Source organism: Rhinolophus sinicus, linkage group LG12 (assembly GCF_036562045.2).
Source record: "Rhinolophus sinicus isolate RSC01 linkage group LG12, ASM3656204v1, whole genome shotgun sequence".
NCBI classification, from domain to species: domain Eukaryota; kingdom Metazoa; phylum Chordata; class Mammalia; order Chiroptera; family Rhinolophidae; genus Rhinolophus; species Rhinolophus sinicus.
In genome coordinates, this window is record NC_133761.1 from 46,634,647 (window position 1) to 46,746,752 (window position 112,106).

Sequence of the window (112,106 nt, forward strand, 5' to 3'; positions counted from 1 at the left end):
GGACCCTCACCACTGAGCCTCCATTTCCATCTCTCTTTAATGGGACAAAAATGCTACTTAGTTACAGAGCAGTTTTGAAGCTCAGAGGATATGGGCTTATACAAAATGCCACATAAATCATAATTGATTTTACCAAGGTGACAGAGGCAACCCGTAAAATCTGTTAAATGATGGCGAGGGTGTCTATGTCATCCCAGTTTATGAAGAATTCATAAGATAATGCATTTTTTTTTCATTTATTCCATAATGTTTATTGACGTTTCTTGTCTGCCAAACACTGTGCTATCTGGGCAGTCATAAGAGAAGATGTAAAAACACTTTGTAGATTATGAAGCTTTTATGTAGAAAGTATTTTGTAAATTAGAAGGCATCGTACATTGTTTTATTTTCTCTCAACTTTCTTCATCTCTTCCATTCTGGACACTAGCACTATAACACATCCTGCAACTAATATTATATCCTTCATTTAAATCCTAGTACATGGCAGTCATCACAAACAATGACACAGAAACAAAACTATGACAAGAAACTCTCCTTGAAATATTTTGTTGACAGAAAACAGGTAATAAAAATTATATATTATATATATTAATATCAATATAATTGATATTATATATATTAATATCAATCTAAAAGAGCATACATTAAATATTCACAGTAGCTTTCTCTAGGTAGTAAGATGAATGATTTTGATTTTCCTTTCTTCTGAAATGTTTTACGTTTTTAAAAAAATTACCTATGTAGTATTTTAGTTAAAAATAAAGAAATACAAATCTTTCACTTAGCTGGTTTTCTCATAGAATCTTAAATGTGGATTTGAAAGGAGACTTAGAGATGATTATATATAAGGAAGCTGAGGCTGGGGAGATGAAATAACTGGGTTAGTTGGACTTCTTTCTGTAAATTTGTCATTATCTTTCCTCTCTTTCCAAATGTGTTTGCTTTTGATTATTAGTCTAAACCTCTATGCTCTGTAATTAGATCTTCATCTTTAATTATCTTTCTGATTTTTTGATGTATCTACTTATTCTAGAATGGTAGATTTTCTTTGAGTTGTTTCTTTCTTTTCTTCCTTTTTTTTTTAATGTTCAACTGATTTCTTGGTTTCTTTGAGTTTTCTCTTGGAAAGACTCCTGAAGTAAACAAGCATTTTTATCCCAATCTGTGGCTTCTTTAATTATATTCTTCTCACATTTGCCTCTGGTGTCTACCAACTAATTTTCTCAGAAATTTCCAAGGATGAGTCATAATTCCTCAAAGACATCATTCCTGGAATCAGGACATTTTTTTCCTTTATTTGGTGTAGACTAAGAGTTTTTCATACAGGGTGTACAATATTATTTAATACAAAGGCTTTGTCTTCTGGGATTCAGTGTTTCCATCTTCCAAGTGGATGTTTCCCAGCCTACTAGATGACTATATCTTATTGGAAACATCTTGAAAAATCTGAAGCCCTTCCAGCCCCTGCAGACAGACACTGGACTCCTTAGGTTGCACATGAGCAAATAGATCTGGGGCCAGAGGTTGTGCCAGAAGCCAGAGAATGAAAGCCGCCTCTGAGACAAGGAGCAGGCAGAGTGCGGGTGGGAGGGGTCCGCCCCAAGGCAGGGGACTGTTTGCCTCCTGACTGCAGCCTGCAATAGCTTGCTAATTCCTATGGGCTGGCACAAGACAGGGAGGTACAGCTGAAAAGAGGTCTTCCTACCTCAGGACACTTGAGTCCTGTTTTTAACTAGCTCTGTCACTAACTGGCCATATGACCTCATAAAGCCAAGACACCATCTTCATGTGTAAAACAAAGGGCTATTTAGATCTCTTCCAACTCTAAAATTCAGAAAGGGGAAACATTTGCATTTAAAGTTTGGTCACCACTTTTAAAGTGAAATTAATCCACATTTCCCTGGGTATCAAAGGCCTGGCTGAGCCCTCTCCCGGTGCTGGGAATTGCAGACTTCTCCCCTCCACTCACGGGGACTCCCACCTGCCTGTAGATGACTGCTCTTCCAGGCGCTTCTCTGCAAGAAAGGACCGTAGTTGTTTTTAACCATTTTCCCATGTGATGAGCTGAAGTAAATGACATATTTGGTTAAGGCATGTGAAATTGACCCTGCTCGGGGATCTCTGAAAGACAGGTATAGCACTGAGTAAGACCTGGCTCTGTCCATCACCAAGAGGGAAAGGAAAAAGAGAGGTGGGTGTGGGGGGCCAGGGAGAGGCTGATTTCCTCTCAAACCCAGATGGTTTCCTTTGTAGTTGTCTGTGGCTTCTACAAAACCCACCTATCTTAGAGTCAAGGCTGTTAATTAGGGGGCACAGATCTGGACTGCTGTCTCTAGCCCCCAAGATGGTTATTAATGGGAAGGCTGAGCTGTGGGCTGCAGCAGACACTGGCCATTCAGCCAGTGTCACCCGTGTCCTAAGTGGCTGTGGCGCACAGGCGTTTCATTCTCTCAAAGTCCTACACACCAGATGTGATAAAAAAAAACTACAGTGAATGGGGGGAAGCTGGTTAGCTCAGTTGGTTAGAGCGCGGTGCTCTTAACAACAGGGATGCTGGTTTGGTCCCCACATGGGCCAGTGTGAGCTGCACCCTCCAGACCTAGACTGAAACAACTACTTGACTTGGAACTGATGGGTCCTGGAAAAACACACTTAAGTAAAAATGTTGAAAAAGGAAAAAGAAAACAGTAGTATTTAAAAAAAAAAAAAAAAAAAAAAAAAAAAAACTACAGTGAATGTTTAAATTAAAAAAAAATTATTACAGTAAAAGACACATTGCCATTAATCCCCCTCAAAATACTCCCCCTCGCTTCGAACACACTTATCCCATCGTTCTTGCCACTTTCTGAAGCAGTTCTGGAAGTCCTCTTTCATGACTGTCTTTAGTTGCACTGTTGTGTATGCCTCAATGTCCTGAATCGATTCAAAACATTTACCTTTCACACTTATTTTGACTTTGGGGAAGAGCCAGAAGTCGCACAGTGCCAGATTTGGTGAATAAGATGGATGAGGACACACCATAATGTTTTTATTTGACAGAAATTGCCGTACCAGAGCTGATATGTGACACAGAGTGTTGTCATGATGGAGGATGAAGTAAAGACACGAAAGAGGACTTCCAGAACTGCTTCAGAAAGTGGCAAGAAGGATGGGATAAGTGTGTTTGAAGCAAAAGGGGGGTGGGCGTATTTTGAGGGGGAATATGGCAATTTGTCTTTTATTGTAATAAAGTTTTTAAAATTTAAACATTCACCATATTTTTCTATCATACCACATAGATCTTAACTTCATTTAATACTCACAACCACACAGAGGTAGAAAACATAGGATTTAATTTCCAGATTAGGAAACTGAGGGTCAGAGAGAAAAGATAACTTGCCCAGTGTCCCCAGCTGGGTTCTAAAGCCCCACCTGACCCGAGGGACATGCTCTTCTCTCTCCACAACCAGATGACCCACCTCCGTCCCCTGCCCCTCAGGCCTTCTCGGTTCCACCCACTACTGAACAAACCACTCGCAGATCCATCCGCTCTCCGTTTCTCCCAACCCCACGTCTCTCAAACTCTCTGGGATTGTTTCATGGGTTACTTTCACCGCTCCAAGCAGGTGGTCAGTTTCTTGAGGTCAGGAAGAATGTTTCCTACTTTGTTTTTCATCCCAAATTACCTGGTGCCAAGCTGAACACATTACTATGTGTGTGATAGTTGATGGGCCAGCAGAGAACCCACCTGTGATGTTTTGTTCATAGACCACAGGCTTTGGGCTCATGGAATGACTCTTCTCTTCATGTCCTGAATTCTTTTTCTCCTCCAATCATCTCATGTTTGAAAGACCCTCTTGTACCTCCTCAGATCTCAACCAAAATGTCACTGTCCCTGGCTATTCCCTCCCAGGGCATCTTCCTTCCTTCCTTCCTTCCTTCCTTCCTTCCTTCCTTCCTCCCTCCCTCCCTCCTTCTTCTCTCTCTCTCTCTCTCTCTCTCTCTCTCTCTCTCTCTCTCTCTCTCTCTCTCTCTCTCTCTCTTACATTTATTGTTCTCTGTTGAGCATGTTATATAAACCAGCATTCTAAGCTACCTCTTTGAGTTATTCTTTCCCATGTATATATGAGATACACATGTTAATAAACTTGGGGTTTTTGTCTTGTTCATCTGTCGTTCATTACACAGTGTCATCTGAGAACCGGTGAGGAGTAGAAGGAAATGTCTTCCTGTTCTACACTATGTCCTGATTGGTTTTCCTTTGGTTTTTGTCCCCTCGGTGTTTCCCTGATCAGCTCCTAGTTGTCCTGAGTGGCCCCTGCTGTGAGCAGCAGCCTGCGTTCCTAGTATTGGGGTTTCCGCTTCAGAGGTGCTGGGGTCTACATCCAAGTGAGCAACAGGGTGGCATCCTGATCTGGGACAATTTGCTTTTAAGGGAGAGACTTTAGCATGTCAATAGACAGTGGCACTTAAGAAGCCCAAACCCATTTGCTGGGAGATTTTTTTTTCTAGGCATACAAAGTCAAAGGTTTATTTTGTACTTATTGGAAGCTTATGAGTATTTACCACAATACAACCTTAGATATAGATTTACTTTGCTGTTTTCTCATGGGAGCTCTTCATTCTCCTTTAGAGAACTGACTGCCACATGAAATTTTATGAGTAGTTACTTGCTTGCCTCACTAGAACATAACCCCCCTCCCCCCAAAGGTCAGGGACCACATGCATTTGGTTCACCAGAGACTCAAAACCTATGTGTTCAATGAATGAATAATAGTAACTTCCACGACCATCATCCTCTAAGAGCCCACCGTGTATGTTGGGCAGAGGGGCCCAAATCAGGAATCAGAACTAGGTGCCAGTTTAGGCTCAGTGACCCCCTTGCTGAGAGTTCCTGTTCTCTCTCTCTCTCTCTCTCTCTCTCTCTCTCTCTCTCTCTCTCTCCCTCTCTCCTTTCCCCCCTCCCCCTCAGTTCTTTACTTGCAAAGCAAGGCTAATGGTTCCAGTCCCACATATTCTCAGAGGCTGTTAGGTGAAGAAAGTGAGACAACTCTAAACTTACTGTGTTGTTCAAGTTAAGGCCTGATACACACCTGACTAATTATAGGTCCCTTGAGGGATGGGCTCGTGTCTAATTCTTCTTTTCTTTTTGACTTAATTTTTGTGAATAGGCCACACTGATAGATGGTTCAAAAAATATCAAAATATACAAAAGGTATATAGTGACAATCCTTCACTGCTGTCCCGACTGCCCAGCTCCCACCCACAGTGAACCATTACTATTGGTTTCTTTTGTGGCATTCCAGAGTTTCCTTATCTAAATCCAGGTAAACATGAAGCTACTTCCTGCACAGGGTCACGTCTTATACCTGCAAGCTCTCCAACTACCTTGCTTTGTGCTCAATATTGAGTGAATCTTCTATAGGTACCTGTTTATGAATTTGCTGAATTGATGGGTATTATAACCAAAAATTGGACAAGAAAGAATGTAACTTCACAATATGCATTAAAGATGGGCAGAAACACATGCTGACTGTGGGCTTTCTAGAGAATAATATGTCTGCATCTTTCCCACTCCCCTCCAGGACCAGGCGCGACACCTGGGCCAGTGGTTTGTTTTGCTTTTGTTTCTTAATGGATGTAAGCAGTTTGTTGGGAAATCTCAATTCATTGGTTGTTATGAGGATAAATTTAATTACTTCGTAAGAAGGTCTTAGAACAGTGTTTGGCACAAAGACAGAACCCAATGAGCACCGGAAATGTGATCCCATGACCTCTTACCTCCCAGACACAATTCATCTCAAATGACCTGTTAATCTTATGTCATGGGCTAAATTGTGTCCCCTGAAATTCAGATGTTGAAGTCCTAACTCGCAGAAAATGACTGTATTTGCAGATAGGAGTCTTTAAATAAGTAAATAAAATAAAATGAGATCATAAAGTTGGGGCCTTAATCCAATGTAACGGGGGTCCTTATAGGAAGAGATTAGGACACAGACACACAGAGGGAAGAGCACGTGAAGACACAGGGAGAAGCTTCTGCGAGCCAAGGAGAGAGGCCTCAGAAGGAACCAACCCTGCTTGATCTTGACTTCTAGCCTCCAAGACTGTGAAACTGAACTGACATTGTGTAAGCCCCCCCTTCTGTGAGACTTTGTTACCAAACCAATACACCTGGCTTAGCCCCCTCATTTCCCAAACGTGTTAAACTGGAGATGTTTTCTTTTTGTTTCTTAGATCCAGGCTCTGTGAAGGAATTCTCATGGGAGCGGCCAGCAGGAAAGTGCACCCCAGGGCAGGCACTCAGAGTCTACCCCAGGAGTTCTCCCACTGTGCCTGCAGGTGGAAGCAGCCTGCCTGGCCATCTCTCTGCAGGAGTGTGTGCAGAGCTGCACCACCAGCCACCAGGAGACGCACCCTCAAGGAGGGACCCCAGAGCAGACAGCTGCCCTAGGTCCTGTCCTGGGCCCCACCATCACCTGACACCTCTCAGGCCAGCCCCACCTCTGCCTTCCCCGAGCTTTGATTCCTTGGGTAAGGGGTCCCTTTTGTGCTTAAGTTAATTAGAGGTGGTTTGCGGGGCAGAGGGTCCTGACAAATACAGTCCCTGCAGAGTAGGACCCCAACTCAGCCGCTCCTGGTCAGTGGTTGCTGACCAGGCTCCAGCCTCTCATCCTGCCCCAGTAGTGCAGGGACAATCCTGGAGCTAGGGGTCTATCACCCCTTGGCCTGCAGACAGGCCCCTGATGGGAAGAGCTGCCCTCTCTGGCAGTGCCTGCTGGCACCCACCCAGCCATGCCACCGCCCCCCCCCCAAAGGCTGATCGTCCCTCCTCTGGCTTCCTCATGTCTCGTGGGTGAGTAGCTGTCTGCCTCGTGCTCCTTGAGGCCACCTCTGCATTCTCAGGACCTGCCATGGGGCCCCCGTGCATGCTGCATTCCATCAGCTGGGGAAGCCTGTCCCTGGTGACCTGCCCCTCAGTCCCTAGGGTCCCGGACTGCTCACAGAGCTGGCGGCCACAGGCTAGCATTGTGTCTCTTACACCTCGCTACTGTCGCGTCAAGTAGGACCCAGAATGAGACCAAAAATCAGGCAGCTCATAGTGCAAATGCCATTGCACGGCTGTCGTTGCACGGCGGTCGGTCACATGGCAGCTCTCACTGGGGCGGAACAGAACCAGCTGATTGCTGGCCCTGGGTTCCGAGTCCAGAGCCTGGCTGCATATTAAAAGCCAAAAGGCCGGATGTGGGAAGTTATAGTTCATCAAGTCACCAGCTGCAGTGGCCCATGGAATCAATGTGGGCTCACCCTTGGTTGGCAGGCGAGTCCTCCCTGTGCTCATTGGGCAGCACTGTGCAGGGGCTCAGAGCTAGACTTGGGCTTCCTGGGCCAGCTCTGCCCTCAGAAAGCTGTGTGCCTTCAGGGTAGGCGCCACACCTCTCTGGGCCTTTCATCACCCATCAGCCAGAGAGAACAGTATTATAAATTAATGGGGGAAGTACTGCTACTGGAGTCAAATAGTCTTAGGAATGAATGAAATACTGTGCTTGAAATGTCTTATTCTAACACCTTGAAAATAATTGTGGGTGGTTTGTTTGCTTGTTTGGTTTTCCTCCTGCCTATTTGACTCCAGTATCTGGTCTCTCCACCCCCAACTGCCCATGTTCTGATCTCAGGATGACCCCAAACCTGCTTGCTGTCCCTCCCGACAGCCAGATAGCCAACACAGCCTGTGATATCTGGCCCCTCGCTTCTCCCCTTTACCAAACCTTTCCTCTTCTGTCCACACTCCTAGTTCCCACTTGTCCCGTGAGCACTCCCTAACTCTATACTTCCTTCTCTTTCCATCTTGATCCCGTGACTCTCAGTTCTGGAGCTGCAGAATGGCACATCTCCCAAGTGACTGCTCATTTCAAGGCCACGTGCAGCTGAGTCACTTTTGTGACAATGAGGAAGGAGATAAGAGTCGATGGGCAACCAGCACACAGCCGTCACCACTAACGTAAAGGTGCTTGTGGCCCCTTTCACAATTGCTGGCTTGTCAGCGTCAGCGCCATTCACCACTCCCTGTTGGTGGCCTCTCCCAGACACAGGGCTCAGCGCTCCTGGGCATATTTCATTTCATTTTCACAATAGCCCAACGAGGCTGACTGCCTAGTCTGACAAGAGGAGCCGTGGTGATCAGCAAGGCTGCATTTAAATCAGTGAGGGGCAGCTGTTGTCCATCCCAGACAGAGCTCAGAGCCTCTTATTTCGTGTTTAGCACTGGGCGTGCCAGTGGCCTGCCCCCTCCTTGGGGCCCCCACATGCTCCGAGTCAGCTGTCCACTCAGCTCACTGCTGGGAGACGCTCAGGCTGCTGTCCTGAGTGGGCCAGCCTCCCACTGTTCTATCAGAGGCGATCGATCACTCTGATTGCTCTGGCTGTGTCCCACGACCCACACGTGCTGAGGTGGCGTGTGTTGGCAGCTACGGCCACTGCAGTCACTGGGTGGCTCTTACTATGGGCAGAGGGAGCAGCTGCTCACCCACCTACTGGCTCCCCAAACTGCCTCTCAACGCCTATGCCTCCATTTGTTTCCAGCTCATCTGAGCCCCTTTTCCAGGCACTTCCCTTCCTTCCATTTAGTTGGAGCTATGAGCTGAACTGTGTGTGCCCCCCTCCTCCCATAAATTCATATATTTAAACCCTAATCCCCAATGTGATGGTATTTGGAGTTGGGGCCTTCGGGAGATAATTGGGGTTAGATGAGGTCATGGGGGGGGCCTTATGATGGGATTGGTGTCCTTAGAAGAAGAGACACCAGAGAGTTCACTTTCTCTCCATCATGTGAGGACACAGCCAGAAGGTGGCCATCTACAAACCAGGAAGAGAGGCCACACTAGAACCCAACCATGCTGGTACCCCACTCTTGGACTCCCAGCCTCCAGAAGGGGGGAGAAAATAAATTTGTTGTTTAAGCCCCCCAGTTTGTGGCAGCTTGTCACAGTGGCCGTGGCAAACAAATACAGGTCGTTTCCGTATTCTCTGTACAATACAAGAGATCAGACATGACGACTGTTGGAATCATCCTGGTGCTGTTTTCACAGCACAGTTAGCAAGTACTTAGTTTAGGATCTGCTTCTAGATGCTCCTGAACCAAGTATAAATTTTCTATCTACTCTAGAAGGGTCGGTCTGCCTGTCTGATCCCAGTCACCTGCTGGAATCTAGACCTCTGTTGGTGGAGTCCTACCAGTCCAGACCCCCTGAGCCACAGGAGCCCAGTCTCCTACTTGCAGGGGCCCTTGGTAAGACTCTGTGCCTCCTCTTTCTCCCCTCCCCCTGTTTCCAGATAAGAGGATGCAGGAGGCTGCTCTCTGGCTTATGGGCAGGGAACTTATTCGTCCCTTTCTAAACACAAAGGAAAAATGCAAGTAAGCCCTGGGTGTGGCCAGGGCCCAAGTGCTGGCTTATATGTTTTCTTTGGGTGGCCTTTGTTTTCCCTTTTAGCAAACTGGACCTGGACTAGGAAGATAACTGAGAACACTTAATACACCATGGCAGGGACATGACAACAAACTGGGTAACAAGGGTCCTCAATTGAAAAACCATTTAAGATTAGTCAGTGATATTCTCCATAGTCCACTGGACCTAGAGATTCCAGCCACCGTCAGGGGCTAAGCCTGTGTGTGCAGGGAGGGTCAAAGTACAAGGACAATAGCCAGTTCCCTGCTGGGCATGAATCTCACACCCTCAGGCCCACAGGGGGCAGAGCAAAGTTCCCTGGTGGGATCACTCCCTCTCCTGCTCACTGTACTCCACGCACTTTTTCTGAGATGCAAATGCCAACCTAGGAGGAGGACCATGGAACAATAGGAGGCAGCTCAAAGGCCTTTCCAAGAACTCCAGAGAAGAACTGGGTCTCGTTTTGTCCCCTGAAACTTACAGTGACTTCGCTGGAGCAGAGAATGATGGTCACGTGCTTGGGGGATTTCATTCTGTTTTCAGGTAAAGAAACTATCTTCCGTGCTCTTGGCTGCTATGGGCCCCAGTTTATACTAAGTTCCCTTTTCACTCCAGATCCACTTAATACCCAAGTTTTAGTGAGATTATTGAATCATTGAAAGAGCAGTTCTGAGCACCCCAGAGGGCTGCACCATTCACTGTCTACTTAGTGAGCGAGTGGCCAAGGATTGTCCTAGATTTGGAGTTTGTTATAAATAATCCTGCTAGGGCTGCCTGACTGAGTTAAAACCTGATGTGCTTATTGTTGGGCAGGGGATGAGACATTCAAACGCAGATTTATGGTGACAATTGCACCACTAGGTAAAGCTACTAAAAAAAATTCACTGAATTATACACTTGAAGTGGGTGGATTTTACGATCCTGTAAAGTTGTTTTAAAAACCTATATGCTTCATGACCTTTAAATTTAGGAATTACAAGCATGATATATTTTTTAAAAGGTACATAAATCATTCATAAATCACAAAAAGTAAGATAGTTCACAAGGTAGCTTGCAAAACCATTATCACATACTCCCCCTTGAATCTCCCAGCATTCCTGAGACTTTCAAAAGCCTTAGCACTCAAAGCTTAAGATTGCAATTTAGACCCAAAACCCACAAGAAAGGTTGCCTTTGTCCTGAATGGCTAAGAAGAAAAACTACAGCCAGCAAACTGCTTGCTCATTCAATAATGAATGAAACACATTTCATGTTGATCATGGAAATGAGACCACCCAGTCTTTCTATTGCTTTAGGTCTGACGAAGCATGACACAGCATTGCTTAGAACAAAGCAAGTCTTTTGGGAGTGGGATCTGGAGACTGAAAGCCATGTGACACCAAGTTTCCAGGAGTTGAACTTAAAGTATGTAAAGAAGCAATAATTCTGTGGCTACTGTAGCTGTTGCGTCATCTCGTCTAACAATGTCCACCCATTAATATGAATAACTGTGCTTCCCACTGTCCAGGGGGCTTGCCCTCTCAGTTGACCGATACTCCTGACCTGCGTCCCTTTTAGGGGACTTGATTAATATCCTAGACTGAGCAGGCACGGTTAGTTGTTTCTCACTAGCTGGCATCAGCGGGCTCTTTCCCAGGAAGATACCAGCAAGGATTTGTTTATTGAAATGAGCTACTCACCACCATGGAAATTCACTGAAGTGGGGCACAGATACATTATCTCAGCATGGAGCAGGGTGGGGCCTGATGTGGTCTGGAGGCAGGGGCAGCTGCACAGTGGGGGTTCCCAAATATCTAGGCACCCACTCAGGAGAGGGAGTTCAGAACTGGGAGAGACACCTGGTTGGAGCTGGATCTCAGCTACCAGCCAAGGGGCAACACAGAAATTCCTTTTTGTCCTACCTTCTTATCGCCCCTTAAATATTTAAAATAATTTCTGAGGACAGCCAACGATAAAAATAAAAAAGGTAATTTCTTACAAATGTTACATCCATCTCCCAAAAAGTTAATTCTTAACTTCTAACTATGTGCATATAGTCATCCGGGAAGGGAAGGTCTGTAACAATATGGGAACAGATTTGTCATCATTTTGGCCTCCCAGGGTCTGAACTTCCTTCATCTATATTGGGGGCTTTCCTACTCGAGGAAGCAGAAGCTCCCGCCACAGAAGCTGAAGACACCAGCGTCTCATGTTCCCAGCCACAATTGCTGCTAGGATGTGGGCACTCAGTCTAGTCTCTGTCAATCAGAGGGCCCTGCCCCACACTCTACATTGGCACCTCTTGACTCCAAGACACATGAACTGGATAATCTATTCTAGAGAGATTCACTCACCCAGCACCTTGGCCCCTTTCCCCTGCCTGCTCTATACTAGAGGTTGGTCCTGCCAAGTATGTGTATTTCTACATCCTTTTGCATCTCTTAGATGGCTGTATGGCACACTTCCAGCCAGGAAGACATAGGTGTCTTGAGATTTCTTAGGAAACTCTTGCCTTCCTCATACAGGAGTCACCCTTTCTGTCTTCTCCCAATGTCTGCCTGGAATGCAAACGTAACATCCAGGGCTGCGGCAGCCATCTTGCAACCATGAGGGAACAACTCTGAAGATTAAAGCCAATATACTCAGGGTAGTAAAGCAGATAGAAAGAGCCAGGGTCTCTGGCAGATTTTTTTTGGATAGTTGAACACATGCTTGTAATAACTGACTTCTAGATATGTGTGTGTGTGTGGGGGGGAAGCATTTATTTTTAAACTATTATTGCCAGATTTTCTATATTTGCAAATGTCCCCATTTTGAACGAATATAGGCAGTTTCCAGGGTCCAGCAGTGGTGTGGCCTGTGGTACAAACTAGCATGTCTGAGCCAGTGGTGGGAGCAGTGTGTTTTCACAAAACCAGTTCTGCAGCATTATTTTGGGTGGCATTCCTCTTTCTTAGTCTCCAGACTCCTCCAGAAGTCCTGAAGCTTTCACGAGCTACATCCTGTGTCTTTTAAGATGTTTTTTGTTGCTTAAATTCACCAAAGTTTAATTGAAAAAGATGAGGTCATGAGGGTGTGTCCTAATGCAATCTGACTGGTGTTCTTATAGAAACAGGTCTTTTGGACAGTGAGATGCACACCGAGAGAACCCTGTGAAGATGAAGGCAGAGATTTCAAAAAGAATTGACCGAAGTTTATTTCTGTTGCTCATAATCAAGAATCCTGACAAACACAGAGATTGACACAAGGAGTGGTGGCAGCAACCTACCCCCAGGGGATGGGGGAGAATTGGGGATTGATTGTCTGGTCTGGTGGGATCTAAGGAGAGTAATAATTCAGGTAATATTAAGACAGTTGATGGCACAAATGCTTACTTGTGGTCACTTGCAGAGAAGGTTGCCAGTACAGTGAAAGACCAACTGAAGTTAAGGCATTGAGAAGCCAAGAGAACAGCAAGAGGCACAGAAAATCAAGATCTGTGGGTGGAGGGGTTGATGCTAATGGCAGGAAAGCTTATGAAGTGAAGTGAGTGGCAGGGTCTTGAATTCTAGTTCAAGGCAGTCTGGAAGCCAGGGACTTTCACTGATTACATGAAATCGCAACTAAACCAAAGGGGAGACCTGTAGCTTCCGGATTTACAACATCTGTTAACGTCACAACTTCTCGTCTCTCATTAATAGTTAGGGCACTGATGGGAAAGAGTGAGCACGGGCGCATTCTGAATGGGGATGTATGGGACTGAGGAAGCACAGAGCACAACCCCCTCCCTCCCCCCACCCGCAGCCCTTGTCATAGGGAATAACCCCTTCTTCCTGTGTAGAGAAGCTGCTCCTCACTTGCTTGAAGACCTATAATGTTCTTGCCTGGGGAAGTCACTTTGCAAGGAGGAATGCAAGTCCCTTTGTATCTCCCCTCTTCTCATTGTCTTTAGACCAAAATCACAGCTAGATACCAGCATGTCCTTCATGTTGTAAAATCAAACCTGGACGGAGGAGACATACACCAAATAAATTGCAAGATTTTGCTCTTTATCTTGGTAAAAGTCTTGGGAACACATGTGGGAATCAACCCTGAGGGTGCTAAGCCGGGGAGGGAAAAACAGGGTGTCTCCTTCCCAAGAAACTGTAGCTCAGTGTGCTTACTGGAGGGGGCGTGGTTCTGACTGTTGACTCGCTTGGTCAGGTGAATGAAACCTGCTGGCCCACACCAAGAGAAGTCGAGATGCCTGAATTTCTTTGGCACAATGTAGGAAGAGGAATCCAAGGAAAGAGGAATGTTGGTGTGGATATATTGTGTATGACCTACTTACCCCAATTCCCTGACCCTGTCCCATGAAAGGAACCAAAAGATACTCCCTTCATCAAGGCATTGAGAAGTACATTGGTGAGGGAAGTGCCACCACCTCTCTGTGCCACCACAAGCACTGTCATGGCTATTTTATCTACATAAAGGGTGCTGTGAGAGCTGCTAGAATTAAACAGCTGCCAGAGGCCAGTGGTGGCACAATCACCAGGAGAGGTAAGGTCACCTCAGAAGAAGTCATGGTGACCACAACCATGCCCAGGACCAGTCTGGGGATCACAGTGGTCTGCACATCAGATACATTTGGCAGAAATTAATTGATTATGAGCCCCCAGGATCCAAATAGATACCTAGCCCTCTATGCTCCACATATTGCACATGATGGAAGCAACCCAAAAGCTCTCTAGGTCTGATTAAATCATCAAACAATCTGGTAGTCATACCAATTCTTGAACTTGAATGCTACAGAAGTGGTAAATTCCTACCATAGTCCTACTTAAGTGTCCAATGGATATATATAGAAGATGGACAGGTCTTGGAGAGTGGCCATGGGTTATCATAAACTTAATAAGGTGGTGACTTCAATATAGCCCCTTGAGGAAATATCTTTTTCTCATTCCCAATAAGCAAAGAACTCCAGAAGCTGCTTTGCCTCATCTGGCAAGGATAACTTTCCATCTTGCTTCAGAGTTATGTCAACTTTGGCACCATGCCACAATTTGGTCTGTAGAAATCTTAATTAATCACCTCACTATTCTTTGGGACATCACAGTGACTACCTGTGGGGACAGAGCCAGGAGTGCCGTGTCCAGGCTCTCGGCCTCACGTGGAAAGGTGCTGGCTCAGGTAGTAAATGGCCATCAACTGTGATTGGATGGCCATCAGCTGTGGCTAGTTGGCCGTCAGCTGTAACCAGTGAGCCATTGGCCACTAATATAACTGCTGTGGCTAGGCTAGCAAAGAATGGGGCCTAGCAAGAAGATGGTGGCTGAGTTAGCATGGCGGATTGCAGCTAACAGGTGGGGTTGGTTGGCAGAGAGAGGTGGACAGCAGGTTGCGGATAGTGTGGCTCCTGCTTCCTGTGTCTCCAGCTTAGCTGCTAACGAGAGTACTGTGGTGTGACTCCCCCATCTATGGCTCCATGGGTGTTCCTTTTTGGCTTCACCATATCCTGCGTTCTTATGTGGGGAGTGGGAGCTGAGACCCCGCATGACGCCCTGCATGACACTACCACACTGATGATCTCATGCTATGAGATCGAGAGCAGGTATAAGCGTTATTCTAGACGTTAGTAAGAAACACCCAGATTGTAGTGTGAGAAATGAAACTCATGCATCTACAGGGCCTGTGACCTTAGGGAGGCTTTTGGGGGGTGTCCGTGATCTGAGTTGAAAGATGGCCTCCAAAGGGAAGCGTGGGTTTTTGCACCTCTCACCAATGACTACAGGAAAGAGAGAAAATGCTCGGAGGTCCTCTATACGGAGGCAACATTTGTCAAAGCCTGGGCCTCTGACAAACTACATTCTTTCAGTGTAATAAAATATAAAGATGTGTTTGAATGTCCAGGCAAGCACAGGGAAGACATTGGTAAACAACACATAGTTTCTATCCTAAGGATATTTGTAAACAAATGGAGTGACTGACAATTATGCAAGGATGCTCTGTACACACACAGGTAATGCACCTAACCTAATCCTGAGTGGATGGTCGGCGGTGTGTTCCGGGGGAAACATTCTGGAGGAAGTGACCCCCTTACAGATAAAGAGGATTTGGTCAGTTTTTGGAGGAAGGTGGGGAGAGAGTTCTCTTGGCCTGGGAAGTTCATAGGTGTGAACACTCTTCCTAAGGGACTTCAGGGAGGTAAGCTAAGGTAGGAGTCTGGACTTTATCCTCAGAACAATGAAGGGCAAGTGAAAGGAATGCAAGCATTCGAGTGACATGGTCAGGTTTATTCTTTAGAAAGAGCATTCCAGAAATTCTGTGCAGAATGGGTTGACAGAAACGAGATTAGCGGTGGGGAGACCAGTTCCGTATTTTCTCTTTAAGTAGTGATGGGGAGAGAAACACCTGGAATACATTGAGCGAGTGTAAACACTAAATAATTGGGAGGAAAAGCAGGGCTGGATCCAGGCTCTGAGGGGCTCTTTTTAGGCAAAAGACCATACAATTAGGCACAAAGTTGACTACAGGTATACCTTGTTTTATTGCATTTCGCTGTATTGGGCAACAGGTGTGATTTTCACAATCTGAAAGGAAGACCCTCCACCAGCAAAAAGATTACCACTCGTTTATTGCTGTGGTCTGGAACCTAACCGCAGTATCTCCTATTTGTGCCTATACTAACTTAAGATGAGAAAACAAATCGCAAGAAATTACTGGAGCTTTGGAGAATCGGGTCTTTTTCTTCTGTTTACCGGAACTGCTTGCCTAAAAATGCTTCTAGAGGCAGCTGGCTTGGCGTCCCCTCTCTGCGCAGAGCGCGGGACAACTCAAGCACCCCAAGATACGGCGCCCTGGGACGTAAACTAAGTCAACTTCACCGCCTCGGAGAAGCCACCCGCCCAGCCAGAGCATGACGGGCTTGTTGGTCTGGCGGAAGGGACCATTCTACTGGACGGTTGGACTGGAACGGGAGGCTGGACGGGAAGGCGGTGCCGCTTCACTCGGAAGTCCTGAGGCTCGGTCCGCGGACGGTCCGTGGACGTCCCGCGCTCCCGGGGCACCGCCTGCACCGCTTAGAGGTGAGGGGCTCAGCGTCTCCGCGGGGCGCACTGCGTGCCTGGGGCGCACTGCCTGGGGCGCACGGTGCGAGTCTCCGGGAGCAAACTGCTGACACAGGGACCACTCCTTCCTTCCAAGTTCAGAAACTTGACCTCAAAAACGCAAACCGTCAGGCATTTCTGGATTTAGAAATAAACATCACTCCAGGAACAGCCACGGAGTCGTAAAGTTTTATTTTTTAAAGGAAAAAAAAGGACTTGTAAATTTGCTGTTTTTGAAATAAAAGAATTAAGTTCTGCAAAGCAAAAAACAAGTCTTCAGCAGGTGAAAGCGCGAGGCGTGGAGCTTGGTCCCGGAGTAGCGGTCGGCACCAGACGCCGGCGGGCTGTCCTGGGGGCTTGGGGTGGGGAGGTAGCACGCAGTGCGAGGCTGGTGGGAGTGCGGCGCGGCACCCGGGCTTCGGGGGCGCGCGGGGCGGAGACGCACAGTGCGGGGGCGGGGCCGTGGCACAAGGGGCCTGTGTCGGGTGTGCAGTGCGGGGCGCGCGGGCGGGGGCGCGCAGTGCGGGGCGGGGCTGTGGCGCTAGGGGCCGGCGTGCGGCGCGCAGTGCGGGGCGCGCGGGCGGGGGCGCGCATTGCGTGCGGGGGCGCGCGGGGCGGAGGCGCGGCGCCACCAATCGCAGACAAAGGCCGCCCCGTGCATCATGTGGTACCGGGAGGAAGTCGGCTTGTTGTCTTTCCTCCCGCCGCTGGCCCGGGCGGAACGATGCGCGGAGACCCCCGCGGGGGTGGCGAGCCCGGATGAGGTCCGAGCCCCTGTCCGCGCCACAGCGCCCCCGGCCCGATGGCGGCCCCGCGCTGGGACCCCCTGCGCAACGACTCGCTGCCGCCCACACTGACCCCGGCGGTGCCCCCCTACGTGAAGCTCGGCCTCACCAGCGTCTACACCGCCTTCTACTCGCTGCTGTTCGTGTTCATCTACGCGCAGCTGTGGCTGGTGCTGCGCTACGGCCACAAGCGGCTCAGCTATCAGAGCGTCTTCCTCTTCCTCTGCCTTCTCTGGGCCTCCCTGAGGACGGTCCTCTTCTCCTTCTACTTCAGGGACTTCGTGGCAGCCAACGCGCTCAGCCCCTTCGTCTTCTGGCTGCTCTACTGCTTCCCGGTGTGCCTCCAGTTCTTCACGCTCACTCTCATGAACTTGTACTTCACCCAGGTGAGTCGAGCGCGCGGGAGGTACGTGGAGGGCGCTCACCTGGCAGGCGGCCCTGCACAGTGCTCAGTGCGAGGGCAGGTCGCAGAGCCACGGCCTGGGAGTGTGGGGAAACGGCAGTGGTTCTGGGGTCGTCTGAGCCTGTCCTACCTGTAGGCCTTTCTCGCAGGTAAGGCCCTCCCATTCTCAAGAGGCGAAGAAGGACAGCGAGGGCTGGATGCCATCTCTCAGTCTGCCCTTAGCTCAACACCGTCCGATGAGTGCGGGGCCCTCTCCGCGCAGGGCGCGCAGCATCTTCGCGCACACATCAGAATAGATACTGATGGCAGGTGTGCCCAAAGAGAGACTTGTGTCAGGCCCCAAGCACAAGCCTAGACGTTTGCTGGGGCTTTTTTTACAGGCGTCTTTTTATGAGGCGTATTGTTAATAAGCTAATGGGAGTACACACTATAAATTGGCTTGATTGCTGTCACCGTTGAGTTAATGAAAGTACAGTAATTGTAAAGTACTTCGCAAATACTGTGGCAAGTATGTCATAAAGTTCAATAACACAATGCTACCATCATCATCGTCGCCATCTCTGATTCTCATTAGTTCTCCAAGGACTAAAACGTCCGTTTTCACTAGGACTCTGCCCAAGGGAAGGGCTCCTAGTGTGTCACCTGCTCAGGGTAATTTAAAAGCTGTCTCATGGGCAGAGGTTTGGTGCAAACAGGCATTCCATTCCTTTAAATAGTGTTGCTATTTCTCTAAAGAAAATGTCATTGATTTTTTAAAAAAGAAAAGGTAGAAAAAGGATGGTCCTGCTGTAGTGGGAGCCCCTGACTGAAAATTTGAAGGACATATACTTGTGGCTAAAATACAGCATGTGTACTATTTCGTGCCTATTATACTCTTACCAAAATGGACCTACAAAGCCTTCTGATAAGTCCAGTGTATCAGTGTATTTTCCAGTCTACTGGTAATGTCTCTTATTTGTCCAAGTACTGCTTTTAAGCCCCCAAACCAGTTCAGGCAGTCAGCGCCACGGCAGACACTCCAGCTTTTTAATTGGATCAAAGGGGGTGGTTGCAGCAAGACACAAAAGTCAGGTGGCTTTGTGTTACTTCAAGAACGGTGACAGTGGTCATTTGCACATTGACGTGTTGATTCGCGTCTCTTTTTGCGACTGCCATGGCTGTCTGGTAGTGACATGCAGATTCTGCTGGATTAGGAGCAGACTACACATTTTTTGCACCATCTGCTGATTGGCGAGTCAGTGCTGAGCGAGGGAAAGCGTGACGAGACACACAGTCAGTCACTGTCACAGCGCTGGCTCCCTTATGTCTCCCGAGTCTTTTGTTCTCTATATCTCCAGGGTGGCTGGCGGGAGTAGGTGGTACCAATGCTGGCATCTCAGATGCTGGCAGAGCAAAGCCATTCCCTGGCTTCCTGACAAGTATTCTGGTTCTCTGGGGAGTCCTAAAGGGGCCCCTGTGGCTCCCTGCTCTGGCACTGCCCTTTCCTTTCCCCACACGCCTGCTCTTAGACCTGCAAGCTCTTAGACTGGGCTGCTTAAGAATTACTGCTGCCTGAGCCCCATCTCGGAGCAAATAAATCACATTTTGGAGGGGGAGGGGTAGCAGCCAGCAGTTAAGAAGCAGGTACTTACTATGTGCACGGTTTTAAGCAGTTTGTCTTAATTATTTTTCATAACAACCCTGTGAAGAAAGTACCGGTAACATCCCCATTTTATAGAGGAGGGTCAGAGAGGTTAAATGACTCGTTTAAGGTCACATAACCAGTGCACGTTGGAGCCGGGAGTCACACCCACATCTGTGACATCTGAGTAAGGTTCATCCCTACGGTATAGTATTGGAAACCTCTCACTACAGAAAACATACCCTCTAAATGTAACCCCTCGTTCTCCAGGAGCTGACCACCAGGGTAGGGGTACAAATTGTACACACGACACAGTTCAGTAATAATTCCAGGAATTTCCGGGGGGACATTTAAGCTTTAGAAGACTTGAGCAGGACCAGCGTCCTCAGGGAAGAGGACCAGCTCCAGAGGCTGGAGGCTGGAGGCGGGAGGAGGGGACTGTGGGAAGGATGATGCATGGGCTAAGTTGAGAGTCGGGAAGGAACTGGAGGGGGGTTCCGAGAGGTCGAGGAAGGTTCTCTCTGTGGTTGTCAAGTCCTTTACGCCTGCGCAGTGCCCAAGGCCTACTGCTCCTCTCTCTGAGGACCTCCCTGATAGCCTGGGAAGGGGGTACCAGCAGCACTGGCTGCTCTGAGGTTCTGAGAGGAGGCAGTGTGCCTGGTGCAGCGCCGCCGTGTGGCCGTGTGCGGCGCTGTCCTGCCTTGCAAGGTGTGTCCTGCCCTCCCATCCGCTCCGGTCATCCTTGGAATCGGGCTCTTCTGGGGCTGGCCCAGGAAGGGGCAGGGTTGTCTCACGTGATTCTGTACCTGTTCCCTCCAGGTCTTGCTCTGCCTGTGTGGCTGTGTCATCATGGCGTCAACTTCATCCTGGCTCCCTCTGCCTCTGTCTCCCTTCCATCCCAACCCCTTCTTCAGAGGGTCCACACAGGGTATGGTCTGGTGCCCACCCAGTGTCTCCTCCAGGCCCCCACCTGCTCCTTTTCGTTCTCTGCCTGCCCAGGGGCCTGCCACCTGCAGAAATCCAGGGTAGAAGCAGGTGACGCGCTCCAGGTTCCTGGGGCCCGCACGCCTCCATGGCACAGGTTGGCATCTGCCAGGACTCCGTCCACAGCCCACTTAGCTCTGAGGTCCACACCTGTTGGGCCTGCACAGTCCCTGTCCAGGGAGCAGGGGGCCAGGTCCCCTTTCTCCCTAATTCTCCATGAGCAGTTTCCGTGGTACTTTAACCTCAGTGACCTGGGGTGAAGGCTGTCATCTCCCCCAGAACACTGTTCTCCTGCCAACAGGATGGTGACTTTTTCTCCACTCTCATCCAGGCTGTGAAGGCGGGATGTGGCTGGCGGCAGGACTGGTTCTGCTCTCTGAGCAGGCCTGGTGTGTGCTGTGTGTACCTCTGGCCCAAATGTTCACAGCTCTCCTTGGAGTAGGAACACTGACTCCCTGTGGCAGCCATCTCGGGGGGACAGCCCGACCCCACTCAGCTCCCTGCTGCCCAGGAAGTGGCAGGGCCAGGGCTTGAACAGGCCATTCCCCCAGGCCTGTCCTATCACCGTGTTAATTTGTCTTTATAATGGGGGTTTCTCTTGGGGCGGGACCCTGACACCTGAGTGTGAGGTATTGTGGTGCCCCCCACACCAGGCCGTGGAGTAGGGGCTTCTGTGCCAGGGTGGCACCTGGGCCAGCAGGTCTGTCTGCGGAGCTGGGGTGGTGGGTCATGAGGTGGCCCGGAGCTTGGTGACACCTGGGCAGTCAAATCTCCCTGCGGTTCCCCTACAGAATCATGGGTCTGGGTCTCAGACTTGGGTTTCTGAGTTGGTTGAATGGTTCTCCCTGGCTCACACTTCCTTTGACCCCTGTGACAGATTCCTGCCGTTCAAGGGGGGTGGTTCCAGGACGGAAAGGAGAAGTGAACCCTGTTGACGGGGGGAGAGGTGATGTGACAGATGGACACTGACGCAGGAGCCAGAACTGTACCACGCCTTAGAGGGTGACTGGGAAGCTGCAAGGGGGCTGTCATGGGGGCCGGGGCTCATGGCAGGTCCTGGGGGCTCATGGAGGGGGCTGAGGGCTCATGGCAGGGCCTGGGGGCTCATGGAGGGGGCCGGGGCTCATGGCAGGGCCTGGGGGCTCATGGTGGGGCCCTGAGGTCATGGTGGGTGTTGGAGCTCCCAGTGGGCCTGGGGTCGTGGTGCTCCAGTGAAGGCCTGTGACTCAGGAAGCAGCAGTCGGAGTGGAAGGAGAAGGGGCCCTGTGGGCAGAGCTGGGTTTGAATCCTGGCTTGGCCCCCAGTGTGGCCCCCCCAGCCAGTACTGACCTCCCTGAGGCAGTATCAGCCTCCTTCACCTGGAAAAGGGCAACCGTGGTGCTCAGCCCCAGGTGGGAGCGGTGAAGAATCCTGGTGGCTTGTCCCAGGTCACCAGCCGGACGTGCAGAGCAGGGCCCACCCCTCTGACACTGTGCTTACCGCTCGCACCCACCCCCCCACACCCCCCGTCTCAAAATGCATCATGGTCCTGGACCCTGCTGGTAGGGAAGTTGGAAGCAGATGAAAATCTCACCTGGGGACCCTTGTGCACCCCACTCCCAGAGAAAGGGAGCGGGGTGACCTTACGAATGGGTGGGTCTCGCTGTGGGACTTGGCGGCAGTTGATTTAATCACGATTTAATCAGGAAGCATTTACGAAATACATACCTGTGTGTGCCAGGCCCTGATCTGGGTGTTGCAAAGGGCCTCTAGGCCTCTTGGTTAATTTGGGGAAGTCAGATGCTTAGGAACACATGGCCTTTGCCTGGCCCCTAGTACCTGACAGCAATGCTGGGACCACACTGTCACACAGGGCAGGAGTAGGTGTGGCCTTGCCTCTGGCTCCACACTGTGGCCTCCTGGCCCCTGGCACTGGCTCCTGGTCACTCCATGGGCTCACCGCCAGTAGAGCTGTGTGTGTGTGTGTGTGTGTGTGTGTGTGTGTGTGTGTGTGCCTGTGTGTGTGTGTGTGCGCATGCGCACGCGCACCTATGCACATGCCTGTGTGTGTGTACTTGCGAGCGCCCGTGTGTGCACCTCTGTGAACCCCTGTGTGTGTGCCTTTGACATCCGTGTGAGCATGAGTGTACATGTGTGTGTGAGTGCAGGAAAAGTTTCCTTATTAGCATTCAGTCTGCCATCTACCACCAGCACCGCCAGGAAGTAGGTTCCTAATTGACTCCTGTATGAATCTCCCTCTAGGATACATATTTTAAAAAGAACCAGTGGCTTTTGCTATTTAAATGTAAGTCAAATCCATTTGCCCTGGTTTGTTCACAGCAGCTTCCTGGGGTCCCGACCAACATCAGATGGATGGGTGGTGCTTGGGGAAGGCTTGTTCACTCTGTCCCCACCCCATGAGCCATGCCCAGCAAGTGTAATCCTTCCTCCCAGGACAGCCAGCCTTTCACAGAGTCGATGGCATACATTGTGTCTTGTCCGAGTGCCCTGTGGTTGGGGTGGAGCATTCGTGGTTCCTTCTGTGTCTGATGATGTGGGTTTGTCCCTCACCATCTGGTCCCTGTCCCCAACGGCCCTGCCCAGTGGCCACAGTGAGCTGGTGGCAGCTCCCGGGGCGGACCAGAGGGAGTTTCTCTCACTATGTGGCTTCCTCTCAAGGAGGTGGGATGGCCGGCCTCTTGGGCAGGATACAAGGAGCGTGATCTAATAAATACTGTCTCGGTCAGCTTGGGCTGCCACGATGGAATACAGTAGACGGGCAGCTTAGACCGCAGACGTTCAGTCTCACAGTTCTGGAAGCTGGAAATCTGAGACCAGGGTGGCAGCATGGCTGGGTTCTGGCGAGAGCCCTCTTCCTCTTCCCAGAGGACAACTTCTCCTTGTGTCCTCCTGTGGTGGAGACAGGGCAGGGTGGGGGAGGGGGACGGCTCTGTGGGGTCCCTTTTATAAGGGCACTGATCCCCTGCAAGAGGGCTCCACCTTCATGACTTAATTACCTTCCAGTGGTGTCACCTTCTAACACTGTCACATTGGGGATTAGGGTTTCAGCGTATGAATTTGGGGGGTACAGACCTTCAGTCCATAACAAACAGCAGAGTGCTCCTAGCAAGGGCAAGAGTTCCAGGAAACCTCATAATTCTCCTCATTTCTGAGGCAGAAAGTTATTTTGTGTTTGGGGAGGGGAAGAACAGAGGCGTTTTCACTGCTAACTTATTTTGTTTGGGCATGATTTGCCACAAGCATTTTGTACGCTGGTGAGACATGACCCACTGCACAGAGCCCTTCTTTTGGGGAGCCCTTCTTTCGGGCAGCCTTTGGGCCTGGCTGGCTAGTGACCTGGCTAAGCATCCTTGGCTGTGACGATTCCTCCATGTATAACATGTTACCTTGTTTAAGCTCATTTGGGATAATCGTGGGCAGAGCCCTGGCTGTGAACTGAGCTGCAGATGTGGCAGAAGCAGCTCAGAAACATAACGACGATAATAGTGCCTTGTGTGGCTCAGCCCTGACATGAAGGGGGAAACTCCTGCCAGGAGGCTCATCCGAAACGGCAGTCTCCACCTGGGCCGCGGGTTGGCGGGGGCAGGGCTGTTCTGGGGACCGCTGGGCCTGCGTCCCCACCTCCCCTGACAGGAGGGCCCATGCCCACTTAGAAGCGAGGCTGCAGCGATACCGTGTTTGCACAGAGAGTGGGTGCCGAGCGGAGCTGTCACTTGCTGCTCCTCAGGGATGGCTGCACAAAGGGAGGAGTCCCCACTTGGGCTCTCCTGTCGCCCTGCCCTGGCGAATGATGGCACTTAGCATATGGAGACACAGACCGAGGCAGCTAATGACTGTTCCCGGGACACCAGGCCCTGGTTTGCAAAACTTCCCCCAAATGTCAGGAAGTGGGCAGCACAGAGGAAACCCCGGAGCAAGTGCATCAGTGGCTCCTAACTTTCTGAGTACGAAGGTTCCTTGTATGGTGAAGAAAGCGTCTGTGCTCACAGTTTGGTAGCTGAGCACGAAGGGAAATGGTTTGAGAACATACACAGGACGAATAGCAGCAAGCGCTTCTCTGTCTGTGAGGTGAGAACATGCACAGGACGAATAGCAGCAAGCGCTTCTCTGTCTGTGAGGTGAGAACATACACAGGACGAATAGCAGCAAGCGCTTCTCTGTCTGTGAGGTGAGAACATGCACAGGACGAATAGCAGCAAGCGCTTCTCTGTCTGTGAGGTGAGAACACACACAGGACGAATAGCAGCAAGCACTTCCCGTCTGTGAGGTGCCAGGCGCTTGCCTAAGTGCCCCAGGTATCCAATTCGCCTCCTCCTCACAAAAACCCATAAGGTGGGAACCTCACTTTGCAGATGAGGGACTTGAGGCACAGAGAGGTTAGGCGACGTTTCCAGAGTCACACAGCTGATCATTGGTGGAGGTGGGATTCAAGTCTAGGTGAGCAAGCTCCAGAGGCCACACTCTTAACCAACTCTAGATGTTTCTGTGCTGTGGGTGGACACAGCTGTGGACTGTGAACCGTGGAATCCTGGGTCCTGGTGACGGTGCATGACCTTGAGCTGTGTGTTTCAGCATCCACACGTAGCGAATGTGTCAGGATGGGTGAGCAAACAAGTTGCAGGAGGGGATGGAACGCATTGAAATGGAGTGAGAAACCATGCAGTGTATGTTGTTTGTGAATGTGCTCATAAATAGTGAAAGTGTAAGCCTGCCTGGGTGTAATAACACCAAATTCACGTGGTGGTGACCTCTGCGGAGGAGGGAGGGTTAGAACCAGGTGCTCCTGGGATGCTGGGGCTTCAGGGGTGTCTTTTTATTTATTAAACGTAAGACACACTGGAGCAGACACTAGTGTATAGCTTGCGGAGCTACTGGCGGGTACAGAGTGTTTGCTCTGGGGTTTCTTTGTGTCGACTTGACAAGTTTTATAATAAAGTTAAAACCTGCCACAAATTTGTAACATTTTCAAACAAAGTTGCCTACATAGACATGTGAAAATTGGGTGTGTTAGAGTAGAGACATACTGGTTACTTTCTTTTTTATGTAGCTCAATGTCTTCCTTTTTAAAAACCTTTTTTACTACCTGTAGTGAAATCACCTGATCTCTTGGGACAGCTCTTTTTGTTTCACTCATCTTCTCTACCCCCTTCCCCTTTGGCAGCCATCAGCTTGTTTCGTGTATCTATGGGTCTATTTTTGTTTATTCATTTATTTTTTTAAAATTCTACATTTAAGTGAAACCATACAGTATTTGCCTTTCCTTGACTCACTTAGCATAATGTCTTTTAGGTCCATTCATGTTGTCGCAAATGGCACGATTTCCTTCTTTTTTATGGCTGAGTAATATTCCATTGTATTAATATAGGTACACCCCATGTTCCTTATCCATTCTGTCTGTGGTCCCCAGGCTGCCTGCACGTCTTGGCCACTGTAAATAACGTGCTGGTTTCATTAGACTTCAGCCTGCTTGGCACAGTTTCGGACCTGCTCTGTTACTCCAAGACCCTTAGCCCACAGTCCAAAGCCCAGCACACGGGGCCAGGGGGCCAGCTTTGGGGTCTGGAGCCTCCGAAAGTGGGCGGATTGGGAAGTGTCTGCAGGGCAGCACTTCAGGGAGTGATGGCACAGAAGTGAGGGCGTGGAGACATGGGTCGTGTTTTGTGGGGGGATTTGTAAAGCAAAATGGCTACATAGAGAAGTTGTGAATAAAGTGCATGTCTGCATGCACAGTGCTTCGTTTACTTGTCAGAGACACTGCTTCTGGGACAGAAGAGGCTACTTTTGTTAGTTTGCTGAATGCACAAGGGACACTGTCATATCCACAAAGAATAGCATGGGATGTTTCTGACAGAAGCAGCCAACATGACATTAGGAAAAATGACTGTGAGACAGTGAAAACCAACTTGAATTAGTGGGAGAAAAACAGGCAGGCAGGCATTCAAGGGTGGGAACAGTCAGTGACATCCAGGGACAGTGATTTATAAGGGGACGGGGGCAGAGGTCAGCAGCTGCTTCTAGATCCTGCTCAAGTACGTCACATACTGATCCCTGGCCTTTCTGCGTCATCTGACAGGTGGTGTGAAGGGCCGGGGGTCGCTGAGGGCTCTGCCTGTGCCCGCAGTGGGGGCGAGGGAGCCCCGACTCGCCAAGGAGGGAGCAGAAGGGGGGCCAGCGGGCTTTCCAGCCTTCCCCCCGGCCTGCCTGGGAACAGGAATGGGAGAAGCCAGGATCACGCACGTGTCTTTCCCAAACCTGGACTACATCTTAGGAAAGTCACCAGCTTTCCTCTCAGTGGCTTTAGTTCTAAGTAGGACTTTTAATGCAGTGGGTATGTGGCTGAGACCAGAAGGGATGCGTGACCTGGGAGCAGGGCCTTATTGCCATGAGAGGACAGGAGTTTCTGGGGAAAGCGGCTGCTTCTCTCCGCTCTCGTCTTCAGTCCTGCTCCCCTCCCATCCCTTCAGCACCATGGGGGACTCTGGGAAAATCCTGGTGTTTTCACAGACGGGGTAGATGGGAAGGGGAGGGTGGGGCCTGCACCTTCCTTCACTCACTTCCTTTCCTCATCAAGCTTCCCCAAGAACCAGCTGGGCCTCTCCTGCTACTGCAGGGCTCTAGGCCCACGTCACTGTCCCCCGGACTCCCTGTCAAGGACTGGGCCGCCTCCCCCCACGTCCCCACACCTCCCCCCACCTCCCCACGCCTCCCCACGCCTCCCACGCCTCCCACGCCTCCCCACGCCTCCCACGCCTCCCACGCCTCCCCACACCAGCTCACACATCTGCCCTCCTCGGACCACGGGCATGTCTGTGTGTGGTTGTGAGTGTCTTGGGCTCAGGGACCAGCTTTTCCTTATTTTCACAATTCCTGAGACCACACGGCGTGCTCGCTGTCAGAGGAACCTTGTGAACACCAGCAGTCTGAATGTGGTGACCCGGCATCCTCACCTGGCGTCATTTGTCCCCTCGGCACTCACCCTGTCCCTGTCTGTGGCAGCCTGTCTGATTTTGTGGACCTGCTTGTGTATCGAGTGGCAGAGCCGGTGCTGTCAGTAGCGCTGAGATACGAAGTGGTAATTAGTCTTTGTCTGCCTTCCTCCCAGGAGCCGGCTCCTCCTCCAGCCGAGCCTGGTGGGCTCAGTGGGAGCCAGTGCAGACTGTAGGAGGCGGGCAGCCCAATAAGAGGTCCGCAGGCCTTAGCCCAGGAGGTTCAGCTCCAGCTCTGGGCCCTAATCAGTCTCTAGGGAAGTCTCTTGGAACACGGATGGGGTGGGGTGGGTACGAGAGTTCGGATTATTTTGTTTGAAAACTCGGTCCAGACATGTATGTAGTTTATGAAGATAGACGTTATATACTGTAATTAAATATATATACATACACATTTATATATGTATATGTAGTTACATACGTGTATCAGTTTGACATGCCAGGAAGTGAAATACGACTTTGAGGACCTTAAGGGTAAGGAGTAGCTTGAGGAATAAAGGAAGTGTTTCCAAGCACAGCTCGCATAGGCCCAGGTGAATGCAAGACCTCGAATTGCCACAGATGATCATGATTGGCTAGAACCTTTCCAACTCACGGTCCAGGCTTTCACCTTCCTGTTGTTACCACCTTTGCTTTTAGCTTAGAGAGGACCAAGTGATTTATTTAATACCAGCCTTTCCCCGGGCTGACTCTTCCTCCAGGCAGGGGTGTGAACTTAATGGTGTCAGAGGTTGAGTCTTGCGGGGTCTCCCCTACTGTTTTTGCTCAAGTCATTCTGTGGGGTGGGGGCTCTGGGTCCCTTTCCGGGTCCCTAACCCCAGGGACCCCTCATGCTCAGTGCACTACTGGATTGGTGTCCCAGTTCATGGGGCAAAGGCTCAGTGTGGTTTTAAAGTTGTTGCTTCTTGTTTGCTGTGTGGGGGGGTGGTTCTTATCCGTCATTGTTACTAGTATTGAGGCTGCAGTGAGCATTCCATCTGTTCCCAAACTCCGCTCCGTGGGACCCTCACTAGGAAGACTTAAAATGGCCAAATAAGTTTGGGCAGCTGCTTATAAGCCACATGTTCCGCTTAGAGATTTACAACATTAGCTTTCTAAAGGCTCTGGGAATTCCTGCAGGGAACAAAACTGTTTAGCCCAGCAGTTCCAGATCTGTTTGATCACGTGACACTGGCTTCCAGCCATGTTGATTCCCAATTCTGTGGAAACACCTGGAGAAGTCCTGCCTCTGAATACTTCCTTACAAGTGGAATGGTTGGGGCAAAGCCTAAGACTGTTCATGAAGCTTGAATACTGGACCAGATATTTGACAGTCCTGGCTGGGACCCCTGTTCTTCACCGTGTCCCCGGAGGAACGTTCTGGGGCCCAGGCTGGCCTTAGAGGTCGTCCTGCTACGTCTGACTTCGTTCAGTCCACCCACTGCCAGACCAGCTGCTGGGGCCAGGGGTCGTGGGAAGGAAAGTCCGGGAACGTCTCGTTTCATTTATAAAGGAGGATGGTGGGTAGGGGGGCGGCACTTCCAGGTAGGAGTGTCACCTGCTTTTGCAGCTCTTGGCTGGCTGGGTATGTCGTTCTGCGGCTCCCAGGCCTGGAAGACGCCACGCTGACCGAGTGGTGGGAGTGAGCTGGGAGCTGATGAGCCTCCGGTTGACCCGGGCCCACCCGCGCTCTCTCCTGACCTGGGAGCTGGGGCGGCATGTGATCAAGGAGCGCAGAAGGGCTGACGTCACCAGGAGGCTGAGCCCACGACCTGGGGGTCCGCTGCTTGGGCTCTGCCCAGCTGCGGCTGGCGCATTCTGGTTGGCATCTCCTCCAGTTGTTTCCTCTGTCCACGTCTTTCCTCTCCACTAGGACTGTGAGCCCCGTGAAGGCAGGACTGGTCATGTTTTTCTTTCGTTCCTCACAGCGCTTTGCACAGAGCAGAGTCCATAGGTGGGGGTCGCTGTCCCATGGGGGGTGCGGGCGAGGCTGCCATAGGCCTGGGCCAGTGAGAGTAAACGGAGTGACATGGCGGAAGTCCCCTGTCACTGATGAGCCCCACTAAGATGGCGAAATACTAACACAATATTTGCATATTTCCTTGACAAGGTCCAAAACTTTTTAAAATGCGGTAGTTTGTTCTCCTCACTTTGATGCCTGTGAAGAATTCTCTGGGTTATTAAAAGCGAGATCCCCAAGCTCTGTGCAGCCGGAGAGTGTTTTTGTCAGAGCTTTGGGCCGCGGTACATGACGCAGTGTCATGTCCGTAATAGCACTTGCAGTCACGTATTCGCCTACTCCTTGTTCCCGAGAGAGGCTGGTTTGTAACCTTTCTGTTCCTTGTGGGCCGCACAGAAATACCAAAGGTGATGTGACTTGCCTACAGTCCCCTGGGAGGCTGTCGGAGGTGAAGTCAGGACGCCTGTGACTGAGGGCCCTGTGCTCATGCCACCCGTTTGTATTACCAGGTATTTTAACTTATTTACGGTGCAGCTCCCTGCCTCCTACCTGCTTCTGAAAGGACTTCGGACAGAGACAAAACTCGTGTCAGAAACCAACTAATTCTCCCGTCAGTTTGGAATGCTCGCCTGTGAAGCTCTGAAAATGATGTTTTAAAAGGGGGACTTTTCTTAACGGTAGATTTGCTTTCTATAAAGTCTGTAAGACCCTTCCTGTCCCCCATCATTGAGTCTGTGGGTTGAGGTCCTGAGGCGTGAGTGTGTGTGTGCGAGGCTGTGCGTGGACCACGAGCTGCTGGTCTGTGTTTTCAGCACCTTCCTGCCTCTTTGGTGTCGTCTGACCAGTGCAGTCACCTGTTCCAGTGTGTTTTATATCAGTGATTGCAAAGCTATTCAAGAATATCAGGTCAGGCAGTTTTGTTCCCTTTAGGTCAGTATTTCTCAAGAGGTGGTCCTGGGGCCTGCTGCCAATCACACGGTTGGGAGCTTCTTAAAATGCACATTCCTGGGCCCTGCTGCCCCGGCCGCCCACAGGGGTGGCGCCTTGGGATTTGGCTCTTTAACAAGGTGCCCATGTAAGCCTGAGAAGTGCACTGAAGGGTCTCAGGAGAACACCTCTCAAAGGCTCCCAAGGGAAGGTGCTGCTCCTGCTGCGTATGTTGTGTCTTCTGGGTACGGGGCCCAGGGAGTCACACAGAGGGTCCCCACCCCGTGTGACAGCTGCATCAGCACACTTGGCCGGGCACTTGCGATCCACCAGGTTATTTCCTGGGGTGACTTTCCAGTGTCCCTGGAGGAAACTGATAGCTCAGTGCTTCCTCCTCAGAGAAGGGGGCACCGATACCCGACCTCCATGTGCCCCCCTGGGTCCCAGAGCAGCCTGTGCCCTGCTCCGCTCCCCCAGAACCAGGCTCCTGCTCCCCACCCCGTCACTCCTTACAACTCGGGTACTTCCACCTCGAGCAGTGTGTCTCTCCTGTTAGATATTTGCAAGCTGAGCAAATCCTGAGTTCCAAGAGAGCTGAGGGGGGCGCATGGCTGGGGGTTAGTGAGGAGACAGGGATGGGGACCGGGAGAGGCTGCGGCCGAGGGCACATTTGGGACCCGATGCAGGAGGATCTGCTAGGAAGACTGGGGTGCAGCCCTGCTGATACTAGATCATCTGAAAGACGTCCTCTTCTCTGCACTTCCATTCCTTTCTCTCCTTCTCCCAGTGCTGCTCCCAACCCCAGGGACCTAGGATGGCGAATGGACGAGCCTAGCACTGTTCTGCACGTGCCTCTCAGCCAGCCCCCGGCCCCGCGATCCGCCAGGGCTCTCCTCCCAAGCTCCCTACACCCTGGGAAGAGCAGCCCACTGGCTGGGGCTGGAGCTCACACCTGCTCCCGGCCCCCCCTCCTCTCCGAGGCTCCCCCAGGCTGGTGCTGTGCTGGCTCCCGAGGTCTGGAGACCTACCCGCAAGCACACAGCACTTGTCCTGTAACTGATGTGTGTGTCCGCAGTCCAGAGACATTTTACTGTGCGGCCCAGTTTGACGCCCGAGAGATGGACACTTAACAGTCAAACTCCGTTATTTTGGTGCCAGTGAAACTTCTAACAAAGTGAGGGTGGACGGTTTATCTCTAGGGGAAGTACGGGCCCAAATACAAATCTTAAAATCAGAGAAGACCAGTAATACCTTTACTTCTTTCAAAACCATTTTAAACGTTTTAAAATACCTTCATTTTAAACGTGTATGCACAGCCTAAAAACATTTAGCCTTACCACTTTTCTGACAAAGCAGACACTCCGTTTCAGAAACCCACCCCCATGCCTGGATGTGAAGGGAAGGGGACTGCTCAGCGGTGATATCAGCTTGTTGGTGTCAGCTTACTGAATCCCCAACCTACCATGTTTTTCTGTCATTGCAGGTGATTTTCAAAGCCAAGTCCAAATATTCTCCAGAATTACTCAAATACCGGTAAGTACCGGGGGCATTTTTCTCTGAGAAAGCGGGTGAAAGGCTCACACAGTAGCCTGTTTCTGCAGCTGGGGCTGGCACACGCCAGCGCTCCGGGGGCTGCCCGAAGCAGTCCTGCTTGCCCCGCATGGAGCTGGCTTGTGGAAGCAGGATTTCGAGGTCTTGCAGCATGTCTACCTCGTTTAGAACCAAGAGCCTGGTACCCTTCATAACCAGGGAGAAAAGAGTGGGGAATAAAATTGATGCACGCTGCTGGCAGAGGCACATGTGAACTAAAGGGCCTCAGCCGAAGGCAGAGGGTTTCCCGAAGATGCTGGCATGTGGCCGGGCATCCCTTCCCCACCCTCTGGGTGTGGGTGCAGCTGTGGCAGAGCCTTGTCCCTGCGGCCCCGCCCTCCATCTGGTGTCCTGGCCCCCCTGGTCCCTAGCTGCCGACTGCCGGTAGGCTGTTTTCCGGAGCTGCGTGGTCTGTGTGCAGTCGCCATAACTCGCCACACAGCTGCTGCTTTGCAGTTCCGCCCACGTCCAACAGATACATTTTTGACCGTCGTAGCACTCAGGCACCCTGAGGCAGAGATGGAGTCTGTGTCCTGGAAAGATTATCGCTCCATCTGTACAGATGTCCAAAACAGCAGAGCAACTCAGAATCAGGCCAAGTGCCATCTGTGACGTGTCAGGCGCGTGGGCGGTTTCTGCTGTGGCCTCTGTGGACGTGGGAGTCACAGGAATTTGGTGGAGGAAGAGAGGCCTGAGCTTGCGGGACAGGAGAGGCGTGCAGTCTAGAAGGGGCGATTTACATCACAAGCCAAGTTCATGTGCAGATGTGCATGTGCATGTTTTTCCTGTGGGGAGGGCCTATAGCTTTTCCCAGATTTCCGTAGAGCTCTGTGACCCCCAGCAGCAAAGAACCAGTGGCTGAGAGAGTTCAGACTTGGCCAAGGTTGGGGGAAGGGAGAGCAGGCATCCCAGGGCGTGAGGCGGGTGTCCTGCTGTCCCTGCCCAGGAGAGCTCCGCGCCACGGGCAGACATTTCTGGAAAGGTGACTTTCGTCACTTTCTTGAATCAAAGTTAAAATTTAATTATTTTATTGCTTTAAAAATATTCCAAAATGTATGCATTTTAAATTTTATGTATACTGGGGGTACCAAAAAAATGTATACAAGTAGACACTTTGGTCAACGTTGCTCAAGCAGTAGTTTGCCGTAATCAGAAGTGTCTGGACGCTGATGGTAACCACTTTGAGCACCTCTTGTAATTGCAGAAGCCACACATGACTTGTATTCATCTTTCCTTATGGGCATATATTGAGTATTACAATTTTATACAGTTTTCCTTTCTTAAAATGTGTATACATTTTTGGGGCACCCTCTGTATATATCTACCTTAAACTTATACAGACTTTTTAGTTAAAATTCTGGAAGTATATATTTTCATCCTCATTTGGCATTCAAAGAAACTTAACTTCAGAAAGTTAGGTGACAGTATGGAGCCAGGATCCAGGTAACGAGACTCTTGGTGCCGTTTGTTTTTCACCTGATCTTGCCGTCTCCCTTCACTACTTTTTGGGTTGTTTGGTTCGTGTTTCTACTAGACTATTCGGCTGGGACTTCAGAGCCCACCATGAAATGGCGCTGGTCCCAAGGAGGGCAGTTTCAAGTAGCAAGTAGTCCAAATAGACAGTCCTGCTGCCTCTGATAAAACAGCCTTTCCCCCGCGCTGCTGGTAACCTAGGCCCACCAGCCCCTGACCCGAAATGGGGGTCAGTAGAGGGTGGGGGGGTGGAAGGGGGGCCTGGGAGCAGAGAATGCATGAATGCAGGGGTGGGGGAGAGTATTCTGATTGGATCGCGGAGCCGGTCTTATCTTGGAAATGCTTGATTGAGGCCGGGGTAACAAGGTGTGGAAGCTTCTAGAAGTGTGCTGTGAAAGCACTAGTCAGAAAGGAAGACTGAAGTTTTCAACCTCTGTGCACTAGGGAGACGGGGTCTGTCAGGTTAGAAGACGGGGGTGGTACTTGATCCTGAAACCAAAGTGTAGACGTGACAGGCTACGCTGAGGTGTGTAACTGCTTTCACGGGGAGGGGTCTTGTAGAGATGAAGAGAGAAGCGGGAGAAACACAGTTGGATCCAGATGTTAAAGGTCAAACGTTTGGGCCAGAGAAGGGAAGGGCTTCCTGAAGCCAGGAGGGTGAGATTTCAATGGGAGAAGCCCATTGACTCATTCTGATAACTCAGTGGCCACTTGAGAAGGAATCCTGGGAGTTCTCGTGTTTCCACACATCTGTAGTCTCCTCTCAGTCCCCGTTTCTCTTAAGTCAGATGCCACAGCCAACGTTTCAGGCCACAGCTTATCCCTTGAGATGCTTCAGATGGACTGGCTTCCCTACCTTGCAGCAAATCACAAGCCATTAGTCTAGAACTAGTGGAAACTTCCCACCCCACGCTGCTCCTGTAGCAATTCTGTGTTTCTAAAGATAGTTTATATTCAGCCCAGCCCAGAACCACTTTATTTCACCCATTTCACTAACACATCCATTGGCTCTGAGTTTTATTGGAGTTGCTGTCCATGTGGTTTGGTTTTTCTCTTTCTTGGTCTATGTTGTTTTAACCTTTGGATCAGGAAATGTGAACACTGGGCATGGGAATGCACAAGAGTACTTTGATTTTTAAACATTTGAAACTGTTTTCCCTCTATCTTCAATTTTTTTAAAAAAATAAAAGCTATAATGAGCCGGGCTTTGCTTTTCCTGTTCTATAAGAAATCTAAGGTGTTGGAAGAGAAATTGAGACAATCTAGTAATCCTGTCCCTGCATGGTAGGAGGTGGTGACATTACATTGACCCAAGCCCAGCACTTCCTGTCCTGAGGAGGAGAGGACAAGTGTCTGGGGGTGGGGCATGGGGGCTGCCTCGGCTCTGTGCTTGCTAACCAGCCAGACGCGGATCCTTCTGGTCTCGCAAGTGAAATGGTCTTCCCAGAAGCTGGGGTCCCACTAATTTTCTTATGCTTTGGTCTTTTATCTGGGCTATTTATCTTGACCCTGTGGTTTGGGTTGAAAAGTAGTAGTTTTAGGGCAATGTCCAAAACATTGTTCCTATGGAAACACACCCTTCTGATAAGGTCTGTTCTGCCCCCCTCCCCTTTAAAACTCTCTCTCCACCCTCCAGAGCCCTCGCTTTCTTCCAGAGCTGCAGGCCAAGGGGGAAAAGTTAAGTTTTATGTTTGTTCTTTTTCATTACAAAAATTATGTAAGGTCATTAGGAGAAAGTTATAAAATAGAAAAAGATAGAAATTTGTGCATTTACACATGTGGAAAGAAGTAGAACAAATTTCCTGAAGCTCTAAGGGAATACAGTGACATATCCCATTGTAGGTTTATTAATACATTTTTCAAGACAGAGCTGGTGTTTTGTCGCATTTCTAATTTTGCTTTCTGACTTTTTAATGTTGGATCATAAGTACTTTTTTCATATTGTTTCAAGTCTCACAACACAGGGTGTTTCTTTAAGACAGTAACAGGCTTTGTTTAGCAGGTGGCCCTATAGGCTCGGGGAGTAGGACTTGACTGAAGTCAAGGGGGCAGGAAGGTTTTCAGCAGAAAGATCCGCTTGTATAAGACAGGAGGTGGGGATGCCTGGAGAGCTTTGGGGACAGTGGGGAGCTGGCCTAATTAGCACACGGGGCGCCATAGATGGAGCTGACACGAGTGCAGGGGAAGGGAGGGTGCGGGGTGGGGTTCAGGTTGGAGGTGAATTAGAACACTCACGTTAGTTCTGGTCAGAAGGCGTGGGGCAGGGTGGTGGTGGTGAGATGGGAAAGAGGCGCAGATGGGAGAGTGGGAATAAGGAACCTGTGGGATTGACAACTGATTGTGTGTGTGTGTGTGTGTGTGATGTGTGGTGTGTGTGATGTGTGTGAGGTGTGGTGTGTGTGATGTGTGTGTGTGATTTGTGTGTGTGATTTGTGTGTGTGATGTGTGTGTGTGATGTGTGTGTGATGTGCGTGTGTGTGTGATGTGTGTGTGATGTGTGTGATGTGTGTGTGGTATGTGCGTGTGGTGTGTGTGATGTGTGTGATGTGCATGTGTGTGATGTGTGTGTGTGATGTGTGTGTGATGTGTGTGTGATGTGTGTGTGATGTGCGTGTGTGTGTGATGTGTGTGTGTGATGTGTGGTGTGTGTGTGTGTGATGTGTGGTGTGTGTGTGATGTGTGTGTGTGATGTGCATGTGTGTGATGTGTGTGTGATGTGTGTGTGATGTGCGTGTGTGTGATGTGTGTGTGATGTGCGTGTGTGTGTGATGTGTGTGTGTGATGTGTGTGTGTGATGTGTGTGATGTGTGTGTGGTGTGTGTGTGTGGTGTGTGTGTGGTGTGTGTGATGTGTGTGTGTGTGATGTGCGTGTGTGATGTGCGTGTGTGTGATGTGTGATGTGTGATGTGTGTGTGATGTGTGTGTGATGTGTGTGTGGTGTGTGTGTGGTGTGTGTGTGTGGTGTGTGTGATGTGTGTGATTTGTGTGTGTGTGATGTGTGTGTGATGTGTGTGTGATGTGTGTGTGTGAAGTGCGTGTGTGTGTGTGTGTGAGTGTGTGTGTGATGTGTGTGTGATGTGTGTGTGATGTGTGTGTGATGTGTGATGTGTGTGATGTGTGTGATGTGTGTGTGATGTGTGTGTGGTGTGTGTGTGTGATGTGTGTGATGTGTGTGTGATGTGTGTGCATGATGTGTGTGTGTGTGTGTGTGTGTGTGATGTGTGTGATGTGTGTGTGATGTGTGTGTGTGATGTGTGTGTGATGTGTGTGTGTGTGATGTGTGGTGTGTGTGATGTGTGTGTGATGTGTGTGTGGTGTGTGTATGTGATGTGTGTGTGTGATGTGTGTGTGTGTGATGTGTGTGATGTGTGTGTGTGATGTGTGTGTGTGATGCGTGTGTGTGATGTGTGTGTGTGTGATGTGTGTGTGAGATGTGTGGGTGTGATGTGTGTGATTTGTGTGTGATGTGTGTGTGTGATGTGTGTGTGTAATGTGTGTGTGTGTGATGTGTGTGTGTGTGTGATGTGTGTGTGATGTGTGTGGTATGTGTGTGTGGTGTGTGTGATGTGTGTGATTTGTGTGTGATGTGCGTGTGTGTGTGATGTGCGTGTGTGTGATGTGCGTGTGTGTGATGTGCGTGTGTGTGATGTGTGTGTGTGATGTGTGTGTGATGTGTGTGTGATGTGTGTGTGATGTGTGGTATGTGTGATGTGTGGTGTGTGTGATGTGTGTGTGTGTGATGTGTGGTGTGTGTGTGATGTGTGTGTGTGATGTGTGGTATGTGTGATGTGTGGTATGTGTGATGTGTGTGTGTGTGATGTGTATCTGTGTGATGTGTGGTGTGTGTGTGATGTGTGTGTGTGATGTGTGGTGTGTGTGTGATGTGTGTGTGTGATGTGTGGTGTGTGTGATGTGTGTGTGTGTGTGTTTTAGAGATCTTTACAGTCAGCAGCCTGAAAAGCTAACGGTGGAAATTATGGTTGTTCAGAAAACTGGAGGAGGAACATTAGGAGCTGAGTGTGGACATGCTGAGGTGACAGGGCCTCAATGGCAGCTGGTTGGAATGTGAGTCTGGATGTAGGACAGAGGCAGTAGCTCAAGACACAGCTTTCTGAACATGGTCGTACAAAAGCTGTCCGTAAAGCGGTAGGACTGAGCATACTTCCTGAGGAACTGGGTGTGGAGGAGAGTGCTCCGGACGTCAACATTTTGGGGAAGGAAGAAGACGAAGAGGAACCAGGGGTTCCCCAGGGACAGGCTCAGATGAGGAAATGAGGGGAGTGAAAATGAGGGGCATGTTGGGCTGTGGAGGAAGTGGGGGTGCTCCAGGACGGTTACGGGGAGATGGCGGCCCAGCCAGTTTGCACCTTTGAGTGTAGTGAGTAGGTCTTGGAGCCCGAGAGAATGTCAGTAGGACCACAGAGCAGAGCAGAGCCCAGCCTGGTCACAAGGGTGACTCCCTGTGGAGGAAGTATTGATGGGAGAAGGGGAAGCCTTTTTCTGGGACTTGCTGTTGATGAGAGGTTCTGTGGGGTGAGGACAGGGGAAAAAGCCGGACAAGAAGGCAGAGGGCCCACTGCGTCCTCCCAGAGGAGGGTAGGGGTGTCATCTCCATGTCACACATGAGGACACACAGCTCTCTCTCACACCAGGCGGGTGAAGGCGGGGCGAGGGCAAGGGTGGAGGCTTGGTGTGAAAACCCAAGCTGGGAAGGGCATGGGGGGGCGGGATTGGGGGCGGTATGGGGGGAGCCACCCCGTCCGGGTGCAAGTTACACCTGGTTTTCTCACCCTTCACCCTCGCGGTACTGTCCCAATGTTCTGCAGCGGTCATGTACTGCTTTCTTAATAAAGAAAAAGGAATAAGAATTTACATCCACAGTAGCATTTAATACCAGACCCATGAGAAGTCATCTGGAAAAGTTAGATGTCCTGACAGTGCTTTTTCCAGACACTCACTGCTGCCATGTGGATAGAAATGTGTGTACACTTTGGCAATGGCCCAGACATGACAGGACTGATTCCAGAGGGTTCTGAATGTTTCTAACCCACGCCCTTCACAAAAGTGCAGCAGATAATAAAACAGTAAGAAATAGGGCTTTGAAGGAACTAGGATGCAGGTTTTCGGTGACTCCCAAATGATTCTGCCTTTGTCCTTCTCTCCATGCCCGACTTCCCCATCTGTGAAATGTGGGAGAGAACAGATAAAAGCCACAGTCATTTACCATGAGCCAGACATTGTGCTAAGTGCCCCCCGTGTGTTCTCCCCTGGCCTCTCAGTAGCCCTGCGAGCAGGTACGGAACCCCCAACTCATGTCCATGGAGGAGGTGGAAGCTTGGCCTGGTGGCCCACGGTCCCAGGCAGATTTCGTGTTTCCCTGATTGTGACCTGGAGGAAACACTCCTGCGTTGGCCGTAGTTTTCCACGTGGCGAGGTGATGCTGATCTTAGCAGTGGGAAAATGTGTGTCCTGCACAGGAAGTGCGGGCGGGTAGGCTGAGCCCAGCGTGGTGTTTCTGCGCTGGGGACACAGTCATGAGGCCGCCCTTCCTGAGCTGTCGGCTGTGGGAGATGCTGGAACCCAGGAACCCAGAACTGAACCGTGTACCCATGTGCTGGGAAGGACACTAATAGCACGTGTGATGGGGGCGGCAGTGGACAGACGGAGGGCCTGCTGGCCGGGACGAGCAGAGGGACCTGCAGGGACTGTGACACTCAGTGAGACAGTGAGGTGGGTTGGAAGGGCCTTGACCAGGGAGCGCGTCCTGTAAAAGAACCTGACCCTGGTAATTCATGTTTATTTTTCCAAAAAAAATTGTTTCTGATTGAAAAGCTTTGAGTGCATCACTGCACATGAAATCGCATCTCAGAGACTGTAAAGCACGGCCCGTCCCCACGGCACGCGGCACAATCCAGGGGCCCCTGGGGTGGCTCTGACCACCCTGTACCCTTCCTGCGTCTCTCATGTCCTTTGATGGCACCACCCTGTGTCCAGGTCCCACCGGTTCCTTGTCACTCCTCTGGCACGCCTCCCTCCTCAGCCCCCGGGCCATCGTGTCTCCTGCCTGAAGTCCTTTCATCCCGTCCATGCTCCACTCTGCCCCGAATCATCTTTCTCAAACGCAGACATGGCCACATGTGTCATTCCTGTGCTTATCCACCTTGTGGGTCCCCAGCCCCCTCCAGTTTCTCTGTCACCCCGTCTGTCCCCTGCGATTGCTCAGGTCCAGCAAACACTCGCCAGCCCAAACCCAGTGTGGTCTTGCCTGCATTTCCACCTTTGCCCGTATCATGCTTTGCGCGCTGTGTTCTGTGCATGTTGTCCTTCCCCCCCTCCCCGCCCCCGTATCTTCCTGGCCACCTGCGCTGCATCTTCTCCATCCTGTTACCTCTGCAGCGGCTGGAGGGGTCAGCGGCGCCCAGCCCAGGGCTGCAGAGGGAGGAGCCTGTCATCCCTTCTCTCCACCTTGAAAGATGTAATTCCTCAAGTTCAGGTGTTTCCCCCAGAAAGGGGGACGGTCTCATAGCTGAGGCGATGGAGTGTTTACCGGAAAGTAAAGGACCACCCTGGTTAGGGATCCAGTGTGATGCTTCTGGGGTCTTTCCTCCCTCCCCCCGCCTGCATCCCCCCTCCTTCTCTCTCAGACATATTTATTGAGCTCCTACTGTGTACAATGTGGATAGACAGGGTGAAGGGCCAAAGTCTCCATCTTCCTGGAGCTTACCACCTAGGAAGGAGGTGGTGTCGGTCAGACCGTGTCCATGTGCTTTATTATAAACTGACCAGTCTGTGAGGTTAAAGTACAGGGACCAGTAAAGCAGATGTCAGAGACCTGATCATGTGTGTGTGTGTGCACGCGCACGTGTGTGTGTAAGGGGGTGCAGGGTGAGTCAGGAAAAGCTTTTAGGAAGACGTGATATTTGAGCTATGATCTGAAGGATGAGGTGGAGTGAGGTCAGCAAACTTCCTTTGACAGAATGTGGGCTCTGAAAATTCAGTGAGTTTCCCGGTGGATAGTAAATTATGATTTGCGAGACATAAAATACCATTCAAATTAGCTGGGGTACGTGGGGGGTTATTATATGGTCTTGACATCTGAGGGCAGGAAATAAAACTGCAGCCATTCATCTGCCCCTCTCTTGGTCCCTCCCTCCCTCACCCTGTGAGCTCCTGTCAGTGGCTTCGTGTCTGGAGCTGGGACTAGAATCCAGCTTTCCCTGTCCTCGTGTGTGATGGCTTTTGCAGACATCACTCTCTAGCTTCAAAACCACTTCCAGTTGATGGTCTTGGACTTGGTTTTGGACTTACAAACGTTCAGCTGAAACCAGTCTGGCTTTGAGCCCAGCAGGCCTGTTCCTTATTTGTGCGTCTTCTGGAAGACATCTGCCTAAGGGAAATATGGTATGTGCTTAAGAGAAACTTGAGGCTGCTGATTTCTGTGTTAGCAAATCTGAGAAGTCTTTATATAGACCTTATACAGGTCACTTAGGATGTGTGTGGCTCTGAGAAGCTGCAAGGTCAAAATGGCCAGTGACAAGGACAGCCGGCAGCGTTCAGCCTTGGGCCAGGCGCTGTGGCAGATTTTTCACCCCAGCATCCAGGAGTGAGGGTTCCCAGGTACGAGAGAGTGCTACCCAACTCCCACTTCACCCATGACTTTTTTTGGGTAAAACCCTTTATAAACATTTCAGTCTGCGAAGACAACCTGTAAGGTAAGTATAATTTAGTCTAGTTTCAGGTGAAGCTCACACAGGCTGATTTTGCACCCCCTCCTGAGTGCAGAACGGTTTCGGGCTCCCAGAAAACAGCTGACTCCGGCCCATGCTCCATACTCTGAGTCTGTCCTCCGCAGGGAGCATCCACGGCTCAGACAATCCTCACAGCTTCCCAGGGACGGGAAATGGGGCTCCGAGCGCTAAGTACCTTCGCGGGGACACAATTGGTAGCCAGTTTGTAATTTGAATCCTGGACTGGCTACCTCCAAAGTCCACCTCTGAGGTGCCTGTTAACTTGGGCCTGTTCTGCTTCCGGCTGTTCCTTCTCAAGTGACGCAGAATATGCAGGCAGGTCCCGGTGCCTTAAATTTGTGTCTCGTCCCATCCAGGTTACCCCTCTACCTGGCCTCACTCTTCATCAGTCTCGTCTTCCTGTTGGTGAATTTAACCTGCGCTGTACTGGTGAAGACGGGAAGCGGGGAGAGGAAGGCGATCGTGTCCGTGCGCGTGGCCATCAATGACACACTCTTTGTGCTGTGTGCCATCTCTCTCTCCATCTGTCTCTACAAAATCTCTAAGATGTCCTTAGCCAACATTTACTTGGAGTCCAAGGTAAGGGTGCCAACGAGGCCAAGCGCCCGCCATTCAACTTGTTCTAAAAATAGACAGACTCCGCACACACCTTTCACAGCTGACCCCCTACCAATGATTAGCCACACTGCGGTTGCCAAAACACAGAGGTATGTGGTTCACTGACCTTTGTATGTGAGGAGGGTTCCATCTCGGTGGCTCAGTGTATTGGAGTGTGCAGAATTCTTGGCAGAGAGTTAAGTCTCTGGTTTATAGATGCAATGGTTTAACCACCATTTTAAAGGACCAGTGGGGTGGATTGTGCTAATATTAATAGAAACACATTTTTTTGAAGTTTTATTGGGGAATATTGGGGAACAGTGTGTTTCTCCAGGGCCCATAAGCTCCAAGTCATTGTCCTTCAATCTAGTTGTGGAGGGCGCAGCTCCGCTCCAAGCCAGTCACCATTTTCAATCATAGTTGCAGGGGGCGCAGCCCACCGTCCCATGCGGGAACTGAACCGGCAACTTCGTTGTTAAGAGCTCGCACTCTAACCAACTGAGCCATCCGGCTGCCCCAGAAGCACACTTATGTTCCCTGTTCCAGACACTTTTATAAACACTCAACATGTATAAACTAACAGAATCCTCACGACTCTGTGAGAGTATGTATGAGTCCCACTTTATACATAAGGAAACTGAGGCACAGAGGTTAGTAGGTTGCCCCAGGACACGCAGCTGGTAGAGGCAGTGCCGAGACTCGGCCTCAGCAGTACGGTTCCAGGGTCTGTCCTCTTCTCCACGTGGTCGTACTGCTATAGCGACTCCGAGGCAGGCTCACTGCCAGCCTGGTGTGCCCACGAGCGGGGTCTGGAACGCTGGGGACGGCCCAGGGAGCTCAGGACTCCATTCCTCTCAGTGATTGTTTAGAGCCACACAAGGTCTTGGCCCGTTCTCTTTCCACACCGTAGAACCTGCGGTCTCCTTTCCCTTCCCCAGAGTTACACAGAGGGGCTGGTAGGCTGCCCGGGGCTGTGGTGCCTAGTGCCCCCCATCAGCCTGGTCCCCAGCTCTCTTTTCATCGAGAAGCTTAGTGAAGTGTGAGGACGGGGAGCAGATGCCGGGGCGCCCGCTGGCTGTGGGGCCACAGCCCCACAAGTCATGTGGCCTCCCTGGGCCTTGGTTTTCTCATGTGTAGAACGGTTGAGTGGTTTCTGTGGCGCCTCTGCTTGTAGAATGCGGAGGCTGTGTGCCCGGGGGCATACCCCCGTCTGCCTCCTTTGCCCTGTGGCCCTGCAGGCCATATCTTTGGTCTGAAGATTGTGTGGCAGCTCTGTCTTCCGTGGCTTTGTGTCTAGCGTAGTTTTTCTTTAATAAATTTTGACAAGTTTTAGACTTGATTTTGCCTTAACTTTCTTATTATTTATATTGTCTCCCATATAGGGGCTATCCAAGGCTTTAAAAAACAGAATTGTGGTTTTAACAGGAGGGGTTAAATTTTAAATTATCAAATACCGTTTGGGTCACGACCATGGCAAACAAGTTAACTACTGGCAAATTAAATATCTTGAAATTAGTTAGTGATTTCCAGATGTAAAACTCAAAAAATGAATTTTAGTGTTTTGGTTAACTATCTTTCTAGCTAGGGGGCTTTAACTGACTTTGGGAATTGACAGCTCCATAAATTGGGGCACAGGTCACTGATTTCCTGGTAATTTTAAGCCAGGACTCCAGGACTCCCAGCTTAGAAGATTCTGGGTTTTGAGGAAGTGACAGAGCCTCTGCCAGCCACACAGCTTTTTCCCAACCACTGTCACTCTGAGAGTGTTTGTCCCCAAGCCAGAGGCGGGGCACTGAGCTCAGAGGCCGAGGGGGTCCTTTTGGAGCTGGGCAGTGACACTTAGAGCTTTAACAGGGAAGCCATCTGACTGTTTTGTTCTTACACAGCCTCAGACAAATAGCTCACACTGTAACCCCATTAAAGGCACATCCAAATCAACTCCCAGGCTTTAAATCATCTGTGTGCAGATAATTGAAAGGTCTAGGAAGGGGTGTGGAATGAGGGGAGGTCTGGAGTGGGTCTGAGGCCCGCAGGTGGAGGGTTCTGATGTGTCGGGGAGGCTGCAGCGCCCCTGAGGTCCGACGGACTCACCAGCTGGGAGCAGGCAGTACTGGTGGAGGCCGGCGTCCTGCACCTGCAGTGGGCCGCCCCTCATGGCTCCCGCTTTTCCAGGGCTCCTCTGTGTGTCAAGTGACTGCCGTCGGCGTGACCGTCATCCTGCTGTACGCCTCCCGAGCCTGCTACAACCTCTTCATCTTATCGTTTTCTCAGAGCAAGAACGTCCATTCCTTTGATTACGACTGGTACAATGTATCAGACCAGGTCAGTGGGCGCGTGACGTGTCACCCGAATGGTGACTCTTTGCAGCATCGCATGTGGCAGAGAGGTATAAGCTCCTGGCTATCGCTGTTAAACACCTTGACAGCCACTTACCTGTGTAGTACCCACAGCCTCATCTGTAAAATGGGGTCATAGTGCCTGCTCTTCCAGCTCATATGTCTTGTGAGGAACTCGGATGTGTGTGCACACGTACCCGTGCACACATGGGCGTACATTCTCCTCTACCTTCTGGGGCTCTTGTCAAGCAGTACTTACATTGTTTAAAGTGCTTCCATGTAATTGTAAGTTGGTCTTATTAAAGGGTGAAATTTGCACAGGTAAAACATTACCATGTAGGTTTCAGAAAATACATAAAACTAGGAAGTTATGAGAAATTTTGTAATGGAGCACGACCACTAACAACATTTCAGGAAATCCAGACGCAAGTGGCTGAGGACATTCAGGTGGTGGTTAGTCAAAGCTCATTTACCAGCCGTCTCACTCTGATACTTTTTGTTTCATAAGTTACACGTCATAAAGCAAACGAATCATCTGGCATCCATGTTCACAGAATCTCACAGTACAAAACAATGAGTTCACACACTCTCATCGGTACCTTGAAATACCGATTCTTAGTCTCCAGCCCTGGACAGAGAGGTAGGGATGTGGAAATGAGCAGACTCCCTGCCTGTAGGAGCTGATGTCCCCTGAGGAAGAGACCCACACAGAGAAGCCATTACAATAAAGACATAGAACGTCTATAATAGGAGCCTGTTGGATTGAACTGCAAAAGCGCCTTAGCTTTTCCTAGAAAAATACTGAGTAGCCAACTGTATACAGATCCATTTCTAAAATCCCAGCGGTGCTTGGAACCTGGACTAAACTAAGACTCTGGAAGAAAGAATGAAATGACCATGGTAAGTTAAACCTGTGAGGCCAAGATGCACTTCAGAATAAGAGAAAGGATTAAAGCAGCGGCGACCACCACCACCCCTAACCCAGACCAATACCACAAATACAGCTGGGAGAAACGGGGGCCAGGCACTGCTGAAGCTGTGCCCTGTTTGGAGACTCAAATATATAAAAATCTGAACTTCAAACAGTAATAAATTAGACTTATTGGAATACACCCAGGATTTCCATTTAGGAAAATATACATACCATTTACTATTTTAACTATTCGTAAGTGTCCGAAGTTTACCCATCTTGCTGGGCAGCCATCAGCACCATCCACCCCCAGAACTATTTCACCCCGTGTGCCATGAAACAACAGAGATTTGGTTTTACAAAATAGCTATTTCAGTTTTTCTTTCAAGTAAGAACTTGTAATTATGATAACTTTAAAATATCACAAATTTTAAAATTTTGTTGTTAGGGGCTATTTATTCAGAGATCTAGACCTAGGTGTTGTAACTGAGAGAATCTAGGAGCAAAGCAAATGGCCACAGGTTGCACATGTCTTCCGTGTAAAATGGAAAAAGAGCGACCAACTATTGAGACATACTATAGGTGGAATATGAGATGCAAAGTTTGAGAGGACTCTTTCTGAAGAGTACATGATTCGTTTTGGTTAACGTACTTACATACGGTGTAATACTCCATTATAGGAAAAGGATTAAGGTTAGGCGATGGGCCCTTTATGGTTTGATTTTGGTGCACTGTCTTTCTTTGAAATGTTGCCTTCCTGGTACAGTTACCCAAACACAGCCTTGCGTGTCCCTCACACACCTTCCGTCTGCCCCAGAGGGAGACAACCATGGCCACTCGGCCATATCTCTGCTCCAGAAGCCTGGCGTCCTGGACTCTGAGAATTATTTTCTTGACAGTCTCGCCTGCAAGGAGCTTACAGGGCAAAGAATAGGATAAAGTTAATGTGAAGAGAAGTTTAGAAATTGCCAGATTTATGCTAGAGATGAGACAGTGTAACAGACACGCTGCTCTCAAGAATTGGGAGAAGGCAGCGTATTCTTACTCAGTTGTTGAAGAAAGAAAATCAGCTGGAATTTGAGAAAGTTCATTTGGACATAAGGAAAATTTTGGAGGGTGATATTATAAAACATCAAAGTGGCAGTTTCCATGTTAGAATATCCTGAAGAAGAGGATTATCTGCCCTGAATGGTTTAAGTAACTTCCCACCTGAGGGTGGACCATTAGTATTATCTGATTTCAACCTGTACGTTTTAGGGAAAGGATTCCACTCAATTAGAATTCGTTTCTGTCCACATCAGAAAGAACTGAGTCAAACTTATTTCCTCTGTCCTCGCTCTAGTGACACCACTTTCTCCATCTCTCTCCACAGGCCGACCTGAAGAACCAGCTGGGAGATGCTGGCTACGTAGTGTTTGGAGTGGTCCTTTTTGTGTGGGAGCTCTTACCTACCACCTTAGTTGTTTACTTTTTCCGGGTTAGAAATCCTGCAAAGGACCTTGTAAGTAAACCATTTTGTATTTGCAGAAAATACCTCCTCATTCTAATCACAAGATACTCAATTTGAATTTTTTCTTAGATTTTTCGATAGAGAGCCTCTTTCATCCTGTTGTGATATAAAAAAGTCCCTTATTTGAGATTTTCTTCTCCTTTAATTCTCCTTTGAGGGAAATATGTTTTTCAGTTTAACTTTGTTTTACAGAAGAAAGGAAAGTAAGTCGCATGTCAGGGCCTGGGCAGACCGTTGAACTATTTTTCCTGATGCAACAGTAGCCTCCCTGTGAACCAAATCTATAAGCTTCTATTTTAGCAAAGGAAAATAGAAAATGGCAATTCATTTCTTCACCCCTGTCTTATGCTGGATGGTGAGTAGGGAATGGGGCCGTAGGAATTAAGAACATTATTGTGAAGAATGCTAAAGCCACTCACCCAATTTGGTCACATTTCTGCTCAACTAACTTTATATAAATGTCTTTATGAGGGCAAGACAGAAGATGCAAGCTCCCGGGAGCTGGGCTCCATAAATTATTCCAACCACGCTAACTAGTGGTAGAATTTTGAATCCGTGGTCTTTCAAACCCATGGGAAAGTATAAGGAATGGTTTTTGTCCAATGTGAGCACAATGTGGGTGGTAAGGAAAGCATAGATGTAATAACCAATCTGTTGTGTTTTACTTTGTGTTTTTGTATTCATCTCTGGATAGTCACTGACGAGCCAGGAATAGAAAAAAAGAGTAAGACAGGAGTGGGGAGGGTGGTGCAGAAGCCAACCTGATAGATGGGCCTTGACAGAGAATGGCCCTTCTCAAACTTCTTGGTCTCAGGACACTTTACACTGATAAATTATTTTGTTTTAAATTGAGGTATAATTGACATTCTATTACTTCCAGGTGTATAACGTAATGATTCCGTATTTATATATATTGCAAATTGATCAGTATGGTTAAGTCCACTTAACATCCATCACCACACAGCTACAAGTTTTTCTTATGAGGAGAACTTTGAAGATCCATTCTCTTAACTACTTTCAAACATACAATACAGTATTAATAACTACAGTCGCCATGCTGTACATTACATCCCCAAGACTTACTCATTTTATAACTGGAAGTTTGTACCTTCACTCGTATCACACACACACACACACACACACACACACACACACACACCTCCCTCCCTCCCACTACTCCCACCTCAGGTACCACTACTCTGCTCTCCGTATCTATGAGCTCCAGGGTTTTCTATTTGTTGGTTTTCAGATTCCACATATAAGTGAGATCATCCACTGTTTATCTTTTTCTGTCGACTTATTTCACTTGGCATAATACCCTCTAGGTCCATTCAAGTTGTCACAAATGGCAAGTTTTCATTATTTATGGCCAAGTAATATTCCATTATGTATATATACTATACCACATTTTTATCCAGTCATCTACCAATGGACATTTAGGTTGCTTCCGTATGTTGGCTATTGTGAATAGTGCTGCCGTAAACATAGGGGTGCATATATCTTTTTCATTAGTGTTTTGGATTTCTTTGGATAATTATTCAGAAGTAGAATTGCTGAGTCCTAAGGTAGTTCTATTCTTAATTTTTTGAGGAACTTCCACTGTTTTCCATAGTGGCTGCACCAATTTACATTCCCATCAACAGTACACGAGGGTTCCCTTTTCTCCACTTCCTTGTCAACACTTGTTTGTTGATTTATTGATGATGGCCATTCTGACAGGTGTGAGGTGACATCTCATTGTGGTTTTGACTTAGGTTTCCCTGATGATCAGTGATGTTGAGCACCTTTTCATATGTCTGTTGGCCATGCGCATGTCCTCTTTGGAGAAATGTGTCTTCAGATCCCTTGTCCATTTTTATATTGTCTTTTTATTATTGAGTTGTAAGAGTTCTTTATATATTTTAGATGGAAGTCCCTTGTCAGATAAGATTTGTAAATATTTTCTCCTATTTTGTGGGTTGTCTTAAATTTCTTGATGATGTCCTTTGAAGCACAAAAGTTTTTAATTTTGATGAAGTCCAGTTTATCTGTTTTTTTTCTTTTGTTGCTCATACTTTTGGTATCTTGTCTAAGAATTCTTTGCCAAATCTTAGATCATGAAAATTTGCCTCTGCATTTTCTTCTAACAGTTCTATAGTTTTTACTCTTACATTTAGGTCTTTGATCTGTTTTGAGTTATTTGTATATGTGTGAGGTAAGGTCCAACTTCGTTTCGTGAACTACAAATGGTAAATTTTAAGGCATCCCACCTTGTATAAGTTCCACTTGGCTTCCTATACTTGGCTAGTCTTAGAAAAGCAGGAATTCACATATAGTTAGCTACCATGTAACAACTTTGTTTCATACGGTTGGTTAACCTTTAAGTAGACTACTAATGATATGTACAGGATGTCAGACAAATGCTGGATTTTATGCCACATTTGGTTTGCCGTATCACATTGTTCTGATCTGCTTACTTGAAACCAGTTGAAATTTTTTGAGAGGTAAACTCAGCTTGGGGACAGAAACAGAGTGTACAGATTATAGAGGCAGGGTATGGAAACTGGATAATAAACTCTCTCAAAATTATGTGATCATTATTATTTCATTATTTTACATTGTTGTGTATACCCACATTATCATATAGGTTTATGTCCAATGTGGGACCATCTAGTTTGGCTGATTTGGGTGTTGTCTGGTGTTGCGATAAGGGATTAAAACTATGATAATGTGTTGTTGCAAGTAGAACCCCGAAAGGAGATTTTGTCCGTACTGATAAAAGTCAGTACCTCTCAAGTATAAAGCAAGTGAAATGAGCTTTGTCTCCCTCAAGGAGATCTTGTTTTTCTTTGTCGAGTGTGAGGCCGTGTCTGAACCAGTAACTGTCCTTCCAGACCAGCCCTGGAATGGTCCCCAGCCATGGCTTCAGTCCCAGATCCTACTTCTTTGACAACCCTCGGAGATACGACAGTGATGATGACCTTGCCTGGAACATCGCCCCTCAGGGTCTTCAGGGAAGGTGAGCCCCTGCTGCGTGTTAGAGAGGCGGGGCTGGAGGGTGTGGGCTGCCCTGTGAGATGGATTCCAACCAAAGGAACGTGACTTCACAGAAACCCGGGAACAGGAGGTGGGTGTGTGACACTGATTGCAGCCAGAGCAGAGCCCCTCCCAGGGCTGTGACCTCTGTGGCGTGGTCGGCCACCAGAGCGGGGGCAGCTGCAGGATTCCCTTCCTCTTTGCTCAGCCACTCGCCACTGCCTGCCCGGTAATCTCCATGTCCCGTGGTGCAACCCGACTTCGAGGCCAGCAGGGGTGAGAGGAGCAAAGTGGGCTGACTGGTGCTTGGCTGGGCCCCTCTCTTCTCTGCTCATGTCCCAGGACCCGGCACTGTTCTGTGAAAGGAGCTTCCGGGCGTGTTTGACAGGTGGAAGCTTAGCTAATGCAATCCTTGGCGCATTTAGAGACCTGTCATTAACATTGTACCATAAACTTTCTCCCCCCGGGAGGAAATGAAAAAAGAAGATGTAAAGTCCTTAGAAAACCTTAAAGGAGCTCTGACGAGAGCCCTTGCTTTAGTGACGGTGGGGAACTGAGGAAAAGCTGGGAGAACACATGGCTTTCTAAGTGGATCAGGGAGCAGAGGGGTCCCGGTCGCATGGGATTAAAGATGGTGCTTGGGAAAGAAAGACCAGCCCACCAGGCCCGCAGACGTGGGGAGCACAGAGCATCTGGAAGCGAGCCAGAGAATTGCGGCTTCCCGACACCAGAAGTTGTCCTAACCCTCTTCCCCAGAACGGTCCTCTTGTCCAGTTACCCTACTGCATGTCCTGCTAGCCATGTGTGTCTCTCTTTGTATGCGCCCTAACCCCTCACCTGCCAGAAGTGACGAAGAGCTGAGGGAATCCTGTGTGGAAGACCCCGTCCACTACATAGACAGGAGAAAATAACAGCAATACTTGTACATTGATTGCTGACTGTATATTAAGATACTGTTCTAAGCATTTTATAGGTATTAACTCACAAAAGCCCAACCAGATAGTTAGCAATATGACTCTCATTCTACAGATGATAAAATGGCACCAAAGCTATCTGTCCAGAGATACACAGGTAAGTGAATTATACTCGACGACGTTGGGATTCAGATACAATTTGTTAAAACATTTTGTTATACATAGTGATTGGTGTATGAGTCTAGTAATGCTGCACTTCCAGGCACTACAGAGTTCAGTCGACTTTTGTGAGCACAGATCTAGCCCCTCCCTCTGCATAGCACAGTCTTCGGGGAGAATGGGCTTCAAGAAACTACTTTAGAAAACCTGGGAATTGTCTGCAGTGTATCTACCTAAAACAGAAGTGCCATCAATAGCGATTACAATGTTTCAAGTCACTGACATAACCTCTTTTTCTTTTGAAGTTTCGCTCCAGACTACTATGATTGGGGACAACAGACTAACAGCTTCCTGACACAAGCGGGAGCTTTACCACCAGACTCAGTTTTGGATCCGGACAAACCAAGCCATGGGTAGCACCAGTTAACAGTTTTATGGAAGACTCCTCAGTTGAAAGCTTCTGAAAGCTTCAGAAAGACTAACTTAATGACAGCTGAATTTTTAGGGCACTTTTCCTTACGAAAGTGGACTTGATTTTTATTTGTTACAGGTTTCTAATGGCTCCATAGACTAAGCAATAATAACTTAGATTGATAAAACCTTATTTTAGTACTAAAAAGGGAGCCAGGCTGCCTATCTCCGTGGCTATAATTTAAACTTTAAAAAGTTCTGTACTTTTATAAAGATGTATTTTATATAACTTAATAATGCTAAAATATACTAGGGGTTTTTGAGAATGTTATTGCAATATATGTTCTAGTTTGCACAGACTTTTATGCATAATTCACTTTAAAAGTATACAGTATATGGTCTGAAGGTTTTTAAGGCTTTTGGACTAAAGTATTCCTCAAATCCTTACCTCTTCAGGTCACTCAGATTCTGAGCTCCACGCTGGTAGACTAGATACAGCTGACGACTACAAAGCCAACGCTGGTAGACTCCAAGTACAGCTCCAGGGTTGAAAGTTAGAAAGTAGCAGAATGTCAACAGACTCCATATGAGGTAACTGGCTCCTTAGAGTTCCTTTAGGCCCAGCGAGTTGATCCCTCCAAGAGTCTCCTCAATTTTGCCAAGGTTGGCACTCCTGTTCAAGAGGTCACTAATGTATACACTCCAATGAGAAGGTTAAAAATGTCGATAGAGTTGACTCAACTTACACTCTTAAAACTCCTCTGCACTCTCCAGAGATTTTGCACAGTTTTTCAGCCCAGTGAAGTCTAAGACCCATTATACCTCAGGACTTCAGCAAGACAGCACCTTTCCCAACTCACTGACTGTTCGTTACATTCAGGGAACAAAGAAGGTGTTCTCAAAAGGGGATTAATAATAAATACCCCTGGCCCCTGAGCCAAAAGACTGTATGGAATCCTAACAGTTTTCCTTTCATTCCCAAACATATTTAAAACAATGCCCTTTATTTTTAAATAGCCCTGAAAGCAGCCCACTAGAAGCTGCGTGTTTAAAATGGGAAAAGCACTGCAATATTCTCTAGCGTGATTCCTGTCTCTTAGTCAAGTAAAATGGGCAGGTTCCAGACAACTGCTTATAAGCCGTCTTTCATTTAAGTGAAACACTTGTCATGCAATACTAGTTTCCCCGACGTAAGTGCCATTCTGAAACCTCCAAGAGATATGTATATAATATATATAATATATTCTGCAATTGTAAAACTGCCTATAACAGGAGACTGGCTCTTTAAGGAGGTTAAATACTCTGATTTTCTACAAAACAGAGGTAAGGTACTAGAGCAAGTCCTGTTACCAGAGAAAGTATTCTGCTCTGCCGAGGGCGTCTCACAGCTTGGGACAGGGAGGGCAGAGGGAAGAGCTTCTGTCAGTATGTCTCGTACCTACATGACAACCCCCCTTTCAGATGTCTCTTACTTCCTATTTTGGTCTTCAGGAATAATTTATCTCTGGGCACTGATTTCACAGAGATCAAATCTACTTCTCTTATCTTGATGGTATTTAAAATTGGGATTTCAAGTTTTACGTGGTCATGATTGGGGTTTTCATTTATACCTTGCATAATGGCACATAACATTCTTGACTTCAGTGTGGAAGAATTTGGGTCATGTATCATTTAAAATAGTTACTTTCAGGGGAAATTCTACACTGAAGCAAAATGTGCACTAATTATTCAGGCTGCCTTAAGATATTTTAAGTGTTAATCTAAACAGCTCTAAGAACACCCTGATTTGTCACTTACCACACTGTTTTTGTTACTAATAGTTAGGAGAATTTAAAGGCATACTTAGCATATGCTTAAAACTCCTTTACATCAATCAGGCTTTCAGAAAGTACTGCATTCTTCAGTATTAGCTCATTCCAGGGTAGATATATTTTTAAATACAGTGGTAAAAATATCACTAAAATCATGCAGTTATACTCATCTTATGATGTATACACACTTATTGTTATTACTGGCAGGAAAATGGAAAATAGTTAATAGGCATTAACTAGTAAAAGCCATAATCTATTTTTATGATAAAGCTGCTAGTATTTATTTGAACTATTTTTTAGTGGAAAGGATAAAAATGTTCTAAGTGCCTGTTTTTCTCCGTCCCCTTTTTAAAAAGTAATGCTAAAGCACAAACACATCTAGACTATTAAAAACTATGTGTCACATGATCTGTCTCCTCAGTAAACACTCATGTATATACTCTGTGAAATGGTATAGGAACGGATGGAAAGGAAAATGCAAATTCCCTTTAGCTTCCCAACTTACTTGTGCTGCTAAGTACAATGCTACTCCTTACATGAAATAGTAAAGGCTAAGAGAAGTCAAGGAATGGTGGTTACTGGTTCTAAAGTTCCCAGATGTCCTCGTTTTAAGGAAACATAATGAAAGTTAAAAATTGATGGGGAAGAGTCAGTATCCCTAGAAATTTTGTACCTCCCTGTAGTCTGATTCAGCACTGAAAGGCTGCCTGTGAATGCTTCTGGCATCTACCAGAAATATGTAGAGACAATGAACTTCCGAAGTGGGCTCCTAAGAAATCCAGTTGATTTGTGTAGCCATCTTTCATTGGCTCTTTTCCCTTTTCACAATTAACCCATTTCATTGAGCTGGTGAACAATCGTCTGGGGCGTGCTACATACACCTGTGGAGGGTGAGAAGCTTTGACTTGTAAGGTGTATGTACAGTTATCAGCCACAGTTATGTCCGTTCTTACCTGAGTATCTCAGGCATGTTAGTGACTGTGCAGGTACCATGTTTGGCTGCGTAGATTAGGCACAGGCACTAGTGTAGTCCCAGATTTCCTCTTTTTACCAAAATCCCAAGAACCGCTTTTTGGTGGCCTTGCTCACTTAACCCCTATTAAGAGGAGAGGAATAAGCATTAGGAAAGCCTGGAGCGTGAGAAGTGCTTTGAGAACATTCCCATTTATAGTTACATAGTGCATAGTACTAGAATTGCTTTTAGTTTTTAGCAATAAAGGTGAACTTACATGAGAACTAAAGGGTCTAAATATTTGAAACTTTATCAAGATTTCCAACTAAAGAAACTTGGTTAAAAAAATACCTTGCTTTCACTATAGATGACCACATGGTAAAATATAGACTGGTCTGGGTCTGATCAAAGACACAGCTAATATGCATTTCCATTTTTTGTCTATGTGAGAATTTTAATTAAGAACATTTCAAACTACATACAGTGGTACCTCGGTTTTCGAACATAATCCGTTCCGGAAGACGGTTTGAGTTCTGAAACGTTCGAAAACTGGGACACAGTTTCCCCATAGAAAGTAATGCAAAATGGATTAATCCGTACTAGACCTTTAAAATCAACTCCTACAACTGCAAATTTAGCATGAATTTTACTATCTAATGATACCATAGATCCATAAAATTTACAGCGTTCCTAAACCGAAACGTTTGTCATTGGAGACGTTCGAAAACCGAGGTACCACTGTAATGCTGCTAAGGCTTGTCACGGTCCAGACGGAGGAGATGTTGGAAAGGATCAGGCTGAAAAAGCCAGTGTCTCCCGAGTGCCTATGACGTGACAGACACGGCTCGGACGTGGTGTCTGTGGGCCAGTCCACAAAGGCAGCAGCGCCCTCCCGTCAGCCCTACGCTGACCACCGCAGGGGACCATGAGGAGACCCTGCACCAAAGGGTCACAGGACCTTGAAGTCTGCAGTGATGTCCGTGTGCCCCAACTTCAATCTGCTGATTTCCCGTCCCTGTTGCCCAGCTCCTCTGGGCCTGGGTGCTGAGAGTGGGTTCCTTCAGTGTGAGGTTCTCAGACTCGCTGCCCAGGTCAAGTGTGGGTTCCGGCCTCAGGCCAAATCCAGTGACTCAGTGGCACCTAATGGTTCCTACAAAGATGGATTCCTTACCTGTGTTCCTTGACCTGTGGCTGGGACCTGTCCTGTGTTTCCCCAGAAATGGACTGTACCTTGCCAGAAATGGACTATTCTTTGCCCCCAAACCTGGCCTGCCCTACCACTCAGAATACGAGACTGCCTCCAGGAGACCTTCTGCCTCTGGACTGCAGCCTCTGGACTGGAGGTCAGATGCCGGCTCTCTTCAGCCGACATGAGCCACACAACCCCTCCCTTTCATGACTGCTCCCTGTCACCAGGTCCTTTTCTTGACTCAATCTGTTTCCCATGCACCTTATTAACCTACAACAGCTCTTCCAGTCTCCTTGCAGTTCCAAGTCCTGGAAGGCAGTAGCTGAGGTGTTAAAGGGAAAGGGTACGTTTGGGATAAACAAGCAGTGCTCTAGCAGGGCCATGGGATTTGTGTCACTGGTATATCCTGTGAAGAAATCCACAGGGAAAGTTAAATTGTATCAGAACACTACATGACAAGTGCGCCCTCTGCTTTGACCGAGGGGTGTTAGGTGGACGACTTTAATGGATTTTACTCAATCTGTGACAACTCGATGACACTGTCAAGCAGACACATTCATCCACATCGAGGGCACCTTCTCCACTAGACAGGTTTCTGTTAGCTGTTCCTCTTCAACTGATAGAATCTCTCTCGGTGCATTCTCATCCTAAACGAGGTGTAACCTACTTAGGTTGTGGAATTCATAAATTCCGCGCTGGCTGGGATACTTGTCTGTCTGTTCACGCTGCATCCCCAATCCTGGAATAGTGAACGAGCGTCAGACCCTGCTCTTTGGGCAGACCTCGTTTTTAAGCTGACTTCTGGCACTTTTATCCACTGCCTATTGACTTTATAGGTTTAATGCTCATTTAAGGGGCCCTCCCTATTTTCTTATGAATCTTGGACAGATATCCAACTTTTGGACATAGAATTCATAATGGAATAAAGAAGGAAATACGGATTCGCTATGTAGTTCTCAAATGATTCTTAGAGGCTAAGTCTTACAATAGAAGCCCTGAGATGAAATTCTGTCTACACAGGCACTACACGTCCTGCCTCTCTTTGCCCTTACCTGTTTGAGCACTGGCAAGTAGAATACAGAAATAACACAACAGGCAGTAAAAAGTAGATCTGTATCAGGTAAAGTATCAAATTAAAAGAACAGTGACACATTGAACGGTTAAAAGTGCAATCCTTGAGAGAAAACATTGAGTTGGGCAGAGTTTTCGCAGGATCCATTATGTTAAAGGATTTTTTTTAAAGCTCATGGAATAAACAAGAACAGCTAAAGAAAATTGTGGGAAAAAAAAAGTGAGACTGAGACAGGACCAATGCACCAAATATTAAAACATAGACCCCGAGTAATTAAAATAGTGCGGTCCTAGTGCATGAGTACATAGACCAGTGAAGGAGAAAGAGAACCCAGATAGAGCCAAGTTCTCGTGGGATTTTAGGTATGATAAACGTAACATCTCACACTCGTAGTAAGGAAAAGATGAATAGTTCAATAAATGATATTGGAATAACTGGGTAATCATCTGGGCAAAAATTAGTTTGGATCCATAACTTACACCTCATGCCAGGATACACTCCAAAGGAATACAAATTTAGATTTAAAAAAATTAAAACATAAAAGTTCCAGAAGAAAATATAGGTGAATTATTGCTGTGGAATGAAGAAGGCATTCTGACTCACAGTCCAGAAACCACTAAAACAATAAATTAGACTGCATAAAAATAAAAATTTGCATGGCAAAACCACATTAAGCAAAGTCAAAAGATAGGCAACACATCGAAAAAAATATACAGCTCATTATAGTGAAAGGATTAATACTCCTAACCAATGAAGCACTCAGAAATTCATAAAAAGATAAAAATGGCACAAGATGTGAACACAAAGGTAATATAAATGGCTCTTAAACATGGTAGTCACTGGTAATGAGAAAAAGGACAAACTAAAACACATTGATAATATAATTTCACATCTATCACAATGGCAAAAATCCAAATTTTTAATAACATCTGTTGTAAGGTTGTAGGTAAGTGGGCACTGTCTAAATTGCAGGTGGGTATATGAATTGTTAACCACCCTCTATGGAGGCCAGTATTCTAATTTCTTTCAAAATTGCATATGCATATGGTCTTTCACTGAAAAATTTCATTTTGGTGAATTTATTCTACAAGTACATATTTATATATGTGTGAAATAACATATATACAAAGTCGGGAAACAATCCAAATGCCCATTAATAGGGAATTGGTTAAATGACTGTATGTTCATATAATGGAATCCCAAGTAGTTAACAAAAAAAAACGACTAAGCTATCTAGTGATATGGGAAGACGGCTGAGAAAAATTAAGTCAAAAAAGCAAACAGTATGTATATGATGCCATTCTTTGTGTAAAAATGAGAAAAAAAATAAGAGTTTACATTTTTATTTGCTTGTAAATGCCTAAAAAAGTTATGGATGGAAACCTAAGAAACCAAGAACAGAGTTATTTGTGGTGGGGCTGGGGGAGGGTGTGCATGGGGGAAGTTGGGCCAAGGACAGAAAAAAGACATTCCATTGTACAGCTTTGATACTTTCTGGTTTTTGAACTATGTGAATGTATTACCTGTTCAAAAAATTAAAATAAAATAAGTATATTTAAAAAGCCTTGTGACTCAGTACAAATTAAAAGGTGCTGAAAGTCCCCGATTTTTAGTGGAATGGCCAACTTAGGAAATCACAGACAGCACATTCTGGGAGGACGCCCCGGAGTCAGACTTTCTGGTTTCGTATTCGAGTCCCACAGCCTACAACGTGTGACGACCGACAAGTGACTCGGCCTCTTACCCTGTTTTCTAATGGACAAGACCAGTGATTGCCCACCTGCTGTGCCGCTGTTACGATGATAGGAAGGAACAACCTCAGACCACTTACAGATTTTCTCCCTTCTCCACAAATTATAATCAAATCCTCCTCTCAAAAAAGGAAATATTTAAAAAGGGGGAAGAAAAACAAGAAAAAAAAGATGGTAGGAACATTTACTTTAATTCACATTTTTTACTACATGGTGGGTACAACAGCACATTATTTGCAATTCTGTTCTAACGCCAAGGTGTATCTGTAGATATTACTAAAACAGAGCGCACACATTTGTGTTTCTGTAGTTTTGTCAAATAATCGCCGTGATGCCATGCAGCCAGTCTGTAGTTTGGTGAGTAGCTGTGGTGTCTGCAGGTCCTTCAATTTGCAAACTGCTGAGACGCTTACTGTGAACTGTTCTCAAGTTCCCCGGAGAAGGCAATGCTGTCCTTCCTTAGATACAGTGGCACCTAGGGGAAGCCGGAAAGTGTGGCACAGTGTTTCATATATACACAGAGATTACAAGTACTAAGTAATTCACAACGTTAAAACATGAAAATATTTGACATCAAATTTCAAAACTGAAAACTATTACTATTCTGTCTGATCCTCCTCATCATAATCTAAGAATCAACACAGGAGAAACATTCAAATTTTACCAACTTTAATACATGGTCTTTCTAACTTACATAGATGCCACTTAAGGAAAAACAAAACAAAAAAAACAAATTCATGCCATTGAAGGAAGGGATATTTTCCTCTTCTTTATTTCCATTACTTCATCAGCTGGTACAATCATTTCTGTCAGTGCTGGATTATCAAGTGCTGGATTTTTAAATTAGGTGATGAGATAAAGACAAAATGCCAAGAGGTATTACCAGCCAAACATTTTCACAAAGCGACCAGTACTTTAGTATCACTTCACAACAAAAACTATGTGAATTGAAAAAACAGCTTATATTACAAGGACCATAAAACATCACCGGGCTCACAAAACAAAGATTCCTACAGCTTACAATCATTTAAGAAATACATAACACAAAAATGTAGGCTGCCCCCCACAATCTAATTTATGGTAAAATAAAGTTAAATAAATTTCATCTTAAGAATACTTCATTTGTTTACTTTCTTGGTAGAGAAAAAAATTTGTTAAAACTTTGAAAAGAACTTCTAATCCTAATTAGACCCTTTAATTTCCTAGCACTCTAACATACACTTTTTCCTAAGCTTCAAACAAATCACAGTAAAGAAAAAAAGCAAATGGAAATGGCCAAGGATTTTCTCCAGTAAACAACAGTTTAAATAATAGCCTTTATCTTTAACTAATGGAACACTGAAGTAACCCTACCAAAAAGATTTTTAAACTTAAGGTAAAAATAGACAAGTGCAAAACTCACATTTTCTTAAACTCTGAACACTAAGAATAATTCTTATTAATTTACCAGCAAGATTACTTAATTCACTTTTTAGACAAGTTTACCTTAAGGTCCCCTCTCCCACCATACAATACTTCATCTCTAAAAATGAAAAGAAAAAGTGGAGGAAGCTCCAATCAAGTCAGGCTGTTTTATAAGACTCAACAAAAACCACCACCACCACCACCAACAATAAAAGCCCGGATCTACAAAGGTTAGAAATAGGGTAAGAAATAATTAACTAGTGAGACCTTGCTCTCTCCTACCACATCCCTGCCTCCTATGGTGACTACATATTTTTAAAATATGGGTGAGCCAACTAAATACAATTAAAATACATCACTGAGTCATCAATGAACACATTTCAGGCTTTGGCAGGAGAAGAAACGGGTTTAAGAGCACTTATTTCATAAAAGACTGAAGAGTCTAAGGAAAATGTTACTTCCACACAGATGCAACCTTCCAAATTAACCACATTATGTCTACTAACACCTTTTTAAAGCATCAATATTTTAACTATTAAGGATGCTTAAATCCCAGGTTTAGAAAATGACTGTTTAGGACTAAATGAGTCATCTGTTGGTACAAGTTACATTTATATACAGTGAACTAAAATGAAAAGGTGGAAAGAGGGGAAGCTTAAAAGAGGAACTAATCTACCTGCTTAAATATCCTATGAAAGCAAATGAGATTGAGAAAATTGCATAGATTGTATTCTAAAATAAAATATTTAAAAATGCTTATTTTAATTTAAAATAGTAAATTCTGTGCATATAATGTTTTAAATTGTCATTATAAATCCACAAAATCCCATTCAAATTTTATCAAGATGGAAACTTAAATATTTATGTTTTTTTAGACTAAATGAAAATTTCTAAAATTGAAGTAGGAACAGAGAAACGCAAACTCAAAAGAAACTGATTTCTAGGTTCTAAGAGTCCTCCTGAGCGAGCCCACTACACACAGGAAATCTGGCTGCTGGCATAGGGGACAGTCCTTATTCACCTTGACCAACACAGGTCCTTCAGACCAAAACAACACAACAGCAACCACTACAAATTTAACTAAAACTAACCAATGAAATTGAAGTTGAAGTCCTGGGGATTCTTAAGTAACTTCTAGAACTATACACTAAAAGGGCTTTCATCGTGCTGATACTTCCATATTCTAGAAGGTGACACAGCAAGGTGAAGCGCACATTTCAAAATCACTGATAAACTGTTATCACTGATACAGCCCTAAAAAACATTTGTTCCCTAGCTTTCTGTTTCCATAACAGGCTGTTAACAGTGTTATCAGGATGGAGACATTGTCATTTAAGTTTGAAATAAAGCATAACAGAATAAGAACAAAAGCAATTCTAAACAATAGCAGAATATTCAACAGATGAAAACATGAAATTAAACACAATTAGTATAACTTACATGTTTTAAAAGTATATACTTCATTTATAAATACCTCTAATTGATAGTCTATTAAGAATCATAAATATTCAAGTGAACAATTGAATTTTCTCTTTAAGAGTTCAGAATTCCCAAAGTCATTGAAGATTAGCCTCCTTTTGTTGAATGTCCAAGAGTAAAAGTCTTCACCCAGTCACTTTATGTCTCTAATTAGACATATAAAAGCCTTTATTACCTACTGTGTTGTAATAAGACTTTAAAATTCTGTAATTCTCTTATACTTGTGGAAAGCCTGTAGGAGAAAAAAAGCATATTAGTACAGCTAATATGATGTATATATATTTCAAACAACTGATGTTGTATGGGTTATAATATGAAAGCAAAATCCAAAATGTACAACACTGACTACTGCAGCTTCCATTTTTAAATAAGTATGCTGTAATTACGTACTAAAGATTAATAAAACACATAGCTGTGGTTCTTCAGTCTTGGTTTACAAGGGGCAAAGGAAGCCAGTTGCTTATCAATGAATTTTACATTAACGATGGGAACAGTGATATGAACAATTCATTACAATAAAGAACCTCAAAACATTTACATTTAGTCTATAAATCCATTTTACACATTCCTCTCCAAGTGTCCGCTCCTTTCTTGTTGCTCCCCAAACACATGAATTTGTTTTATACCATTAGCTCCACAATCTTTAAGGGCAAAATTCTGTTTATTTTTTGTCTGCTGCCGAATCCTTGTGTCCTATGCCCATCAATGCTTATGGTGTTCAATAAATAATGAATGAATGAATGAAAATGCTTCTGGGTCCACATCCAGCTGTAAAACTCTGGAATGGGAATCATAAAAAAATTCTACAAGCTCAATTATCCTTTTGTAAAATTCAAGCTGGATTGAATTTTGGATGTAAAAATTGAATGTTTTCTTTCTATAATTTAGGATAATATAATATGCAGTATTCAGCTATTTCCTTTACGCTAAGTACTTAATAAAGGATCACTTCTACCGAGAATTTAGGATATGCCAGGCAATGTTCACACACATTAACTCATTAATTGTAAAAAAAAAAAAAAAATTCTACAAGGTAGATAAACTTAACCCTGATTTTACATTTTAGGAATAATGAAGCTCAAATAGATCGAGTAATTTTCCCAGGGGCACCCAGCTAGTTGGTACGTTCATCAAATCCCAAGACCGTATGGCCACTCAAAATACCTATGCTCTCTATGGTCTCAAAACCATTTTCTTCATAGTCTGACAATTTGTAGGATTAATGGAAAATGAATTCTTACTCTAATCCTCAGAATATTAAAGGATTACAACAGTTTTTAATTATTAGGAAAAAAACAACATGATTCTAAAGAAAATAAATGTGTAAAATCATATACAGTATCTCAAACTAGATGCTGAAAAAAATCCAAAACCTGTCAAAATATATATGAAGATGCAGTAAAAGGACCAAGGCCTAACTAATTAAAGAAAAGAGCTTATAAATATGCTGAGAATGAAAAATCACACACCATGTCTGACTTAGACACAAATAGAGAGGGTCAGAGGGCTCCAAGGTTATGGGACAAATTAACTGCAGGCGAGTCCCTTTTCCCGGGAACACAAACTGCCCAGCAGTGTATGGACCCTTACAGCAAAGTCTCTGTGGAGATACAGTCCAGACCTCACAATTTATCCCCCAAGAGATATTTGCCACGTTCTCTGTTGTTATTGTAAGACTGACACTGGAAGGCACACAGCAGGCCTGCATCTGTCTACCGCTTTACCCTTTCAGAGGGGCGCTAAGCTGTACTGTAACATCCAGCAGGTACAGTGATGTCCTAGCTTTGTTCCCTGGAAAATAAACCATGTGATGGAAGTGTTGAAACTATCAAAACATGGCTGTTAGTGTAGGAAAGATACTGCAGAGTATTCAAGGTAAAGACACATTTTCCAGGGTTCAGCGGCCACAAGCGAAGACAATACCCACTAGCATCACGTGATGCAGAAATGCCGCACTGGGTGCTCTGACCGAGGGAAAGCTGTATTGAATAGGTCGTCAGCTAGAAAACTACCAGTTCATTTAAGAAAGACTAATGCACAAGAAACTCCTCAAAGCGTAACAGGAATTTTGTGGGTTAAGGCCCCCAAAATCATTTACTCTTTAAATGGACTGATAATCAGGTGGAACATATAATGAAGTTAACAGATCCCATTAATTATTAAGAAAAACTGTAACATTCTTTAAGAAAGAATACGCATATAGAATCTATATAAAGGAAACAATAAAACTCTACTGAATAAAACAGGAGAATGGCTAAGTAAATTATGATATATCCATGTAACAGAATATTGGTATATATCACAAATAATATCTACGAAAAAACTGTAACATTGGAAAATGATTACAATATAATTCCAAGCAAACCAGAAGAAACTATACAAGAAGTATGCTTTCAACTCTGTAAATACATACACACACACATAACACACACATACACACATACATACACACACATACATACAATACACATACTATATATGTTACTGTTTTTATTTATTAGTAATGGGGAAATACACATCAAAAATACATCAAATGTTGAAAGAGTCCTGGGTGATAGGGATATGAGGGATTTTTAAACTTAGTTTTTAAATTATACTTTCATGTTTTTCATGTTTTGGGGAGGGGGAGGGATGACTATTTTAAAAAGCAGATGGATAAACGGCTACTTGTGTTTCCCTGGGGAGGAAAAAGGAGATAAGGCTGTACCTTATTGGTGTCACCATCCCATCCTGAGGGTCATTACCCTTAAGAAAACAAAGGTTTCTCACATCTAGTTTAGTCAGGAAAAAAAAAATAAAAGGACCATTTTTTAAGTACTGGAAAATAAGAGCACTGAACCCCCAAAGGTGCTTGTGAATCACCCTCATCACCACCCACTGCATGGCGCCCAGGCCGCGTGCTGTGGTTTAAGAAGTGCGGTCACAAATAATCGCACTGTATCTTCACGTTAACTCTGTGAGAAAGGTTTGGACCTGCCCCATTTCACAGAGCAAGGAAACAGCTGGAAGAGGGAAGTGATGGGCCTGGGCTCACACCCAAGGAAGTGGAGGGGCCAGGCTCAGACTCCGGGAGGCCCCACTGAGCCGGGCAGGCTCCAGAGAGCAGTAAGGGCGACACCAGGCTCCACACAGAACTAAGGCGGGAAGGTGGCAGTTAGGACTTAAATTTCATTTTAAATCATTTAAATTGTTTCTCCTCTTTTATCTTACTACAGGCTTCATAAGTGGGTGGACTGAATTTTGCATGAAATATCCATTACCGATGGACAATCTTATGTCTATGTTGTTTGAAACCTTAACCTACACGGTCATCTTTACAGGGGAGCAACAGGTGACATCTCTGCTATTAAGATAAGGAAGGGGAAATTCACTTATTTTTATTTTAGCTGCCTCTTTTTAACTTAAAAATGCAATGTAAGAAAACATAAGAAATAATCTCTGTATCACTTAGTTCCTTATTTAAAAAAAAAATTCTTAACTTGACTTTTTTGCCTTTCCCCACCCCCCCAGAGCATAGTTTTATTTTCTATGATTCTGTTCCTTCTGTATTCCTTGGTTGGTTGGTATTGCATATATCTCTACAGGCAAATTCAACTTATTTTTGAAACCATCTGTGGTATAAACAAATAGCAAACTATATATACTATATATCTGTATACAGAAAAGAAATGGAGTAAGAGTGTGTGAAAGAAAATGCCTCCTGGGTTTAAGAAATAAGAGAGTTGAAAGGTTTCACCTCTCTCTTTCATCACCTTCTCAGCCAAGCTCTCCTTACCCCCGCTATTGTTCTTGAACAAGTGACAGCAGCTAAAGAGGATAATAGTATAGTGAGAATATTTTCCCCATACAAATGGGAAGGCAACCTGAGAAATACTGGCAAACACAAATGCTGTGAGCTGTAGAGAAGTTGGCTTGTGAGTACAGGTGTGATAACATATGATCACAATTCTCTTTATCAACAAAACAAACTACTTCGGCAGAGATGACCTTTGCAGCTGGCTGGCTGAAACCCGCAGGAGAATCAATCCTTACCTTCCAAAAGCATTTAAAAGAGCAACTATTTCTTGTCGAGTGAGTTGGAAACCTTTCGACGGGCTGTTTTCTGGAAGCTTTTGGATTTCTTTTTCAGAGAATAGTATCTTCAGGGCAGTTCCTAAACCCTGAGTCTAAAGAAAATAGTGATAAACTTACAATTAAATTCATACCATAACTACCTTAAAGGCTTAAAGGAACAGTCACTGTGATGAGTCGGGAATGCATAGGAACTGACCTTCACCGAAATGTTACACTATGCAAAATAGTTTCTACTTCCTCATGGATTTATGCACGTGGTAAACTTACCTAAGCTGTTAAGGAAACCTGACTAGTTTAACACTTGTTGGACACATTTCACACTACTCCAAATTGCTAAAATGCCTTTTTTTAACCTAGAAAATGTCACATTAGGGTTACAATGTTCGATACGTAACCTTGAACCTATAAAGCATTCTTTAGCAACTCTTAGAAATTATTAGTGATACCTCACTTAATAATTTCTCAATTATTAGCACTAGAGAAAAAGAAAAATCTGATTTCAGTGTAGCTTCTGTTAAAATAATTCTATCTCTTGATTTTCTATGACTTATTATCTTTGTAAAACACAATAAGAGATAAAATATCAATCCTTTTACACTAAATATATAGGGAAATGGGCCTGGTTGGCAGAACTTTAATATTTGGTGATTAGGTGGCCTTCTTTTGATCACTGAAACACATTCATGGACCACAATGTCATAATTAAGACTTTTTATATAATTATACTTTATCTTTCATATAGGCATATAATATATTAATATACTCTATTTATAACCACCTTCAGAAATGAATCTGAGATGGTATCAATAGAAACATACAATAAAACCCAATCATTAACACAGAACAACAAGAACAAACGTCCTTCACATGCACACGTAACACAGAAGTTAATATTAATTTTTTCATCAATAATACAGAAAAACCACACTTAAGATTTCTAATTCAACGAACAATGAGGACATTTTAATAAAAGCTTTCAACTCCTCAGTGGGAAAATCTAAGATTAGTAATCGTTTCAAAACAGAAGTCAACACACAAACCTGTAATTTCCCCCACAATCTGCATTTGTCACATCCAACACAGTCCATTATACGGGAAATGTTCTTGAAATGTAACCGGAATTCCTCCTGCCATGCACAAAATATTTGCATTCTAATTAGATGTTTAAAATGAAACTGCATTCGTCTAAATTATAAGAAACAAAAATGCTGAGTTTATTAATGACTGAATTCTGTTTTTCAACAGTGAAGAAGAAATTTGAATTTGTATAGCATAACATGGCACATAACACAACTAACATTAATGGAAATTTATAAAATTCATTCCACATATGAATTCAACAAAGCACCAACATGTGCACTTTGAGAGACACAAAAGTAAACAATACATGGCTTTTACTTTTAAGGAACTTACCAGCTGCTTCCACTTGATACCTGCACACAACCAGTGGTGATTACAGCTATATTCTATTTTAAACAGAACATAATAGAGCTCGGTCTGAGTCACTGCTCTGTGTGAGTCTAAGAAGGTCATCCCTTCCTCTCTTAGAGCCACATGGTGTGGGCACGGGGGCTGCACCAGCGTCAATGGCTAAAGGGCGGTGCCAGGGGCGCCGTCCCAGCCCCACGTTTGCCAGGGCAGCTTCCCAGGGGCGCTGCTTCCTGGACCCTTGTATTTTGCTCTCATAGCTTCCCGCCTGGGGAGACTCCTGCCTGTGAGCATCGCACATGTTTCTATGACTAAGGTCACCTCACCTTACCTGAGGATGACACTAGTTAAGAGAAAGTTTCCTGACCTTTTACACATGGCAAACTAGGAAAATCACTGTATTGTACTGGGGTGAACTGTTTATTGCATGAAGCTAGAGGCGAGCAGCCTGAACACTCTGGTCACCCCGAGCCCTGTCCAGGGTTCTGAGGAACCGGCACCTTGGCCAAAGGGCAGGCAATAAAATAGAACATGAAACTCTTTGGCTCTCGTGTTATTCGTGTTCTTTGGAGCAGATGGAAAAATGGACTTAGGTTCTCCTTTACACACCTCTGACAAATAGCAAACAAAATGTCCTGCATGTTGTCGCTGAAAGCTAATTATTAAAACTCAGCCCTTTCTCATCCTCACCTTCCTCTTCTACAGAAAGATGATGATATAGTTGTCCTATCTATTCCACAAGGGCTCTGGGACGATCAAAAGTATCTTTGTATAAACACTTAGAAAATAGAAAGCATTACAGAAGTGAATTAACATGATATTAAATACAGTAATAGCAATATGCCTCGAAAAACAACCATAAAACAACCTTCCAAAACTATAGTTGTGGGTAAATTATTTACTTCATTTCAGAAACATCAAGAAACTCTTACAATGGAGAATCACTCAGCTAATTTATTAGTTCTTGTAGTATACCCCCATCTAAAATATCACAGGGCCAAATGTGTTTCAGAACTTTTCAGATTTTAGAAACACCGTACATACACTATTTATTATGAAACACCCCACCAGGGAGTGTAGCAACACCCCGTAACCAAATATATTAATGTTTTTTGCAGCAACATGTAAAAATAGTAACACAAAGTAGAATTTTTTTAAAAAACACTATAAATATTCTTACATCAGGTCAGGTTTTGCTAACAAATTAATTTGCACCAAACATAAGAAAAATGTTTCCGTTTTTGGAGCTTTCGGGATTTGGGAATTGCATATAAAAGATGGCAGAGTTGTACTAGAAGACGACTTGCCAGCCGATTTCAAATCCTCTTATAACATTTTAAGCATACAATGTATTCCTTAATGTACTTAATGTAAGCAAATTAAAACAAAGACCTCCTAACATGAAGTTTCATGATGTTCCTAAAATATGTCTTCCTTTTGATATCACAAGTTAACAGGTAATTTTTGCCTTTTAACGTTAGTCCATCAGGACAAAAACAATAGTTTCATAAATTGTAACACTGCATAAAATACACTTAAAAATACTATTTATTGCCTTCAAAGTGGTTAACAGCTAATGATCTTTTGAAAGACGCATCAAAACAATACACACTGTGACTTTAACGTAAGAAAACTCTCTCTCAGACTAATGCCCTTTAAAAAGTCATTCATTTACAAAGGAGCCATACTCACTGGTCATAGAAATGACTGAGGACTCACTAAGCAGTTGGTCAAAAGAGAAAGGAACTGAAAAATGTGGACAAGGGGCTGTGTGTACCATTTATTGTAAAAGGCAATCGGACCAACTTCAACAAGATGGACGATTGGGAAAGAGGGGTCAGATCCACAGGACAAAGACACAACCAGTAAACTGTTCCCCACCCCATCCTTCACTCAAGATCTTTACCTTTAATGATTTGGCCCCCTTTTTGTCACCAGCGAACATGGATTTCTCGTCAAAATGCATGGGAAAGGACCTGATAAAATGACAATACTATAAGTTACAGATGAAAAAAAGTACTATGTATTAGAGCTCTGGTAGAATTTTCTATCCCTACAAATATCTAAAATTCGTGACTTACTCATGTATAAGGTTTAGTAACAAAGAGAGGTGGCAAACAGTTCACATATAAACTATTCAATAAAAGACTAAAGCAAGATAATGACGGTTTTGTAATGTATAAGATTGTAGTGTTTTAAATTATATGATAAATATAATGTAAAAAATTAACTACAATTTATGTGAAAAGTGTGCAATGCTCTCTCAATATTTTAAAGCATTTTTAAAAATTTAATGCATAACTTACTTTAAAAACTTCTTAAACCAACATTTCTCCATGCTCATTTTAACAACCACTAAACTCCAGTTTTATAGACCCAGCATTTTTTTCTAGAATATATTCTAGAAAGTAAGGCTAATGTTCCCTTAGATATCTATCTTTATGCTAACATCCAATGTCATCTGAATTTAAATAGCAACTGGAAGAACACAAAATAGGTAGAAAGAACATGAAAGTCGCATTACACTTTGATACTACATAAAATTTAAAGTTATATTTAAAAATATAGCCTAGTCTCAAGTGTGAAAGTCTGCAGTGACGCTTTATTTTTCAGTTTAGATTTTTAGAAAAATTTTTAAATACTGCTGTTCTATTGCCATTTCCTTCTCAGTTCTAACTCTCCCTTTTCCTAACTCACTTTTCGGAGCCAGTTTTTGTTGTATATCAAGCAGTACCTCATTCCAACAGAGCAGAGAATTTCAGAGCACGGAGACTCGAGTCTTACTTTGTATCTTGAAAGATATCCAGCAGGAGGGTTTTTGTGTCAGCATCATCCTCTACATTTCCAGTGTACAGATCGACGATTGAGCGCTCAAAATATGGGGCCACCTTTGATAAAGCTCTAAGCTCAATTAAGTATAAAAAGTAGAGATTCTTTAGCCTTCTTGGACCTTCTCCCTTGGTTTCCACAGGGTCAAAGCGGCGTTTAAATTCTTTGATATTTGGTCCCCAGCTGGGCTTACCCCAGGTTTCTAAAGAGAAACAGAAATACATGATATACTTCAAATAGATAGCATTTTTCTCTCTACAGAAAATATGTATTTCCCCCAATAATTTTTACACTAACAGAAGGTAAAATTTCTATGTAAAAATCTGATTACCTTCCAGAAGATAATTTGCGCATAGATGTAAATTGATACTAGCATGAAGTCCCGATATAAGCTTATAGAAGACTCTTTTCTCTAGACATAAACCTATTCAGAAAAAGAGTGAAAAAGAAATCACATCCACTTAGATAACAGAAATACTAAAAATCCAGTACACAGCTTATTTTTCAAGTTAAGATTCAAGGACATTAAAAATAAATCAAGGGATAATATAAAATAATTAGATCAAGATTCTCTCACTAGAAAATAGGATTCTGACTTCAGAATAGAGTGAACTGAATATGATAATTTAATGCAGAATAAAACAGAAAGTGTTAGGCCACTGGACATTCAAACACTATGGATACACTTGGCAGGTCCCCATGTTACCTAGAAGACGACAGCACAGATTTGTACTAAAGCAAATGTAATTACAAAGTCACTGCTCTGGTTTGACAATGGCTGTTTCTCCTTTTCCCCTCCATATAGAGGTTTGTTCTTTGAACATACTTGGTAATGGAGGAAGAAGAGACTGAATTGTTTCTCTCCTTCCTGCAGTTCTTTAGTGTGTCTTATGAATCCTCTGCCCTGGAATTCTCTAATTCTGCTTAACCATATGCTCAACTAGTAAGGGGCCCAAACTTGGAAAACAGTTTACTATGTGAGTAGAATTGTATCAGATGGAGCCCAGGAATATGATGGAAATTTGGTGTAACCTTAAGTCACACAGCCTTTTGCTCAAAACAGAGGTCAAGATAATTCTACCACCCTATCCTACCCTTGCCTCCACTTTAAAAGATTTTCTCTTATTATAAGAGTAATATGCATTGTGAATGTACGTAATGCCACTAAATAGTAAATTTAAAAATGGTTAAGATGGTAAATTTCATGTTATGTATATTTCACCATAATAAAAAAGAAAAAAGAACACTTTTAGAAAATATTCTTTATAGAAAATTTTAGAAATAAAAATACAAAAATATGAGTTTTAAGAACCTACTAGATGTAGAGCAATCAGCTTCTTCCCTACTTTACCACCCAACAGGATTTTTTTGTTTTTGTCACTTTTACTTTTGTTTTTAGTTTTTAACACTCTCCCCACGGTGGGAAAATGGGCTTCAATAATGGAAACTAAGAAGTAACCTCATTTATATGCTGAGGGATCTTTAAAATGTTAGAGTAGGTATGTGGATTACTTGGCATGTTTTTAACATCTTTTAGATCACCAATTTACTCCCTCTGTGTTCTAACATAGGTGGTGCTGAAGAAAGCTGTTCCTAACAGGAAAAAATGATGCTTTTGAGATCTCATTCCCTAATTCAGAATTTTTGCTAGAATATTCTCATTGTCATGGGTGGAGACCAAAAGGTGAAAATTATATTTTGTAATTTCCTCCTAAAAGTATATAGCCAATTTGGAATATTTACAGTAACAAGGGATACAAACTATCTGAATAAATTTGTTAAAACATTAGGTACAAATGTCTCCTCTCGTAAAACTGCTGATCAAATTTGTTATCGAGTAGCAAAATGATCAGATTTCAAATTCTTTCTCTTTCTTTTCCTTCCCACCCACCTCAGTGAGTAGAACTTACTTACATCTAGTAAAATGTCCGGGCTAGAGAAGGAAAAACAGTCAAAGCAAAGCTTGTGAAGATTCATAGGCCTAAATATGAGACCATGAAAACCTAGGAGGCAATTCTAATTTGCAAAGTCCACAAAGCCCCTTGCTGAGATGGGGATGGGGAAAAGTGAGGTGAGAGGAGTAGAATGCATTTCCATAAACGTGAAAATCAGGTAACTTCAAGTAAAATGGTAATAAAAGTATGCTGACTGGTGTAACCAAATAAGACACATGACACACTTAGCAGGAAATTGCTGGACAGCTGCTTCCGCCTGCAGGCTGCTGCCAGGCCCGGGGCTACCTCTGACAGCTGAGGTCCAAGCAATGCCTTCAGTCCCACGCTTAAGTCAAAAGGAAACCCCCCCACCCTCATTCCTAACAATACAGAGCAAATTCAACTATCCCACTTCGAAAGTGATCCTCTTCTCCTTACGCATTTCATTTCATTCAAATTCATTTTCAGCAATTGAATTATAGGACACTGATAACGTTCTTTCACAAAAGGGTAGATTTACTGTGCTATCTGGCCTGCGGACATTGCTTAGTGGTTTTCAAGGGAAGTTTTACAGGCATGATCTAATTCACAGTTGGATGGCTACTGACACTCTCCTGCCCCAGATGAGGAAACTGAATCTCAGAAAAGTTGAGTCAGTTGCCTATTTATAAATAGGAGCGCTCTCCAAGCCCGTATCAGCACTTAGGACTCCCATCCATCGGACCCTAGGAGGGTGGGTGACACAGCATGCCCTAGAATCCAGCATTGCCCAGAAATATCATCCTCTTCCTCTGTTACCAATACTCAGAGTCTGACCACCTCTTTTCACCTAAATATTACTTTTCACAATTTATATCTTTAGAATAAAGCTAATTAAACAAAGCTAAGCATCTTCTTTCACATAGGTCATTTATCAATACAACTCCTAGCAGTATTTGCACATTAATAATGTTTACCTTAATAATGGCCAATATATGCACACAGTTCATTAAAAACAGAGAGAAATCATGTTCATAAGATAACATGACTGATTAACAAATTAGAATTAACTACTTAGTTTAACTCTGTAGACGTAGAGTTCCTATCAGGTTATAGCTACGAAATATCAATTTTCCTGTATCATTCAACTTTCTTATCTTTCATTAATATAGTTTAACTTTTGGTTTCATACATTAAGAGCAATTTGATACATTTCTAAAAAGCATCATATATCTGGTTGTTAAAATTGTACAATGTTTCAGCTTTCCATGAATAACATCTTATATTTTCAACACTAGAAAATACTATAAGAATGCAAAGGCAGCTAGTACATTGGGATCTATACTGCTTTACACTTTAAGTAGAAAAGTTTAGCCTAAACTCACATGTGTAAACATGTTTAAAACCTTCTGAATTCAAATTTACCTTCCCTCAATTTCATATATAAAAAAGTACTTCCTTCCAAAAAGAACATCTCTACTTTAAAAACTAGGTTTGCATAATGGTTACGAGAAGATGGTTTGGATGGGCATGACATACAAAATGGAAACAAGCCCTCGGAGCCAGTTATGGAAACCTGATGACAGTGTCTGCCCTGTGTGTTTCCCCATTGCTTGTTTTGGCTGACCAATAGCCTCAAAACTTTCAATAACTGCATCTGAAAATATAATAACTTAAAACATGTTATTTTTCTTTCAAACACTGTCAAATTTATTTGTCTAGGTAATGAATCCTGAAATTTACAAAGACATATTCAATACATTTTTTATAAGAACCCACTAAATTTAAAACATTGACATAGTTTACCTTCTAGCCATGTGTAGAATGATTCTCCTTAAAAAAAGAACAACACACACACAAAAAGAATGGGGTTAAAATATTTTACATAGTCATTTATATATTAGAATTAAGTCTATACAAATTTTTATGACAGATTAAGGAATATCTCTAGAAATGTCCACTGTTTCATGTGAAGTAGAAAAATAGACATATGGTTCTAGAAAATAAAGACCCCAAATAATTTAAGTATTGGTAGAATGTTTTTATAAATGATATTTTGATTAGTAAAATTTTTAAGAAAACATTTCAATTGAAATCTTACGTAAATCTTATTCACTAGAAGGCTTAAACATTCATAAGTATGTGGCGAGTTTAACACTCTTAAATTAGCTTTTGATGATTACTATAGCACTCTTTAAAACTTCCAGAAAAATAGTGAACTATAATTATTACAAGAATCAAATTATTAATTATTCCATTTTTCCTGATCCAGTAAAACTAGGTAGATTTCCTCAATTACCTAAGACTACTAAGTTTCAAGGGATAATTTAAAATTTTCAAGATAATTCTTTAGAAAAGTTAATGACCAGGATACGGAAAGGCCTGACTTATCTGTGTACTAATGATAAAAGCACTTTCTAGACCAATACTGTTGCTCTGACTGAAAAAGAAAATGACAGTCAATAAAGATAAAAATAGTTAATGCACTTCCTAAATTACCTATCCTTTTTTAATTACAAAAACTCAACACACAGATGAGCCAAACAAGGAGTCTAGGGGATAAATTAGATGGTGGGGAATTACTTTGCCTCCTGAGAGTCTACACACTTTGCGAAACACAAACATCGTCCTACAGATTCATTCGTTCAACATCCTTTTTACTAAGGATCATCCATCATTATCCCACTTGTTTGTTCAAAAAACCCCAACAGCTAACAGGGAAGTCTAGCTCCCAAGGTCCTCGGTAACCTGGCTTCTACTCATCCTTCTAATTTAAACTACCCCTACAGAAAGTCTCTCCTCTGCTAACAGGGTCTCCCTAAACATGCTTGGTTTTTCCTTTCTTAGCTCCTTGGTCCATAGTATTTCCTCCAAATAGCACATACTCTCCAATTCTACTGGCTGAACTCTGCCCCATGATTCAAATTTCATCTCAAATGCCACCTCCTCCAGGAAGCGATCCCAGATCACTCCAGTGAAATATGACTTGTTCTGCCTTTTAAGAGCTATATCACCTACTGTTTGTACTGTGTATGTGCAGTACTTCTTTACCATTATCTGTGTATACTGCTTACCATTCCTGCTCCTAGAAGGAAGGCATCATGTTTATACATATTTCTGTCATGTACATCAGTGCCCTTGAACATAGATAAGTACACATCCATTTGAAATTATCATTTTGGCTTTTTTGAAGCACCTTATGACAGCTATTCATTCAGTAACCTGGAGTAACCAACTGTTGATAAATTACTATTATGCATCAGATTAAATATTATAATGATAACTGAGGTTACAAGTTTCAAAGTCAGTAAAAAAATTAAGTCACAAGACAAGTTATCTGGCTGAACTATCTTAACTTTTTTGTTCAGAACATATTTAAGTAGATTATAATAACCAGAAAATTGGGAAGTTGGAATGTGATCATGGTTCCTATACTAAACATTTAGGGGAAATGGTCTTTATACTTTTCTTTTTGACATAGGATAACTTTATATTATTAAAAATACTCATTTTTTGTCACCATTCATTGTTATTTTCTGGGGGGGTGAATAAGACAAACTCTTTTGAATTAGAGGAAAAATCAAATGTTATCATTAACACAAACACGCAGAGACAAGAGTTTTAACTCACCATCATCTTCTCCTGAAAGAGAAAATAATAGACAAGATTTTAGAAAATGTCTCCCAGTTCAGATTCTAATCCTATTTATTTTAACATGGAATTAAAACTTCCCGCATGTTAAACTATTAATTATACATGATAGTCATCCTGCAAACGAGACTTTATAATCAGAATATCGGCCAGAAAGTACAAGATCTGCACATACGTTTTATACAATAAATAATATTGGAAGGCAACTAAAAATGACCATAAAGACCACTAGTTTCAATAATTAACAAATATACACAGTCACCCCTTTAACCATCATGTACACAACCCTCCCTGAACACGACGGTTTCCATGCTAGAATAGCACACACACACGCACCTTAACAAAAGTACTTCCCAAACTGGAATCAGTGAAACCCACTGCATTTCATTTTTGGAAAAAAGTTCTGTTGTTCAAAAACTGGTGGAAAGCTAGTTGTAGAAGCCTGTGTATGGCTCAGGCAGAATGGGGAAGAAACCGAGGTCAGACTATTAAGAGCTGCTCCTCCACAGCTGGCAGTTCCGATGGAGAGAGCACACAAACTGCACTGGCATGAGCGATTTCCTTACTTCTGGAGTCCCACCTTCAGCCAGGGCTCAGTCTCGTCCCTACCTAGTCTTCTGTCTCCCTCTTTCATATCCTTTTTCCTTCTTTTCTCCTCTTTCCTCCCTCCATCTTTTTCTATATAGCACTCTTCTTTCTAACAGTTTCATGTCTCTAATTTATCATAATATGGAATGAAGTATTTCTTAGGACTTGATGGTTTTATGAAATGAATAATTATATTTTCTCCTTTATAAGTAAGTGATATTGTTATTCAGCTATAAGAAAAAAATGAAATCTTGTTATTTGTGACAATATGGATGGACCTCGATGGCATTATGCTAAGTGAAGTAAGTCAGACAGAGAAAGACAAATATGATCTCACTTATATGTGGAATCTAAAAACAAAATAAAACCAAAAAGCCAAACTCAGAGATACTGAGAACAGATGTCTGGTTGTAAGAGGTGAGGGATGGGGGCGTTGGTGAAATGGGTGAAGGGGGTCAAAACGTACAAACTTCGGTTATAAAATACGTAAGTAATGGGGACATAATGGACAACAGGGTGACCACAGTAAAATATTGTGTATCTGAAAGTTGCTGAGAGTAGATCTTAAAAGTTCTCATCACAATAAAACAAATTTGTAACTAATGTCTGGTGACGGCTGTTAACTAGACTTACTGTGGTGATCATTTCATAATATATACACGTATCAAATCAATATGTTGTACACCTGAAACTAATATAGTTATATGTCTATTATAGCTCAATCAATTTTTTAAATCCCAATCCTTAAAAAAAAGTAACTGATCATAGGAAAGCTCTAGCAGAAGACCTTCCAAACTCTGTCCTGTGTAACAGCATGGAGGCAGGTGGGGAACTTCCCATTTCGCTTTATGTAACTGTTGTAGTGTTTCAATTTTTATAAAATCTTATAATAAAAACGTAAGCTGAAAATGAAAAGTTATGAAGTAAGGGGTAAGAAGCACACCTTTTCCATGACCCAATTCCTTTCTGCAGGCAGTCTGAGAATGGATATGGATCTGGGGAAGAACATTTGCCACATTGTGGCAGAGCGAGTGACTAAGAGCCGTCCATTCAGTCCCCCTTTCTAAATCTCTTGGGTTCTCAGAAATGCATAAAGATACAAACCTAGACCAGGAAACCCAAGTTCTTAAATCAGTCCTGGCCTGAAGAAAACTTTAGATTGGCAAGTCCGTCACAGGGCTGCTCCCGGGGAGGGCTCCTCGCTGACCGGACTGAGCATGCGCCCGGTAGTTTTACACTAAATAACCTCCAACTGTCCACAGCAATGCTGTCCCCCAGAGAACGCCAGCCATGTATGTGGTTTACGTTTCTTCCAGTAAAAATTTCTAACGAAATATTTCTAATGTCCACATTTTAAAAAGTAGAAGGTATACATGAGCTACCATACAACAAGAGTTGAAGTAGTCCTACCAAAATGATAAAGTTCTGCTTAATGGCAAAAGTATTTTACACCCTTCTGTTTTTACATTTAAATGAACTAAAACTAAGTGTACAACTTAGTTGCGCCCTCGCCACACTTGATGCGCTTGGCAGCCCGACGTGGCAAGACGCCACCTGCCTGGACAGTGCAGCTCCGAGCGGCCCAACGACCCGGAGCTGCTCTGCATCCTTATGAGTTAAAGTGCGGACGGAACATGGGGCAGCACCCTGGGTGTCTCCGGCTCACCAAGTTTCAGAAGCACGCCACAAGCCACTGGTTCTCAAACTTGGCTGCACGCTGGAATCTGGAGAGTTGAAAAAATACCAAGGCCTGGGTGTAGTCCCAGAGATTCTGACTTAACTGGTGTGGGATAGGGCCTGGGCATCCAGATTTAAGAGTTTCCCGGAAAACCTCTGATATATATGGACTACTCATGTATTCTAATCAATTTTACATAAGGTTCCTCGCTTAGGGCCTGCTATGTATCAGACACGCAATAAAAACATGTAGAAGTTTTGAGGCTTAACTATGTTATACTTTTGACCATTCAAATAAAGCAAAATATAAACTAGTTTCTCAAATTAAGTTTAGTTACAAAGACATTTTGTAAACAATTGCTAAAAGCATGAAAATGTATGAGAAACCCACCTCGGCTGGGTGCCAGAGGATTTAAAGGACGATAAACAGATCGAGGCCTGAAAAAAGAAAAGCACAAAAACATAAAACGGTTTGAGTTTGTTACATAATTTTTTTCCAACAGAAACACTCTCCTTCCTCCTCCCTCCACCCCCCCACCCCCTCCCAGTTACTTGAAACAGTTTTCTTCGTAGATGCTGTTCCAAACTCTCCATGCAGACGGCCCTTTGTAGCCAGTGTAACGCTCAGGGTTCAGCAACAGGTCTACATACTGAGCAGTGGGAGACCTCTCATCTGAACAAGAAAATTCGAAAAACCATCCCTATGTCAGTCACCATCCATCTCAAGTTTAGCATTACAGAGCAGACAGGACTACCAAAAGTCTGGAGAAATGCTACACTTTTCAAGTAATCTCCAACTTCAACGGTATAGTGGTGAGCACACTTATGAGTGTACTTGGCCCTGGATTTGTAGTAACTTGGACGAGAAAGAGGAAAAACAACTCCCTTTCCTCTGGACACTCAGTGCTCTGAAGCCATGTCGTGGCCCTTCTCTTATTAGAGGCATTCGCTGTTTTTTTCAGTTTTTCCACCAGGATTGAAAAGACCTAACAGAATCATCACCTGTTTTAATATTCTATTTTTCTCCCCTACATATGTATCTACCTAAGCACATGCTTGGAAACACATATTTTGTTAGCATATATTGTATTAAAAATAGAGATAGTCTCTACTTTTGACTTATGAAGTAAATGGCTCAATAACTTTGTGATTCAAATTTGATCACGCATACACATACAATGGTCTAGTTTTACAAAGTTACAATTTATTTTTACTAATGCTAACATATTAAAGTGCTCCCCCCAAACCAATACAGTAGGCATAATTTCAAGAACTTGTTAAGACATTTAAAATTAAATAACCATTTTCCATGTTGAAACTTAAATGAGTATTTACTAGATCTCCACTATTTGGACAACATTTTAATAGAGATCTCTGCAGGATACAAAAGATAAAGAAAAACGGTCTGCATCACTGAGGCCCACAGTGTAGGCAGAAAGGGAAACACATGCTTTCCCACCATGGCTATGCTCACAAATGCCTGAGCATAATACATATAAGTTGAGGTGCTATGTATGTTGGCACAGATGCTTTCCTTTATTTACATGCTTCCTACCTTTTGGTGCCATGAGATTAAATCAGTAGTAGACAGGCTCCTGACTTAAAATAGTGGCCAAATATGGTCATTAAAATATGGTTCCTCTTCAATACCTGGCAGTATATTTTCCTGTCAGCCAACAATATTCACAGGACATTCAATGACCACATATTGGGGTTACCCATAATGATAAGGGGAAAATGGCACCCTGATCCATGCCTTCTAAGAACTACTCGGTACGTTCGTGATTCAGGAAGAGCACAAAGATAACTACAACTTCTTATCACTAAATGCGCTGTATCCAACTTATACACAACGGAAACACGATTTTGGAGAATACTGGCTGTTTCTATCCCTAACATTGTACAGATATTCCACTCCACAAGTTAAGGCACAGAAAACAGTTAATTTATAGATGGATAAATGGAAACTGTCCAAGGTCATAGATTGAGTCAAGACTTAAAAGTAATAATTCAACTTTTAAAATCTTAATTAGAAAATAAAGATTCAAATTATGAGTTAATAAAAGTACGGCTTTTATAGTAAAATTCCAACAAAGAGTTCTACAATTCACAAGTTTCTGTTACATATTTTTAATTTCTTTGCACTGGTCTTGGTTACATTCATTTGCACAATTGATTCAATTACGTATATAGGCTTTACGAATATTAAACACACATAAATATATATGTACTGACATATATATGTACACATGTATAAGAATGTGTGTGTGCATGTAAGCCTACACATAGGTAGAGTCACCTATGAATTTACAGATTTGACTAGTATCTCTTCGCCCAACAAAAGCAATGAAACAACTAATAAAGAAAAACAACTAGATTCAGATATTAAAGTATAATGATTTAAAATGCATTTTAAGGGAGCAGACAATCACAGGAGTAAAATCAATTAATCAATTCCAGTAATTTTTAATTACTTTCTTAAGCAAAATTTACATTTTCAATGTTCTCAATGTATTATTTATTTAATTCAATCAAGAGTTGTTTGATCATTTTTTAATCCCTTTTCAAATCATGAAAAAGGTGGGTTTTGTTAACCTATAGAAGGGGTTAGTGAACTACGGGCCCACAGGCCAACTCTGGTCTGCTGTGTATAAAGAAAGTTTCATGGGAACATAAACCATGTCATTTGGTTACAGGCTGCTCTCACACTATTACAGCAGAGCTGAGTAGCTGCAACAGAGACCATATGGTCCACAAAGAACATTTACAATCTGTCCGTTTACAGAAGAGGAGTTTTATCAACCCCTGACCTATACTGAGAAGAGTTTCATCACATCCAGAGAGAGGAATGTGTGTGGGAGAAAGCCCCCTCTAGAGACACCAGCGCTGGTGCCCATCTGTACCCCTGGGGCCACCTGTGACACGATTTGAACGAATTTGCTCCTCATCTGTAACTTCCACCAGTACAGCTATATTACTCATTCAGCTAATTCCCTTTGGGTCCCTACTCTATCTTCCTCCCAAAGAGTTTTCTCTTCTTCTTTCCTCTACCAAGCTGCTGCAAAGCTGTTCTTTCTATTTGACCATGCTAACCATTGCCCAAGGATTCAGGAAACCCACTGAATCAAAATATCCAATTCTGGAATCCATCAACTTGAACTATGTTTTTTCCTCCTTCTCAAGTACACTGAATGTTCTTGTCACTGTCCTACTTTAATGTGTCATGAGGCTACACTTCACTTTCCAGGGCGCTAGACTCTCCTTCCTGCGTCCTAACCCCGATACCTCTTAGAACATCATGGGAGCACCGGCCCCTTAGTGTGCACGCTTTTTGCTTATGGACACAGATCAGAAATGCTGAGATACAGACTCAGAACTGAGCCTACAACCCCCCATCACCAAGTCTATCCCAAATGCTACCACCCACTGTTACAACATGATTTACTCAGTGGAAGAGAACCTATACTTTATAAAGCTCCCATGTAATTTCGATGCACAGCCAGATTTAGAAACTACTGTTTTAAACAATATTTTTAATTTATTAATGAACATGTTTTAAGGGAAAATATAACAGTAACAATCGAGCACACTGTGTAGGTTATTTATGAACCAATGACTTCATTCGACAGACAGTTACTGCACATGGCCCACGTCTGTACCAGGCACTGGGGGTATAGCAGTGAACCAAAGGGACAAGGCGCTTGTCCTCAAGTGGCTCACGATCTATGGGGAGGACAGACAACAAACCTGAACTAAATAACGTGCCAGGTACTCTCTGGGAGAGACAGAGAGCGACAGTGGTTACTATTTTATCTACAGAGTGACAGCAGCCTTTGGTGAGGTGACATTTGAGCAGAAACCTGAAACAAAGGGAGCCGTGCACAAAGACATCAACAACAACAAAACATTGAGAGGGGTGGGGAGAGCAGCTTACCTTGAACTGCTCAATTATTTAAAACCCTACTATTTGATCTATAGGGATCATCTTCCTTTCAAATAACAACAGAACCAGCAACAAAACAGCAGGGAGCAGGGCTGTATGGATATAGTCCAATCAACTGGGGTGAAGCCTTTAGATTTGTTTTAATCCAATGATTTTCGATAACTGAAATCACTAAACACTACTCTGAGCAACTCTGACAGTATGTTTTGTAATTGTGGGTCTAAGTCACGGGGACACACATGAACAGTACTGCCCAGAAGGGTAGTGGGAATCCAGCTGGGATCATGGTTTTATGTGTAAGAACTACATAAAATATACAAGCTACCAATTATTTTAATTATGTAATCCTAAAACTGTTAAAGGATTTTATTTAAACTCTTATAGGATATCTCTTCCACTTTTACAGATTACGAAGCTAATGTTAAAAAATGAGTTAAGACTATTGATGATAATGGAGCACATCAACTTAAACAGAGCAAGTGATCCCCGAGTAGTATTTTTCATTAAATACTTATAGAGAAATACATATTCACATTATATACTATACGAGAAATATATACATTCACAGAAATTACTTTTTAATCTGAAAGCCTATTAAATAAGCACTACTGAAAATTTTTTATTTTAACCAAGGAATAGGTAAAATGAGAAATTGGAAAGAAGTGACTATGAGTGTTAAACACTCAAATATAATTAGAATGACAAACCAAAAGGCACATGAAAGAGTAAGCAGTGACGTGTGGGCTTAACCTGGGTACAATGGCTTGCTTTGATAAAATCTGCCAATTCTAAGTATAATAATGGGGTATTTTATTCATTGCCCATTTATTATATCCAGAGACCCAAAGAAGCGTTGCTCAGATTTCTTAAAAATTGCCCTGCTGAACCATACAGACCGTGGCAATAACATTTCATCTCCCAGCATCTTCTCAATTCACCAGACTATTGTAGCTCATTGTAAATTGTTCCTAGATTAACAGCACAGTTCTACATGAGTCTTTTAAAAACCCTTTGAAAGCAGTATGACCACTCCAGACACTTTAAAAGCTCAGAAGAATGTCTGCTGTCTGTTTCCAACTATGCATGCTTGAATCCCAAATTCTTTTCCACCACCAAAAATATAACGATCCCAAGGTACAAGGTAAAATTAGAGGCCAAACGAGTGATTTAAGCCTACTCACACAATTCTTGGGAATATCCTCCTACAGATAAAATTTCTGAGTCACTTCAATTACTTTCTTTTAAGAGAAGTGGGAGTTATCATTGAACAGTGCCCTGTCTTTGTACCATTCCAGGGGCTTCTGGGAAAGAAGGCTGTGGAGAGGTCCAATTAGACTTCCAAAGTATTGGAAGGTGTCTTTATGATAGTTGTTGAGACCTCCAACAAATTCCAGTGTGAACACTGTTACAGTATATTCACAGAACTGTAAATTAGTGGCTTGAACTGGAGGTCCACAGGAGATGGGGTGTCATAATGGAAAGAACACAGGTTTTAGATTCAGCCAGATCTGGAATGAATCCTGTCTCAGCTTCCTGCTCTTGTGTGGTCTTGGGCAAGTTACTTAGTCTTCGAGACTCACTTTCTTCAGATATGAAATACTACACACTTAATAAGGTAGCTGTAAAGATCAGAAGTAATGTACTTAAGGTACTTAGGACAGGGCTTGGAAGACAGGCTGTCAATAAATGCCATTCTGAATAATAAGATCCACATAGAGACATCCAGTGCATTAAAGCCATAACTCTGTTGATATTGTAATTGATTTCAATGTCTTATAAAAGGGTTCAAGTTAAAATAATTTCGATAAAATAGTTCATTTTATTACCGTCAAGTTCACAAAAGTGATCCTGTGAATCATCATATCTTGCCCAGTCAATGAAAGCTTCTTTGCTTTGATTACTAGAGGAAGAATAAAAAAGAAAATGATTAAATTTGGAGATGAAAATTTTAACACTGTATTCTAGTGTAATTAAAACCAGATAATATGAGGTCACTTCTTTTTTAATTAGATGGTGTCAGAAATTCAGTTAGAGGTTACATGAAGGAATGATGAAACAAAGTATATGAAAAACATAGATACTAATTTCCATGAGTGATTTATATTTCTCAACTATATTAAAACTATTATTAGCCCCAGTCAACATTAATTACTTGGACTAGAATATTAATTTACAAATATATATAAGATGTAGTTAAACACAAAATTCAAGCTGGCCTTCTCAATTGACTAAGAAATTATAGGGAATATTTATTATTTTTTCCTAAGGTAGGAATTAAATTTACTTTCATAATTCTTTTAACTTAAATTGCTTTTGTACTTATAGAACCCAAAATACCAAGAATTGCATTTCTAGGATCTCCCATCCAACGTGGTATTCACTGGCTACAAATGTCACTTTTATTATGGTACATCATTCATTTTACATACTATTAATACCTCACATTTAAAAAATCTATGAATAAGAAACATGACTTGGAAAACTGATAAAGGAACGACACTCATTCAAACAAACTTTGACCTGCATTCACTTTAACCTATATTCTCTGTCTCGAGTATGTGATGGCAGCACCTATAAGTATTACTACCCTTCTTTATTCGCTACTCAAATAGAAAAAAAACAAAGTAAAAAAATTGTGCACCAAGTATAAGTCAGGTAATTCCTAAGTGCAGTGCTGGTACAGCCAAGAATTTATTTTGTATTTGAGAAACTGCTGAATGACATAAGGTGGGCTGTACCACATCCACTTTATCAACAAATTTTTCTAATTCAATTTACTTTGGGACTTTTTTCTCCTATGGGAGTACACAATTAATTCAATAACAATAAATTTTGTATCATATTTGACTCAGTTGAAATATATGATGCCAGAAAATAAGAGTGCCTAATTTCTAATTACAGCTAAAACGATAACTATAGTTATGTTTAATCACACAAATCTTCTGTTGAAAATAGTAAAGAACAAAGCAATTCTGATATAAATTCCTATTTTCTTGTCAGCAACATGACTAATTTAGAGGAACTTTTTTCTTTGAGCATCCTTATTTGATGAGATTTTGCTGACTGTTCCATCTAACTCCTGCCTAAAGCCATGGTGTAGAAAAGATATGGAATGCTTATCTAATGCTAACAGAGCTGGCCCAGTTTCGTTTATAAATGAGTCAGAAAGAACCTTACAGATTATCAAGTCCAGCTTTTCCAGAAGTCCATTTGAAGATGGATGCTAAGCTACTTATACAATGTCTTGGGTTTAACCTTAGGCTTCCTGTCGAGATGGTGCTGTGAGTTAAGGTGGTAGTCTTCCAAGTGGGAAATACAGGGGCAGGAAGGGATGGGATAGAGAGATTAAAAGGGGCATGAGAAAACTTTTGGGGGTGATAGATATGAGAACCATCTTGACTGTGCTGATTTTTGTGACTGTACACATGTCAAAACATCAAATTATATATTTTGAATAGGTGCTATGTCAATTATACTTCAATAAAGCTGTTTAGAAATTACAGTGCCCACTGGTGGAGAAGTTGTGGAATGAGGAACTCTTGTACCCTACTCGTGGCAATGTACTTTGGTAGTCATTTTGAAAACCATTTGGCAGTACTTAATTCCACTCCTAGGTATATTCGCCACAGAAATGCATACCAAATGCACCACAAGTGTCTACCAAAGTATTTTTTGAAATGGCCCCAAAGTGGAAAACAGTAGGATGAAAACATTACGGTACTGTCTTACTGTGGAATACTATATACCAATGAAAAGGAAGTAAATGCTTCTAAGCTCAAGAATATGAATGAATTTCACAGACATAACATTGAATAAAAGAAGCCAGATACAAAATAATATATTCTTCATTATTCAATTTATGTAAGCAGGCAAAATTAATCTCTGTTAATAAAACTCAAAATCATGGTTAACATGACAGTAATGACTAGAAAAGTCCACGTGGGAATCTCTGGGGGTAAGCAAGTATATTGTTTTGGATAGTGGCTACAGAGTTGGGTTCCATTTGTAAAATTAAATGGACCTTTACACTTAAGATCTGTATACATTATATATGTTATACTTAAATTTAAAAGTTAAAAAAAAAATAACTTCTGTTGAATAAAAACAACTATCAGCAAAATTAAAAGACAAGCCCTAACAACCTATATAGCCAACAAAGAATTATCAGATTATATGAAGAATGCCTACAAATGAATAGTAATTTAAAAATGCAACCCCACCCCCGTGCATCCCTATGTTTATTGCAGTGCTATTCCAATAGCCAAGATATGGAAACAATGAAAATGCCCATCAATAGATGATTGGATAAAGACATTGTGGTACATTTATACAATGGAGTATTACTCTGCCATAAAAAAGAATGAAGTTTTACTATTTGCAACAACATGGATGGACCTAGAGAATATTAGGCTCGGTGAAATAAGTCAGATTGAGAAAGACAAATACCATATGACCTCACTTATATGTGGAATCTAAAGAACAGAATAAATGAGCAAACAAAACAGAAATGGACTCAGAGAGAGAGAAAAAACTGATGGTTGCTAGATGGAAGTGGGGATGGGGAATGGAGGAGAAGGTGAAGGGATTAGAAAGTACAAATTGCTAGATACAAAACAGTCACGGGGATGTGAAATACAGAATGGGGAATAAAATCAATAATATTGTAAAGATTATATAGGGGGCCAGGTGGGGACTGGACTTATCAGGGGGATCACTTCATAGATTGTGTAGATGCCTGACCACTGTGCTGTATACACCTGGAGCTGATGTAGAATAATATTGAATGTCAACTATAATTAAATATATATATACATGGTCATGGGATGTAAAGTATAACATAGGGAATATAGTCAGTGGTATAGTAACAGCTATATATGATGTCAGAGGACAGTAAATGTCTAATCATTATGTTGTTTCATATACCTGAAACTAGTAATAAAAAAATGAAATATAAATAAAAAGTTAAACTTAAAAAAAAAAGTAACCCGCCAACTGAGAAATAATAGCAAAGAACATAAGCAGGCAATTTACCCCCCAAATCATATAATGCCTTAAGGCCCAGTCCCTGGATCATTTCTCTATTTATAGTCTCTCCTTGGGAACATTCAGGTTTATGGTTTCTAAACACCATATAGTCACTGACTGACTCCCACATTTTGTCTCCAGCCCAGACTCTCCCCTGAAGTTGAGACTTGTGTACCCACCTGCCTGACCCACGTCTCTAACTGGGTGTCCTGTGGGCAGCTCACACTTAAGTCCAAGGTTGAACTATAATTTTGCTCCTCCCGGGGTGTCCCCAGTTCAGTGGATAGCAAACCCATTTTTCTAGTTCCAAATCTTGCAGTCATTCCTAGCTCCTGCCTTTTTTATACCCCACATCCATCAGCAAATGCTCTCAGCTCTACCGTGAAGTCCTACCCAGACCTGAGTACTTCTCCTCATTTCCACTGCTACCACCCTGGTCTTAACGAAACCACTATCAGGTCTTATCTAAATTCCTACAACAATCCATAACCAGGCTTCCACAACAGACTCCTGGCTCCCTCACACTCTCACTCAGAATCCACTAATGACTTTTCATGGCACTCAGCTTAAAGCAGTATTCATAATCGTAATGGCTGTCTTCACGGTTCTATAAGAGCCCTGCCCTACCGCACCCACCCCTGCCCCATCCTTAGCATCTCCTGACTTTGTCGTCTTCTACTTTGTCCTCAATCACTGTACTCCAGCCACAGTGGCCTTCTTGTGGTTCCTTAGATGGTCTAGTTATGCTCCTGCCTCAGGACTTTTCACTACCAGCTGTACATCCCTGAAACACTCATCCCCCAGGCAGCCATACTGTGACTCATGCCTTCATGAGCGTTCTGCTCATGTGTCCTGTTATCACTTTGGTCTTCTCTGGCCACCCAATTTAGGATAGTGCAACCACCCTCGCTCTATCCCTCTCCATCATTCTTCCCTGCTTTACTTTTCTCCCTGGCACTCATCACCATTTCACTTAGTTCCCATATACTTTAGTTGTTTATCGCCGGATGAAGCTGCGGAGGGCAGGAATTTGTTTGTCATGCGTACAGCTATATTCCTAGTGCCCTACAACAGTGCTTGGCATATTGTAGGCATTCATTTATTGAATGAATAGGAAACTCAAATGTCCAATAAACAGAGTTTAAAAATGCTCATACTGACTAGTAATCAACAAAATATAAATTAAACAAAAATGAGATACTATTTTGCACTCATCAAACATTATCAACTTTTGGCAAAGTAAGTTGTCAGCGCTGGAGGCAGTACATATCCACATAAGTACTCTGGAAAGCACCTCTGGAAAGCCACTAGGGCAATATCAAGAACAGTTACAAGAGGGCAGTCCTAAGATTCAGCAATTTTACTTCTAGTGTACACCAAAAAACAAAACAAAAACAAAAAAACCCTACCAAAACAACTTTATCAAGGATGCTCAAGGTAGCACAATTTGTAGAAGTAAAAAATTTGAAACAACCTAAGTGTCCATCAGTAGGGGAATAGATAAGTAAAATATGATATATTTATATGGTGAAAACTATTCATCAGTTAAAACAATGAGACAAATCTGTTTTAACATGGATAGGTCTAGAAAGCAAAATATGCAGTGTAAAAAGAAAGTTGCAGAATGTTACATACAGTATTATACCATTTACATAAAGAAAAAATAAAATCACATGGATAAAACTATATACATATAGCTTTTTCAGCGCTCTCTGCTCGTGACACCACCTCCTACTCCTCTTGCGGCTTCCCTGAGTCACCACCTAACCAGCTCCGGCCGCCTGGCTACCCATGCCAGACACCGATATTTGGAGTTCTTACAACATGGCAGCCACTGACAACCAAGAACAGTCTGAATTTGATTAAGTTTTGGGTGATGAAGTAGAAGAAGAAACTGGTGAAGAAACAAAAACCAAATCGCGTCGGCTGACTGTTCAGAGGATGCAAAATCCTCAGTTCTTGCAGCCCTCCAAGAAAGACTTGATGGTCTAGTAGAAACAGGACGGGATACACTGAAAGCTTGCCGAGGGTGGTTAAAAGGTGAGTGAATGCTCTCAAAACCCTTCAAGGTAAATGTGCACAGATAGAAGCCAACTTCTATGATGAAGTTAATGACCTTGAAAGAAAATGCGCTGTTGTCTGTCAGCCTTTATTAGATACGTGATTTGAGATCATCAATGCAATTTACGAACCTACAGAAGAAGAATGTCAATGGAAACTAGATGAGAAAGACAAAATTTCGGAGGAACTAACAGAAAAGGGCAAGTTTGAAGATGAGAAAAAGGATGAAGAAAAAGAAGACCCCAAGGGAATCCCTGAACTTTGGTTGACTGTTTCTGGTATGCTGACTTGCTGGGTGAGATGGTCCAGAGCATGACGAACCTATTTAGAAGCAGTGAAAGGCACTAAAGTGAAGTTCTCAGATGCTGGCCGGCCCGTGACTTTTGCCTTAGAAGTTCACTTTGAAGCCCATGAGTATTTCACAAATGAGGTGCTGACAATGACATAGAGGACGAGGTCAGAACCAGATGATTCTGATCCCTTTTCTTTTGATGGACCAGAAATTGTGGGTTGTACAGGGTGCCAGACAGATTGGAAAAAAGGGAAGAATGTCGCTCTGAAAACCATTAAAAAGAAGCAGAAACACAAGGGACCCAGTGGGGCAGTTCGTACTGTGACCAAAACAGTATCCAATGATTCTTTAATTTTTCTGCGCCTCCTGACGTTCCTGAGAATGGAGATCTGGGTGATAATGCTGAAGATTATGTGGGGTACCAGATGGGTATTGGACTTATCAGGGAGACCACTCTACGGACTGTGTAGATGCCTGACCATTGTGCTATATTCTGGAAGCTGAAGTTGAACAATACTGAATGTCAACTATAATTTAAATAACAAAAAATAAAAATAAATACACACACACACACACACACATATATATATTTGGTTATTTGGTCATGGGATATGGAGTACAGCATAGGGAATATAGTCAATGGTACAGTAACAGCTATATATGATGTCAGAGGGGTAGGAGACTGGAGGGGTTATAACTTTGTGAGAGGTGTAAATGTATAACTATTACATTGTTTTGTACACCTGAAACTAAAAAAAAGAAAAAAGAAAGACTTAGGTTCAAATTCCTTTTCCCATAGTAATAGATCCAGAAGCCCTGCTAGTTGAGCAATCTTCTAAATTTTCACTTTTGAATAGAGTCAATATTGATGATTTAGAAATTTAAGAACAAATCAGTCAAGAGGAAGCAAAGCTAGCACAAAATTTAGGATAAAGAATAACTTGTTCCTCTTAAAAAGTAGTTGAAACATTAGTGTTTTAAACTCACAAGAAAAACAGGAGATTTCTGGTATAAACAAGAGAATTTTTTTTAATACTACTAAAACAAAACTTACCTTAATGTGCTATTAATTGCTCCCAGTTTATTAGCTTGCTCACAATCTTCTAATTCTTTGGTATTGTTTGCCTCTTTCAAGTACTGAAAGGAAGTTAATAATAAACACATTCAGTAAAATTCATTCCTTTCTCTTTATTTCAGGCTCAACCGGCAGAACAGTAAATCTGTCAATGCTGATATACACTAAACATGGATAATTCTGTTACTGAAATCCCTAACTATGTACGAAATACAAATGAAAATTAGTCACAAATTTCTACCTAATCAATAAGCAAGGACATTAAAAACATAACAACCATCACATTGGTGATGATGTAAACTGAGAAAACCCTCTTGGGAACATCATTTGACATTTATTTAGAGCTTGAAAATGCATAAGCCCTTGAGCCAGCAGTCCCACTCTGAAACCATATCCAGAGCAGTATTTAAAAACAAAAACAACATCGAGGCACCACCACTTTAGAAAGTTGTCAGGTACTATCTTGTGATGCTGAGATAGGCACACCCTATGGCCCAACAATCTTATTTCTAATTACAGACCCAGAGGAACTCTTACGTGTGCGTGATGAGACAAAAGACAAGACGCTAGTGCATCACTGTTTTTAACAGCAAAAGGCTGAAAACAATGGAAATGTCCATCAACAGGGGAATGGCTAACCCATGATATAGTCACACAACTGAATATTATGCAGATGTTACATTTTTTAAATCTACATGTATCAAGAGACAAAATTTCAAAAGCATACTACTCAATAAAAATACAAACTGAAAAAAATGTTTTTAACCTAAAGAAATACAATATTATTTTAAAAATTTTAAAGTTTCATACAAAAGATCTAAATATACACTTGTGGATACAGCAAAATAAAGTATAAACATAAAAAGGATCACAGAAGGATACACATCAACTTCAGAAAACTGTCTAGCCCTGGGGAGGGAGGAAACAGAAAGGGATTGGGAAGGAGTCTAGAAAGGATTCCAACTGTTTTTATACAATTTATTTATTTGCTTTAGTTCTTTAACAAAAATAAATACATGAGAATGAACACAAACAAAAGGCCACATGGGGGAGAGCATGCTAGAAGAAAATGCAGCGAGAATGAGGAAGAAAGCAGAGAGAGAGGGTACCAGGATCTTTATGACGTACGTACAATAGTGAAAAACTACGAGTATACCGTTACCTAAAAACATACGAATGACAAAGTAAATTATGGCATGCTCAGAAGAGGCAAAGGGGAAGCTTTAGTAAAGGAATATTTTAATTCCATTTGCAACTACTATGCTCAAAATAACCTGACAACTATTTACTCTATACAATATAATCCTGAATATGACAGGTCGACTAGTGGAAACAGAAGACCAAAAATACGTGTATGATTAAACACCTGTTGAGGAGGCCATCTGACACTGTAGTTACACTTCGTAGTTCTTCTAGAGGTTGCAAAACAAAACTGAAATATTTCATAAGAAGCTATATAATTTTAATTGTAAGAATATACAATCTCTCTGCTTGCTACAAGAATTAGAAATTTGGGATTTTAAGGCAAAACGTATCCATTCCCAACTACCATGTTTCCCCGAAAATAAGACCTAGCCAGACAATCAGCTCTAGTACGTCTTTTGGACCAAAAATTAATATGAGTATTATATTATATTATATTATACTATATTATATTACAGTATAATTATATTATATTATATAAGACCAGGTCTTATATTAAAACAAGACCGGGTCTTATATTAATTTTTGCTTCAAAATTTGCATTAGAGCTGATGGTCCAGCTAGGTCTTATTTTGGGGGAAACACGGTAACAATGTTATGGGTCTCTTCTACAACTACTGTCAAGCAGTAAATGGTAAATTTCACCATGTAAAGCAGAAATATTCAAGGAAGAAGAGTGACTCACCTTATTAGAACTTCCAGCTTTAATTCCAACTGGGATTTTACTCTTAAAAGAATAACAACAGCAATTTTACAAGCAATCTTGATTTTTTTTTTCGGATTTCTTCACAAATTAGTAATGCTATTGCTCTAATACAAAGGCTATTTTATTCTATGAAGAGAAAATATACATTCAAATTCTGTTTTCGTACTGCCTCTGTGAGGTAAAAGGAAGAGTTACACCAATGTGCAGACTTGTAATCATAGGACAGAAAATTGAATGACACACAAAATTAAAGCATCAAAATGAGCTCTAATTTAAACTCTCAATGCAGTATTTACCAGTTTATATAATTTTTAGGTTTAAAAAAATGACAATCACTTTTTCCATACATTTTCTTACCACAGAAAAAGAAGTTTTTAAAAATTTCAAATTTATTTGAAATATATCATGCTCAATTTTAATTTCTGCTCTAAATTGATGTTTAAGGTTTAGGCAATTTTGGATTCATAGAAGGCTAGAGTATGATTAACCTGGGATTTACCAATAGGAGAACTGCATGTATATCTGATTTTCTTTTCTACAAAGCTAATAATTGCTTTTAGGCTTTAATAAATAAACCAATGAATTATCACACCTGGCTTATCAAACACAATAAAAAAAAATCACATCTGAAATCAGACAATCACAGGTTGATGCTCTGATCAACCCAGGGGACTGATTTCCAATGTTTATATCAATGAGCTATCAAATTAATAGCAAATTAACTACTAAAAAATTTTCATGTTTCATAGATACAGTTTAACCAAATATTCAGAATAAACATTTTTCCGTCTGGCTAAAGAAAATAACAATAAATTTTTTCCTAATCAATAAAAAGACCATATCGATACAAATGTTACTTGCTGCCAGTATTTTATCATTTCCATGTTTCCTAGTATCTCTAACGAGGGCAGAAGAGAGAAAACTATAAAACTGAAGTCAAATCGAGCAGTCACAATGATATGACCCTGAATTTAAAATAAGGAATAAATAGTAATCCAAAGCACCCTCTGACTCCTGTATGCCCTCTAACTAGAATAGTATGTTAAAATCTTTAGCAGCTTTTTAAAAGGTTTGATGCTAAGTGCACTAACTTGACTTAAGCAAATAATCTTAACATAGGCCTTTTAGAAATATGGCGGTAAGCACCATAGAAGATCGTCATGAATAACATAAAAATCACCAAAAAAGAATTGTTAAAAGTAATTATAACCATAAATTTAACAACCAAAATCGAGCATGAAACAAACCTGACTGTGGCCACTCACACAAGCACCGTGAAGCAGAACGACAGTTACAGTTAAGAGAATGCAAGCTTTAATTCTGTATCATGACACGTTTGGGGTCAATAGGAAATGGCTACTGAATTTTCCCCCAAAGAGAGAAAAATACAAATATCCTCACATCACTTAAAAGGACCAACATGAAGGGCTCGTTTCTGTCTCTGGGGAGAAAGGGAAGGGAACAGACAGGAATTTTTAAATGCATATACAAACAAACACCTTTACTTATTCTTATTAGAAACTTGACAAAAGAAGATAATCCACTGTCAACAAAAAATGATTATTTTAATGTAAAAACAATTTAGAAGTACATACTATGCAGCCAAATAACTCTTACAACTCATCAAAAGGCAACTCAATTTTAAAATGGGCAAAGGATTTGAATAGACACTTTTCCAAAGATGGTATTAAGCACCTGAAAAGATGCTTGATGTTATTGGCCATCAGGAAAATGCAAATCAAAACCCAAATGACGTAACATTCACGAGGATGGCTAAAATAAACAAAAACAAGTGTTGACGGCATGTACAGAAATTAGAACCCTCGCACATGTTGGTGGGAACGTAAAACGTGCAGCCACACTGGAAACAGTTTGGTGGGTCCTCCAAGAGTCAAAGCTACTACATGACCCAGCAATTCCACTGCAAGATGCACACTCGAGAGCACTGACAACATATGTCCACACAAAACCTTCTACCTGAATGTCCATAGCAGCACTATTCATAGCAGCCCAAAAGTGGAAGCAACCACACGTCCATCAATTGATGAATAACCACACAATGGAATATTATTTGGCAATACAAATGAAGCCAGTAACAAGACCACATAGTATATGATTTTATTTACGTGACATGTCCATAACTGGCAAAGCCAATTAATGCAGACAGAAAGTAGATAAGTGTTTCCAGCGGGAGGGGGCAATGGGGAGTGATGGTTAATGGGCAGGGGGGGTTCTTTCTGGGGTGGTGAAAATGTTTTGAAATTAGGTAGTGGCGATGGTTGCACAATTCTGTGAATAGACTAAACACCACTGAATTGTATACTTTAGAAAGAGTGAATTTTAAGTCTCAATAAAGCTGTTATAAAAAAAATTAAAAAATTATTAAAAATAATAATTCAGGTTCATACTGGCATAAACATATAATTACATACATAAATAAAGGGAAGACAAGAAAAATCTCTTGCCACCTAATAAACGTAGAGGAAATGGAATCAGGAAATCACTATATGGCAAACATCGTATAAATAATTCAGGAAAGAATCATCAATGGATGCTAAAATTATGATGGTAAAAGTATGATGAAAACTGGGATATTTTCAGTCTCAAAGATTTTTCCCACTTTACAGTGAAGAAATCTGGCAAACACCACCTTAATCAAGTGATGACGATGACAGCATGTACCTTCTAATACGACACACTAAGAAGGACAAAAGGACACATCACTTCTATGACACACCTGCCAAAAGTGTGTGGCCTGAATCTGACAGTTAGAAAACATCAGAAAAACCCCAAATTAGGGGTATTCTACAAAATAACTGGTATACTGGAAGGGAGGGAGGGATGGAGGGAAGGAAAAATGTCAAGACATTGAAAGACGAACTACCAAGAGACTATTCCAGATTAAAAAGATTAAAGAGACATGGCATCCAAATGCTACATACAATTCAGGATCAGAAACTTTTTTTTTTTTTCTATAATGCACATTAGTCAGTTGGCAATAGATAATTAAGATCTATAGACTACATTAATATTAATTTCCTGTATTATTAATTATGCTGTGGTTAGGTAAGAGAATACTCTTGTTTCTAAGGAAATACACACTGAAGAATTTAGGGGTAAGGAATCATGCTGGTAACTTATACCTAAATAGTTCAGGATAATATTAATATATACAGACAGAGAACAAAGCAAATGTGATCAACATTAAAGAGTAGGAAATCTGGATAAAAAGTATATGGGATGGCTTGTACTATTCTTCCAACTTTTGTCTAGGTCTGACATTATTTCAAACTAAAACGTTAAAAAACATTATATTCTTAAAGGAAAATGAAGACAATATTTTTCCCTATTAGGAAGGACATTCGTTGAGATGTTTTTTTCATATTTTTAAGGACAAAAAATTAGACCAATTGGTTAGGTAAGAAAAGCCAAAAGTAAAATGAAAACATAACGTATAACTAATTACTGATGAAAAAAATAAAAATTACGCTAGATGTCACAAAGCAAGGTCTAAAATGTAGCATTCCCTTACTAACAAGACCAAGTAAAAATCTAATTCCGAGCCTGAAATCTCCCTGCTTTATGCACTTTAATTCCCACTTTAAATTTGAAATTTAAGGTCCAGTGGCACACTTTTTGCCTATGAAACAAGATGAAGATTCAATAAAGCGTGAAATAAGTCAGTCAGTTGTAGATCCTAGAACAGCCTCTGGTTTTAAATGTGTTACCTCTGGACAGGGCTCCACGTGACAGTCTTTTATTGAGCAATGGCCATCTTCTGCCCAGAAAGGACATGGTCGCTTCAGGTTAACCTTAGAGAAAGAATGAATTAACATGAGCAAGCGTGTGTCACAGAGGTGCAGCACTCTTTTCAGTGTCACCACGCTGGGGATGTGGTGGGGAATCAAAAGACGTGCCTACTGTATAGTTCAGAATTTAAAATGACTGCAAGTTTTTCAGACACCCAGATAGAATATTGAGTTTTAAAAATAAATGATGCTATTAGTCCTCTGACACTTCAAAAAAGGAATCAAGTGCACGGCTCATCCGAAGAAGCTGGAAAGCATCTGACTACGCGCACACTTCCCCATCGTCCAGGGTTCTCACGCCCGGTTCACTGAACAAGTGTGTATGGCACCCAGTGTGTGTCAGGGCTGGGTGGGCTTCAGGGGAAAAGGAGGCAGAAAAAGCACTTCCCCCGGAACTCAGTCTACTGGACGGAACAGAAATGATATATTTGTATATTTATTTAATAACAAATTGTGGTGAGTGTTACCCAGGAAAATTCGGAGTTCTGTGATAGAAACTGAAGGGGCTGGTGGCTGGAGACCTCGGAGGAGGTAATATTTCAGGACAGATGAACGTCGCACGAAGTGTGCGTTTGGGTAAAGTGACAGAGCTTGGATAGTTCTGGGAATGGAAAAATGCCAGTTTTGCTGACTTTTAGCGGGGGAGGGAAGATCGTGCAGGACATTTTAATCATTGGAAGAACTCTGAAATGTCACATTCTAAACATGACGGGAAAATAGTAATTCAATAGGACTTCCAGATGGATCGCCCATGTCGAAGATCACAGTGGTATTCTTGCTTCATCCCCTTGAAACAGTTCAGTATCCATTTCTCACCACCTCCACTGTCACCACTCATTTCTTGCCAGGATTACAGCAAGTCTCCCTGCTTCCACTTCCATCTATTCTCACACAGCAGCCACGACTCTCTTTGAAACCTAATTTGGATTATACCAATCCACGCTGGAACCTCCTGTGGCTTCCATCACCTTTGGAGGAAATGGAACCCTGCAGCTGGCTCCACCGGACCCTCCGTCACCCGGCCTCCTGCCCACCTCTCTGAGCTCATGCCCTGCCACGCGCCCCAGCCACCCCAGCCTTCCTGCTGGGCACACACCAAGCTTGCTTCTGTCCCAGGGCCGTTCTCTCTGCCTGCACTGATGCTTTCCCAGACCTTTTCATGGCTCACTCCCTTTGCCTCATCCAGCTCTCCCATGGAACATCCACAGGCACTTACTATGTCAGACTTAACTAACATACCCAAAATCGTGCTCTTCCCTCTAGTAATTCTTGACGTCTCAGCAAATAGCAACTCCATTAATCCAGTCCCTCAGGCCAAAATCTTGGCATCAGCCTCGACTCTTCTCTTTCTCACCCCACATACAACACCTCTGAAAATCGGTTTTGAACTGACAGACACTTTGAGAGAGACAAAAAGAGACAGACACTTTGCCCAAGGTCACCTCACCCGTTCCTGTGAGGGCCTTCATCCAACGACTGGTGCAAGGATCTAGTGGCCTAGACCTCTACCTCAAGTGGGGACAGCTCTGAGGGTCATCCCATCTTAAGAGGTCCCCAAGGTCTGCACTGAAGCTGCATCACAGCTTTACTTCTCCCTCTTCCCACCCTTCCTTTCCTTTCCCTAATTTGTTGGTTCCAAGAGTAGTCCCTAATTAACTTCTCATACACTAATCACTGTCTTGGAGTCGGCTTCCCAGGGGACTTAACCTGTGACAACCTGGCCAGCTCCAAAGCCCTCTGCTAGCTCTGTACCACACTTATAGTAAAATCCAACATCCTTAGGTGTTTAACAAGGCCCTCCTCTAATTTGTTTCCTCTACCCCTTACCTACCTCTCCAACTCTGCCTGTCACTCACTTTCCTCCAGCTATGTCAGTCGTCTTCTTATTCCTCAAACACTAAACCTTTCTACCTGCAGTCAAGCCCTTCATACCTGCAGTTCCACTCCCCTTGCCTGGCGTGTTCTCGCCCCAGGTATTGGCACAGCTTACTCTCTCACAGCAGGTATGTCTTGGCTCAAACGGGACAGCATGAATTTCTTCTTTTCCTGACCAACTTCTTTAAAATAGGGCTACCCAGCCTCCGCACCCCTCTTCCTCTGTATCTCCTACTTTGCTTTATTTTTCTCCAAAGCACTTGTAGCCGTATGAAATTATGTGGTATTGCTTACTTGTTTATTGTTTGTCTCCCTGATCAGATTGATCAGTCGATAGAGGTATATTGTTGCTTCGACCTATATTTGCTTGCTTGCTGAATCTAAGTATGTAAGTGTGTTTAAAATTAACCTCTTCTCCTAGCTTTCCTTTTCTGCCACTGTTATATGTAGAGTATACTGGCTACATTTTCTTTTTGTTTGATTCAGAGAGTAACAGAACTAGAAGAAGGATACGTATCATCCAAATATCCTCCACTTGGGTGATATCTAAAGGTAAATGCATTAACTAGATCATTGCATTACTCCCCTTGTAGAGAGGGTATGAGTATATGCTGGTTCCATAGGGAATAATTTCATGGTGTTGGTTAGAACATTCTTTAAATTACATGTATATGGGTAAATTGTATGTTGGCTAGCCAAGGCCCACATTGGAATTTTTGCCTATCCAACTTCCATGTTTCCTTCTTCTGTTACATCCCTCCTAACTTCCCTTTAAGTAAAAATGATTGCCCTTATATTTATGCAAATAGGAGTGTTCACCAAAGTGTCTTCCCCTCTTTTGTTCATTAGAAGGAAATCCCTTCTCCCAGGAATCTAACTCTTGCACAAAGTGCTGCAAAAACATGAGCAAATGGTGAATTAGACCCAATATTTTGGTGGCCCATAAAGAGAATGGTCATTAGTGGCCGCTCTAATTTCTCCCTTTTCTGAAGTATGCTACTTCAGCTTATCTTTCAATTGTGCGAGATGCTCCCACACCTTTTCTTAATCCAACTCTACCTGGGACACCTAAGCCATTGTTTCTTCATTTACAAAATGTGGCTAATACTGACCTGACAGTGTTCATTCAGTGTAAAGATTAAATGAGATACTCATTCATGTATTCAAATGTTCGAGTGCCTACTATTGACAGAAATAGAAGACATGATCCCAAAAGGGAGAAGTGGTAGAGTGAGGGCCGAGACACCCTGAGTGGAGATGTGAGCGGGGCGTTCCGTGACGGGATGACCTTTGATACAAGAAACACTTCCTCCATTGTACTAGCCCGAACCATGTGAAACTGGCAGCATTCAATCATTCTGACCTATAACAGCAACAATTTCATCTGGTTAAACCTAGTAGTAAAAAAAGAGCAGGAGAAAGCAGCTAGAAACGCAGCCAGACTGGTAGATTTAGAGGCGGGAATCAGAAGCTATTCCCATCTGTCTCACGCATGTGAAACGCCCAGAACACTAGACACTCAGTGGTTTCTCTAAGCATAGATTGCTCTGTGAAATAAGTCTGCGGGAGCTGCACTGTTTTGTATAGAGGAGAAACAGTCACCTTTTCTGGGTATTCTTGGTGCTGACCTGGGGGGTGGAGATCATTCCCAAATCTTTAATTCTCTAATTTGCTACCTTTTGCACTACTTACAATTACTGAAATGCTGGATTTTTTTATCCTTTAAAATATTTAAAGGACTAAGATAGCGTATGCAGAAATAGGATAAAAGAGAAAATCTGCTCAATTCTTAAAATATACTGAAAAATGAAATCAAGAAAGTTATACACCCAACTGAATACTGAGAGCAAGAGCGCAGGCAAAGCACAAGGGCAGCTCTAAGCATATTGTTCTGAAATGTAAAACACTGTCCTTTTGAATATGCCTTATTGCTGCTGCCTTTAAACTACCACTGCTGATTTGTGAAGGTCTAGAGGAGACTACTGTCGTAATACAGTTCAGGACCAATTCTGCAGTATTACTGTGGCTGGTGTTCTGTCTGTGTCCGCAGCCTGGCTGGCAAGCCCTCCAGTGAGCTGCCCAGTGACCGTCTGCTGCCCTGGCACTTTACACTGCCAGCAACGCTGGCACATGGCACTGCCCTCAGCTCAGCTCAAAACCTGGGCAGGTGCGTCTAGTTGGCAGAACCTAAGGTACAAGGGAGGCCGACAAAATAAGTCCCTGGCATTCAGCTTTTGTGTTAGGGAGGAGTCTCTGCCTCAAAACCAAAATTGAAAGACAAAGAATTCCCCAAATATAGGAAGAGGGTTCAGATTCTTAGTGTTCAAAAAGACTAACAGGTTTTCAGTGCAATACTTAATCCATTTCCGTGACAAAAGACACACGTAGGGTGCTGAGAAGAATCAAAATGGGCTTTCAAAGGGTGATAAAAGTCACATCTGTAGACAGCTATATAAAATTCTTTGGTACCAACGGAATGAAAAATTATAACCATACCTTGTAATAACGGAAGTAGTCTCGCTCTTGCAATTTTTTCATTTTTGGGAAGATTTTGAAGGTATTGAATTTATCGATGCTATCAACATCACACAAGCAATCATCTAGCACTCCAGTGACCTAGAAAGAAATGTATATATAAAATTTAAAACCTGTTTCGACCTTACCAAATCTGTATTGTTATGTAAAAAAATAATTTATACATTCAGATTAGCTAGTATTTGCTCATTAAGATACAGAACATTAAAGCAGTCACTTTTTAGTATGGTCAATTCAATAAAAAAACAACAGAAGGATTAGATGTCCCCATTCTGAAGAACAAAACAGTCTTGTATAGTGGTCAAAAAGCAAGATACGGATGCTTCTTACCTTGCCTAAGCATACATAAAATCCAAGTAGTTGTTGGAATGCTAAAGCAATTCCTTCCAAGACTACTGATGTCACATTGCTGTAGTAACCCTATCTTTTTTTTAGACTGCCATTCAAGGAACCCTTACGTGATGGTCATGGCACTAAGAGTGTTAGGGATCTCATTTATTCTCTAAATACCCAATGAAATGGATATTATCATCTTTGTTTTACATGTAAGGAAATTAAGCCTTAGCAAGGTTAAAATAATTTTTCCAAAGTAGAAATGAGACATAGGCCCAAGTCTGTCTCACTTTAAAATACATGCTTTTATCTACTACACAAAATATACATTAATCAAAGATACACTGATATTTCCAAAGAGAGTTCAGAATCCAAAAATTCCATAAAACATTCTTCAGCTAAATCTTAAAATGAGATCACTGACATGCTCGGCTTGGTTGAAGCTTCACAGAATAACGCTGAGTGAAAAACACCAATCCCAAAGGTTACATACTGTATGTTTCATTTATTTAACATTTTTGAAATGACAAAGCTTTAGAAAGGGAGCACAAACAGATAATTGGTTGCCAGGGTTTAGAGACTGGACTAGGGATGGAAGCTGGAGTGGGGGTAGGGAAAGGAGGGAGGTGGGTTATAAAAGGGTAACAGGAAGCATCCTTGTGTGATGAAATTGTTCAGTATCTTGACTGGTGGTGGGTACATACAACACATGTGATAAGGAGCATGCAACTCATACATGCGTACATACACAGATGAGACAAGGGACCAGGTATCTGAATAAGATCAGTAGGTTGTGTCAATGTCCTGGTTATAATACTGTATGTTTACGAAATACTACCATTGGGGAAAGCTGGATAAAGGGTACATGGCATTTCTCCGTACTATTTCTTACAACCGCATGGAATCTACAATTACCTCAATTAAAATTAAAATGTAAAAAGTAAATGGGACTCAGCCCGTTACAGGTTACTCATGGGACCAGTAGGAGGAACAGATGCAAAGAATGGCCAGAGAATGGAAACCAGTCCTTCTCAGTGGTTTGTTTCTGCCCAATGCTTTCTTTCCTGAGATAAAGAACAGGGGTCATTACCAAGAATTTTGGAATTCTGTCTGCTTTGTGATCCCATTTACTAAGGTCTTGCCACTACTGTTTCTCCGAAAATAAGACCTCGCCGGACAATCAGCTCTAATGCGTCTTTTGGAGCAAAAATTAATATAAGATCCGGTCTTATTTTACAATAAGAGGAGTCAGGGCATGGACATTACTTATTTTACTATAAGACTGGGTATAATATAAGATAATATATATACTATAATATAATAACGGGTCTTATATTAATTTTTGCTCCAAAAGATGCATTAGAGCTGATTGTTCAGTAAGGTCTTATTTTCGGGGAAACACGGTAACTCTGCCGAATTTCACCCCATTTGTCTAACGAAAACTTCAAATTCTGGCCCCTAAATAATAGCAGGAAGAAAACAAAACCCAAGAATAACTTTGTAGGTTTTAAAAAATTTTATCCAGTGATTGCTCTTTCTTCTCAATTTTTCTTAAATTGCTGACTTGTAGTTAATAAACTATATTTTATTTTTTTTAAATATTTTAATTGTGGTAGGGGCTGGGGTGAGGTATACGAAATTACCAGGTACATATTTCTAACTCTTAAAGACTATTACAAAGACAAAAACCTGTGTATCAGCAAACTTTAAAAATGTAAACAAGAAATGCTGCCTGTATCTTTTAAGTCCCTCCTTAATCACAGCCATCTCCCTCCCTATGGAGGTAAAAAATCTTACTTTTGTTAATTTTTTTTACTTTTCTTTGTAATTGCATCGCGAATGATGTGTCCCTAAACAACATATGTAAAGTTTTTCCTTCTGATTTTGAACTTTGATATTAATAGAAATCTAATGTGTGGATTGTTCTGTGATGTGCTTCTTTTGATAACATTTTATTTTGACATCAATCCAAGATGATGAGTGTTACAGTAGCTGTAAGTGTTAAATGTTATATGAAAGTATCACAGTTTCTTTTATTGTTGGTTCATATGATACATTGACAGAATAAGGGCCTCCAAAGATGTCCATGCCCAGACTCCTGAAACCTGTGAATTTATCTCACGTGGCAAAAGGGATTTTGCAGATGTGACTAAGCTAAGGCTATTCAGAGAATAATGTTAGACCGAGGGAGATAGGAGTGTCCGAGTCACAGAGAGACTGGAAGATGCTACACTGCTGGCTCTAAGGATGGGGAGGAGGCTGCAAGCCAAGGAACACAGCAGCCTCCAAGTTGGTAAAGGCAGGAGCGGTCTCCCCTAAAGCCTCGGGAGGAATTTGCTGTGCTGACCCCTGATCTTAACCCCGTAAGACACACTCTCAGACTTCTGGTCTACAGAACTACAAGTTTATGTTGAAATTTGGGGGACTTTTTTTGTTGTTACAGCAGCAATAAGAAACCAATCATCTATATTTAAGTTGTTTCCAGATTTAGCTAAAGAACAATGCTATACAAACATTTTTGTTCATCTCTCCATATAGTATATAAGAGTTTCTCCAGATTATATGCTTAGGAGTGTAATTGCTATAAGTATATGTCCAGTTTTACTAGAAAATGGCAGGCTTACTTACAAAATAATTGTGCCAATTTACAATCCTAGCAACAGTGGATGGGAGTTACTGCTAAGACATATTCTCACTGATATTTGATATTAACAAAGGCTTTAATTTTTGCCAATCTAGTAAAAATGAAAGGGTATCTGGTTTTTTAATTACACTAATGAAGTACAATTTATAAGACATTTGCATTTCTTCTTGTGTGAAATGTCTCTTCATGACTTTTGTTCATTTTTCTATTGGGTTCTTTTTCATATCGACATCAGGAATCAATCCTGCTTTTTCCCATTCTATTATGTTCTTCTGGAACTCCACTCAGACACATCAGAGCTTCTCTATTCTCCATGCCCTTAAGCTCTTTTGAACGTGTATTATCTGTTATCTCTCTGGGCTTCATACTAATTTATTTTCCATTCATTTATTTATTCATTCAACATATTTATTGAAGGTCTAACATAAAGCTTGCACTGTTTTAAGTGCTGGGAATATAGAATTAGGAGAAAAAAGACACAGACAAAAATCTCTGCCCTCCAGGATTTCTTTCAGAGGGGGAGAGAAAAAAACAAATGAGGAAAGTACAGAGTCTGCCAGATGGTAGATAATAAAGTGATATGGAAGAAAACTGGAGAATGGAGATAGGTATTGCAGAATTGGGGCTGCTACTATTTAAAAAAGGATAGTAATGAAAGGTCTCACTGAAATTTTGGTAAAATTTGAAGGAGAGAAAGGAACAAGCCATGCTTTTTGAGGGTGGGGGTGGGGGAAGCATTCCAGGAATTGGGAATACTAAATGTGAGACCCTAAGGCAGTAAGTTGGCCCAGTGTTTTTGAGGAATGAAAAAGAGGGTATGTAGTAGATTTTAAAAAAAAGAAAAGGAAAGAATTAAGAGACCATTATAAGATTTTTGGCTTTTACCAAGTTTGGTGTTTTATCATACCAACCAACTCAGTGCCCAGTTCAATTCTGATACTATTTGGAGTTCAAGCAGAGCCCACAGATTAAGGGCTCAGACCCACAGGACTTCTTAGACGCTGGTCCCAAGCCCCAGGCCACCTGCACTTGACTGACTGGCTATAAATCAGGGGTTTCCATGACTACCTTCTCAGGTTTGATAATTTGCTAGAATGGCTACAGAACTCAGGAAAACACTTTATTAATGTTTACTGGTTCTTGTAAAGGATGCAATTCCTGAACAGCCAAATGGAAGAGATTCCTCACTACTGGGAGATGCAAGTGCTGAGCTTCCATGCCTCCCAGCCTCTCCCCCTGCCAGCCAACGTGCTCACCAACCCGGAAGCTCATCACACCTCCTGGGTTTAAGAACTTTTACAGAGCTCCATCACCAGCACCCCTCCCCGCATCCGGAAGGTCAGTGGGTAGGGCTACAAGTTCCAGTCCTCTAATCACTTGGTCTTTCCAGTGACCAGTCCCATCCTGAGGCCACATAGGGGTTCTCACCTAAGTCACTACATTAGCATAAAACTTGGGTGCGACTGAAAAGGGCTTATTATGAAAAACAAAAGGCACTCCTACCACTCAGGAAATTCTCAGGGATTTAGGAGCTCTGCACCAGGACCAGGTGACACAGACTAAATGTATGGTCGTATTATACCTCACTGAGTGAGATAGGAAGCCACTGAGTTTCAATCAGATGGTAAAAGGAATACGAAGGTGAAGAATATGGAGGGTTTTTCTCTTTTATGTTGTATGATCAGGGAAGGAAACAACTGAGATATGTGGCCAAGTCAAATAAGGTGACACTTCAGCAGAAATCTACGAAAGTGAGCGAGTGAAGCCACATGAATAGATGAGAACAGAGTACGAGGCGTCCAAAGGCCTCCAGGCAAGACCATGGCCGTGTTTCAGGAACAGGGCGGTCAGTGTGGCCGCAGCACAAGCCTAAGGGGGAGAAGACTGGGCGGAGCAGATCTGAGTGAAAAGATCAGGAATTTGTCTCCTGGTCATCAGGTTTGCATACCTAGTAATCACCCCAGTGGAGATGCTGAAAGGCAGCTGGATAGAGGATCTAGAGCCGAGAGACTCCTAGCCTGGAGGTTCTGAAAGTCAGTTATATAGATGGTGTTTAAAGCCAAGAGACTAAATGAGACAACCAAGATAGAGAGTAAAGAGTATCGGATTTGAACCCTGAGGTTCAAATGATTAGAGGTCAAGGGCAGAAGATGAACAAGCAAAGGATACTGAGAAAGACTGGCCTGGAAGACAGAAATCACATCCTAGAAGCCACAAGTAATAAGTATTTCAAGGAGAGTGAGTGGTGAGCTGTGAAAAAATCCTGCTGGTAGGTAAAGTGAAGATTCAAAAACTACTGGCTTGAGCAACAAGGAAGACATTTGTGACCTTGACAGGAGCAGCTTCGGAGGAGTGGGAGGGACACAAGTCCAACTGGAATGAGCTGGAGCGAGGTCTAGAATAGGAGGGACAAAGATAACTCTTTTGAGGACATTTTATTCTATAGAGGGGAACAGAAAAATGGAGCAGAGTCAGAGAGATGGGTGGGTCAACAGAGAACTTTACAATCGTAGCATGAACAGCACGTTTTAGGACGACAGCATGCAGCTGTCCATTTAGAGAAGGAAAAATTAATGATCCAGGAGAGAACGGGCAGATTTGCTCAAGCCAGGTCCTAAACGAGAAAGGAGAATTGGCCTTTGATAAGAGTACGAACAGTTTATCCACGGGAATCCATGGGAATCAGCAGAAGTCAAGATGTAGGGCCGAGACCAGCAGGTACACAGACATGGGCTGCTCTGGCTCATCCAACTTTGGTAGTAAAGTATGAAGCTAAGAGTGGGGGGGAAGGAGGTGTTGGAGGATGAAGTAGAAAGAAAAAGACAAAATAATGGTCTAATTCAATAATCATTTCTTTCGCTGGGTATAATCAGGTGCTTAAACCAACCACTGAGTTTCTAATTTCATTTCTAGAACTTCTGTTTCATTGTTTTAATCTCTTTAGGTCATTCTTTAATTTGGTCCTTTGTTCCTTTTTCACATTTTCAAGTTTCTCGTTCTCTCTATTTAAACACATTAAACATGATTTTAAATTATGTCTGATATTTTCAGAATCTAGGTCATTACAGGTCTACTTTTATAGTCTATATTGCTAATACCTCATTCATGGTGCCTTGTGTGTTTTGTGATTTGTGGCTGTTAGCTACTATTCTTCCTGGCACTTTATCTTCAAGAATATTTTAGGGCCTGGGTTGAAAATAAATTCCTCTAGAGGGGATGGATATTTGCTTTTACCAGTAAGCTGGGGGCTAACCAACCAGGAACTGCTATAAATAAAAATTTCCATTCAAAGCCTTTCCCAGCACAGGTGGCATGAATATGGCTTGCAAACCTGTATAAGAGTGGCTCGTGGCTACAAATTCTCAAGGGAGTTTTTCTCCCCACACCCCTCTCAAGTTCTTTTCCTTTCCCCTTACTCACAGTGGGATTTGTTTCTCATTCGCCCTTATAGTGAGGGTGTATGTAGCTCTTCAGAGTCCAAGTTTCATGGTGAGGTCTCGTTTTAGCTTCCTCTCCCCGGGCAGACACAGGCTGTATGTCTTTCCTATTCCATCCCATGCAGCTGTTAAAGCAGAAGCTCAAGGTCTTCAGGGTTTGGGAAAATCCCCAGGGTAATGGACTGGAACAGCACTATTTGAGTCCCAAGACTGTGGCTTTCCATTTTGGGGGGGCCCTCTGTGTATTCCTGGGTTTCATGCCACCTCCGAAATGTATGTGCAAAGGTTTAAAAATATATCTGACTGAAACTACTTCTTTACAGGAAGACAACTAGTTACCTCACTACGTACTGGGTCTTTAGTTCCCAGGGCTCTGACACACTACAAAGCACATTTGCATTCCATTAAAAGAAAATGGGGTATGAGATATACAAACGCCTATCAAACACCTATCATTTTCTGTGCTCAAAAATAATTTTGTGCTTTTATTGCAAGGAGATATAGTCAATATATTCATCTCCTTAATGATTTCTTGTTAAGAAATATTTTTCAAAAAATCTACTTCTTCCCTTTATGCGTTTAGTGTTTTGCTTCCAATTTACTATGTGGAAGAGAAGTGAAAGAACTATCTTAGTTCCCCTTTTTCATGTTCCTGGGTCTCCCTGCGCTTTATTTCTACATGACAAAGAAACAAACACACTGAGGTGTACTGTACAGACCAGAAAGGGACTCCCTGAGGTTCCAGCTTCATCTTGCTCAGAGTTAACAAGTCATGTTACTGGTCATGTAAGCTCTTTGAACTTCAATCACCTAAAGAGCCCCACTTCTGAGAGCTATATCAAATAAAATGAGAGAATATATATTGAAAACCTGTTACACATTAAAGTACTATCTGAAATACGATCAAACACTGTATGAGAAAGTACCACTGGAAACAAAAACCAATGTATTCACTTTTGAGGACTGTTTGGCACAATACCACCTTGACTTCGCACAAATCTTTCACTGATAAACTGTATATATTCATTTGGACAAATGCAATGTAATAAAATTTAAAGTACAGGTGCAATAAAATTTAAAGTGCAGATGCAATTATAAAACATTGATACATATAATTAGTGGCAAGTGACGAAACCAAAAAATCAACTTCTAGATTGGTGACAAAGTATACAATTACTATGCTATATAAAAAGAGAAAAATCTCATTTTAGAAAAATATCTAAATGTAAATTCCACTCAAAACCAAACATCCAACTAGTAATTAGAAAATAATTTTATCAGAATTTTCTTTTCATAAGTCTGGTAGGTATGCCCAGATTTCCACTTGTTTTCCAAAGTGGGGTTGAAAAGGCTAACAGTTACCTACAAGACTCATTTAAAATGCTGATTCCTGGGTCATATCCAGATCTCCTAAATCAGGATATCTGGTAGTGGGGCCAGACAATTTGCATTTTTAACATGCTCCTCAAAATTCAAACTAAGTTTCCCCTTTTATTTTCATCAAATCACTCATTTAAAAACAATGAAACACGGACACAAATAAATCCCACTGTGAGATGTAGTGCAGAACACCATAACTCCATGAAAAGTGTCTGAATAAAATCAGAAAAACATGTTTACATGGTTACACTCATAGTTACCTCCTATTTTTCTTAGCAAGGAGCATTAATTGCCTCAAATCACGTCTCCCCTGGCTATCCGGCCACCTGAGATACCTTTTCCCTCGCTCGGCAGTGTTGCCACTACGCAGCAGGTGCAGACAAACAGCAGCACCTGGCAGCTGTCGATTCACATTCGACCGTGTAACAACCAAACACATCTCTTAAGAGCAGAGCTTGTCACTCACCCTCCGATTTCCAGCATGTTGACAGCACTTGTGTAAGCTTCGCAAAGACAAGCCCCAAAGTCAACTCTACTCTCTGGCCATCACCTCCCGGCTGCGACCGGCAGGCTGACCCAGACCCCAGCCTCGCACGTGGGCGCACCTGGACGCCACTTGGCAGGCAGTACAAGTCGGTAAAACACAGGGTGACAGCCGAGGGACCCTCCAGTTCGAAAGTTCAGGAAGTGAAGTTCCGTCCTCTCCCGCTCTGCTCGGCTCCCGCAGGCCGCGGGTCGGTCCCCTAGTCCCCATCCCCCCCGCCCCCCAATTCTCGAAGAGAGATTTCCGTTTCTGTGCCCGTTCTTGCTCACAGCGGGGACGCTTTCGCTCCTGGCCCTGCCGCCGCTCTCCCAGCCACTTAACAAATCAGCTCAGAACGAAACACCTACAGGACCCGCACCCTCTTCCTTTTCCCTGCCGTCACCCCGAGTGTCGCCACCCCGCGCACCAGCGGCTCGCCGGCGCTTCCTAGACGCCTGTCAGGTCGCCCCGCTGCCACCCTCAGGCCGCCCGGCCTCCCAGCCATCTCCGGCTCACCTGGGCCTCGACGACGCCCGGGAGAAGGCTCAGGGTGACCAGAAGCCGCACAGCGGCCGTCCCCCGCCCCGCGCCGGCCCGCCGGGCCCCCCGGCTCATGCTGCCTGCTCTCTGCACCGCGGCCGGCCGGGCCCCTCCGGACAGGGGAACGGCGGGTGGCCCGGACGACAACCCACAGGGACGGATGCCGGCGGCCGCGAGATTCCAGGGTCAGAGGTCCGAGCGCCCGGCAGCTGCGAGTGAGGCGGAGAGCCGAGCGCCCCCACCTCACCCCAGGAGGCCCCGCCCCCTCACCCGGCCCCGCCCCCGAGCGCGACGCCTTATGGGAGTTGTGGTCCCGCGCGAAAGCCGGGGCCGCAGCAGAGCGAACTTGGCCCTGCGCTGCTCCGCCTCGCGGACTTGGACTCCAAGGCGGCCAATGAGACAGGACCACGCGGGCCCCAAAACAAGGGAGGTGGGGGCCGGCGGAGCGTCCCCTCTCCTCCCGATTGTCCTGGAAACACGGCCCGGCCTCCTGTGTCGTCGTCCCTTAACTCGTACCGTCGCGGAGTCCAAGTTCGCCCAGTACCTATGTACATTATTAGGACCTTCGAATTCAAATCGGAGGCGCTTTCTTCGTCTCAGTCACTGTCCTGCGGCCTTATCCACTGCGGGAACCTAATAAGCCACCTGCCACTTGTAGACGTGGCTTCGGCCCCTCGTTCCTTTTGTACGTCCCGGATGTGGATGCCATCCTGTGTCCTGCCTCACTCCCACTCCTAGGTTGACACATACTCGTACAACACAATGCACGTTTAAAGAATGGGAACAAACCCAAAAGTTCATAATGAAATATGGGAATGGGGATAAACACACTGAAAAACTTGGAGTGATATAGAGTGGGTTCAGCTCCCACCTCTATAAACATTCTAGTTTACGTGGTTTTAGGCAAGTAACTTAACCTTTGGGCACCTCAGTTTATCCGCCTATAAGGGAATACAATAATGCCCGCCTCCACCATTGTTCTAGGATTACATGAGATTATAGATACAAAGGAAGTCTTCAACAAATGATAGCTGCTATTTTATTAATAGCCTTGATGTCTAGAAAACTAGAAATACGTCCCCTTTTATGTAGTGTGTATAAGTTAGCCATCCCTTCTATAACAAATTACCACTAAGGAGCAACAACAAAAATAAATTTACTATCTTACAGTTCTGGAAGTCAGAAGTCCAAATTGGATCAGCCAGGCTGCCTTCCTTCTAGATGCTTTAGGGGACAATATGTGTCCTTGCCTTTTCCAGTTTCTAGAGGCCACCTGCATTTCTTAGCTCATGACTGTGCATCACACTGTGGCATCTTCACTCCCTCTGTTCCCATTGTCACATGCCTTCTCTTTCTGAACCTAACTCTACTACCTCCCTCTTTAAAAGACCCTTGTGATTACATAGGGTCCATTCAGACAATACAGGGTAATCTCGCCATCTCAAAATCCTTAATAACATCTGCAAAGTCCTTTTCGTCACATAAAGTAACATATGCACAGGTTCTGGGGGTTAGGCTGTGGGCGTCTTTGGGGAGACATTCATCTCGCACAGTGCTTTATGCCTTTCAGAGCACTTTCATGATTCATGGGGCCTAGTGCGACATGAAAAGGTAGTATCCTGGTTCCAAAAATATAATAAAGAATTTCAAGACATGCAGGGTTCTGCTAAGCACAGAGCCCTGTGGGACCGGACTGCACAGGGCACATGCCTTTTTCTCTTCAGCAATTCTCTCTTCTGCCTCCAGCATGTCCAGCTCTTCCCTACCTTAAAAACCAAGAATTTTTGCTTGCTTCTTCCAACGACTTTTTCCATCTTTCCTCTATTTTCTATCCTCCCAATCTCCTCTTTCCCTCACATGAATGGGCTCTGTCCCCATCATTCTACTAAAGCTTTTCTCTTACCAAATCCAGTGGTAAGAGATTTTCTCAAGGTTCCTTGTCTCTGTGCGGCATTGGTTGTTATTGGTAACACATACTTCCTGGGGATTATATTATATAAAAAAAAAAATCCTGGGCATTTTTTGTTGTTAAAAAAGGTGGATTATAAATTTTTTATTATAAAATCTCAGCTCCTTTAATGGACTTTTAATCTCAGGTCCTCCAGGGCTTATGATATCAAGTGTAGAATCCATGGTCTATAGATAGAGCCCTTCTAGATTTTTCATGAGTGGTCAGTTTGCTCAGTTAGTTGTTAGAAAGAAGACAGCAGGCAAAAAAACTGCACTGCAGGCTCAGGTAGCTTTTCTCTGTTTGGTTACCTGACCCAGAAAGTCGCAGCAGCAAGGAAACTGCCTATGTGTTTTCAGCTTAGAAGCCTGACACACAACTTCTAGGGATGGATGGGTTTTTTTCTTGGTGAGTGAAATTAGAAATCACAGGTGTTTATCATCAGATACTGTGTACCCAAATTCATTCATAATGACATCTGTTGGGATCTGTGTTAGTGTTAATTGTTATGAGTGTTATGAGTCTTTTGTGAACAGACTCCCATCCTCTTTGTTCTCTCACCCTGGTCTCTTTGTTCAATTTCACTTCCCCTAAAATCAGGTGCACTAACACTAGCACTGTGAGTGGCATTGGTGATGTCACCTCTGCTTCCTGCAGATTCCTCAGTGATGCAGTTTACACCTTTCCATCCCTAATGCCATGGTTGGAAGTTTTCACAAAGGAAGGAAAGTGTGTACACTAAATCTTTGGTTGCAAGCCCCCAAAAAATCACCTCCAGCTAAATTCTTTTTTAAAAGACTAACGAATGAAAAAAAATGTGGAGTCACTTACAGAAGATACCACCACTTGCACCTCCCATGGGGACAGCGTTTAGATTCTAAGCAGAGTCTTTTTCAGGGTCCCGCCCTTGGACTGATCAATTCCAATCCCTTGTAGTCCTTTGTCCCTCTTATCAAAATTCAAATTCCTTCTAGAGCTTGGCTTGAAGGGGGAGAGCAAGCTCCTGGACTGTCCGCCCCACAAGAGTACACAAAATGAGCAAAAGGGAGTTAGACAATGAACAGTGAACGCTCTACCTTCCATTGTTAATAGAAAGGAATTGATGCTGGTCAGACAAAAGCAACAGATGTGCCCTTCAGGAAGTCGTGTTTTCAGTCAGGTACTCCATTCAGGCTTACTTTTTTTTAACCTCAGCTTGTAGGCATATGTTCTTTAAACCATCACAGATGTCCTGAGGGTGGGACACCAAGAACTGCAGATCAGGACGCTGGCAGCCTGGGAAGGACCACAGTGTGCCTGCTGTCATTTAGGTAATTTATGATTTACTGCCATCAGCTGGATTAGATGAACCTAGTTATCCGGAATTGAGGTATAGAAAAATTGACCACATTTATCAAATGGGAGAATTTATGGGTCTCCCAGATCTATTCATCTGAGAAAGGTCAGGGCCAGCACTGACGGAAATTCTGCCAGGGACAGCTGTGACTCTATTTCCCGATTCAGAATGGAGCCAAACAGAATCAGCCATGGATGACCTCAGTGTGCTTCGTCTCTTCCAATGAATAGTGTCAAAATGTGCTCAAGTCAAAATTAATCTTATTCGTTTTTGGAATGTAGTCACACTGACATCAAACACACACACACACTCACCCAGGTTTATATTTCTTGCAGGTTCACTCCATTTTGTTTTCAACTACAAGTGATCTCTCATCCCTCTCATCTCTTTGTTTCCCCTCCCCTCCGTCCCACTCTCTGTCTTCCTCTTCTCTGAGAGGACAACCTCATCATCTCATCCCCATATCCAGAGTGAGTCATCCAGAGTCTGATGGCAGGTCCTACCCAAGACCTTCACTTAGCAGTAACAGTTCGCTGCTGCTCTCTGTTAGGACTTAGTGTTACCTGTGTTTATGTGTATCATAGACATCTAGAATGTGAAGTTTTCGAGGACTCCATCTTCTCATACCGAGTTATCTTTAATGGCTGTTCAGTTCCCATGAACAATAGTCAAGAAATATTTGTTAATGTTATTTAGGATCTCAGTTTAGAAGACGTCTCTCTCAGAACGAATCCTGAGTGTGGTGTGCCTGAACATTTGCTGGGAAGTGGCTGCATTGCACAGAAACGGTCCTGGAGAAGGCAGTGAGATGAAACTGGCCGCCTTTCATTAACGCAACAGAGTACAG

General features: G+C 43.4%; 2 protein-coding genes and 1 pseudogene across 2 annotated transcripts; 2 read left to right on the top strand and 1 right to left on the bottom strand.

The window, feature by feature from the left end:
- The first annotated feature begins 17,069 nt into the window (after positions 1–17,069).
- On the top strand, positions 17,070–53,152 carry GPR137B (G protein-coupled receptor 137B). Its single transcript, XM_019746998.2, has 7 exons — positions 17,070–17,639; positions 31,597–31,646; positions 41,281–41,503; positions 43,694–43,843; positions 46,140–46,268; positions 49,151–49,275; positions 50,671–53,152. The coding sequence occupies exons 1-7, from the start codon at positions 17,271–17,273 to the stop codon at positions 50,780–50,782; spliced, it is 1,158 nt and encodes a 385-aa protein (XP_019602557.2). The 5' UTR covers positions 17,070–17,270; the 3' UTR covers positions 50,783–53,152.
- Positions 53,153–57,870: 4,718 nt separating this feature from the next.
- ERO1B (endoplasmic reticulum oxidoreductase 1 beta) lies at positions 57,871–108,247 on the bottom strand. The gene is made up of 17 exons (XM_019746996.2): positions 107,952–108,247; positions 99,080–99,199; positions 94,628–94,711; positions 90,879–90,920; positions 88,970–89,052; positions 82,364–82,437; positions 77,147–77,267; positions 76,986–77,032; positions 74,309–74,320; positions 72,485–72,511; positions 69,097–69,189; positions 68,721–68,967; positions 67,843–67,912; positions 65,549–65,635; positions 64,467–64,600; positions 60,610–60,666; positions 57,871–58,026 (listed from the first exon to the last, which is right to left on the bottom strand). Exons 1-17 carry the CDS (start codon positions 108,048–108,050, stop codon positions 58,011–58,013), a joined length of 1,413 nt encoding a protein of 470 aa, XP_019602555.2. The 5' UTR covers positions 108,051–108,247; the 3' UTR covers positions 57,871–58,010.
- On the top strand, positions 87,277–88,385 carry LOC109455417 (nucleosome assembly protein 1-like 1; annotated as a pseudogene).
- Positions 108,248–112,106: the final 3,859 nt, after the last annotated feature.

Excerpts from the sequence above, each read along its gene's own strand:
- GPR137B (XM_019746998.2), top strand. The coding sequence starts at position 17,271 with ATGGCGGCCCCGCGCTGGGACCCCCTGCGCAACGACTCGCTGCCGCCC. Across the intron at positions 17,640-31,596 it reads TGAACTTGTACTTCACCCAG|GTGATTTTCAAAGCCAAGTC; the intron begins GTGAGTCGAGCG and ends CTGTCATTGCAG. Across the intron at positions 43,844-46,139 it reads GGTACAATGTATCAGACCAG|GCCGACCTGAAGAACCAGCT; the intron begins GTCAGTGGGCGC and ends CTCTCTCCACAG.
- ERO1B (XM_019746996.2), bottom strand. The coding sequence starts at position 108,050 with ATGAGCCGGGGGGCCCGGCGGGCCGGCGCGGGGCGGGGGACGGCCGCT. Across the intron at positions 89,053-90,878 it reads AAGCTGGAAGTTCTAATAAG|TACTTGAAAGAGGCAAACAA; the intron begins GTGAGTCACTCT and ends ACTTCCTTTCAG. Across the intron at positions 67,913-68,720 it reads GATATCTTTCAAGATACAAA|GTCCTTTCCCATGCATTTTG; the intron begins GTAAGACTCGAG and ends TCATTTTATCAG.